We start from the raw sequence: 144179 nt of genomic DNA, 5'->3' as shown, positions 1-144179 counted from the left end.
CTCAAAGTTTCATAGGCCTATATAATATGATGGAATAAGGAGAGCTTTTTATCTCTGTTTTCATCCTTTTTATTTGTGCTTCTTTAAATCTCAAGTGAGGTATTCTGGAAGACATGAAAGAGTGATAAATATATAGAGAACTAGAAGGCAGCAACAGTCCACTTTTTAGATAGACAATTACTTTTTATGTTGATGTTTAAAAAGGCACCATCTAGAAAGAGTTTATCAACATTGGAGACCAGGGGTACCCAACCCCTGGTCCATGGACCAGTACTGGGCCACGGCATGCCAGCAAGCAGTCTGCACAAACAAGGAGAGACCCATCTATGGGATACAGGCAGCACACAAAACCACACACTCTCCGGTCTGTGGAAACACCTTTCTCCACGGAACCGGTCCCTGGTGCTGAAAAGGTTGGGTACTTCTGTTGTAGACTGTGCAGTTCATTAGTGAATGTCTGATCAATCCATCATGAGAGTCTGGAGGTACTGTTTACATATATGTAGACTGTTTCTAAAACACAGGTCCAATGAACTGTTATTGTTGTTGTTGTTTTGGAACAGGAATCTTACCAACTGATTGCAAGGATCAGTCATCATGAAAATTGCTGTGCTTATCGTGTGTCTTTTCACCGTTGCCTTTGCCTTACCAGTAAGTACACCATGCACTTAACAAATCAATCAAGACTTCCTTAGTGTAGCAAAAAGGAATCAATACTATTTTTTCCCTTCTTCTTAAAGATCAGCAAATCGACACATCATGACGATTCTAGGAGTGCAGAAAGAAAACATGTAAGTGTGTATTGTATGTGTGCAGGGACTTACTTTTATTATTTATTGAACCCTATTCAGTTCAAGTGGTTCCAGATTTTCTGTATTTCCTATCTAAAGTTTTTCAAAAATGGGGTTTTTAAGATACACTTAGTAAATTCTAATAATAAAAAACTCATCTCAGGAAGAAGACAATCAAGAACTTGATTTGTCTTGCTTTTCAGTCCTAATCCACCAGGCATCAATTTCATTGAGACAACTGACAATACCTTTCCATTTATTTATTTTTTAAAAAAAGGTCCTACTGCTAAAAGGACTGTAATCCTTTTATTAAATGCATTTATTTGGGCCATACTTCTCACCCACTTAAAAAAAGGCCTCCTTTTTTACCACCCTGTAATCCTCTCCCCAAACTTCAAGGTGTCTATTTCTTGGTTACTACAGCTGTTCTTTTTATACCTTTCCAAAATGTAAAAAGAAAAAGAAAAAAAAAAGCTATAACCTACCTTATGTGAATTTACCACAAAATAGTACTAAGATTCATTTCACTTCCTAACAGGCACTTTCTGCACTTTTTTAGATATCTTTTCTAATTATTCTTAACACCGATTTTACTTTTTTCACAAAAGTCGAATGAGAATGAAATTAGATAGTATGGCACTTAGATGCTCTTAACCATTTCCTCTCTAAATTCTAAATGCTAAATTCTAATGTTTTTGTATTGTTGTAGGACTCCAGAGAAAATGAAGCACACGCACACCACCACCACCACCACAATTCACACAGCCATGAACACAGTCAAGAGCATGGAAACAGCCATGAACACAGTCAAGAGTCACCAGAACATGCATCTTCTCAATTGGTATGCAACTCATCTCCTTTAATGAACTATTGGCAGCTTCTGGATGTGCCTGACTTCAAGTGTATAAACCCAAATGGCATGGTTTGAGATGGTGCTGTCTGGGGACTATGCAGCTGCAAGTCCAATACACTTGGAAAGCTCTAGAGCAGTAATGGCGAACCTTTTAGAGACCGAGTGCCCAAAAACTGGCCCACCCCTGCTCCGCCCTCACCACACCCACCCTCAGGGCCATCCATGACACGACACAGATCGCCCAAGCAGCCCTGCAGCATGGTGGCCACGCCCTCCACCCGCACCCTGCAGCATCATCTGCTGCCCAGCTACCATGTGCTTGGCTGTGAAGCTCTGCACGGGCCACACCCAGGGGTGACTCTTCTCCGGGAGGCTGCTGGTGAGGAGGGGGCTACAGGGGGAGGCGGGGCTGGGGCGACAGCGTGCGTGCCCACAGAGAGGGCTCCAAGTGCCGCCTCTGGCACTAGTGCCATAGGTTTGCCACTACTGCTCTAGAGTGAGAAAAGCAACATAGTACAAAGAAATGTTGTGGTGAGAGGAGCAAGCGAAAATGGGACACAAATTAGCTGTCAGTTGGGCCTAGTCATGGCCAAACTAGGCCTGATGAGATGGCAGCTTTAGATTTAGTGCAAGGTATTTTACCCATTATTCTATTTAACTTGTTTTTCTATCCATCATTCTCCTCCCACCAGCCCTATTTCCTTTCCATTCAATCCAGGCCCTAATTCCTATTATTCCTTGAATAAAAAAGAAACCCAGGAAAGCCTCAACTGGATCCAACTGATTCAGCATCTCCATCAGTAATAAATCAACTGCTTCTGGGAGACTTACCAGCTGAGGTTTATGAGAATACCCTTCCTTCTCCGTTTCTCCCCAGTAATCAACATTCATCAATGTTAATGGCTGCTAAGGCTAATCATTAATTATGATTAATGGTTGTTAACATATCTACCATTCATGAACTGATCTTTTCTCCAGCTATGAAGACAGATAGTCCTTGACTTATAACCACAACTGTGCCCAAAATTTCTATTGCTAAGCAAGACAATTGTTAAGTACGTTTTGCCCTATTTTACAGTCATTCTTGCCAGAGTTGTTAAGTGAATCACTGCATTGTTAAGTTAGTAACATGGTTGTTAAGTGAATCTGGCTTCCCCATTGACTTCGATTGTCAGAAGGTGGCAAAAAATGATCACATGACCATAGGACACTGCAACTATCGTAAATATGAGTCAGTTGCCAAGGATCTGAATTTTGATCCCCTGACCATGGAGATGCTGCAACGGATGTAAGTGTGAAAAATGATCATAAGTCACTCTTTCAGTGCTGTTGTAACTTTGAACGGTTACCAAATGAATTGTTATAAGTCAAGGACCACCCATTGCAATGAATTCTATAATTTTAATTGGGCAGATTTCCTTTTATGTTATCTGTTCCAAATCCACTGCTAGTTTTCATAGCCCTTTTATTTCATTTACAGAACTCTCAGTCTTTGGAAGATCGTGATGAGATCACTGAGCAACAGGTGAGTTTAACTCAACATGTTCCACCCACAGAAGATAATGAGTGCAAGTGTATTTCGCATCAGCCATTCTCCCCAGTAGTCGATGATCCCCCATTGGTGGTGTCTGTAGGGTTTGATCAAAACAGTCAAAACTAGTCTTTATATGCAACAACAACAACAAAAAATAACCCAGGCCAAGCTTTGATCATCCTATTGAGACAACCAACTTGACTACAACTGTGGCCACCCTTGGATCCACTGAAAAAGGAGATAAAACTCATTCACCTTTGATATTTGTGCAGAAAAAAGGAAGATCCATAGATTGCATGTGCATTGTAAAAAGTAACACCTGAGTGTATAACTGAGCAGCAATGTCTTTAGATGAGTGTCATTCGCAGATTTTAATAACAGGCAAAGAGATCCATAGTGAGTCAGATTTTTATGTATATCCTAAGCTATTAAAAGTTTGAATTTTGAAACCAAAAACCAATGCACAATCCAAAAAACAATTGGTAACCAAGGCAGTTATTTCAGTGTGGTGTCACAGGATTTGTGTTAGGGCTGTACAAAACCATTCCGAGGACTGTGCCCTGTCCATCTCCCTGAAGGTTCAGTACGCCTTCTTTAAGTGCCTGTGCATGAATTTGCATTCTTAAAGGATTTGGTGATATCTTAAAGAGCTATAAATTGCCCTCCCAAGCCAGAGGATCCAAGTATCCCTTGGGATGATTTTGCACACCAACTAGAATCCTACATGTTGAATGTTATACCAATTCATGCTTCTGGGTGCTTTTAAGTAATCCAAATAGAGATCCCTTAGAAACCTTGCAATTTGCACCACACTTCTGTCTGAAGCACCAAGGTTGCTTCCAGGTTGAAAAGATTAGCTGATGACATCACCGTTGCCTGGGGGACACCCAATTGGAGGCTCCTTTCATGTTGCAGCAGGAGCTGGAGCAAAGGATGGGAACTCACCCCATCCCATGGCAGTACTCTGGTCTCGAACGTGGGCTTACTGCTTATCAGCCCAGCGTCCTAATCACATGAGCCACCATGCTCCTAGCCTTCATATTATTTCATTTATCTAAAACTTAAGCCTTGAGAGTATAGTCCTCAGATTCTTGTTGTTGCCCAATAGTGAACCAAAGACATTCTGCATTTTGTCTGGGGTATTATATTCAGTTTCCAAGGTTCTCATTCTGATGTTTGGCACTGAAAACTAGCTGCTGCCCAGTTTCAATGTCTTGAGTTTGTGTAGTATCTTCACAAGATATGTCCAAACCTAAAACAAAGTATGTCCTTGTGCATGTGGTATAACCAAGTTGCACTGGTTTTCTTGCAGACTCTTTTGGCATCTTCCAGCAAAAGTAATGAAGACGATGATAATCATAGTGATGTTTCCAAAGACGACGATCATCCAGATTCAGATGAATCAGATGAGTCTCAGGAAAACTTCACTGAATATCCCACTCAGGCTCCTGTTACCTTAGATTCCGTCACATACAGAGGAGACGTCGCACCTTATGGATTCAGGGCAAAAGATGACCAGATGAGTTTGGAGAGATCTGGAAAGGTAAATGCCAACTGATTGCTTTCTTTTATTGCTGTACTCACATAAGTGGGGGGAGAACTTGGAATGCCCCAAAAGCAGCTCCTACGAGAAGCATCTTTAGCTGCATGTGGTTATCATCGTCTGCTTTAAATCAAGTGATTTAAATGTTTGATTTCAAGGAACAAGACAATTAATCTATTTAGAATCACACAGTCCATCTATTAAGTTACAATTCACACACACAATATTTTTGCCTAGAGGATTTTGGTCTGCAACTGCCAATGTTTAGTAGCTCTGGGTAATTATGGAAAATAATGTCTGAGGTTGTTGCTTCACTTTAACATTTCAGCAAGCTCCTCCTCCTCCAATTCCTCTTCCTACACCAACTTGTGGTGATTGGCAAGGCCATCATTAAAACACCATTTGTCACGGCAGTTTTCGATAGTTGGATATTCAAATGTTACATGCTTGGCCAACACTGTTTGTGGTTGCTGTAAAGCAGGGGTCTTCAAACTTGGCCCTTTTATGACTTGTGGACTTCAACTTCCAGAATTCTTCAGCCAGCATGCCTGGCTGAGGAATTCTGGGAGTTGAAGTCCACAAGTCATAAAAGGGCCAAGTTTGAAGACCCCTGCTGCAAAGACACCACCTGTAATAAGTATTATATTGTATATGAGAACGAGCAGGAGGAAGCATGTTTTGAGCAAATTCATTGGCTTAGAAAAACCTGCTGCCCTCATGCTATAAAAGTACTATAAAGTAAAAACTGCAAAGCTTGGGGTGGGAGAGACAAAAAACACAAGGGTTCCCTTGTTTTAACAATTAGTTGACATAAACATACTTCACTTTCATTCCTAAACATCTACATTTCAGACGCTTAGATTTTTTAAAATAACATTTGCAGTAAGTTTTCTGACTTTTTAATTGTAGATTAAATGTTATAGCCATAAAAAGGTATATGGAAAATATTATGCTTATTTTATGTTTTATACCAATATAATTCTTTTAGAAACAAGAGAATTGTCACTCGTGTAAAAGGACATGAGTAACCAATTTATTAATCACTTCCCATATTAAAAAAGCTTATTTTGAACACATGAAAAACACAGAAGCATTATCACATAAAAAAAATAAATAAAAAAATAAAAATAACAAACAAAAAATAATACAGGCTGTTGAAATTAATACTGTATATACCTGAGGCAGTATATTATTTAAGTCTTCTTTGTATTTGATAACCTATTTTGCACTTTATTTGTAATACACTATGATATTCTTTCTGGAATAATGAGGTTCCAGAGCCATTTTGGCTAGAGGCTAAGGCACCAGGCTAGAAAAGTGGAGACATAAGGCATGAAAGCCGGATCCTTAGGCATGAAAGCCCAACCCACCTCACACAGTTGTGGGGATATGTTTGCCACCCTGAGGTATTCGTATACAACCTTTATTATTTTTAGAAATAACTAACAACTGCTATTGAACTAATAATTCTGTTAGAGAGTCTGAAAATACCATCCTCCAGCCCTGTGTAACATTCTCTGAAGAAAGGAAAATCATTGTTAATCTTGTATGGCAGCACTGCAGATATTTCTCACGAGAGTGGAGTGGCCTTTGATTGTTTCTCTTGTGGACTTTTTCAGTTTGATTCTCAAGATGTTTCAGATGAAGTTGACAGCACCCCAGACGATGAGAGCCGTGAATATGCCAAGGCACGTTCTCTGGAAAGCCATGAAAGAGATGACAAAAGTAACCTGAGGGACAGCAATGAAGTCCACAGTGCATCCCATGACACAAGTCTAGAGGACCACAGCCCAGAGAAACCTGAGAGTGTAGAGGACAGCCATGACCACAGCAAAGTTTCTGTTTCCCTGGAAAGCACTGAAAGCGGAGAGCAGAAAAAAGATCACAGCGAGGAACTCCAACAGTTAGACAGTAATCCTGATGACGTCAGCAACCAAAGTTTGGAAAGCGCCGAGAATCACCACAGCACTGAAGATCACCACAGTGTTGAACATCACGATAGTGTTGAGGACAACGAGGTCATCCTCTAAAGGGTAGAGCAAGATAGGCCAATACTTATCTGAGACAGCTCTCCAGACTTTTTGCATGTATGGGCCCAGCTAAGACCAAAGCCCAACTCCATCACCAGTGTTTTTGTTTTGCTGAGTTGCAAAAAAAAAAAAAAAGAAAAGAAAAGAAAAAAGAGTGAGAAGGGCAATGCAACTTTGACTTGAATGTTTGTTCCCAATTATATAGACATAATTCGGATTTCAAGCCATAGCGATTATAACTAGCAGCAAATGTAAATATGCTGCCTGATCCTGTTCATGCTTATTTGGGAGTCAATCTGATAGATCTTCAGCAGAATTTGCTCCAAATAAACATCTTTAAGATATTAGTGTTAAATGAATAGTAGTCATGATGATTAGAGAATATTAAGCCCTTCTTGGTGCGTAAGTCCTGCTCTGTCTCACAGTAGCTTGCTCTGAAGGAGAGAGAAAAATGCTTGGGAAAATCTAGTTTTACATTCCCACTGATTTTTGTGTATCTTACAATGCTGTACTTCTGAAATGTTTAATATTGCAGTGTATATTTTGTTGACAGTTGTGAGTTAAATAAAGTGACAAAACTTTATATGTTTCTGTAGTTACCTTGATAGACTCTTGGGTTAGTTGTATGTGCGACCTCTAGTGGCTGAAGTGAGTGCTTTTAAATTGATCAGGACAATATAGTCCTTGACTTACAAACGCAAAATAGTTCTTGACTTACAAACACGACTGGGACCAGAATTTCTGTTCCTAAGCAAGGCAGTTATTAACTGAATCACATGCAATTTTATGACCCTTTTTGCTATGGTTAAGCAAATCACCACAGCTCTTAAATGAAGTGAATCACGTGGCCAGCTAGCGGGAAAGGTTGAAAATGGCAATCATGTAACCCCTGGACACTGCAACCATTGTAAATACATGCTGGTTGCCAAGTGCCCAAATTCGGATCATGTGACCATGGGAATGCTGCATTAAGTGAAGGATCAGTCAGAAGTCACTTCATTGAATACCATTGTAACTTCTAACAGTCACTAAATGAATGGCTGTAAGTTAGCGACTACATGTAAAGCAAGGATCCCCAACCCCAGGTCTGTGGATCGGCCCCACTCCATAGCATGCCAGAAACTGGTCCACGCAAATAAGTGAAACCCCATCTGTGGGATGCAGGCAGCACGCGAACTCGCCCCCTGCGGTCCACTGAAAAACCTCTCTCTACGGAACCGGTCCCTGATACCCAAAAGATTGGAGGCCACTGCTATAAAGGAAGCACAGTAATTAATACCAGTTTGTTCAGTAGCCTCTCTGATCAGATATAATTTCTCAAAACCTGTGATTTATTCTGTTGCTCTGCATAACTAAGACCTTGCAAGTGTTAAGGAATCTCTGCCCTGATTATTACAACAAACTGAGCCATTTGGTGTAAACCCAACCAATTATGTATTCAATAATTTTTGATTAAATCAGCCACATGTGGGTCAATTCTGTTGGTAAACCTATCTTCATCTTTCTTCAACCTGGGATTTTTCACATATGCAGGAGTACAAGTCCCATTAACAAGCATTCTAGATTAAGACATCTGAATGTGCTGTTATGGCAGTTTCAGTGTAAAATGAATTACATCTATGAGCAGAAAGCAGAATCTTCACATTCCATGTATCTCATTTCCCCCATCTTTTATTCATACCTTCACTCACACACCTGCTGTTTCATTCTGGATACCACACTAGGATATACGCATAGAGGGCTAGAATAAATTTAAAAACAGAAATTGAGTAATTGAGTATTATTTTCATAGAAAAGTCTTTTTTTAAAATCTTTGAGCCAGAGGATTGATTTTGACAACATAGAACTGTTAACACCAAAACAAAAATAAGAGGAATTGAAGACAAATGCCTGTACTGATTCCTGCAATGGATGGAAACTAACTAAGGAGAGAACCAACCTAGAACAGAAATTTCCTGACAAAACAACTAATCAGGGGAATGATTTGCCTTCAGAAGTTATGGGTGCTCCAACACTGGAGACTTTTAAGATGAAACTTGACAGCAATTTGTCTAAAATGGTATAAGGCAGTGGTGGCGAACCTATGGCACGCGTGCCAGAGGCGGTATTCAGAGCCCTCTCTGTGGGCATGTGCGCCATGTCGCGGAGATGGCAACTATCCTTCAATCAGCTACCCACTAACTCGCCGAGGTCCCACATGGCCAGATGCATCCTAGCACCCATGCGCTCGCTGGCCTCTGTGTGAAGGGGCCGATGGTGTCAGGTAGCAGACACCCCGGCCCCGCCTCACCTTGCCCTGTGACAATGGCACCCCCACCCTACCCCGCCTTGCCTCACCTCACCCCACAGGACAAGCCTCCTGCCCATCACCCCACCTGCCAGAGATCCCCTGGATCTCCCCCAACCCTGCCCGGCCCCCACAGGTATCCCTCTCCATGAGCAATGTTGAGGTGATCACACCCACCTTGGCCACACCCACTCAGTCTGCCATGACCACCAAGCCATGCCCACCCAGTGGGCCACACCCACCTGGCACCCGGTGTTAAATAAGTGGGTTTTGGGTTGCAGTTTGGGCACTCGGTCTCTAAAAGGTTCGCCATCACTGGTATAAGGTCTCCTGCTAGAGCAGGGGGTTGGACTAGAAGACCTCCAAGGTCCCTTCCAACTTTGTTATTCTGTTAAATTGAATTCCCAGATTTGTATCTGACATGCCAATTGTCTATGCCTGGAAGACACAGCCTCAAACATCTGAACAGAGCAGCTTCAGGTTGGGGAAGTTATCTTTGATGTAGACAGAAAACTACTGTTAAAAGGTAAAAACATCCCTGACATTCCTGCTAGACAGATCACATATTGATTCCAGCCATCCCTGACCTTCAATAAACCCTAGACAGAAATACAAAAGCACAGCTTAAGCTTTTTCCTCTTATTGACACTTGGGCTGAAATTGATTAAACATGTCTTACCTGTTCTCCATCTAAGCTTGGAGCATTTAGAGGAAAGAAATACTCATGTGCCAAAGCTGTTTGTCGCCTTCAGTTCGGCATTCAATACTGTACAATCATTCCTCAGCATCTAGCAGACAGATTGGGCCTTTTAGGCTTTAATACTCCTTTGTGCAACAGGATTCTTGATTTTCTTATTGATAAGCCCCAGTATGTGCGAGTTGGGACTAATATTTCTAACACCATTTTCTTCAGCACAGGTTCTCCTCACGGTTGCGTCCTAGGTCCGCTGCTGTTCACCCTGTTGACCCATGACTGTTGCGCAAGATTTGTCACCAACCAAGTATGTGGACAATACAACAGTTGTGGGCCTTATTCAAGATGACAGTGAGGGTGCTTACCACAAGGAGGTAGAGGGTTTGGTAAACTGATGTAAGAAAAACAGCCTAGTTTTAAACGTTGGGAAAACTAAATCATTGTCGATTTCAGAAAAGGCACGCACAGCTACACTCCTCTACGTATTAATGATTCATCTGTGGAGATGGTTAGCAGCATCAAATTTCTGGGTGTGCAGCTAACAAGTAGGCTGGCTTGGTCGTTCAACAGTGAGACACTAGTGAAGTGGGCACAGCAGTGCCTGCATTTTCTGCATCGCATGAGAAAAGTACATCTTCCTTCTCCTGTCCTTACTAATTTTTATAGAGGGACAATCGAGAGCATCCTATCATATTGCATTACAATCCTGCCTCAGACAGGAAGGCAGTGCAGAGTGGTGAGGATAGCAGAAAAGATTATTGGCAGTTCACTCCCTTCTATCCAGACATATAACCATTTCTTGAGCAGGGTCCACAGGATTGTCTGGAACACTACACATCCTCTTCACAACCTGTTTGTTACCTTCTGGGAGGAGGCTTCATGGTATCCGAAGCAGAACATCCAGATTAAGTCACAATTTTGTTCCATACAGTATTAACCTTGTGAACTCTCAGCCTTGCCTCACCTTACCTTGCCTTGCCTTGCCTCGCCCTATCCTATCCTATCCTATCCTATCCTATCCTATCCTATCCTATCCTATCCTATCCTATCCTATCCTACCTTACCTTAACCTTACCTTATTGAAATGAGCCAATACCAGCAACACAAATCAAACCCTAAAAAAGCTCCTCAAAACATTAAAATCCTTTATATACACATTAAAGACTCTCCAGATCTGAACCCATCACCCATAGCAGACACCAATATATACAAAATATATAAAGATTGTCTCACCCTACAGAGTGAGAAGACGTCATTGCCTCCCAGACTCAATGCAAACTCTCAAGGCAAATCATGCCCACTGTACTAACAAAGCCTTAGATTTCTGTGCAAATATTTCCAAAACTTTTTAACCGTGGCCCCCTCTGAGAACAGAACTGTCTGACTGTCTTGCTACCAAATAAATTCTACCTCCACTTCAAGTAAGCATCCTGTGCTCACTTACCTGGCACCGGAACTGACCAGAAGTCCCAGACATCTGGATTTATATTTTGATTTATAATTGATTGGGCAGAAGAGGGAAATAGGCATAAGGGCTTTTTGATTTCAGTAACTAAATATAGCATTTTAAAAATATTTACTTGCTGCGGGTCCTTTGAATTCAGTGCCAGGACACTAATCAGTACAGATAGTAATTATGAAAAAAATGCCAAGTAGCATTCTGTGACAGTATCGGATAATAGATATAATACTTCCTCCAATTTTTCCACATTTTTCTTTAAAAATTAATTCACGTGGGCATAGGGCTTTACAGATCACTGAAGAACATGTTTCTCTACTTTTCCATTTATGCTACCAGAATAGCTCCAGAGTTCATCTGAACTTTTACCTGCCTTTTCCCCATGGAACTTAGACAATGGCATCATGCCAAGAGTCCATAAAAAGATGGTCATAGATTGAAACCTGCAGTCCATTGGTGGCGAATGAAGTAGTGATACTTGCAAAATTCTACAAATGTAGCCTATTTCAGTAAACTATAGTTCCAGTCTTCCTGTGAACTCAGTTTTCTGATCTGGTCTACTTCAGAGGGCTGACACTGCTTGCAGAATTCTGTCTTTTGAAGCTATAGACACATCACAACATTTGAATACATTTTCCAAAGCCCTTATTGTTCACCTACCAAAGCACTGGTCTGCAACATATTTCTTGATTGTTTTTTTTTTTAATTTACTGTTGATATTCAAACTTCAAAGGCAGAAAGTCTCCACTTTTCAGTGAATTATTACTGTATAATTTTATTTAACCATTAAGGCATACCTTCATTAAAATACTTCTAAGGAATGATAAGTTAATGACTGAAGAAAATCAATTGCCAACATCATAAAAAGGCCATGACATGTTCTTCAGAACTCCTACACTGAACTGAAGGAAATACGTTGTGCCTCTTTTTAGATCTCCCACTCAGTCTTTGATGCAAATACTAGATCATGATAAGAAATATCTTAACCAATACAATCTTAATGATATCTTTGTTTCTCAAGCCACCAAAGGAAGAAAAAGGGGATAAGCAAAAGGGAAGCAATAAGGAAACTTATGTAAGTCTGACCTCATGAAACTGTGGGTTGATCCTTGGGCAGGATTAAAATTCCCAGGGGTTGTAGGCAACAGAGCAGCAGGGATAAAAGTCTCATCTGAGTCAGAAGTCCAAGATCACATTGGAGTCCATTCTAAGTGGTTGGCCGCCTTTGGAGAATTTACTCTTCAGATCCAGGTAATGAGATGATCACATACTACTTTAGAATATCTAGAGCAGTGGTTCTCAACCTTTTTAATGCCGCGACCCCCCAACCGGTCGTAAGTCGAGGACTACTCAACCGGTCGTAAGTCGAGGACTACTCAACTGGTGCAGCACCGTTTGCAGAATGGGACTTTTGGTGGGCTCAGCAGGGCAGATACAGCCTGGACAATTCCTATTGGCTTTTGAAAGCCAATAGAATTAGACTCTATTCAAGAGAGTCTATTCTATTGGCTTTCAAAAGCCAATAGAATAAAAGGGAGTAGCACAGCTAAGGAAAAGGGGAAAAAAATGGCGGACTGCGTTGTTTGGCGACCCCCGTGAAATGGTCGTTCGACCCCAAATGGGGTCCCGACCCACAGGTTGAGAACCACTGATCTAGAGCAATATATAAAAGAACTTTGTAAGCAAAACAAATGTTGCTATCCTTAAATTATTGAAGTTCTAAGAAGTTCTAAGCTTCCCTAAGATAACCAGAGTTGCTGTTAAGATCTAGGTATTGTACAGGTCAGGGGTAGGCAACTTTGGCTCTTTGATGACTTGTGGACTTCAACTCCCAGAATTCTTGAGTCAGCATAGCTGGTTCAGGAATTCTGGGTATTGAAGTCCACAAGTCATCAAAGAGCCAAGGTTGCCTAACCCTGGTATAGATCAAGAATATTTCTATGCTACTATGTCACACTATCCTGTTTATTAATTTATGCAAATAGGCAACTTAAAGTAGTCGCTCCTATTTGTAGATTCTCTTTCCTGCCTTTAAATATAACTTTTATTTCACATCTCTTTTTTTAATTTAGTTCTGTCTCTAAACAGACAAGTGAAAGATTCAAGTCGAGTATGGGAGCAAGCAACATAGAGCACATCCTCCCTAGAACCCAACCTTTGCAGCACCCAAAATCCAGATAAGAAAAAGGGAAGAAACAGGATAGTCAGGGAAAAAATAATAGTCAAGAAACCATCAAGGATACCACGCTCCAACCAAGATTGGCAGGGCGAGCTACTATGTATAAACAATCAGTAAACTCCACTCTATGAATGTCTCCAAGAAGACATCCAAGCTCTCTTCCAGTTTGTGATAGTGGTGTGGGCATATGTCTCACTTCTATCCTGTATTATTTACTTTCTAGATAAAGAATTTAATCACTGGGTGATCAATATTTCATTTTTTTATGAACTATTGGCATAGCTACTAGACCCAAGCAATCAACAGCTAGCTTATTCATTTACTAAATAAATTGGTGGTGTGAAAAGTTTCCTCCCACAATTTAATGACAGTTCCAGGCAAAGCTGCCTTTTGCAGTTGTCTGACAGTGTGTCAACCTCTAGCTCGAATATCCAAATAAAGTCCAGGACTTCTTTCATTTTGAAAATCAATGCCAATGGTGTTCAATAATGTTCCAGACATTTTGGAATGGTACCCAAGGAGCCTATCACTATTGCTTCTTTTGTTTCAATCTTATTAATACTGTAGATTGCACAGTCAGACAAATGTTTAGAATGGATTTGGCTATATTCATCTCCCTATCAAGTCCTTCCCAGGGACCTAGGATAGGCAGATGTTGTTGTTTGATAGATAGAGTCCATCACCTTTAAATTAGCTTGTTGTGCCAAGTCAGACAACACAAATAGCTTCTTGTTCAGTGTGTTGTACAAACCCAGAAAAAAAATCATATTATATAAACAGGCGTCTTATGGAAACGCAACCACTGTGAACAAAAGGTGAATGGTTTTCATGGCACTTTCGGGTGATTTCTTTGTATAGTGAGACTATTCATCCTGTGGCTATTCAATGACGCAACCACAATAAAGAACTCCTGAGGCTAAATTTCAAAATATCGTGGCTAAATGTCAAAACTGTTACAGCAAGCATACTTCAGGCTTTCTAGTTACTGTATGTACTTTTTGGCACTTTTGCTCTTTGGTGGGTATATAGGAATGCATTTTTATCCCACTTTTATCTCCGATCATTTAGGATGTTCAGATTTTGTGAAAACTTACAGGGACCGATCCCTGCTCTAAAATATATTTACTGGCTGCAACAATAATACGCTGAATATAATGCAGCCATTCCTATACAACATAGCTGGCTGGGGAATTCTGAAGTTGAAGTCCACACATCTTCAAGCTGCCAAGGTCGAGAAACACTGCTATATAATATTATCCATGGGAAGCTCACATTAGTTCCCTTTCCATCTTTCCGACTTCTGTACTTCTGTTGGTGGTGCTTCAACCCTGATCTGTAGCATGTGATAGCAATAAAGAAATCAGGTGAGCAAATCAGCAATTTGGTCAGCCACAAAAACCACTGAACAGACAATTCAAGAGAAAGAGGGCAACAACAACAAAAAAGCAAGGGTTAAAATCTTTGTAACCTTCTGGCTTCATTTTTGAACATTTATCCTCTCATAAAATACTCTACAGGGGATCAGCCACAATGAAAAGCATTGAGATAATCTGCTGTCTTTTCATCGTCATCTTTACTTTAGCAGTAAGTACATTGCCATTTTTTTTTAAAAAAAAGCCAAGGACATTATATATTTGCATTGGCAGTAGGAAATGCAATCCTTTTTCACCATCCCTCTTCTGCTTTGTCTTTTTCCAAGGTCGCTCATCCACTGCCAGACAATGTTTTGGAACAGGTAGACGCAAATGAGGTAGGTCAAGCATTATTTCCATAGATCTCTTGGAAGAAATAATAAAGGTTGCAAAATATTTCATGGGGAAAAGTTTGTCCATTTCAATTTCTTTCTCCCCCTCCCCCTCCCCCTCCCCCTCCTCCTCCTCCCACCCCAACAGTTCTTATTTTTGCAACTATATCTAGGCCAGGTTTTTCAATCAAGGGGATCTGGAATGAAACAGAATAGTTAGGATGAATAACAGAATATTGAACGCCTGTGCAAGTTTCTTTTTGTCCCACATTATCCTAAAGAAAATCAATAAGCTTTACCCATGCAGTAGCTATAAAACTAAATATTGGTTCTTTTCTCCTGTTTTAATAATGGCGGTGGCATTCTTGCTCAGGACTCCATTCAAACTCAAGTATTACCATCAGCTAAATTGGTATATAAAATTTCCTCTCTTCTGAACTAATATGACTGGTATGAGCAATTCTGAAGTATACCAAGGAATACCAACAACAATTATTCCAACATTAATCATTTGTATTTTATTGTGTTTAGGGCTCGTCCTCTTCCTCCTCCTCCTCATCCTCTTCCTCCTCCTCCTCCTCCTCTTCCTCCTCCTCCTCCTCCTCCTTCAAGATAAAAACTAATATAAGCTAATACAGCTGGTCCTCAACTTACAACAGTTCGTTTAGTGATCATTCAAAGTTATAGCTACACTGAAAAAAGTAATTTATGACCATTTTTCACACTTATGACCATTGCAGCATCCCCGTGATCATGTGATCAAAATTCAGAAGCTCAGCAACTGATTCATACTTATGACAGTTGCAGTGTCCCGGGATCACGTGATCCCCTTTTGCAACCTTCTGACAAGTAAAGTCAATGGAGAAGCCAGATTCACTTAACGACCGGGTTACTAACTTATCAACTGTTGTGATTCACTTAATAACTGAGGCAAGAAAGGTCGTAAAATGGGACAAAACTCACTTAAGAAATGTCTCATTTAACAACAGAAATTTGGGCTCAATTGTGGTCGTACGTTGAGGACTAGCTGGAGACAAACAAAGAAATCCAAGAGAAAGCTAAAATTGCAAGAAAGGAAAACAAATTAAAAAAAAATAGAAAAGGAAAAAGGATAAAAGAAGAGCTTCCATTCTTTACTGCAGTTATTAAGTGTAACTATAAATGTACTGCTTACTCTATGCTTACAACATAACTTTGTTCTTTCTATAACAGTGGTGGCGAACGTATGGCACGCGTGGCAGCCCTGCCTCCCCCCACAACCCCGACCTCACCAACAGTCTGCCTGGAGGAGAGGCTCCCCCAGGTTCCCCCACGCGGATCAGCGCAGCCATGCACATGGCAGCTGGGCAACAGGGGCAAGATAATGCCCTCGTGCCCCGTCATGTGCAGATGATGCTGTGGGGTGCGAGTGGAGGGCGGGGCCACCATGGCGCTGCAAGGCTGCTTGGGAGATCTGTGGTGAGCGGCCCTGGGGGCAGGCAGAGCAGGGGCGGGCCGGTTTTGGGGCACTCGGTCTCTAAAAGGTTCGCCATCACTGTTCTATAACCTAACCTGTCTAATCATCAAAACCATAAATTATAAATTCATTTTTTTCTGTTTCACTCAAAAAGTCTATAAAGGGTATTCTCTCAATACATAAAATCCACATTAACCTTGATTTTGTTGTACCACGGATATCCATGCCATTCAAATCTCAGGCTCTGTTCCTCTATCTTTAAAAACGCCTTTTACTTCTCAGCAACACTCTTTCATCCAAACCAAGTAACTACAAGCTGCAAAATACAATTTCAAGTCAGATAAACCTGATCCTCCTCTTTCCTTTGCATCTTATATTTATTTTATAGTTTGTTCCTTACCATACAAATTTAGATAAATCCTTTTGCCGGTGTTTCAGTGGTGCAACAATTATCAAAACAGATAGCGTCTGATACAAAAACACCATTCTATGCAAGACATTCATTTTATCACAGATATTCCCACAGTAATTTCTCCCCTAACACAGGGCTTTTCAACCAGTGGTATGGGTACCACCTGTAGTACATTGGCACCTGGCAGGTAGTACGCAACCATCCTAGAAAAGTGATAGCAGGGGAAGGGAATAAACTGAACCGGTGGCAGCCCCGCACAAGCCTGAGCGAGAGATGGCTGGAGCTGCAGGACTGTCAGAGCTCAGCAGAAGTGCCAGGATCAGTGCCGCTTTCCAGCTGATCGGCGCTTCTTCGGGGCTGTCAGGGCTCAATGGAAGCGCCAGGATCAGCACCAGGCTCCAGCTGAGGCTCAGTGCTGATCCTGGTGCTTCTGCTGAGCCCTGAAGAAGCACCGATCAGCTGGAATGTTGCAGCATCTCCAGGGTCTTGTGATTTACATTCAGATGCTTGGCAACTGATTCATATTTATGACGGTCACAGTGTCCCAGGGTCATGTGAAGTGACCAAAACCTGCTACAACCACCCAGCAGACAGGGGGGGGAATAAAAACCAAACGCCCCCCACCCCACCCCCGCTGCCAATCCTCAACGGATAGGAGGAAGAGTGCCACCAGGCGGGCAGGCAGGCAGGTGTCTTGCTTGGCTGTGGCTTGGGGGGGGGACTTTTTTCAGTGTCAATGTCACTTCAAACAGTCACTAAGCGAACTGTTGTAAGTCGAGGACTACTCATACTTTATCGCTTTTTTCCTTTTTTTTTTTTTTGGTCAAGTTTTTGACACCTTGCTAGGCGACTGGTGGTACTCGGATATTGCCATATCCTAAAAGTGGTACAATGGGTGAAAAGGTTGAAAAGCCCTGCCCTAACGTGTCTTTTTAAACCTCATTCTATTCTATGTTAGTTTGAAATAACATATAATTCATATTTTACTTTCTACTCAAACTTAAAACTCATTTTATCAGTTCTGTTTGATCTTCTGTTTTCATGATTTTGATTTACATCTGTGTCTTGTTTATTGATCTTGAAACCTGTTAATGCATAACATTATTTTAATTTGCTCCCTAATATTTCAACTCCCTTTAAAGGATCCTACAGCACCATCACTCCTTTTAATGGATCCTTCAAGACCAGCACTTCTTTTTAAAGATCCCACAGCTCCAGCACTCGCTTTAGAGGAAGCTTCAAGGCCAGCTCTCCTTTTAAAGGATCCCACAGCACCAGCGCTCGCTTTAGAGGAAGCTTCAAGGCCAGCTCTCCTTTTAAAGGATCCTACAGCACCAGCGCTCGCTTTAGAGGAAGCTTCAAGGCCAGCTCTCCTTTTAAAGGATCCTACAGCGCCAGCACTCGCTCTAAAGGATCCTACAGCACCATCTTATCTGCAGAAACTCCCTGCTGTTGACTTTGTTCCTTTAGAGATGAGCCAGGATGATCTTCAGGAACAGCAGGTAAAAGCAATACTTTCAGTGCATTAAGCACTACAGCAGAGGTGGGGGGGGAGGGATGGGCACCTTCGTGACTCGTGGACTTCAACTCCCAGAATTCCTTAGCCAGTCATGCTCAGTTGAAGTCTACAAGTGCTGGCTCAGGAATTCTGGGACTTGAAGTCTACATATCATAAAAGGACCATTGTTCCCCACCCTTGCACTAAAGAGTGTTTATTTGTTTTGATTCAATGCGATGTGTACGTAATACCGTGATCAGTAAAAAACAAATTAAAAGAACAATAACCTTTTTTATTGTTAAATAATCAACAAAAATTCAGAAGCTTATGAAGCCTGGGGCAGTACAGCGATCAGAGACAACCCACGTCCACAATTCCACACAAGGATCCACTTAATTTTTTAACCTAAGGCCGGGGCGGGGGGGGGGGGTTAAGGCCTTCAGAAAATCATAGGCCAAAAGCATCCAGATCTAAGAGGGTATGGTCTTCCACAGGGCAGACTGAGACATGTTTTCTGTGTACCATCAGATGCCATTGTTTAATCAAAGGTACCTGGGATTAAACCACTAAGAACAAAATAATAATAATTAGAACAGTGTAAGACACTAGATTAGGAATCAGAAGAACGTGAGTTCTAGTTCAGCCTTAGACACTAAGTCAGCTGGGTAATTTTGGGCCAATCACTCTTTCTCAGCCCTAGGAAGGAGGCAATGGCAAACCACTTCTGACAAAAACTTGTGAAGGACACGGCATGAACTTTTCCAGGCAGTTTCCAGTAGTCAATAATGACTCCTTCTCCCTAACTCCTCCAAAAAAGAAAATCTACAGCAGAAATCAAGTTATTGTAAACTTACTTTGCATAGCGCTATATAAAATAAACCTTGTTCATTCTGAATTTCACTGAATAATTAAATTATTCAATTAAAAATGGATACTTTCCCCAAAAGATACATTTCTGTCAAGATACTTCTATTACAGTGGTTCTCAACCTGTGGGTCGGGACCCCATTTGGGGTCGAACGACCATTTCACGGGGGTCGCCAAACAACGCAGTCTGCCATTTTTTTCCCCTTTTCCTTAGCTGTGCTACTCCCTTTTATTCTATTGGCTTTTGAAAGCCAGTAGAATAGATTCTCTTGAATAGAGTCTAATTCTATTGGCTTTCAAAAGCCAATAGGAATTGTCCAGACTGTCTCTACCCTGCTGAGCCCGCCAAAAGTCCCATTCTGCAAACAGTGCTGCACCAGTTGAGTAGTCCTCGACTTACGACCGGTTGGGGGTCGCGGCATTAAAAAGGTTGAGAACCACTGTTCTATTAAGTGACAGCGTGGTGGGAGATTTATATAGACCAGACACTTAAAAGCAGCAAAAGTGGTGCTGATGTAAGAGAAACAGCAAAAAAAATATTGATTCTGATTCTGGCAAAATGGACGGCCATTTTGTGTAACGCTTCTGAGGCACATCAAATAGGAAAATATAGGAAGGTCCAGATCATAGTGGTTCAGAGATATGATACATCTCCATCCCAATCCTGCCAGATAAATAACAACTAAGAAATAATAAAATGTAGTTTAAACAAGAGTTTAATGCCAAAGATGCAAAACTGTACTACTTCTAAGCATAATATTCTAGGTTACACATTTTAATTTTCACCTGCCTCCTTTTTCTATAATAAATTATGTCAACTGGAAGGATTGGGAAGAAATGACAAAGTATTAAGAATAGTGAATTTCAGAAACTTAACTTCATTTTGAATACCGTCTTGTATCATTTTGGAACTGGTTCCAAGAATTTTCATAGTCAAAATAGCTATAATTTCATTTTCACGAAACAAATGGGAAATAGAATTTACAACTAATTATTATTAAAACAAATCCTCAATTTGTTTTGTTTAAAGATGAATTTATAGTTGGCCTACAAAGCCTATTGACAATGCCTTTTTTTTTTTTTTTTGCAGGACCCTGAGCCAATAATGTTTTCAGAGGAAGTTTTAGAGGCTCTGTATACACCTCAAGAAAGTGAACTACAGAAAGAATAGGGAACTTGTACATATGTGTTCCCTCAATGGTTGTCAGAATGACTCCAAACTTCCTAATAAAATTTAAACTGGAGCATAAATCAACTGTGTCATTATTCTCAGTTAATTCAGTATTTATTTTCAACAAATTGGAGTAATGACTCCAATTTCAGGTCATAAAGTCAGAGTTAGTAATTTCTTCATAAGCAAACTCTACCCTTAGCAATCTTGTTTTCCTATTGAAATGTCTTTCTTTTTTAACAATTCCTATAGTGTTTCACTTTATTTTATTGAGAAGGGGAAAAAAGATTGATTGATCTCTGTTATTCACAGAAAACTAATATTTTAAATAACATAGTTCAATCATTTTAATACAAAGACTAAAGATGTCAGTTAGCAAGGCCCTGTTACGTGTTACTCACAATATATGTATGTGTATGTATGTATGTATGTATATATATATATATATATATATATATATATATATATATATATATATATATATATATATATATATGTTTTCTGAGGTTTTCGCGGGTATTTGTATGTAGGTCTTTGGTTGTTCGGGTTTTCTCCCCCACGTAAAATTGGAAGTGTCTTGGCGACGTTTCGACGAAGTCCCATTCGTCATCTTCAGGCTGGTGTTTTCAGCTTCGTGCTTCGAGCAGCAATGTGTGGTCTTAGCTGTTTCTTCCTTTTAACTGCCAGTGGGGGTATGAACTGATTGGGTGGGAGCTTGGCTGTGTTCTGATTGGGTGGAGGTGTGTTCTGATTGGTTAGGGGCGTGGCTGTGCTCTGATTGGCTGGGGGGTTGGCTGTGCTCTGATTGGCTGGGGGAGTGTTCTGTTTGGTTGTGCTCAGGTTAGTCTGAGTTGCAGAGGGGTTTAAGATTTTGGGCTGCCTTGCTATTTTTTGGCTTCGCGTTTGTGGTCGTGCCTCATTTTCATGGAGGGTGTCAGTTTGCTTCATGTATGGATTGGAGGGCTTTAAAGTGGCTAATGATGCAGCTCTGGTCTGGCTTCTGGTTTGTGGTCGTGCCTCATCATCGGTGTGGCTTTGGGTTTGCTTTTTGCGTGGATGTGTGGTGGTGACATCCTGTGTGGTTTTTGTGAGTGTGGGTCTGGTATCATTTTTTGTATTAGGGAGTCGTTTGTCAATAAGGGCGGGTTTCCAAATGGCTGGTAGGCGGGAGGTATCATCTCGCTTGTTCATGCTGTGTGGGCGTTTTTCTATCTCGATGGCTTCTCTGATTATTCTGTTATTAAAATGTTCACTTTTGGCAATGGTTCTGGTATTTTTAAAGTCAATTTCATGTCCTGTGGCTTTAAGGTGTTGGACCAGGGAAGATGTTGGTTCCTCTTTTTTGACTGAGTTCTTATGTTCTTCAATGCGTGCACTTATTCTTCTGTTGGTTTGTCCGATGTATGTGGTGGGACAAGTGGTGCATGGGATTTCGTATACTCCTTGATTTTCTAATTCAATTTTATCTTTGGGGTTTCTAAGGATGGTGGATATTTTTCTGTTTGTGCAGAATGCTGTTTTGATGTTGTGTTTATGGAGGATCTTACTGATTCTGTCTGTGGTGCCTTTTATGTATGGGAGGAGGGCTTTGCCGTTTTCTTGTTCTTTGTCTTGGATTTTAGTGGGGGTTTCTTTTTGGATTAGGTTTGTAATCTTATTTCTATGGAATCCATTGGATGTTAGTACATTGGTGAGAGTGTGTAGTTCGGGGCTTTAGGTGTTGTTCGTCAGCTAAGCGTTTTGTTCTGGAGATGAGTGTCTTGGCTACAGAGTTGATCTGTGCTGGGTGGTGGTGTGAGAGAGCGTGCAGATAGCGGTTTGTGTGTGTTTTCTTCTGGTAGATGGTGTGTCCTAGGGAGCCATTGGATTTCTTGTAGACTAAGACATCCAGGAAGGGAAGTTGGTTGTTAGCTTCTGTTTCCATGGTGAACTGTATTTTGGGGTGTAGGCTGTTGAGGTGTGTGAGGAAGTTGTCCAGTTTTTCTTTCCCATGTGGCCAGATTATGAAGGTGTCGTCTACGTATCTGAGCCAGAGTTTGGGTTTGTGATCAGATTTTTCTAGAGCTTGGGTTTCAAAGTGTTCCATGTAGAGGTTGGCAATGACAGGTGAGAGGGGTGATCCCATGGGTGCTCCTTCTGTTTGTTTGTATTTTTGTCCATTATAGATGAAGTATGTGTTGGATAGGCAGTGGTTGGTCAGATCTAAGATGTGTTTGGGGGGGTTATATTTGTTTTGGATAGCTGTCAAGGCTTCTTTGATAGGCACTTGTGTGAAGAGGGATATGACATCGAAGCTCACTAGTAGGTCGCTGGGCTGTAAGTTTTGTTTCTTTATGATCTCTATAAACTGGAATGAGTTTTTTACGTGTGAGGTAATGGATTCTGCATAGGGCTGTAGTTGTTTGGCGAGAAATTTGGCTAGGTTTTGTAGAGGTGAGCCTATGGAGCTGACTATAGGTCTGAGTGGGGTTCCTTCCTTGTGTATCTTGGGGAGACCATAGAGTTTGGGGCATCTGGACCTACATACAAATACCCGCGAAAACCTCAGAAAACAAATATTGAACCTCTACGGGGACGAAATCCACCATCTGACCAGGACCTATGAAAAACTTGAAGTCCAAAGAGCTTCCACAGCACTACGTATCCTTAAAGAAGACACCAGCATAATAATCCTACCAGCAGACAAGGGCAACGCCACAGTGGTTATGAACACATCTGACTACCAAACCAAATTAACCAACCTACTCCAAGACTCCACATACAAACCTTGTCTTGGAGTAGGTTGGTTAATTTGGTTTGGTAGTCAGATGTGTTCATAACCACTGTGGCGTTGCCCTTGTCTGCTGGTAGGATTATTATGCTGGTGTCTTCTTTAAGGATACGTAGTGCTGTGGAAGCTCTTTGGACTTCAAGTTTTTCATAGGTCCTGGTCAGATGGTGGATTTCGTCCCCGTAGAGGTTCAATATTTGTTTTCTGAGGTTTTCGCGGGTATTTGTATGTAGGTCCAGATGCCCCAAACTCTATGGTCTCCCCAAGATACACAAGGAAGGAACCCCACTCAGACCTATAGTCAGCTCCATAGGCTCACCTCTACAAAACCTAGCCAAATTTCTCGCCAAACAACTACAGCCCTATGCAGAATCCATACCTCACACGTAAAAAACTCATTCCAGTTTATAGAGATCATAAAGAAACAAAACTTACAGCCCAGCGACCTACTAGTGAGCTTCGATGTCATATCCCTCTTCACCCAAGTGCCTATCAAAGAAGCCTTGACAGCTATCCAAAACAAATATAACCCCCCCAAACACATCTTAGATCTGACCAACCACTGCCTATCCAACACATACTTCATCTATAATGGACAAAAATACAAACAAACAGAAGGAGCACCCATGGGATCACCCCTCTCACCTGTCATTGCCAACCTCTACATGGAACACTTTGAAACCCAAGCTCTAGAAAAATCGGATCACAAACCCAAACTCTGGCTCAGATACGTAGACGACACCTTCATAATCTGGCCACATGGGAAAGAAAAACTGGACAACTTCCTCACACACCTCAACAGCCTACACCCCAAAATACAGTTCACCATGGAAACAGAAGCTAACAACCAACTTCCCTTCCTGGATGTCTTAGTCTACAAGAAATCCAATGGCTCCCTAGGACACACCATCTACCAGAAGAAAACACACACAAACCGCTATCTGCACGCTCTCTCACACCACCACCCAGCACAGATCAACTCTGTAGCCAAGACACTCATCTCCAGAACAAAACGCTTAGCTGACGAACAACACCTAAAACCCGAACTACACACTCTCACCAATGTACTAACATCCAATGGATTCCATAGAAATAAGATTACAAACCTAATCCAAAAAGAAACCCCCACTAAAATCCAAGACAAAGAACAAGAAAACGGCAAAGCCATCCTCCCATACATAAAAGGCATCACAGACAGAATCAGTAAGATCCTCCATAAACACAACATCAAAACAGCATTCTGCACAAACAGAAAAATATCCACCATCCTTAGAAACCCCAAAGATAAAATTGAATTAGAAAATCAAGGAGTATACGAAATCCCATGCACCACTTGTCCCACCACATACATCGGACAAACCAACAGAAGAATAAGTGCACGCATTGAAGAACATAAGAACTCAGTCAAAAAAGAGGAACCAACATCTTCCCTGGTCCAACACCTTAAAGCCACAGGACATGAAATTGACTTTAAAAATACCAGAACCATTGCCAAAAGTGAACATTTTAATAACAGAATAATCAGAGAAGCCATCGAGATAGAAAAACGCCCACACAGCATGAACAAGCGAGATGATACCTCCCGCCTACCAGCCATTTGGAAACCCGCCCTTATTGACAAACGACTCCCTAACACAAAAAATGATACCAGACCCACACTCACAAAAACCACACAGGATGTCACCACCACACATCCACGCAAAAAGCAAACCCAAAGCCACACCGATGATGAGGCACGACCACAAACCAGAAGCCAGACCAGAGCTGCATCATTAGCCACTTTAAAGCCCTCCAATCCATACATGAAGCAAACTGACACCCTCCATGAAAATGAGGCACGACCACAAACGCGAAGCCAAAAAATAGCAAGGCAGCCCAAAATCTTAAACCCCTCTGCAACTCAGACTAACCTGAGCACAACCAAACAGAACACTCCCCCAGCCAATCAGAGCACAGCCAACCCCCCAGCCAATCAGAGCACAGCCAGCAATCAGAGCACAGCCGCCCCTAACCAATCAGAACACACCTCCACCCAATCAGAACACAGCCAAGCTCCCACCCAATCAGTTCATACCCCCACTGGCAGTTAAAAGGAAGAAACAGCTAAGACCACACATTGCTGCTCGAAGCACGAAGCTGAAAACACCAGCCTGAAGATGACGAATGGGACTTCGTCGAAACGTCGCCAAGACACTTCCAATTTTACGTGGGAGAAAACCCGAACAACCAAAGACATATATATATATATATATATATTCCAGCAGACTTTAGGTCAGTGGTTCTCAACCTTTTTAATGCTGCGACCCCAACCGGTTGTAAGTCGAGGACTACTCAACCGGTCGTAAGTCGAGGACTACTCAACTGGTGCAGCACCGTTTGCAGAATGGGACTTTTGGCGGGCTCAGCAGGGCAGAGACAGCCTGGACAATTCCTATTGGCTTTTGAAAGCCAATAGAATTAGACTCTATTCAAGAGAGTCTATTCTATTGGCTTTCAAAAGCCAATAGAATAAAAGGGAGTAGCACAGCTAAGGAAAAGGGGAAAAAATGGCGGACTGCGTTGTTTGGCGACCCCCGTGAAATGGTCATTTGACCCCAAATGGGGTCCTGACCCACAGGTTGAGAACCACTACTTTAGATTAATAAAAACATCCCTGTGAGTAGGTTGGTATTCAGCCAGTCAGTTTTACTTTTTCTCCCCAAGTCCTAATCAGGCCAACCCAGCTTAGCATTTGGAGCACAGCCAAGGTAAATCAGGTAATCAGGTAAATGCTTTGTAACAGAAAAGAGTACAGATAGTCTTCAATTTACAACCTCTTGTTTAATGACTGCTCCAAGTTAAAACTGCACTGGAAAAAGGGACTTATGATCATTTTCCACACTTACAACCATTACAGCATCCCCATGGTCATGTGATCGAAATTCAGACACTTGGCAATGACTCCTATTTATGACGCTTGCTGCATCCCGGGGTCATGTGATCCCCTTTTGCATCCTTCTGACAAGCAAAGTCAAATGGGGAGCCAGAGCGACTGGACAGATTCACTTAACAATTCTGGCAAAAAAAGGTTGTAAAATGGGGTGAAACTCACTTAACAACTGTTTCACTTAGCAACAGAAATTTGGGCTCAACTGGTGGTAAGCCCAGGCCTTACTATACAGTCATGTGCTTTTTAGGTCATACTTAATAATGTAAGTACCTATACGTGTATGCGGGTCTAATGAGCTGCTCCAGCTGTGTTTTCACAAACAACAGGATGTTGCTGCTGCTGCTGCACGGACCCTACAGGTTCCCCGAGTCCCGATCAGCAGCTTCTCCCCGATGATCGTCTGGACCAGGGGTTCTCAACCTTGGCAACTTTAAGACTTATGGACTTTAACTCCCAGAATTCCTCAGCCAGCAAAGCTGGCTGAGGAATTCTGGGAGTTGAAGTCCACAAGTCTTAAAGTTGCCAAGGTTGAGAACCCCTGGTTTGGACCTTTCAGTCTTTCCACATCCACACCCCATGGAGGGCTCAGCCCCCTCAGATCCAATCTCCGCCTGCCTTTAGCGCTGAATCCTTCCACGACCTGCGCCCGCCTCTGCCCCCATCCTTGGAAACGACTCCAAAGAAACTCGGGGAGATTTTTACTCCTGGGAAAATCGGCTCAGAGATCCCCAGCAGCGCCACTTTCCACCGCAAAGAAGCCCGTCCAGCTCAGGAGCTTCTCTCCCCTTCTCAGGCCGTCCGAGGAGGCTGTTGGCTCCGCCGGCCTGGCCGCCGAGGCGCTGTGGGCGGGGATGGGGAGAAAAGGGGGCGAGGGCGCTCATTTCCCGCCCCGTTACTCGGCGGGGCTGCGGGGAAACTCCTGAAGCGGCGGGGCTTGCAAAGGGACAATGGCGGGCGCGGGGGGCGGCGGCGGCCGCGCTGGACTTTGCCCCCCGGGCGGTCTTGAGCAGCTGGAGCTGGGGCAGCTCGGACAGCCTGCTGGCTCGCCCTCGCCGCCGCTCTCCTCTTGCTCGAGGCAGGCCTGGAGCCGGGACAACCCGGTCTTTGAGCCCGAGGAGGAAGACCCGGCCAGGGTGGCGACGGCGGTGGCGGGACCGGTGCTGAGGATGGACGTGGAGTGGGGCCGGGACGACGCGGCCTCGCCGACCTCCGGCGGGCCCAGCGCTCGAAGCGGAGACGCCGCGCAGGGCAGGCAGCGGCGGCGCAGGCGGCGGGGCGAGGAAGAGGAGGAGGACGGAGGGGAGCGGGGCCATCCCTTCCCCGCGGGCGCAGGAGCGGGAGACGCCCTGCCCGCGCGCTTCGCTCCCGAAGAGGGCAATGGCGAGGCCGCGGAGCCCCCGCCGCGCCGGATCGCCTGGGCCAAAGGGCTGGCGAGCCGACTGCGAGGTGAGTGAGCGCCCGCCCGGGTCAGCCTCGCCTCCCCGCCCCTAACCCAGCTGCTCTCGGACGCGACTTTTCTGCTCCTGGAAGGAAGGGCAGCCCTTGGCTGATGCATTTACCTGTGGCTGCCAGCAGGACTGGGACCTGAAGGGCGCAGAGTTCAGCTCAACCCCCCCTCCCTCAAAACCGTAAAGCAGGATGGGAGACCACCAGGAGAGCCCCAGGATTATCTATTAGTTAGCCTGAAAACTCAAAAAAAAAAAAATAATAATCCAGAAGGGAATAGCCAATAAGTTCCATAATGTTTACCAAAACAACTGCTCTAGCTCAAAAGGCACTGAATTTTAATTATAAAGAGGGAGGGGTTACTGTGTATTTTGGTACTTTCGTTAACTTCAAGGTTTTTATTTATTTATGAATAGAATAGAACAGAACAGAACCTTGGAGGTCTTCTAGTCCAGCCCCCCACTCAAGCAGGAGAACCTATACCAGTGGTTCTCAACCTTTTTAATGCCGCGACCCCCAACTGGTTGTAAACCAAGGACTACTCAACCGGTCATAAGTCGAGGACTACTCAACTGGTGCAGCACCGTTTGCAGAATGGGACTTTTGGCGGGCTCAGCAGGGCAGAGACAGCCTGGACAATTCCTATTGGCTTTGGAAAGCCAATAGAATTAGACTCTATTCAAGAGAGTCTATTCTATTGGCTTTCAAAAGCCAATAGAATAAAAGGGAGTAGCACAGCTAAGGAAAAGGAGAAAAAAATGGCAGACTGCGTTGTTTGGCGACCCCCGTGAAATGGTCGTTCGACTCCAAATGGGGTCCCGACCCACAGGTTGAGAACCACTGACCTATACCATCTCAGACAAGTGACTGTCTAATCTCTTCTTAAAAACCTCCAGTGATGGAGCACCCATGATTTCTGTAGGCAAGCTGTTCCGCTGGTTAATGGTCCTCACTGTTGGGAACTTTCTCCTTAATTCCAGGTTGCTTCTCTCTTTTATCAGTTTCCAAACATTGTTTCTCATCCTTCCCTCTGGTGAACAACCTGACCCCCTCCTCTTTATGGCAGCCCCTCAAATACTAGAATACTGCTATCATGTCATCCCTATTTCTTCTTTTTTTTAGACTAGCCAAACCCAAGTCCTGCCGCTGTTCTTCATATGTTTTGGTCTCCAGGCCTTGGATCATCTTAGTTGCTCTTCTCTGAACTTTTTCCATTTTTCCAATAATTGTTATCTGAATTTTATTCCTTTCATGGGTGGCTTGACTTTTTCCAAATTGATATCCTCCAGATGGGTTTAATTTTGATTTTAAGTTGCAGTCTGTGGTTTTCTAATTGGAGAAAGAATGATTGTGAATAAAAAGGTTTAGGGCTTTCTTTACAGCCCCAAACATAATGTGTTTCGATGTTCTCATTTTGGCCTTAAGAATATCCGGATGATCGCACAACAAAAATAACATGGTGTCTATAGCCTTTAACTGGGTGAAATAGTGCATCATAAGACAAAACGTTTTCAACCAAAATATCTTTAATGGGCTACTGTACAGAATGCAAAATCTGGAATCCTGTTGAATTGAAATTTGGCGAACTCTATAAAGCACTTTATGACAGAGCTGGGGGTTGGACTAGAACAGGGCTTTTCAATCAGTGGTATGGGTACCACCTGTGGTACATTGGCACCTGGCAGGTGGTACGTGATCATCCTAGAAAAGTGGTAGCGGGGGAGGGAAATGAGCTGAACCGGTGGCAGCACCGCACCAGCCTGAACGAGAGATGGTTGGAGCTGAAGGGCTCAGCGGAAGCGCCAGGATCAGGGCCACTTTCCAGCTGATCGGCGCTTCTTCAGGGCTGTCAGGGCTCAGTGGAAGTGCCAGGATCAGCACCAGGCTCCAGCTGGAGCTCAGCGCTGATCTGATGCTTCTGTTGAGCCCTGAAGAAACACCAATCAGCTGGAAAGCAATACTGATCCTGGCGCTTCTGCTGAGCCCAGAAGAAGCGCCAATCAGCTGGAATATTGCAGCATCTCCAGGGTCTTGTGATTTACATTCAGATGCTTGGCAACTGATTGATATTTATGATGGTCACCATGTCCCAGGGTCATGTGAAGTGACCAAAACCTGCTACAACCACCCAGCAGACGGGGAGAATAAAAACCAAACACCCCCCACTCCACCCCCGCTGCCAATCCTCAACAGAAATGCTCACAACAATGAAAACCTCGGACAGGAGGAAGAGCGCGGCCAGGCAGGCAGGCAGGTGTCTTGCTCGGCTGTGGCTTGGGGGGAACTTTTCAGTGCCATTGTAACTCCGAACAGTCACTAAGCGAACTGTTGTAAGTCAAGGACTACCTGTACTTTATCACTTTTTTCCTTTTGGGGGGGTCATCAGATTTTTGACACCTTCCTAGGCGACTGGTGGTTCTCGGATGTTGCCATATCCTAAAAGTGGTACAATGGGTGAAAAGGTTGAAAAGCCCTGGACTAGATGCCCTCAAAGGTCCCTTCCAACTCTGTAATTTTATGATATGGTTATAAAACATTTCCTGTGGTCAACTGCTGATACCTAACTGTACTATACAGTGTAAATGTGAGCTACTTTCAAGGCAGATACATCTCTGAATAGCTATTTGAATTTTTAAGAATTTTTCAAGTACAGGTAGTCCTCAACTTACAACCATCATATAGAGTTCATATAGAGAATGTTCAAAGTTACAACAGCACTGAAAAAGTGGCTTATGACTACTGCAACATCCCGATGGTCAAAATCGAGACGCTTGATAACTGACTCGTATTTGCAATATCCTGGGGTCATGTCATCACTTTTTGTGACCTGACAAGCAAAGTCAATGGGGAAACCAGATTCACTTAACAACCATATTACTAACTTAACAACTGTAGTGATTCATTTAATGACTGTGGCAAGAAAGGTAAAATGGGACAAAACTCACTTAACAAATGTCTCACTTAGCAACAGAAATTTTGGGCTCAGTTGTGGTCATAAGTTGAGGACCACCTGTACCTTAGAAGCTCTGCCACTGTTGAAAGCATTGAGAAATCTAGTAAGGAGATATCTTCGAAACAATAACCCAAGGAGTTTGTGGTTGTCTAGTTCTACTATAACAGTTAAAATATTCCTGAATACTAACCCTTGCTATCTAAATTTAAAACACATTGGTGGAACCTAGCAGTTTTTATAAAAAATAAAGTAGGTAATGCAAATCTGTTCACTTATAATGTGGAACTGGTCATATGTATTTGAAGGACAATCCATTGTCACTATTTCAAAGTCTCTATGTGCATGTGTGTGTGTGTTTGAAAACTTTTTTTTCCTGAAATCACATGATTTTTCTTCTGAATTCAGACTTCTTGTTACCGTGCTGCAGATGTGGGCATTCAGACAATGTTACATAATTTGCCAACTTCACTGCAATTTATTCACATGCTTTGAGGCCTGTCCCCCGTTGCTCCTAAGCAAAGTACAAACGTATCTTGACAACATCTTTCTGCTTATCTCTTTGACATCGCTTTCATCTTGTCTCTGAAGGCCCTGTGTAAGGCAAGCTGAGGTAGTCTTCGCCTGTATGAGCAAAAACATTTACAAAATGAAAGGTCTTAAGGAGAAGCTTTAAGCCTTTTCCTTTCCTGAAAAAATATGAAACTTTTACATTGGGCACCAGACAGAATTCATAGACTGTCTATTTTTTAAGCTATGCTTCTTTTTTTCCCAAAAATAAAATATTTCTTTGCCAAGTGTTACAAACTGCAATCCATTCAGAATGCATTTCAAAGTTTCTGTTGCCTGGCCAACCAGCTTTTGCTCATTTGTTCCAGTTCAGGATAACCATCTAGTTAGCTACAAATTCCAGAAGAGTAGCCATATTAATCCTTAGAAGTAAAAAAAAAAACAAAAAAACATAACTGCAGCTACTTTCAGCTTTGTACTGTAAGCCGTTTATTTGTATCTCACTCGCTTCTTTTCATATAATGTTTGCTTGTAATTTATTTATATGCAGGATGGTTCACAGAATAGAAAAATCCTGCTACAAAGTAGCATATATCTTAAAAGTTAATTTTAAAAAACCACAAATGATAATTATTTGAGACAGATGTTAACAGCTAAAAAGATTAGCTCTTTTTAGCTGTTAAGCTATATTTGCAAGCTTACTTACTGGGCGTAATATATCTTAAGTTATACCCTTTTTCTTGCATTGCAATTCCTTCTGTGGATAGCTCATGCTGTTATTTTTAGTAACATGCCTTTGGTATGATGAAATGAGCACATTTTGTACAACTACTGTTTGGATGTATATACTGATTTGATGCACTTTTTTGGCAACATATATCTTTTAGTTCTTACGTCAGGATCCACTGTTACGGGACAGGGATTGATCTTCATTGTTGGTCTAATACAAAACTGATACGATTTAACATAGCTTGGTTTTTTTTTTTTAAAAAAAAGTGGGAAATGTTTAGAGTCCTTTCCTTTGCACTATAACTTGACACATCTGTTCAGATACTAAGACAAATCCCTGATCCTTACAGAGTAAATGTGGGCAATCTGATATCCTTCAGAAATTTTGGATTGAAATTCTTTGCCATTAGCCAGAACTGGTGAAAGTTGAGACCAAAAATATCTTCACTGTCCTAATTTTTTCTCCTGTTGTTCAAGTGGGTGGTAATTGGTACTAGATAATGTGCAAACTTCTACAAAACTCTGTCAATTTATCTTTTGCAAGGGTCCCTGTTTCTCAGGCAAGTGGGATATGCAACAGCATGCAAATACATTTTACAAACTTTGTACCAATTACAAATTTGTACATATACATACAAGTTTAATAAACGGATACAGAAGAGCCTAGCTTCAGTGGACTTTCAATAATGTAGAACTTTATAGTTCTTTTTGTTACTTTGTTGGCTGTTAACACATATTTTGAGCTTTCTGGGCTGGCTGGCTTCCAGAAGAGGCTGAGTAACTGTTTTGGCCTATTTAGGATGTTTAAAATCTTTAAATCCTTTTTGATGATTTCTTACAGAGCACATTGTAGAAGAACCTTTGCAATAAACTGCATTAGTGGAGTATTGCTTTTTAAAACATCAATTTAGCAGTGTTTGTAAATAGTGCACCAGCATTCCAATGTATTTATATGCTGTTGCCATTGGTTTCATTGTTACTGTGTTGGTCTTGAGAGAAAAGTTGTTAACTGCCAATAAGACAAAGATAAACTTATTTCTTTACCTAGAGCCAAATGCTGTTCCACTAAATTTGTATATGTGTTTTTCAGATTTTTTCTTTTGCCTGCAAAACCTATTTCCATATCTTCAGTAAAAATTGCAAAAGGTGCTTTTTTCTGGCCAAGCTTTGCCATTCTAACTTGGTTAGTCTTATCAGTGGTCACTGTTCTTCCGCTTGAGCTATCTTGGTAGTACTTAGAACTGCAGTGATGTACTATTTATGCAAATGATATACAGGTAGTCCTCAATTTATAACCACATTTGAGCCCCAAAGTCCATTGCTAAGAAAGACAGTTGTTAAGTGAATTTTGCCCCATTTTATGACCTTTCTTACCACAGTTGTTAAGTGAATCCTGTAGTTGTTAATAACATGGCTGTTAAATGAATCTGACTTCCTCACTGACTTTGCTTATCAGAAGGTCGCAAAAGGGGATCCCATGACCCTGGGATACTTCAATCGTCATAAATATGAACCAGTTGCCAAGCATCTGAATTTTGATCATGTGGCCAGAAGGATGCTGCAATAGTTTGCTGAAGGAAAAGTCTTCATCATGGTTCAGTCCAACCTGGAATAAACAACATGGTGACTGCTTTAGAAAAAAGGTTGTAGTTTATTGAAGAGGAGAGCCAGACAGAAAGATGGCTCTGGAAGAGAAAAGAGTGAGCATATGAAGGGAGTGGGTTTTTATACCCTCTGGAGCTTTTGTTTGGAGTTCTTTCCTGTTCCTGTTTGAGGCTTTGTATTTCCTATGTCATGTATTCTGACCTGAGTCTAGGTGGCCCTTTGGCATCTGTGGGTTAATCCTATTATGTCCTGTCTTAGAGTTTGGGTGGGGTATGTAGATTTTAGGTGTCTTTGTCTTCCAAACTTTTAGCTGGGGGCCTCCAGCCTTCCTGGATGGTTTACATCTGCATTTCTATAGAGCTAGTTTCTGTTTAGGGGAGGGAGACTTCGGGCTATTAAGAAAACTGGCATGCTTTTCTGCCTCTTTAAGATCCTTTGAGGAAATATATTTTTCTGCCCTTTTAATATTTCCTTCTGGGGGGGGGGCTGACTTCCCACAAGTTGTAAATATAAAAAGTGGTCACTTTCAGTGCTGTTGTAATTTCAGTCACTAAATGAAAGGTTGTAAGTCAAGGACTACCTGCATTCAGTTATTACATGTTAGGTAGCAATCTTTCATCCCTTTCTGGTTCTTTTCCTTGTTTTTCTGGTTAATAGGTATAACTTATTGGATTAATATAAAATAAGTCTTATGTTAATCTTGTAAGGTGGAAATAAATGCCCAAACCTATACATCAGACTAAACAATGGCAAACGATTGCTAGTTTATACTGATCCCTTTCATATACCAATATATCCTATTTCTTATGGATTCCTGGTTATTCTTTTTAAGGTCTGTGGGGTACTCGGCTCATGGAAGAAACTACAACTCGAGAGAAATACTTGAAAAGTGTTTTACGTGAGCTAATAACATATTTGATTTTTCTTGTGGTCCTATCAATCCGTAAGTAGTCTTTGCTGATATTTTAATGTGATGATAAACTGATATTTAATATATAATGGAAATGAGTTCTGAAAGATTTCTTCAATTGAGGCCATGATTATTGCTTATCCAGTCAAATTTGATGTTCAGAAAATTGCTAATCCATATATGCTATAATAACTTCCAAAACCTGTTCTTTAATTCATATGGCTGTAGATTGAGTCAAGATCTAGGGAAAATAATTTGAAGAAGATAATTCTAAAAGTATATTACAATTTCAGTCTATAATTTTAAAATAATAAGAAAAAATGTATAGTCTGAGATTTTACAAAGTCAGCTTTAGTGGCTATATCAGTTATATAGACTTCTACTGCCATAAAATAATAAATACAATACTATTAGTTTTACAAGGTAGAGCAGATCAGGAAACAGTCATGCACACCCCCAAAAAACATATTACTTACTATAAGCTATAATATCAGAACCTGTAGACTTTCTCCTTCCCTCTGTCTGTTTATACCAGAGGTCTTCAAACTTGGCCTTTTTATGACTTGTGGACTTCAACTCTCAGAATTCCTCAGCCAGGCACGCTGGCTGAGGAATTCTGGGAGTTGAAGTCCACAAGTCATAAAAGGGCCAAGTTTGAAGACCCCTGGTCTATACCAAAGAGTCTCAAATTGACATTATTTTGAGTTTTCTTCTCACATGCTCATGTTTTCCTGGGTTGCGTACATGTTTCCTAACAGTTGCTGCATATTTTCTTCAAGGCTATTTCCATAGTCCTGTGCACATATTGTATTCAAGTTATATTTCCCTTATAAAGCCAGCTGTTGGTATCATCTCACCGGGCTGGTATTGTGGGAAAAATAACAGGCAGAATATTAGATGCTGTATGCTTGCCCTCTTCAGTTATTTATAAAAATAATAAATATGGGATATAAATAAGTGTGTGTGTGTGTATTCCCACTCTATTGTTATTTTTAAAAATGATGATTAATTTGCAAAATAATATCTTATAAATAAATGTAGACATATAAAACATTCAATATTACAAATACAATCTTTATTAACAATAAAGGGAGATTGTGTCCTTGTTCTTTCCATTACAAAACCAACATGATATTGTTCAATCGCCAAGTCCGACTTTTCGTGACCCCATGAAGCATAGCATGCTAGGCTTCCCTGTTCTGTATTGTCTCCTGGAGTTTGCTCAAATTCATGTTCACTGCATTGATGACACTGTCTAACCATCTTATCCTCTGCTGTGTCCTTTTCCTTTTGCCTGCCTTCTTTCCCAACATCAGGGTCTTTTCCAATGACTCCTCTCTTCTCATTTGGTGGCCAAAGTATTTCATCTTCAGTATCTCTCCTTCCAAAGAACAGACAGGGTTGATTTCCTTTAGGATTGACTGATTTGATCTCCCTGCAGTCCAAAGACGTTTAAGAGCAGTGGTGGGATTCAAATATGTGAATAACTGGTTCTCTGTGTAGATGCTGCTTCCGGAAGTCCATTCTGGGCCTGGGCAACAAAAAATTAGTTACTGGTTCTGCCGAAGTGGTGCAAAATGGCTGAATCCCACCACTGCTTAAGAGTCTTCTCCAATACCACAATTCGAAATCATGATGGGTGCCTGTATTGATGATATTAAAAGAGCTATTCTCTCTTCAATTATGGGGTATGTGGTTTTTTTTTGTCCCTTTGAGTCAATCTTGACTCTTGGCAATTACAGTATCTGCACAAAGCCTTGGTAAAATAATTTGCCATTTCGTTCTTCCAAGGGCTGAGAGAGAATAACTGATCCAAGATCCCCTGGCAAGCTTCATAACCCTGCTTCAGGCAGGGTTAGAACACACAGTCTTTTGATGTCCAGCTTGGTGGTTTTAACAAGCACACCAAACTGGTTCTTAAAACATTTTAGGGATACATAAAATATTGAAAGAGCTCTGTCTTTCCTCTGCAATGCAGTCTCCTGCAGAGTTTTACGTATTTCTGCTAGAGAGTATAATTGGGCCGGCGATTAACTGAATTTAGCTACAGTTAAGTGCTTCACTAAGTAAACCAACTTCACTGCAGATGCTTTTCTGGACACCAAAACAAATAAATTAGAAATGCATGTACCTTTTTCATGTTTTTGCTTTTTGCTTTTTCAAATATTAAATATAAACAAATAGGTTTAGTATTAGAAACTAGTCCATATCTTAATGATTGGATAAGAGGACTGCCTTCAGTGTGCATTTTCTTCAGAAACTGAATCTGGATAATTTCAGTTTCAATTCAATTTTATTACAGCATTTAGTCAGCAACTAAAACAAAGTAAAAGAAAGAAGAAAATAAACAGCAAATACACATATACCGTACATCAATCCATCTTATTATTTTAGATGGCTACAGGTTCCCCATTGTCCTGGGTTCCTTGAACACAAGAGTTTCTAGAAAGGTATGAAGGATCTATTGAAAAGAATACAGAAGAACTGTATTTACTTTTTGGTTGATGTTGGGAAAATTCATTCATAATATGTGGAGGAAGGCTTACTTCTTGTGCATTTAGCATTAAACATAGACAATGTCTGGCATCTAGGTTCATCCTAAAGAGCCCCATGTGAGATCATTCTTGATAATATAGCAGATAAGAAAATATTACTTTATGCTTGCTTACATGTTATAGTTGAAGATGGTGATTAATAAATTTCTATCTGAAATACATATTATTTCCAAATTCATGTTTACAGTATCCTACGGAATGGTGAATTCTAACATTTACTACTACACAAGAGTAATGTCTCAGCTCTTTCTCGATACACCAGTATCAAAGATGGAGAAAACCAATTTCAGATCTTTGTCTACTATGGAAGACTTCTGGAAGGTACTAATTGAAATGTGATTCTTGATATCTTTAAGCTTTATGCATATCACTCAGATTTAACCTAGTATGAAACCCCTGGTGGCACAGTGGTTAGAATGCAGTTTTGCAGGCTAATTCTGCTGACTCCAGCAGTTCGATTCTCACCAGCTCAAGGTTGACTCAGCCTTACACTCTCTCTCTCTCTCTCTCTCTCTCTCTCTCTCACTCTCACTCTAGTCATTGTCTATCCACTGCGGGATGAAGGACTCTTCCATAATACAGTCCTGAGCTTTCTTTTGCCAACTGAGCCCACAATACTTGCTGATGTTGTTGATCCACTTTGTTTTAGGTCTCTTTCATGGACGCTTTTTATCAAGTGGGATTCATTCTATGACTGCCTTGGTCCACCTGCCATCAGTTCTTCTTGCTATGTAACCAGCTCATTTCCATTTCAGTTCTTTTACTCTCTTGATGATATCGTATATTTTTGATTGTTCTCTAGTCATGGAGTCCCCAACCCCCAGGCCATGGCCCACTAACGGGGCAAGAGCTGTTCAAAACCAGAGTGCCCAATGCAGCAAGCAGACACACACTCATGCCTGCTGCTCACGCAAATGGAGCTGCACACATGCACATGCTTGCCCACAGCTCGTGCTGAACCATTCCTTCCCCCTCCCCCCCCATGCTGTTCCGCAAAGCCAGAAAGGTTGGGGAACTATGTTCTAATCCATGTGCAGGTCTTTCTATCTTGTCTTGTACTGCCGAAGATGTATCTTTCCATGGCTCTTTATGACATTTGTTGCTTTTCTATCAACTGTGAGCTTAGTGTCCACGCTTCACTGGCTTATGTTAGAGCAGGTAACACACACTGATAAAAACATTTCTCTTCAGCCATAGGGGGAGGTAATTCTTGAAAATTATTATTAGTTTGCTGAATGCCTGCCAACCACATTTAACACACTGTTCAATTTCCTTTATTGTATCACCTTCCATTGAGATACGTTGGCCAAGGTATATGTAGTGGTCTACTGTATCTATCATTTATCTGTCTGTCTGTCTGTCTGTCTGTCTGTCTGTCTGTCTGTCTGTCTGTCTGTCTATCTATCTATCTATCTATCTATCTATCTATCTATCTATCTATCTATCTATCAAGGCAGCTTATTAACTTTTAATATGAATTAAAAATAATTCCTTTTAAAATATTTTTTTAATGGCTGAAATTTAGTAGAGTCCAGCAAGTAGCGCCAGAGGCAGTGCATCACTGATCCTCAATCTAAAACATTCTGCTTAATCTTTCAGTTCACTGAGGGGCCGTTGTTGGATGGACTGTACTGGGAGATGTGGTACAATAATAAAACCGTAGCAGAAAACAGAAGTTTCATCTACCACGAGAATCTACTTTTAGGAGTGCCTCGTATCCGGCAGCTGAAAGTGAGGAATGCCTCATGTTCAATACCTGAAGATTTAAAAGATGAAATAAAAGACTGTTACGATGTTTATTCAGTGGCTAATGAGGACACTGCTCCATTTGGGCTCCGGAATGGGACAGCGTATGTATTTGTTCACATTCATATAGACCAGGCATGGGTAACTGTGGCAACTTTATGACTTGTGGACTTCAACTCCATGTTGGCTCAGGAATTCTGGGAGTTGCAGTCCCCAGGTCATAAAGTTGCCATAGATGTCATAATCTCATAGCTATTTAACAGGACTTAAACCTTCTAAGCCTTTAAACAACCACATCCATAACATCAGATAACAACTACATTTCTTCATTCATTCATTCTATTTAAAGTTTATTCTTCTTATGTTCTGGAGACCAAACCTCTATATGCTTACCAGATGTGCCAGCTATGAAACTTTTATTGATCAAGACTTAATAATGCATTTTAATAAGGCAGAGGGGGTGTAGAGTACATTATCAGCCCTTAGGTTACCCATACGCATACCCAATAGGACAGTACTCCATTTTTGATGTTTGACTACAGTAACAGAGCATGCCACACGAGCAACCCATACCCAATTTTATACCAAATATGCTCATGCTTTTCAATGCTACTAAGACAGCTGATAAACTATTCTGGAGATGGCCCCTGCAAGTTGCTGCCACCCCACCTACTAGGAAAAATATTCAATGTATGGCGCATACTGCAGATTCAACGGATATTCAAATCTTTTGTCATGTTTTACTGCTTAAATATCTTTTTTAACCCAAGGGTGGATTGGGGATAATTCGTTTCATAAGTGTTCAAGATGGCAGTAACGGAGGCAGGATTCTTGTAATTCTCATGATTCTAATGTTGTGTTGTAGATGGACATATAGCAGTGAAAAAGACTTGAATGGGAGCAGCCACTGGGGGTTGATCGCCACATACAGTGGAGCTGGCTATTACCAGGAGCTCTCAAAAAGCAAAGAAGACACCTCTGCCTTGATTGCTGTCCTTAAGAACAACTTGTGGCTTGACAGAGGCACAAGGGCAGTATTTATCGACTTTTCTGTGTACAATGCAAATATCAATCTATTCTTCATTGTCAGGTGAGCATGGACTGTTTGACTATTAACTGAGCATTAACTCTTGATTTGTGAAGCCACCTTCTGGTGCATGTTTATTTATTTATTTATTTATTTCAGTATTTATATGCCGCCCAATCCCAAAGGACTCAGGGCAGCGTACAAAGTTAAAACAATGATAAAACAATAAAATAAAGCAGTCATACCGCGAGTCCGATCATATCCCACCCCCCCGGGGACATCAGCCCCAGGCCTGCTGGAACAGGAGGGTTTTAACGGCCTTCTTAAAGGCCGGCAGGGTGGGAGTAGTTCGAACCTCGGGGGGAAGCTGATTCCACCAGGTCGGAGCCACCACAGAAAAGGCCCTTCCCCGAGGGCCCGCCAGCCGACATTGTCTGGCCGACGGGACCTGAAGGAGGCCCAGTCTATGGGACCTCACCGGTCTCTGGGAGTTATGCGGCAGAATGCGGTCCTGTAAGTAACCTGGCCCTATGCCATGAAGGGCTTTAAAGGTTATAACCAACACCTTGAATTGCGTCCGGAGACCCACAGGAAGCCAGTGCAGCTCGCGGAGGATAGGTGACACGTGGGCGTACCTTGGTGCGCCCACAATCGCTCTCGCGGCTGCGTTCTGAACCAACTGCAGCCTCCGAACGCTCTTCAAGGGTAGCCCCATGTAGAGCGCATTACAGTAATCCAGTCTTGAGGTGACAAGGGCATGAGTGACTGTGAGTAAAGCCTCCCGGTCCAAATAAGGCCGCAACTGGTGCACTAGGCGAACCATGTTGGTGTCATCTCCATTATACTCAACAGGAAGGCCATGCTACCCATAATGTGTTTTTTTTCTCTCTCTCATGAGGCTATAATTAATGTTGTGGATTTGGGGTATTTTTTAATAAGAATAATAGCATGTAGGTAAAAGTTCCAAAAGTGCTTTTTTTCTTTTAAGACTGTTTCGCTTCTCATCCAAGGAGCTTCTCAGCTCTGACTGGATGGTGGGGAATGGAAGGATTTATACTCCTTGCAGACAGTTGGTCATTTGCATTCTTTTAGAGAGTTGTTGAGGCCAGAAGCAGTAAATGCTCCAACACTGGAAGTTTTTAAGAAGAGACTGGACAGCCATTTGTCCAAAATGGTGTAGGGTTTCCTGCCTGAGCAGGGGGTTGGACTAGATGACCTCCAAGGTCCCTTCCAACTTTACTACTATTACATTGTATTACATTACATTTGGAGGTTTACCTGTGTCCTCAGGGTCACCTGAGTAGTGCAAATGGATATTGTTACTTATCACTTTAACAGCTTAATTGTCCACCCTTGGGTTAAAAAAGATATTTAATATCAGCTGAGCAATAAAAGAATGATCTATGACAAGATAACTTTTATTTTTAAATGCAGGTTATTGGTGGAATTTCCACCCACCGGAGGCCTCCTGACATCCTGGCAATTCCAGCCAGTGAAGTTAATCCACTACATTTCCACTTTTGACTTTTTCTTGGCTGCTTGTGAACTTGTTTTTTGCCTCTTTATTATTTATTATGTGGTGGAAGAAATCCTGGAAATTCACATTCACAGGTTGTTCTATTTTAGGAGTCTTTGGAACTGTCTCGACATTCTCATTATCACAGTAAGTAAACCCATTTAAATACTGAGCTACTTTGAAATATTCTGGAAACTTTGTAGGGAGTTGTCAACTCTCAAGTTTCTGGTGAACAAAGAGACAGAAGCCTCCTTCTTTGTCCCTTCTATACCACAACTGCTAGAGATGCCTTCCTTCCTGATGCTGCTAGAAAAAAAAAATTATTTGAAATAAACAGCAGCCTTCCCATCTTTGATGAATCAGTAGCCAAAGCAATGGAACAGGAAACCAGATGCTTATACTACAAAGCATTTTATACTATATTATCTACTTTATTTATGTAGGTGCCCATTTGACTTTTATGCGATGTTAGGAGGCTTACAATAAATGTATAAAGACACATAAAATAAAAATAAATAGCCGGGCATCATCTTAATCCATCATACATACAATCAGGAGATGGTTCCCTAAGATGGGCCCCAGGCTTGAGCATAAAGCCATGTTTTTAAGACATTATGAAGGGCCCAAAGGGATGGGCCATGAATTTCAGAGTGGTCTCCCAATATGTGGACAATCTTTTTGAATCTCTTTTCAATACTGTTTCCTCAATACTCCAAATATGTACTTATAATACTAAAGATACCCAGAATGTTTTCTTTTGGCGGTACCATGTGTAAACTAGAAGTTAAAAGAACAGTTAAGTCTATATTGACAGGATTACAATATTATGCAGGAGCAATAAAGTTAGTCCACCAAACTTTGTGTATGTTTTTTTTTCTTTTATTTTTTCTATTCTCAGCTATCATTGGCAGCTATTGGATTGAATATCTATCGAATATCTACTGTGAATAAGCTAGTGAAGAAACTGCTGGAAGATCAAAATAGCTTCCCCAATTTTGAACCTTTAGCATACTGGCAAACCCAGTTCAATAATGTTGCAGCTGTTACCATGTTTTTCGTCTGGATAAAGGTAATTCAAATTTTACTGAGATAATTCAAGTAAATCAGGACACTTTATAAGAACATTGGTCTTTTTTTCTTTTGAAAAAGTGACTAGTTATAATTTGGGAGTGGGGAAAATCAATTTGCATTCAAGGTCTGTCTCTCTTTTGTTCTTTTAATGTCTATTCTAAAAGTCAGGAACACAGAACAATGTACTGCAATAAATAAAATCCTTGCAGTTAAGGTTTTTTTTTTTTTTACTGCTTTCTGACATGGCATATAAAAATTATTTTAAAAGCTTTGGTTGACTAACAAGAGCTTTTTCTAAAAAGGAGCAGAAAGCCCAGTCCAAGTTAGCTTTTGCCATAATTGCAGGATTAAAAATACAGTTTAGTAATTTAAGTGTGTATTATGTGGTTGCATAGAGAATTAAAAAGTAGCTCTTAAAAATATTTCTGCTTAAAGGGGTGGCAAAGTTCACATGCTGTGATAAATCATGGTTTGTGAGGGGAAAAAAATGTAGGCCCACCATTATCCCCACAGTGACACTTTCCATCTTACACAGCAGAAGTGTAATAGTAAAATTCACTGAAAATAAAAATGGTTTACAATTGATTTGCTTTGAGACAATCCACACGATACTAAATCACATTCATAATATTTATTTGGATTTCACTAAAGGCAAAATGAAAGGGTATTGAAGACCTTCTAGCCTTGCGGAAGAACAATAGGTAGGAGAACTCTTTAGGTCTAAAACAGTTCTCTCTCTTGTGCCATGTGGATCGTATCTAGAGTAATGCAAAACTCCCATCACCATGAATATGTCCACTGGACAGAGGTCGCCCTCTAAAGATGACCAGGCCAGGACACAGTTTTGTGGAGTATTTAAGACATGAAATAGACATTTTAAGCTTCTACGGGGCTTAAGGCAACCATTTTGCACCTTAGCTTTCTCTTCCCAAATGAAAACAAAAAACAGATAAAGTTGCCTTGTCCGAGTCATTGGTGGTGATGGGGTGAGGGAGAGAGGGGGGGGGAGGGTTGAGGGAGCCGTGAAAGGGATGAATTTCGTGCTGTCTCCAATCTAGGAGGTCCAGCGAGGAGGACGAGGATCAAAAAAAAAAAGTCAAGATGGCAGTATGAACTTATGGGATGGGTTCTGAGAAAAAGGAGGAAGAGGTGCAGCCAAGGCAAAATCAGATAAGGGAAATCTGAGTCCAGAGCAGGAATGGAACTTGAGAAAGTATCTCAGACCCTCTCTAGGGGGAGAGACACATTCGGAATTACAAAATTCTGTTACTGTAACGCTGTAATGAAATACAAGTAGACCTTGACTTGTAACAGCTCATTTACGACCTTTCAAAGTTACAATAGCACTGAAAAAGGCGATTTATGATCATCTTTTGCACATAAGGCCAGCTACAAGCATCCCCATGGTCACATGATCAAAATTCAGTCACTTAGCAACTGACTGGTGTTTGTGACAGTTGCAGTGTCCCGGAATCATTTGCGACTTTCTGACAATGGGGAAGCCAGATTCACTTAACCACCATGTTACTAACTTAACAATTGCAATGATTCACTTAACAACCGTGGGAAGAAAGGTCTTAAAAGGGGCAAAACTCACTTAACAACTGTCTTGGACAGAAAAATTGGACTCAACCGTGGACATAAGTTGAAACCTGTAGTTTCAGTATTCATGACTTTGGTGTTCATATCTGGTCTACCACAAAGGGCTGACACCAGCCCTGGAATTTTGCCTTCATCCTACAAAAACTAGGAAGAGAAAAGGAAAGGAGGCGAATTCTCAAATTCCGCTCCTATTCTAAAAGGTTATTCTACGCGGCAGGGATTCTCAATGTTGGCAACTTTAAGACTTGTGGACTTCAACTCCCAGAATTCCTCAGCCAGCTTTGTTGAAGTCCACAAGTCTTAAAGTTGCCAAAGTTGAGAACCCCAGTATGGGGTTATTACATCATACAATCAAAGCCCTACCCCTTTTTTATATACTTGATGCAACTTAATATGATATCAAATGCAAGCAATTGATATTTACACTATATTCTGCCCCCAAGAATGACTTTCCTTTTTGTCTGTTCCAATAATATACAACTGAGATAGTACATTCAGTGTTTCAGCTGAAAACATCTAAGCACCAAGGTAGGCAAATGACCACCAAAAGTGAAAATAAGGGCACAATTTAAAACTTTTAACATATTTACTTTTGTCTATATCTTGAGCTGTCCCAAAAAGCAGTCTTTGGAATAGTCCTTGACATAAAGTTTCTTAATATTTAAGATGTTATTTCCATATAAACTGTGGTTTTCCTTCACCTTTGTATCACAAACCACAGCTCGGTGAACATGTAAACATGAAATGAAAATATCCTACTTAACAATTTGGTATGGAATTTGTTCACTGCAATTCTTTCTGGTCAGTAGCTCAGTTCTTTTAGCTACCGTTGGCTCCTTGTTTTAAACCATTTTCTCTTCTTTATCAGCTTTTCAAATTTATCAGCTTCAACCGAACCATGAACCAGTTGTCAACAACCATGTCAAGATGTGCCAAAGATATTCTTGGCTTTGCAATTATGTTTTTCATCATCTTCTTAGCCTATGCTCAGCTAGCTTACCTTGTGTTTGGGACACAAGTTAATGACTTCAGTACCTTCCAGGATAGTGTGTAAGTAGAATGAACTCTTTGTTAATATATTATAATTTAGATTTCTAAATTTTGGTTGGTGCAAAAATTCAAAACACAATCACAGTTCATTAAACTGGAGAAAATAAAAGAAGAACATATAGGTCGCCCTCAACTTACGAAAGTTCATTTAGTGACTGTTCAAAGTTACAACAGCATTGGAAAAAAAGTGACTCATGACCATTTTTCACACTTACAACTATTGTATCTCCATGATCACGTGATTAAAATTGGGATACTTGGCAACAGCCTCATATTTATGACGGTTGCATTGTCCCAGGGCCACGTAATCCCTTTTTGCAACCTTCTGACAATGGGGAACTCAGATTCACTTAACAGTTGTGTTACTAACTTAATAACTGCAGTGATTCACTTAACAACTGTGGCAAGAAAGGTAGTAAAATGGGCCAAAATTCGCTTAACAACTGCCTCACTCAGCAACAGAAATTTTGCGCTCAGTTATGGTCGTAAGTCAAGGAATTATCTGTAATACACTATATGCATCCTAGAAGACAGGCATGGTGAAATCATGCTTCCTTGGTCCCATCACAAGGCATTACTTAGTAGATAGGAGATAAAGCATGCCCACGCTATCACAGGTTATGAGAAGGGCAGAGGTGATGGGGCGGGGGGAAGCAGTTTCTCAAATAACCAGTCCTATGCCATAAGAGCTTAGTGGACAACAATCAGAAACCTGAATTATACCCTGATGTTTGCTGGTAACCAGCACAGTTCACCCAACAGATGTGTTATCTGGGCACCCTGAGGCATGCTTGCAACTCTTTATACTGCTGATTTGGAAACATCTGTAGCTTTTGAGAACTCTCCAAGGTCAGCCAAATGGAGAGTACATGTCAACAGTCTTCAATCAAAGGATTAAACTGTAAGATAATGTGATTCAAAAGCTGTTAAGTGATTTAGTAAATGTCTTACAGACTTAAAATTTTGTCTGATTCAGTGGATTACCTTGGGGATATTATTTACATATGTACATCCCAATCATATTGCAAGGTGGAAAAAAAAACAGTAAGAAAGACTGTTTTTTTTCCACCTTGCAGTATGATTGGGATGTACAATCGGAGAGATGAAAAGACATGAGATATAAAAATGAAAATCAACAGCACTGTATATTTGCAAATCCTCCTTGATTTCACTATATCCATACACTATTCCAACCTTTGTCCTTTGGACCAGAGGTCCCCAACCTTTCGGGCACTGGGGACCGGTTGCGTGGAGAGAGGTTTTTCTGCGGACCGGAAGGTGCGTGGTTTTGTGTGCTACCTGCATCCCGCGGATGGGGCTTTGCTTGTTTGTGCGGATCGGTTGCTGGCATGCCATGGACCAGTACTGATCCATGGACTGGGGGTTGGGGACCCCTGCCTTAGATTATCCCTTCATCAGCATCTTATGAAACCCATCCAACAATAGCTTTATTACTTGATCTTGTGATCATGCAAAATCTGAGTGAAATTCCTTCATCCTGGTCAATCTGAATTGAACCCACTTTCACCCATACATTCTTGAACCTTATTTTGTTTGTTTGTTTTAGCACACACTTCTTCAGTACCCTCTTTCCATTGTATTCAGCTTACTTCAGCCTCTCAGCTACAGAATGCATTCAAACACCTGATTTTGCACTAGAAATATCCTGAAAGATTAAAGTTAATTGGTAAAGAAAATTCCAGTTCCACACAATGCCTTAACTGTTGGCTATACGTGTATTATTCTCTTTAAAGCTTTACTCAGTTCCGCATCCTGCTGGGAGATTTTGACTTTACAGAGGTTGAAGAAGCTAACAGAATTTTAGGACCAGTTTATTTCACTTCATTTGTGTTCTTTATGCTCTTCATTCTTTTGGTATGTAGCTTTTTTTTATTCCTTGACATTTTCGTTGCTGGTCATCTTTTCAAAGTGAAGTTTATTTTGCATTATTATTTTTCAGTATAACTAATACCAGTTTTATGCTATGTATCTGTGTATCAGAAGAACAAAAAAAAAAATGACTAAATCTCCCCAGAGTCTCTTCCAAATCATTACTGTGTAATGGGAGAATCTCACTACTGCATTACTATATTAAAAAGTGGGCAGGTTTCACAAACATCAAATCAAAAATCAAAAAGGTGAAGATAACTTGCCTCAGCCAACTTGCCATGGGACAATTTGCCACGGAACAAGAGTTACAGTAATATCGAAGAAAGGATAGAACAGAATCAATAAAAAAAGGTTGCCAAAGGAGGGACAAAATGGAATATGAATGACAATGTCAGAGCGTGCACAGTCTTATTGCGCTGAGGAGTAAATACAGTAAACAGTGGTTTGTATTAAATGGTGGTTTATCATACACTATCTACAATATACACCAGGAACAATATGTTGTTCGTCCATCAATTTCGATGAAGACCTTGACATCTTGTGGGTTATGGGCCATCAACAATGTGTCTGTAGGTGGCTAATAAGACCGATGTTAGCATGGAATGTTCTGCCACATACTGAACAGGAATGTAGACACTGTTACTTCAGCATTTACAGTTCTGGCTTTGCGGAGTGCTCGCTTCTCTTGTGCCAAGATTGTCCTTCTATGTTCATATGTCTGGCAACCCTGGTACACCAAGGTGCGCCATGTCGGTCGATCATGCGCCAAAAGTTCCCAAGTTCCCAATATACACATACGTGGTAATACAACAAATTCCAACGCACAGCAAATACAGCAGGAAAACGGACGAGTGAGAGAGATACTCTAGCAAAAGCCTTCCCTTTTAGGCTCTTAAAGGGATACAGACACAGACCCTGCTGAGTAATTCTTATCATTGCATCATCCACTTTATGTTACATTACATCATTACATAAGTGGTTTAGTTATTAAATTATTACCTTGAAAAAAAGTAAAATAATTTTTTAATTAGTTTGAATAATTAAATGGAATTGTTGAATTGTCTTGTGCCAAGTTGCCCCACGGTGAGTTGGCCATGGCGAATTATCCTGTGGTGAACTAGCCATGACGAATTGGCTGTGGCGAATTGTCCCATTCTGTCTCTGATCACCTGCCAAGTTCCTGTCAAAATCAAAACCAACATGGTTCACATTGGGCATTCATGGAATGCTGGCCTAAAGTCTCACAGATGTCCGGTGCTAGCAAGTGATGAAGCTGCTTCATTTTCTGAATATATGAATAGGCATTAACACAAGTGGCAATGTAATATCTACTTTTCATGAGACCTAAGAAGTGGTGGTATTCAGCCGGTTTGCACCACTTCAGTAGAACCTGTAGCTAATTTTTTGTTGCCCAGGCCCAGAATGGACTTCCGGAAGCGGCATCCACACAGAGAACTGGTTGTTCACATATTTGAATCCCACCACTGGACCTAAGGGTGTGTCCTGCTATATTTCCTTCTGCATTGTCCACATGCCGCATAAATGATTTAATTTTTGTTTTTTCTAATGACTACTCTGGTAAGATACATTAAATCAGTTTAAATGGACCAGAAAAATATTGTTTTATGCTTGCAGTTGCCAATCTTAATTGCTAGAGATATTGAAAAATAATTCTGTTTGTACTGGGATCCTTGGTCAGCATTTTTGTTTTTTAAAAAAATATTTCTAAAATGCTTTTCTTAAACAGAACATGTTTTTGGCCATCATCAACGACACATATTCAGAAGTCAAAACTGATATGATACAGCAGAAGTCGGAAATGGAACTTTCAGATCTTATTAAAAAGGTAATCTAGAACTCACAGTCTCCCGGTGACTGGCTCCAGATCACGCAGCTGGCTTTCAGTGTTAAGGCAGGACTTGAACTCATTAGTGTTTAGCGTGTTGACTCTATTAAAATCAGGGCTTATGATGCCTGGTTCGATCACAGAATAGTATAATAATAATAATAATAATAATAATAATAATAATAGTAATAATAATAATGATGATGATGATGATGTTGGAAGGGACCTTGGAGGTCATCGAGTCCAACCCCCTGCTCAGGCAGGAACTCTACACCATTTCAGACAAATGGCTGTCCAGTCTCTTCTTAAAAACTTCCAGTGTTGGAGCATTCACCACTTCTGGAGGCAGGTTGTTCCGCTGGTTAATTGTTCTAACTGTCAGGAAGTTTCTCCTTAGTTCTAGGTTGCTTCTCTCCTTGATCAGTTTCCATCCGTTGCTTCTTGTCCTGCCTTCAGGCGCCTTGGAGAATAGTTTGACTCCCTCTTCTTTGTGGCAGCCCCTGAGATATTGGAACACTGCTATCATGTCCCCCCTTGTCCTTCTCTTCATTAAACTAGACATACCCAATTCCAGCAACCGTTCCTTATACGTTTTAGCCTCCAGTCCAGTTGTTTTGTTCTGTTGTAACAAATTGTTTACAATTCCATTTTTGACCGGACTGGAGTAACCCCCTGATCAAGATAATGGGTCTAAGAAATTTAAATAACAGAATAAGATGATAAATGAGTTGTTTCCATCTGGTAGTGGGAGGTTGGGGAGGAAATATTTTAAAATGGAAGAGACTAGACTATCTTCCTGATACAGTCTGTTGCTATCAGAACCTCAGCTAACAATCCGCTAACATACCTGTATATAACAGAATCTGTGCATGCCTTATAACTGTTTTTCAAACTTGTCAACTTTAAGATGTGTGGACTTCAACTCCCAGAATTCCCCAGTTGACTAGGGAATTCTTGGTGTTCAATCTACACATCTTAAAGTTCTCAAGGTTGAAAAACATTGATATAGAAGTTTTAAGGATAATCAGTAAATCAGTTATTTTAACAAGTACTTCTAAATCATCCAAATAGATATTACACTATGCAAGTCTACAACTGGTAAGCCATTAGCTTCCATTGGGAACTTCAAGGCACTTCATTGCATTGCTTGCCTAACAGTTGTATCCACATAAGGAATATTTTGCTCTCCTTTTTCAGGGATACACCAAAGCCATGGTGAAATTAAAATTGAAAAAAACACCAGTCGATGACATTTCGGAGAGTCTGCGCCAATGTGGAGGCAAATTAAATTTTGATGAACTGCGGCAAAACCTAAAGGGGTAACTTTGCACCGTTTTTTTTCTTTTGTACAGAGATTAAATAACAAATAAATGATCACACAGTTCCTTTCAGAAGTAGCACTGTTTTCTGCAGCTCAACAATGGAGTAAAGAAATAGTAAGCCCAGGGATTAGATAAGAAAAAAGAAAGAAAATATAGTTTACCATGCCACCGTTTGCAATTTCTCTCCATATCTTTCTGGCCTTGCAAACTAGTCTTCTTTGTATCATATCCATTGCCTTTTGTTCCTTTAATTTCTCACATTTCATTTTCAGATTCTCATCAATTCTGTCAAATCATAGTTTCTTTGGTCTTTTCCTTCCTATCAGCATATTCACCTCCCTTTATGTTGGTGAATGGATCCTTATTTACTCCTGATTTACTCTTTCTGTAAGTCAGACTATCTCAATGAATTTCTTTATATCATCTCATATGAAAATACCCATCCATTCTTCTAATCACAAGCATTTCTTATACAGTAGGTATCCATAAAACATACTTTACTTCCATCATATAGCACTGTTATCTCAATAAACTAAGTTACAAGAAAGTGTCTGTCTCCTCGTATATTTACTGGCTTAAAGTAAAGATATGTTTACTTCACAATAGTTCTTTCTTCAAGGCATACTTTTCATACAGAGTAACACCTCTGATTGCATTTAGTGACCCTGCTAATTATATGACAGTTCTCCAAAACAATAATATAATTAAGTTGCTGAATACAGAATGACTCTGTGAAGGCCCCTTATTTATTGCTCGCACCAGAAAATAATTTTTAACCTAAAAGATTTAAAGCAATCATATTTAAAAAACTAGCCTTTACTTCCAGAAAGGGACGTACTGATGCTGAGATTGAAGCCATCTTTACAAAGTATGACCAAGATGGAGATCAAGAATTGACTGAGTTGGAGCATCAGCAAATGAGAGATGATTTAGAGAAAGAGAGGGTGAGCTTTACATTGGATGGCGTGGTCTGCATCCTTGAAAAATGGGGGAGGTTATTTGTTAGCCTGCACTGCTATTGTCCCAGAAAGAAATCTTTATGTCTATGAATGCAGTAAAGAATTCTGGAATTCCATTTCTTGGGAAATTTGCTTTTTGATTTCAGAGAAGCACTTTTACCTAATTCTGTTTACTAACATTGTGCAATCTCATTGCTGGTGAAGATCTCTGGCTGCTGAGTGTTGATTGATGAGGCAACAAAATAGCATACAGGTAGTCCTCGACTTATGAACACAATTGAGCCCAACATTTCTGTTGTTAAGTGAAACATTTGTTAAGTCAGTTTGCCCCATTTTACGACCTTGCTTGCCACAACTGTGAATCACTACAGTTGATAAGTTAGTAACCTGGTAGCTAAGTGAAACTGGCTTCCCCATTGACTTTGCTTGTCAGAAGATTGCAAAAGGGGATCCTTTGGGACACAGCAACAGTCATTAAGTATGAACCGGTTGCCAAGCCTCTGAATTTTGACCGTGTGGTCATGGGGATGCTTCAAAGGTCATAACAAAAATGGTTGTAAGTCACTTTTTTCAGTGCTGTTGTAACTTTGAACAGTAGTAGCTAAATGAACTGTTGTAAGTTGAGGACTAACGGTATTGGTTTTGGTTAGGAAATGTTTTGCTCATCCTGAATTGCAGTAGGTTGGGTTGGGCAATCTACTATTTACTTTGAAAGAACCACAAAAATATTCTCAGTGGGTCAAGCAGGTTTCCATTGCCTGCGAATAGGACACACTGATTGTAGGAGTAAGAAAGAGTCAAATTCTAACAGTTGTGTTTGTTTTCACTAAGGAGGACTTAGAGCTAGACAGAAGTTCTCTAAACCGTCCACTCAGTGGCCGTAGCTTTCCACGAAGCCTTGATGATTCGGAAGAGGACGATGACGACGACAGTGGACACAGCTCCAGAAGAAGAGGCAGCAGCTCAAGTGGCGTTTCATATGAAGAGTTTCAAGTGTTCGTGTTACAGTTTTTTTCCTGTCAAAGCTCATATCTGTATTAATTCTAAAGTACAGAATCATGTCAAGAACTCATGAAACCTAATTATCTTTCCACACAAATCTGATTTCCAATTGCACCCGGCTGAAAGCAGCTCTCCAGGATAGATCAGAGGCTATTTCAGACTTTCTTATCCAAGAGCCCACTAGACTCATGAACATGGATGTTCCTAACGAAAGTCGTAGATGAAATATTATTTTCTCATGAATGAAGGCAAATATACGTGTCCCAGGATAATGCGGCAGGATCCAATCTGGGTCAGTCACCGGAACCAGAGTTTTTATCTTCCGAGCTTTCGGATTCATGCGGGAACGCATCCTCAGAGAAATTTTCTCTAGCAGAGTGTGTGCTTTGGGCTGTTCTCTGTGTGGGATTTACAACAGGCACTCTATAAATACCGCACACAGTAATCCAAACCACATACTCTACTAGAGAGAAATTCCCTGAGGGTGGGCTTTGGTTCCGCTGACTGACCCAGATTGGATCCTGAAAGATTATTTTAACTGTTATTCTACCCATCTTTGGGACAGAGATTTGAAAGAGAATGTGTTGTCCATACTGTTCTTCAAACCCTAACTGTATCCAAATGCATTTTCCATTCAGCTTGGTCCGTCGAGTGGATCGCATGGAACATTCCATAGGCAGCATTGTATCTAAGATTGATGCTGTCATAGTCAAGCTGGAAACTATGGAGAGAGTTAAACTGAAGAGGAAAGAGGTGCTGGGCAGACTGCTCGATGGAGTTGCAGAGGTAAATTTACTTAAAGCTGGCAAAACATTCAGTATTTATTTTGCAAACGTCGCTATTTTGTGTTTAATTTCTTCAGATGAAAGGATGTTGCTACTGGATTGTTTACCACATAGTCACTGTCAACTCTTAGCGAGCACGCAGGTAGATTTTCGTCACGATAATCTGTCTCTAAACTGAGCTTTCAGATCTTACAGTGGGGCACCCATCCCCATTGTAAATGAATCCATAGATTTCACAAAAATCAATTAATAATAATAATAACAACAACAACAGAGTTGGAAGAGACCTTGGAGGTCTTCTAGTCTAACCTCCTACTCAGGCAGGAAACCCTGTTGAGGAGAAATGGAGAGGTTTCCATGCTGAGCCATGCTGGCTCAGGAATTCTGGGAGTTGAAGTCCACGAGTCATAAAAGAGCCAAGGTTGCCTACCTCTGGCCTACACCATTTCAGACAATTGGCTGTCCAGTCTCTTCTTGAAAACTTCCAGTGTTGGAGCATTCACAACTTGTGGAGGCAGGTTGTTCCACTGATTGATTGTTCTAATGGTCAGGAATTAAAAGCAGGGTATTTTATCAGAATTATACCATTCTGGCTACAGATAGTCCTTGACTTACAACCATTCATTTACCGACTGAAGTTAAAACGGCACTGAAAAAAAGTGACTTAGAACTGATCCTCGATAACTGTTATAGCATCCCCAAGTCAAATGATCAAAATTTGGGCACTTGATTTGTTGTTAGTTGCGAAGTCGTGTCCGACCCATCCTGACTCCATGGACAACGTTCCTCCAGGCCTTCCTGTCCTCTACCATCTTCTGGAGTCCATTTAAGCTCACGCCTACTGCTTCAGTGACTCCATCCAGCCACCTCCTTCTCTGTCGTCCCCTTCTTCTATTGCCCTCAATCTTTCCCAGCATCAGGCTCTTCTCCAGTGAGTCCTTCCTTCTCATTAGGTAGCCACAGTACTTGAGTTTCAACTTCAGGATCTGGCTTTCTAAAGCAAGGCTTTTCAACCAGTGGTACGGGTATCACCTGTGGTACATTGGCACCTGGCAGATGGTACACGAGCATGCTAGAAAAGTAGTGGGGGAAGGGAATGAGCTGAACTGCTGGTAGCACCGCACAAGCCTGAGTGAGAGATGGCTGGAGTTGCAGGGCTGTCAGGGCTCAGCGGAAGCGCCAAGCTTCAGCTGGAGCTTGGCGCTGATCCTGGCGCTTCTGAGCCCAGAAGCGCTGATCAGCTGGAATGTTGCAGCATCTCCAGGGTCTTATGATTTACATTCAGATGCTTGGCAACTGGTTCATATTTATGACAGTCACAGAGTCCTAGGGTCATGTGAAGTGACCAAAACCTGCTGCAACCACCCAGCAGATGTGTGGGGGGGGGAAATAAAAACCAAACATCCCCCCCCCACTCCCACTGCCAATCCTCAACAGAAATGCTCACAACAATGAAAACCTTGGACAGGAGGAAGAGCGCCGCCGGGCAGGCCGGCAGGTGTCTTGCTTGGCTGTGGCTTGGGGGACACTTTTTTCAATGCTATTGTAACTTCAAACAGTCACTAAGCGAATTGTTGTAAGTCGAGGACTACCTGTACTTTATCACTTTTTTCCCTTTTTTGGGGGGGGTCATCAAGTTTTTGACACCTTGCTAGGTGACTGGTGGTATTCGGATGTTGCCATATCCTAAAAGTGGTACAATGGGTGAAAAGCCCTGACTTAAATTATTAAAAATAATTTTAAAATGTGTTTATACCTTTGCACTTAAAAGAGAGTTTTAGCCATTTGAGCATGATCAGAGATTGTGGTATTTCTGCTTAGGATGAAAGGCTGGGTTGTGACAACGACGCGCGCAGAGATCAGATGGAGAGACTGGTACGAGAAGAAGTGGAACACTGGGAATCGGATGATGCTGCATCCCAAGTAAGCCATCGAATGGGAACCCCGGTGGGATTCAACAGCCACGGACGGACCAGGAATCCCCGCCCTTCTTCCTCACAGTCCACAGAAGGCATTGATGGAGGAGGAGGAGGAGGAGGCGGCAATAGAGGGAGCAACATCCATGTCTAGTAGCATTTGTATTTGCTGAAACTATTTTCCACAAATCATGAGTTAACTAAAGGACAAGATGCCTTGGGACAGGGCTGTGATTTTATAGGGTAACATGTAGGAAACTATCATGTTGTGATCTGGTCTGGCTTTTAAAAACCAGAGCTTCTTGTTTAAATGCCCTTGGTTTCCTTTCCAACTGCTTTCATTAAAAAGGGGCACACTTCTCGACCTGCTAAGGAGAAAACAGGTAAGCTAGTAAATTTATTTTCCAGTTCTAGAACTTAAGGTGAGAGTGCTTTGCACATTTACCTGGCAGTAAGACATATTGGAACCTGAGACGTACTTCCTAAAAAAAATGTACATCAATTACACTATAAGTAGCTGTTTCATATGGAGTAATCAAGTCTATATGATTTTCTCTTTCCTTTTTTAATTGAAACAAGCAGTCTGTAATACATTCTCCACAAAATAATACATACCAAAGTAATATCAGTGTTTGGCTGCATGAATAACTTATCACCATTTCAGTATGATAAGATTTGTCTTTTAATCTTTAGGATTTAAGCTTACCGAAAAGGAATTCCTATTCTGTCAAAGCCTATTTCACATGGTTATTGGGAGGATAACCTACATTATTCTCAAAGCTCCCTTGAGAAAAAATGTACGACACAATTTAGCAACATTAATCATCTCACAGATGCACGATTATAGGAAAAAATTTCCCATAATAGTATATTGTTCTGAACGGGCCACTTACAATTGTCCTTGTAAAATTAGGTTCTGGAAAAAGTGTTCTCGGGAGCATAGTCTTCATAAGCCCATAAAAACAGGGACCTGATTAAATATATTCTGAAAGCATTTATGAAAATAATTTCAGTAAAAAATAAGTAAATAAAAGCACTAAGTTAAATAAGCTGTTCTAAAAAAAACTGGACAGCAAAACAAACAGTATTTAATGGGGGAGCTTCTGCAAGATTTATATTCTTTTATTTCATCACTTATAAGTCAAAACTAGAGAGGTTGATGGATGGTGTAGAACAGTGGTTCTTAACCTTTTTGAACGAATCGCCCCCTTGAGCCAATAAGGAAGTTGTCATCGCCCCCCTCCCCCAACATAACCTCTCAATCACAACATAGGAAATAATTCTTCAATTTATGCAAACACTTTTTTTGTTTTCCTTAAAATTGTCATCAGGACATATTGATGCAAATAATTTATTTCCAGTCTTTTTCCCATATCTCAACTGTGTGAAAAATTTTGGTGCCACCCGTCACTTTATTCCCAAACTTCGTGATACATGTATTTCATTATTATCTTATTTATTCAAGACACTTAAATGTAATGACCACTGAAAACACAATTCAATCCACTAATAGCGAGTGATCTGATGTTTTTGTACGACAGATATACAGCGATTCACTGTACGAAAAAGTCTCAAAAGTATCCCCAAAACTTCTCGCTCCATCGCCCCCATATTGCCCCATTTTTGTTCCTTTGCCCCCACATCGCCCCTTTTCATTCCATCGCCCCCCTGAAAAATGAAATCGTCCTCTGGGGGGCGATATCACCCAGGTTAAGAACCACTGGTGTAGAAGACGTGCAGGTCAGATTGAGATGTAGAAGAATTGCATGTAATATATTTCAAAATGTGACGTGCACATATGACATCTGATGATTAGATTGCCTCTGGCAGTGGGAACCAGGTATGTTCTATACCAGAGGTCTCCAAATTTGGCAACGTTAAGGCTTGTGGACTTCAACTCCCAGAATTCCCCCGGGAAGTTGAAGTCCACAAGCCTTAAAGTTGCTAACTTTGAAACCCCTGTTCTATACTGCAGATCAGGGGTCTTCAAACTTGGCCCTTTTATGACTCGTGGACTTCAACTCCCAGAATTCCTCAGCCTGGCTGAGGAATTCTGGGAGTTGAAGTCCGCGAGTCATAAAAGGGCCAAGTTTGAAGACCCCTGCTGTAGATGCTTCATCTTTTGTTGTTCTAGTGTTCATGGCAGGAAGGGAAAGGGCATTCCTTACTCAAAACAGTGCCAAGCATAGCTTTGTAAAACACTTGTGTCTTTTAACTCCTGAATCACCCATGCTTTGGGTATTGAGGTAGAGTGGGAAACTGTTCGCATGGCTTACTATGCTTGTTTTTAAGATACAGTATATCTTCCTGTTCTCTTTAACAACCCTCACAACAATAGAGTTTCACATAAAGGAATACTATGAAAACCAAAGGTTTGCATTCATATCGTAATAGCTTACATTTCTGTAACATGTTGTTACTTCATGACAAACTTCATTTTGAAGTGCATTAAGATTTCATGGGATAGCCATGTCTGTTGACAATGTACACATACATTTAAAGTATGACAGCAAAGAAGCTTGAGTATCTGCTATTTTGCACACTGTATATGTATATATGTGTGTGTGTGTGTTTTCTGAGGTTTTCGCGGGTGTTTGTATGTAGGTCTTTGGTTGCTCGGGTTCTCTCCCAAGTAAAATTGGAAGTGTCTTGGCGACGTTTCGACGAAGTCCCATTCGTCATCTTCAGGCTGGTGTTTTCATCTTCGTGCTTCGAGGAGCATTGCTCCTCGAAGCACGAAGCTGAAAACACCAGCCTGAAGATGACGAATGGGACTTCGTCAAAACGTCGCCAAGATACTTCCAATTTTACGCGGGAGAGAACCCGAGCAACCAAAGACCTACATATATATATATATATATATATATATAATATATATATATGTATATATGTATGTATGTATGTATGTATGTATGTATGTATGTATATGTATATGTATGTGTATATGTGTATATATATATATATATATATATATATATATATATATATATATATATATATATATACACACACACACACACACACACGCTTCCAAAGTGCCAATATATTTCTAAGATAATGTTGCCTTAGAAAGGAATATAAATGTTAATTTTGAACATTTCACATAATGGTAAAAATGTACCAGTGAACAACTTCCTGACCAATTTTATGTATTTTGAAGTTGTTTGTGGAGAGGGGGAAGTGGGCTTTGCATTCATTTCAAAGAATGGATATTTTTTACTCTGCTCTTAAGTGCCATCCAACTAACTGTTTGTGAAATAAAAGATTTATAATCATGTATTTTTATTTGTGGTCATAACTGTGGTCATGTGACTGGAGGAAGGATGATTGTTGGAACTTCAAATCCAGGTCATAAGTAACCCACGGGTAAGTCCATCAGAACTTTTAACAGTCACTAAGCAGTCAGTTGTAAGTTGAGGACTCTCTGTATAGTATTTCCCCAGGCCTGGTTCTACCACAAGGAAGCAAAATATATTCTGGAGCTCATAGAACAGAGGCAGAGCTGAATTAAAATTAAATCATGATTTAAAATGTAAATTTAATCATGAATTAAATCACAGCCGGAGCTAAATTAACAGATTAAACGGAAACCTAGCCCTGCATGAGAAAAAAAAAAATCCATTGAGCATTTAAAACAACAGAGATTTTTCACTCTTCACATCGTAAAAGGCACTCGAGACACACCAAAGCCTAAACACAAAAAGCAGAATTAATCACCCAGATCAACGTAGAGGCTTTGCACTTTAAAATGCATCCTGAAACTCACTATCAGCAAAATACAAAGCAAAATGTAAAATGTTTTTAAAAAAAAAAAAAAAAAAAAACCAACCAAACAAACAGTTTTATTTTCAAGTTCAGAGCCCAGAACAAAACTTAAAATGGGTATGGCTCCAAGGTCGGAATACTCTGCAAAATACTTTGCACATCCCTAATTCAATGAATAAAATGAATTATTACTATTATAGGGCTTGTCTTCACATTCCATTTACCACTAATACCTTGATACTTGATTTTAAGGGACACACATCTTTATGACATTCTCTGTTGTTGAGACAATCTAATTATCTTCAATTGTCTCAAGTTATGTGGCATTTTTCCTTTCCCAATATAAATCTTAAATATAGAGATTCTGTAGTGCCTCATTAATGATACCAACAATACAGCCAGGAGTCAACATCTGCCCTGCTCCTTTTGGCCAATTAAGTCTGCTATGGGAAAACCATCTTCCCATCCAGTTGGCCTCTGTGTCTGTTTTTTGGACTGCAAGAGATCAGATATCTGGCTTGTGTAGCATAGACACCTCAGATGGAATTCTGAGAGGCTTCATGTTCTCTTTTACTTTTCATGCAAAACGATATACTTAAGCTGGGCCTCAGTTTGAAGACAATAGCTGTACAACAATTGCAATTCCATAATTATTACTAAATATGAATCAGAAAGGTATTTAAAGAACTGTATAACCATATGTTACAAGAACTAAGTGTTTATTATAAAAGTACAATGCTGCATTAAGTAAGGATAGCCTCTTGCTAAGTATACTTCTTTAGAAATTTCAATTTCAGATATGCAAATGTGAGAAAAATAATTGTCATGCATATAAGCGCAACGTGATTCTGCCACAAGTCCCAAGCAGTTGTGCCAATGCCTTGCATTGTCAAATAGTCTTCTCCAGTGCATCTACAAACATGGGTTAAAAAAAAATTGTATTAGAACAATGCAATTCTTAATTTACCTTTTTATTTATTTATTGCTGTAAATTCATACAGATAGTCTTCTGCTTATGACCATAATACAGCCAGCCCATAATTTTAGAACCTTTTTCATGACAGTCATTAAGCAAACACAGCATTCATAAAGTGAAAGCCACACCCGTTAAGAGAACAATCGTTAAGCAATCTCATTGTTCCCTATGGCAGGTTTTGGATGAAAACCTGAAACGAATAGCAAGTTTTTGGCAAAAACATCATATTTTTAAATTTTAAGTTTTGGCGAATAGCAATGAAACATGATAAGAATGCTTCCCAGGTTGTTTTCATGTGTGCTTGCTTTGCTGTTCTGGAAGCCCCAGCAGACGTGTGGTGCATATACACCTTCAGATTGAACTGTCAAAAACATCAGCCTCCACAAGGATGCAGCAACTTTAAGGAACAGTGCTTTTGCTACAATATGCTTTGCAAGCCACCCTTCCAAATGTTAAGTTGGAAAAAGTTCCATATCTTTTTAACTAGTGCAGCCCTGAATATTTTTTTTTTAAAAAAGCAGGAGTAATAATTAAATAAACTTGGGCACTGTTGTTTGTTGTACTTTTCTAGATGGTGCAACAATTTGCCAGGTGGCAGATGCTTACACTGTAAATGCAGTAGTAGAAACACATGTTACGTTGACCCCTTCTGGGGTTTCATTGCAAAATCTGAGTCCAGTAAATTCGTTGATTTGCAAAGCCTTTGAAAAACAGACAGATAATGGAATTACTTGCTTATATTATCTGAAAGGTTTCCCGCGCAGTTGAACCTAAAAGGCAACAAAATGACAGAAATGAGAGTGCTTTGCTAAAATTAAAGCAACATCAGAATTTTTTAATTCTTAATAGGTAGGAATATGTTGATGTCCTGTTAAGTTGTTGCTCTAATTAAATTATTGTGCTCTCCCATGTAGTATCCAGCTCAAACTTATAAGTTGACAACAATTTTTGGATGAGCTGTAGAAGTCACATATAAAGAATAAGATGAAGACTCACTTCAATAGATTCTAGCTCCCCTTCACATTTCTAAGGGAATCTATGGAGACACAGGATTTCCTGCAGGCAGTATAGGTAGTCCTCGACTTACGATCCTAAAATTTTTGTTGCTAAATAAGACATTTGTTTTCAAGTGAGTTTTGCCCTATTTTATAACCTTTCTTGGCACAGTTTAAGCGAATCACTGCAGATAAGTTAGTAACATGGTTATTAAGTGAATCTGGCTTCCCCATTGACTTGCTTGTCAGAAGATCACAAAAGTTGATCAGTCACCCTGGGACGTTGCAACCGTCATAAATATGAACCAATTGCCAAGTGCTTGAATTTTGAACACATGATCATGGGGATGCTGCAACAGTCATAAGTGTGAAAAATGGTCTTGTCTTTTTTTTTCAGTGCTGTTGTAACTTTAAACAGTCGCTAAATGAACTATTGTAAGTCGAAGACTATCTGTATCTGGTTACCCTTTTTCTAGCAGGAGGAAAAATTGACTCGTGTCTCGCTTCACCCACTTCTCTCTAGCAGTGGAAATCTTCACTGCCTATTCTAGTTCCCATTGAAAACAGAAATGCTAAGTACACATACATAACACACTAGGCCATAAACTATGGTTTACAAGCCAGAATGGTTCCCACACCAAAGCCAAACCAAATAAAGCCAGATGTTTTAATGTGTGGTGTGAATCCATGCCTCTTTCTAAACCTCTTAAGAGGCACTGCAACAGGGCATCAAAACCGGTAGATCCATCTGGATATTCACCTATAGTCACAGACACTGCCTGTTCAAAAATTACAGAGCTGGAAGTGAACTTTTCAGGCTCCTTGGCACATCTCAAAATCATGGTTGCGCATATGCAGGTTACCCTTAAGCCAGATTTCTGGTATCTTACATTTTTAATGTGTTATGAGCCCAGATTACTTTTTTTTTTGCCACTATGTAGGAGCTACTCATGTAGGATAAAATTGTTTCTTCTAGAGCAGAAATCACACAAAGTTCTCAAAATAAACCACTAGATGTCAACATCAGATTACGAATTATTAGATTTTTTTCCAGTTTGTAACTTCAAAAAATTGCACTTTCTTGTACTTGGCTCTGTAGAAGAAGAACATTTGCTAAAGAGCTTCCATGAAAGTAGTTGGTTCACCACTGTACTGTAAGTCCTTCATTTAATTATAAATATTAGGTTGCTTGAATACACAGCTAACTCACAGGAAACAACAGAAATAGACCAAAAAATATCTATCTGGACAATGGATGGAGTGCAGAACATATTCCACAATCCCTCAAATGGTTCTATAGCAGATGTGTTAGAATTCCTTAGGAGGCAGAATAACAATGAATAATAAAAGAATAAAAACAGAATAACAGGCAGATTAACAATGTTTTCACCAAAGGAGTCTCTTGTGCAAATGTGTAGAATGTGGGCAGTGATGGGATTCAAATATGTGAACAACCGGTTCTTTTCTGTGGATGCTACTTCTGGAAATCCATTCTGGGCCTGGGCAACAAAAAATTAGCTACCGGTTTTGCCAAAGTGGTGCGAACCGGCTGAATCCTACCACTGAATGTGGGAAGTGGTGGCGCCAGTGAAGAGGACAAGCAATAATTACAACAGAAAAGGTGCTTGAATGGTTCTCTAACACTACTGCAACTGCTGCTTCTGGGAAGGGGGGGGGTTGCTTCAAGCAAGACTGTAGGAAAGCACACATGTACACACACACACACACACACACACACACACACACACACACACATTCTCTTTTTAAAAAGGAACAGATCCTCCCCAATCCTGCTTTAAACCAAATACAGAATCTCCTTTTAATGCAGAGGTGGAGAACTAGGGTGCCTTTATGGACTTCAAATGCCAGGATTTCTAAGCCAGCCATGCTGGTTCAGGAATTCTGGGAGTTGAAGTCCACAAGTCATAAAAGGTCCTTAGTCCCCCACCCCTGTTCTAGCATACAGAAAAGAGGACATGTCTGTATGGACAAGGACAACCTTTGGAGAGAAAACATTTGGAGTTCAAACCCCAACATCTTTGGGGATGGCAGAACTTTCATGAATCTCTGGAAACTGCTGAAGGATACTGACATCCTGGAGGCAAGTAAGACAATGGCCTAACTCAGAATATTCCTAAACAGCAACATGTCCACTTTAACTCTAAGTGACCACATGAAGTCGTGCCAAGGAAGAGAAAACCGTTCTCCAGTCAGTTCTACCAACTTGAGAGTTCTTTTTACAAATAGTTAACAAATAATACTAGTAATATTATTATTTACATTTAGGCCATAGCGAGGGATACTGAGGTACTCCAGCCACAATAACGAAGGTGTAATGGTTGTGAGATTTACCAGCACACCAGAAAAAACCTGCAAGAAAAAAAGGGGTAAGAGACATCTGTTATAGCATAGAATTTTGTCCAGAGCTTTCACATTTATATCCAGGATTCAATCATCAATGATTACCATTGCACATACAGTATACAGGTAGATTTGTGACTTTCACCTTTCCTGAGAAGCAAAGTTCCTGCAATTCGTTTATTTATGATTCATATTTTAGGCCTATTTTGAAAGAATATTGTCTTTGGAAACGCACAAGCTCTCTCTTACCAGCAAATTGAAAGTCACTGGCCTTTCTGCACTACCAATTCGTAGCAGTTGCCACTCATCCCTGGCCTGCCTCTATTGCCCCTGATCCCGATCACACCTGATCACTTGACTTCCTTCCAAACTACTGAATGATATAGCCTAAGAGATTTTGTATACTATGAAGATACCTTTGGAGGGTGGCAGAATAAAAGTGAAGAACTAACAGCTAAAGATGAGTTTTGCCTGTCTTATTCATAGATGGGAGATGAAAGTAGTGTCATGGGAACATGGCAAAAAAGAGGCTGCCCAGACACATTTATATCATGATTAGGTGCAATCATATGGATTTTAGTGCCTTTCATGCTCCAAAACCTGTGTTTATCTGAATGGGGAAATTGGAAGGAAGAAGGAAAGAAGGAAGAATGGAAAACAATTTGTATTTCTAATTCTAAAACAACTAAAGAACCTGAGTTGCTTCCAGACAGGCAAAATATGTGTCAAGTTTCATGTATACAGGCTTTCCTCAGTTGATAACCCTGTTAGAAAACTAGAAAAATCAATGAAGTGTGTTATTATACTTTTAAGACTGAACCTTTTATGACTATGGTTAATTTAGTCTATATTAAGCTAATCAGATTCATGATCTTATCCTGTGTTACAGATATACATATCTGAGGTAAGTTACTCAGAATACTATCTCATGCATATTATGTGGCCTGATTTCCTTAGGGCTAAGGATATGGTCTAAGATTCCCTTTGGCTACTTTTTGCCAACCTGGAGAATGATCTAGTTGATTAGAGAGTTCTGGGAGCTGATGTCTACATATTTGAGGGGAAAAAAACAAACCATTTAAGCTAGGTCATAATTAGCTTGGACCTCAAATGCTCCAAGAACCCCAGTAATTTTTATTTATTATGGGACTCTTACGTTAACTGTGCAATCAGGAACTTTTTAATTCCCGATAATACTTTCCTATATATATCTTCCCTGCAGAAAACAGAATTTAGGTATATTTCTAAGTTAGGACTGCGGCCTGTTTGGACTCTGCCCAATTGGTAAGGTCTAACCATTGTAGAAAAAAAACAATGGGAAGCTTCAAAGAGCATTTTGGGTTGCATAGGTTCGTGGAGATGGAGATGAAGATCGAGATGGACATGAAGATGAAGTTGGAGACAGGAGGAGAGAGGGGGAGATTGGAATGCATATTGTGATTTCACATAGGACAGGAAAGGCTGCAAATTCTAATGGACACTAAATGTGAAGCAGAATGCATTGAAGCTGCCATTCCCCTAATTTCCGTTCAGCATGGCCAGTGTGTTAGATGAGTGCCAGTGTGTTAGGTGAGAACCAATCCAGACACACAAATATACAGTACATGATAACACATTGTGTGGTACCTAAATAATAGATTTTAGAGAGAATATATCTCTTGCTAAAAAAAGGAGTCCCTGCAGATTTTATTCCGCTAGTCTTTGCCAACTATAAGGAGCAGTATTCATCTACGTTTCAAAGCCATTGAGTCAGCACTGTCTAAAGACTTTTCCATGGTCATGTGGCCAGCATGCTGTCACAAAGCACTGTTATCTCCCCACTGAAGTAGCACCTACAGTATTTATCTACTTGCATGTATATGCTTTCGAGCTGCTAGAGCTGGGGTGAGGACGGGAGCTCACTCCGTCGCGTGGAGCTTGGGTCTCTAACCTGGGCTGCTGGCGTTCCATCCGACAAGCCCAGCGTCTTAACCACTGAGCCATCATGCTGTCTCCTGTTCACCAAATAGTAATTAACTCCTAATAACTCTTTATCTCCTAATAAGGGAGGAGCCAGTGTGTGGAGTGGCTCACCAAAAGAGCTTCAGGCATCAACTGTGTTTTTTCTCTAACATATGAGGGTCAGTCAACCTTTTTAGATGATGGTTTAGCTGGGATCACTTCTGAGGCCAATAAAGCAGCTAATATACTGTATTTCTGGGCTCTAAACTCAGTGATATTTTCAAGCTCCTTCTTTAAACTGAAATATGTTGAAATGTGGCAAGCCAGACCTGCTGTCTTCGGCAACCCTCTGGAACAATGGGGCCAAGGACAATATCATTCCACAAATTTGTCCTTTAGCAGTGATGTCATGACAATGTATCACAGGGAATTTACTGGGCTTATTACGGCCATTTGTCCTGCTGAAAGGATCTCAGGGACCCTTTTCTAAATTCCTGTCCTGACTACACCCCTGGTTGACCCAGCACTGGCACCTACCACTATTACAAATAAAACACGCATAGGAATCCATTCTTCCAGTTCTGATTCTGATTCATAGAGGAATTTGCCAGCATTTAGGCCAATGAAGGGAATGTCAAATCCTAGCTTTTTAAAGATAGGCTAGCTACAAATAACAAATAAATATGAAAAGGCAACACTCACAATCATAAAAACAAAGCAAATATTTATGAGGAGGTTCGCAACCGATGTGACGTTTTGTCCTGTTGCAACTGCCATAGCAAGAGAACTAGAGGCATATGCAATTAATATAATAGTAAACATCATGATAAAGAAAGACACCAAAGCTGGCTTGAAACCTGCAAGGAATTAATAAATACACATATACATAAGTTAGGTGTATACCAATCCACATACACACTTAGTATCAACCTTAACAGAGTTGTATACAGGTTCAATATTATAATGGCATTGAAAAAAGTGACTTATCGCCGTTTTTCACACTTAATGATCACTGCAGCATCTCCACAGTCAATGTGAACAAAATTCGGGTGTTTGGCAACTAGCATGTATTTATGAGGGTTGCAATGTCCCATTTTTACAACCTTCTGACAAGCAAAGTCAACGAGGAAGCCAGATTCACTTACCAACTGGGTTACTAACTTAACTGCAGTGACTCATTGTGGAAGAAAAGTTGTAAAATGGGGCAAAATTCACTTAACGGTCTTGCTTAGCAAACAGAAATGTTGGGCTCAGTTATGGTCGTTAAGTCGAGGACCACCTGTACTTCAGCCATGCAATCAACCTTCTGCATGTCCACTTAGAAGGAAGTTCCCCCTAAATGCAATCAGTGCTTACGGCCATGTATCAGAAATTGCTTTTATTTGCTATTGTCCCGTTGCTTGTATTTTGTGTTGACAAGTCAGTTGAAAATAATTTTATTAAGGCTCCCATATCTGAGTTGCAAAGCATTTAGACAATCCTAAAAGGGCAGCAAGGGTTGGAATTTTCTATATCCCTCTGATACCCCTTAGTATTGGGTGGATTTTTGCAGCCAGATATAGTAGCCTCAATTTATTTTTGCCCCTTAAGTCTTAAACGCTTAGCAATCATTTATCACATTCAAGCATTTTGCAAGTGGGACATCTATCCAATTTCTCTTGTGTATTGTTAAGCCCCTGCAGGAGAGTTTCTAGCCAGCCATTCCAGAAGCGCATGAGCTGTAAGGCAGTATTCTTCAACCTTGTGGGCATCGGCCACCGATTTCGTGGAAGACAATTTTTCCATGGACTGGGAGGAGGCGATGGTTTCGCAGGCTACCGAGATCCCATGCATGTGCAGATGAAGCTTTGCTCAGCTGCACGGCCCAATTCCTAATAGGCTGTGGACCGGTAGCAGGCCGCAGCCTGGGGATTAAGGACCCTTGCTTTAAGGGACAGAAATAAACTATTTGATGTTGCATTTTTTTTTTCCTTTACTATGGAGAATTTCTGTCATTCCCAAAAGTACTGAAGTTGCTTAGCAATCAAAAACAGCTGGGTTTAGTACTTTGGGGGCGGGAAAGGATTACCGTAAATGCCGGCGTACAAGGCGACCCGGCGTATAAGACGACCCCTGTCTTTATAGCCGGGCCGCATTCCTAGAACGTCGTCTTATACGCCGGAAACTACCAGTATTTCCAGCGTATAAGACGACTCGGCGTATAAGACGACCCCCGTCTTTGGCGCCAATTTCAGCGCTCGCGGAAGTCGTCTTATACGCCGGCATTTACGGTACTGTCTTTTTAAACTTTTTGTATTGCTTGGAGATGTTTGAGCACTCTTCCAAGTTTACTGTGCGCTGAGTTGTGTCTGAGAGGATGACAAAATGCCAACGGCTATCCTAGTGTTTCTTCTATTTGTTCTAAATCAATTTTAGCCTCCTTATACTTCTCCCGAGAAAATAAATCATCCAGTTGGCCAGCTGTTTGCACATAAGAGTGATTATAACTAAAAAGAACCAGTTCGGTGTACTGGTTAAGGCCCCAGGATAGAAACCAGAAGAGTGTGAGTTCTAGTCCAGATTTAGTCATGAAAGACACCCTGGGTGATTTTGAATTAGTTTCTCTCTATCAGCAAAAAAATAAAAAAAAATAGAAGGAAGGAAGGAATATAAGGTATGTTTGCTGTCTTGAATTATTTAGAAATTAACAAAGGCAGAATTTTAAAAATCTAATAAATAAAACAGAAAGTAAACAATCTATATCAGTGTTTCTCAACCTTGACAATTTTAAGGCATGTGGACTTCAACTCCCAGAATTCCACAGCCAGCAATGCTGGCTGTGGAATTCTGGGAGTTGAAGTCCACATGCCTTAAAATTGTCAAGGTTGAGAAACACTGATCTATATGATTTCACTCTACCACAAAAAGGGTGTAGGACTGAGTTTACTTGCCTATTGTGAAATAATTCAAGCTGGTGAGGATGACGCCTGGCAAAGTCCTCATGGGCAACATGTCAGCTATTATTTTTGAGAAGAAATATGCGGACACTCTATAGTAGCCACTTATATATTCATGTCTGCAAGAAAAAAAACATATATCCATACTCAAGCCTGGAACAGTCACATAAATGCAGGCAACAGGTTTCAGACTGGGAAATTACTGGATTTGCTGCAGTTATCTTAAATGTTCAGTTAAATATTAAATAATCTTTTTTGGTACATTTTGTACTCACTATTTACATCTATTCATCATCCTGGGTGAAGTGAGTGATACCATGGATGTTCTTTTGTGGTGCCTGGAGACAGTGGGAGCTTGGATGAGGAACAACAAACTTTAGCTGAAGCCTGGTAAGATGGAGCAGCTGTGGGTGGGCCTTTCTGCCTCTAGGAGTTTATCATCTTTGTTCTTGGATGGGGTTGCACTACTCTAGACCAGTGGTTCTCAACCTGTGGGTCGGGACCCCATTTGGGGTCCAACGACCATTTCACGGGGGTCGCCAAACAACACAGTCTGCCATTTTTTCCCCTTTTCCTTAGCTGTGCTATTCCCTTTTATTCTATTGGCTTTTGAAAGCCAATAGAATAGACTCTCTTGAATAGAGTCTAATTCTACTGGCTTTCAAAAGCCAATAGGAATTGTCCAGGCTGTCTCTGCCCTGCTGAGCCTGCCAAAAGTCCCATTCTGCAAACGGTGCTGCACCAGTTGGGTAGTCCTCAACTTACGACCGGTTGAGTAGTCCTCGACTTACAACCGATTGGGGGTCGCGGCATTAAAAAGGTTGAGAACCACTGCTCTAGACAGACCCAGTGAGTAATCTGGGGCTCCTCCTGGATTCACGTCTAACAGCAGGTGGCAGCCTTGGCTAGGAAGGGCTTTGCTCAAATTCATGTTGTGTGCCAGTTATACTCTTTCCTGGATAGGGAAGCTCTCCGACTGGTTATTTATGTCCTGGTCATCTCCCATTTGGTCTACTGAAGGGGTAGGCAACCTTGGCTCTTTTATGACTTGTGGACTTCAACTCCCAGAATTCCTGAGCCAGCCATGCTGAGGGGAAAGGGAGAGGTTTCCAAGCTGAGCCATGCTGGCTCAGGAATTCTGGGAGTTGAAGTCCATGAGTCATAAAAGAGCCACAGTTGCCTACCCCTGGTCTATTGTAATGTGCTATACACATGGAGCTATCATTGAAAAATATCTGGCAACTTCAGCTTGTACAGAGTGTGACTATCTGGACAATCTTGGGCATCAAAAGAATGGAGTATGTAATAGCTTTGCTGCGCAAGCTGCACTGGCTGCCAGTTTGCTTCCAAATCCAAATCAAGGTGTTGGATATGACTTTTAAAGCCCTACAAGGCAACTTTCCCACTAGATGGGGGGGTGGGGGTGCAGGGAGGACATTGATTATAGTTTGGTGAAAACTATAGTCAAAAGAACATGCATGGGCACTGGGAAAGAAACCAACAAATGATTAACCAAAGAGTAAACAAGTGCAATTATTAATTATAAGAAAAAAACTTGATGTTCCATTACATGCAGATTTACCTACATAAATATCCTTTTTTCTGTGATAAAAAGTTCAACGGTTGTAATACTGTTCAAAACCTGATTCGTTGCCAAAAAGAACAAAGCACCAACTCTACAAGAAAACCCAAGAATTTTCAAATTAGAAAAGGAAAATACATATGAAGCACTAATGAAACAGAGCATGATAGGATCACAATGTAAGAAAATCAAGGGTGCCTCCAAATGACGCCTTCATGTTTTATTTGCAGAATTTTACATGAAATACATACTGTATGTATATTTACCAGATGACTACTAGATGATAGCAAAGAAATAGAGAAAATTTAAGACTTTACTTCTGTCTAGAGATCATGTGGAACCCAAGTATAGTAGCTGGTCACTGCCTGATACAACACAGCAACCAGGAAGTGCTTTCTCTCCTGCTGAAATTCAGATGGTGGGGACATAGAAACACTCTGAACGTAGTGGCTTTTGCCAATCAGAAATAGATGCACTTACTGAAAGCATCAGGGGCTTGGATATACAACTTGGGTGATTGAATCTTTTATAGGCATGCAATATAAGCTCATGAAAGAGCATAAAATATCAATAGAATTGAATATCTGTAGCTCAGGGTTGAACTTTGGGGTCCTTGGTGAACTGTTGAGATTACCTAGTTTGGTAATGAAACATCTGCAAAAAAATAACTACGCTCAGAGACCCCATAAAATATCAAAATATCCAAAAGAATAAAAGTTTCTATTGCCCAGTCATGCCCACCATTTTGATGCTGTTGATCTCCCTAGGGACCTCCCCGTGGAAATTGCCTATTTTTTTCTGAAAACAAAAACAAAGCACAGTACTTTGATCAAGTAATCAAAACAGATGCGAAGTTATTTCCTAGGAAATTATTCTTCCCTGCTCTATAGGCAAAGGAGCATGCAAATAAAACAATATTTGGCCATTGTGATACTAACATTATTTTTTATATATATACAAGTGTTCTACGCCCTGCTAATCTCAAAAATTAAACTATTAATTGAGAAAGGTACATTTGGTTTAGAAGCATGTTTCTTACATTAACTAACCTATTTTGAATTCCAGTTGCATCATTTTTAACACCAGAAAAAACAGCTCCAGTAATTATTCCCATGACGGTAATAATAGCTATCTAGGAAGAAAGGGTATTTCAAATTATCAATGTTAGAATGAAACAGGGATTAAATGTTTTTGACAAATTAATGAGCTTAGGAAAAATATATACCTGTTTTCTATAGTTCTCCAATTTAAATGATACAACAAATATTCTATTCCATGATCAGGAAAGGATAGGAAGAATAGGGATAGGAAACACCTTGCTTTTACAACTGGGAGGATGATCTAAACTGAAAAAAATCTAGTGAACCACTAAATGGAATCAAAGAGTTAAAGAAAACTCCCATTTTTTGTACCCTACTGTAGAACTGGTAGTCTTGGCTGGGGAGATAGGTATCCTAATTGTGCTAACCAATGGTACATATCTCTTAGCCATAGTCCATTGACTAAAATACAATTGATTGGATTTTTATAACCCAATATTCCACCATCAAAGCAAATTTTTCATATGTTTAAATCCAACCACTATTACTTATCCAAGTTTTGAAAACTTACTAAGTTGTGGTTTGGGTTGGGTTGGGTTGGTTTTGGCCAACAAATCATTTGATCTAGAGTCTTTAGCTTCTTTAATCAGTATGGCCATTAGTTCAGAATTCCTGTCTGGGAACTCTATGGATTGCCAGCATCACTGTACAACAGCAGTTTTTAGGGTAAAGTGTATTAAAAATAAAGTAATCTATGCTTGAATGTGTTAACCAAGTAATTCTAATGTCTACTCAGAATTACCATTTGGTTAATGGGGATTACCTTACATGAATATGCCTAGGATTGTGGCACCAATTATCATAATCAAACTGAAGATATCTAATGTATTAGGTGTTTTTTATTTTTAAGAATAAATACACATAATTAAAATCTCAGCTAAGGTGATGGTAACAGGCTTCTCTGAAGTGTTAGACAGGAAAGATTGCCTCAATCAATATGACAAGCTCTTAAATGTGGCCCTAGGCTCAAGAGAACTGCCGAAAAGATCAAAATACCAGCACTCTTTCTACCACTAAACAATTGGAGTGGGAAACAAGGATCATAGCTAGACCCATTTAAGAGGATTAACAAAAGGGATTAATTCCATGAAATGCAAGGGCTTTTGGAAGAATGCCTTCAAAAATCCATCTGTAATGAGGTTAGGGAGATAGAAATGATTGTGAGAAAAAAAAAGGTCAGGGCTCTTAGCTGAGGAAAAATTGTAATCTCCTAAAATCATAATTCCTGTCACAAGGTCAATTTTTTACAAAGTAATTTATACAGTCCATATAAGACCAGCACTCACATAAGAAAACTTTTTAACTGCATGGCCTCTCTTCCTAGAAAATTACTATGTACTTTTTTTTTTTTTAACCACTTGACAATTTTGCAAGAGCATTAGCTGGAACCAAAGATCACACTAAAAGAGGCAGATATGCTATATAAAGGAAAACATTCAAAGTCTTTCAGAAAGAAGACCTGAAAGACATCCTTTGAATCCCCCAAAATGTCAGTCTTTCCAAATTCATGTCTCAATTTTAACACTTTAGTCTATTAACATTAAGATGTTAGACCACAACTAAAGAGATCCAAGCTGAAGTCCAGAGTCAGCTATAGAAAATTAATATATGCAACAATCACTACATCTGAGACAATACTATGGCAGTAGTAGCGAACCTTTGGCATGCATGCCAGAGGTGGCACTCGGAGCCCTCTCTGTGGGCATGCATGCCATCACCCCAGCCCCGCCTCCTGCCACGGCCCCCTCCTCACCAGCAGCCCCCCTGGAGAGTCACGCCCGGGCGCGGCCCGCACGGCGCAGCACAGCCAAGTACATAGCCGGGCAACAGGGACAAGACTCTGCAGATGATGCTGAGGGGTGTGGGCGGAGGGCATGGCTGCCAGGCGCTGCAAGGCTGCCTGGGCGATCTGCTGCGGTAGGCCATGGATGCAGTGCGTGGTCCTGGGGCAAAGGGTGGGCGGGGGCAGAGCAGGCAGGGTGGGAGGCAGAGTGGGGGCAGGGGGCGGATTTTGGGCACTCGGTCTGTAAAAGGTTTGCCATTACTGGGCTATGGTGTTAAAAAAATGAAAAAAATATTATACATTATGTAGTGCTGCATATTCAATCCCAAAATTGAATTCTGGAGCTGAATGTACTACTGCTTTGCAACTCTTTAAATGAATTATGATCCTTGCATGGTCCTAGAGAAGATCCACCTGCTTTAAAGAGTTGGAGACACATGCTACATGTTGCACAAATTCCAAACCACCTTTCTGAAATCAGATCTCAAGTACAGCACAGTGCTGTATAGGCTATCGTGAGAACAAGTTAAATGTACAACTAGTAAATATATTACTATTATGGTTCATCGGGCAGTCAGCCAGATGTTCAGACTGGATTTGGCATTTTTCTCCTTCCCAAAGACCTGGGATAGGCAGATGTGGATGTTTGATGGCGTTACAGATAGCATTGTTAAATGATATCTTAGCCTGTTTTTATCTAGTCTTGCCCTCAAACATTTAAGGCTGCATCTAAATCATAAAATACACTTCAGTTTGAAACTAATTACCATCCAAAAGTGTTCAGTGCATGTGGACTGGCTGTCAAAAAAATTAAGATGGCAGCCACAATCATGCTATCAAAGCCCTGCTCCATTTTGGTGGTGATGGTGTGAGCATCTATTAAAACCATTAAAGTTTCCTTCTAGTACATTTGGGAAACATTATCAAGCACTGATCAGCGGATTTATCTCATTAATATATCCTATTAAGTTGAGCTTAATAGGATATATTAATGCTTGAAGGTGGTTTCATTAACCAACAGATGACTAGAGAAGGAAGCCGTGGTTTGATTTTATTTTGCAACTTCATTCCCAGACTTCTTCATCATTTATAATTACTTTCATTGGGTAATGAAATGTATTCTAGCAACCAAGCCCAGAGAACACCAATGATTCTAAGGACTCCATTTGAAATGCAGTAATTTTAGTTCTGACACAAATTAGCTATTTCAAAAACCACTTAAATAATATAAACAGTTTATTTCATAATATATCGAGGAGGAGGAGGAGGAAGAGGAGGAGGAAGAGGTCACTTTGTTTACCTGGGCTGTGGAATTTTGTGGATTGCCTATCAAATTTTTAAAGGTGCGCCTGGACAGCCATTTCAGTTGATGTAGAAAAGGAGTGGAATATTGAACTCCTTTAATTGTTGTTGCCTGTCTTTTCTGTTCTTTAGACATTACATCCAGCTCTTCGAGCATTTTTTTGTAGTAACTGCATTTGGAAAACTGTACTGCTAATGTTAGAGCAATAGTCTCCTGCTCTCTCTCAGTTGCCTCAAGAACTGTTTGAATGACAACGAAAAGCCAAATTAGTGTGTTCAAATAAAATGAGAGACATACAGGTCAACTGAATCATATCTTATGTTCTAGGACTCCAGGGTGTCAAATTGGTGGCCCGTGGGCCGGATGCATCACATGCAGGCCACGCCCACCGGCTCCACAAAGGCAAAAAAATGTCACGATACGCCACCATATGTCACGTGACATCATCGAGCTTGACACTCGTGTTCTAGGTCATATCTGTGCTTTGCAAAAAGCAGCACTTCCACTAATGAGCAGCTGTTGAGCTCCACCATAATTCCAGTTTCATGTGATTTTGCAGTTCTTCATTGTGTTTTAAATAGCCCTTTTTTGGGGAGGGGAATCTTAAAACAGCCTATGAGGGAGCGCAGAAAAGACATGCCCTGTGTGTTTTTCTTCAGTTTCCAAGTCAGTCTCTCCTCAGACTGGAATTACAAATAAATCTGTGTATGTATCTGTATGTAGATATCTATGTGGGCATGTATATATACGTACATGTTCAAACTTTCTTGAATCATTTTTTAATTGAAAGACATCAGTGTTTTTCAAACTTGGCAATTTTAAGACGTATGGATTTCAATTCTCAGTCAGTATTAAGTCAGCATTAAGTCCACACATCTTAAAGTTGCCAAATTTGAAAAACACTGAAATAAACAATACAAGGGAATGCAAAATAATTTAAACAAGAACTGGGTGATAACCATCAATCAATCAATCAATCAATCAGTGTGTGTGTGTGTGTGTGTGTGTGTGTGTGTGTGTGTGTTTGTGTGTACAGGTAGTCCTTAACATTCAGCTGTAATTGAACCTGAAATTACAGTCATAAGTAAAGCCAGTTGTTAAACAAGTCATCACACAACCAACCCAATTTTATGACTCATTTTGTGGTGGTCATTAAGCAAACCTGCTAGTTGAGAACGAAACCCTAACCTATTGTCCACAATAGGTGCTTTTTGCTGGAAACCAGAAATAAATGCCAGTTTCTGGCAACAAAGCAAAAAATATTGTAAATTACAGTCACATGACGACTGTACAGCTTGCTATAAATGGCCGTAATTGTGGACGGCCAAGCACTCAAAATACAATCATATGACCGGGGGGGGGGAGGAAGGGTGGGCTAGCCCTCAGAACTTCAAATCCAAGTTGTAAGTACCTTTTGGGGGGGTCCGTTGTAACTTCGAATAGTTGCTAAGCAACCAGTCATTAAGCAAGGATTGCTTGTATCCTTACAAATGAACTGTATAAATACATTTTATTTATAACATTTTCCTTCCTTGCTTGCCTTTCATCAACTTGTGTGGGTTATTCTGGCTGTTTTCTCTTGAATTTGGAGCTGAAGTATAGGAAAGAAAGAAGATCCTTGGAGTAGGATCTCCCTCCCCCCACCTCCCGCTGAGAGGGCTATTGAGTTAATTCCTTTTTCTGAAGCCATCACCCACAAGCTCGTGGCTCAGGGCCAACGCACAGATGCCCGATTTCTTCCGCAGAATATCTGAAAAGCTTGGCCATTTATACCTGCACTGTGAATTGTCATTTTACTCATTGCAACCGCCGAGGAATCCCCGTTGATGATATCCAGGAAAAAATCAGCAGGGTTGTTATATGGCTCACACACAAAACCTGCAAGGATTTTTTTTTTTTAAAAAAAATTCTTTGTTACCACAACAGTCATAATGAAAACTCATAAAGTAATTACAACTTGGAGTATTTTTTTTTTATTTACATCCAATTTGGCTACTTCATCATACTTTATGAGGGATAACCAAAAAGGGTACTGACAAAAAAAAAACAACAGCAGCCAAATTGTTAACTGATGCACAATATCTGGAACACATCACCATCTTTTTCCCAATAGTCAAAGCTGGATTTCTCCATAAAGTTAATTTGGCATGGGAAAACAGACCAATCTTTTTTTTTTTTTTTTTTTTAGATATTACAAACCGTAACTTTCTAACTGATGTAATGGTTTTCAGAGAAAGCAGAGTTTTACTATATTTAGGTCTTAATACTGCCCATCCCATCAAAGGTGCTATACAGGTAGTCCTCAAGTTACGACTAAAACTGAACCCAAAATTTATGTTGCAAAGTGAAACAAGTGAATTTTGCCTCATTTTATGACCTTTCTTGCCACAGTTGTTGGGCAAATCACTGCAGTTGTTAAGTTGGTAAGATGGTTGTTAAGTGAAACTGGTTTCCCCATTAACTTTGCTTGTCAGAAGGTTGCAAAATATTAATTACATGACTCCGGGCCTGAATTTTGATCACACGACTGTAGGGATGCTGCAACGGTCTTAAGTGTGAAAAACAGTCATAAGTTGCTTTTTTCAGTGTCATTGCAACTTTGAACATCACCAAATAAACTATTGTAAGTTGAAGACTACCTTATATCTATATTCTTAGATTGCCCAAATAGGAAAATTAACTCCAACTGTTAGCTTCTTGATATATAAATATGTGGGAGAGGGACGTTCCAGAAATACAAAATATAAATAAATACAATAAAATAATAAACTAAATAAATGATGATATAACTCCAGATTCGGAAACGCAAACCTTCCCTCCCTCATTAATTAGGAACTGCATATTCCGTAAAGATATTGTCATAACTGAAGAACCCCACAAAAATTTTTCTAAAAAAATATTTTCTGAAAATATTTTTCCCAGATATATAAATGGGAAAACATCTCGGAATATAAACATAAATCTAGGAATAATATTCATTTTGAGAGCACTGATTTTTCTCCAGACAGTGAGGTTTAATCATTCCTATCTATTGCAACATATCTGGAATATATTAAAACTAAATCAAAAAGCTGTACCAGAGGCCAACTGTTTGCCAGGGCTTGATAGTTTTTTTCTATTCTATATGAACTGTTTAATGCTGAATTACTCTGGCTTTCTGAGGTCCTTTTTCAGATAGTAGTAAGATGTTTCTGAAATTGTGCTTAGTAGCACTGACCACAAGGAGGCAGAGGAGTTAAGGACTTATTTTGTGCTTCCTCTGCAGGCATTGTTAACCAGGACCTGTAGACAGATTTCAGAGGGTCCATGAACTGGGACTGCAGTGGGGAGGGGGGGATTACAAATTTATTTTCGCTAACCCCAACTGAAAGGCAACTTTTCATTCAATTATGCAAGTATGCAGCAAAGTAATTTATGACCTCTAGACTCCAAAAATGTTTAATTTCAACAAATCTTACTATCCAAAATTAATATACCCTAAAAATAGACGTAGTCTTGTTATTTTATGGATTTATAAAGAAGCACATGTATTACTATATTGCATATTTGTTATTTTGTTCATATTTAGATAAGATATAGATATTTGAGCATAATTGGTTTCCTTTGCATTACATGATCTATGTCTAGAACAGTGTATTTGGGAGGGGGGGGGTTGCATTTAAACATTCATTCATTCATTCATTCATTCTGAAAAGGAATCTGCATGTTTTATCAGACTCTCAAAAGGTCTGTGGGACAAATAGGCTAGGAACCCTAGCTCCAAAAGATTTTTAAACTCAGATTATTTCCTCCTGCTTTTCTTCCCAGACACAAACATATGGAATACTTTTTGTTTTATATTTCCTTTCAACTTATTTCATCCAATTTATAAGCTATCCCAATGTCTATCACAACTCAAGCCAGTTTACAAAGTAGAATGATTAGCCTTAAAACAGCAATTAAAAAAGTATATACAAAAGAAATACAACAGAGACATTTGCCAAATATCCACTCTGGGGAGAAAAATACAATCTGTTATGAAAATAATCAGAACATCAAGGTGGTATATCAAGCCAACCACCCCATCCTATCTATCTACCACACACACAAAAACACACATACACAGACAGACAGACAGACAGCCTCCAAGTCTGTTAAAAAAGCAAGCTCTTCAAGGCGTCACAAAAGCGCAATAGGATCAGGCTACAGAGACTTTTTAGGAGGGGAGAAGGGGGGAGATACTGTTACAGACATAAGCAAAGCTCCATTTTAGACTTTCCTCCAGATTAGATATGTGTTTCCCTGAAAATAAGACCCAGTCTTATTTTTTTGCCTCTAAAAGAGGCATTAGGTCTTATTTTCAGGGGATGTCTTTTCCGCTGTCTCGCCTCATGGCGGCAGCACCGACAGCCCCTTCCAGAAGGAGCCCACGTGGCCACCACTGGCCCACTTCTTCTGCGGCCGCTCACCACCACTCACACGTATTGCCCCCGGCCTCCATTTCGCTGGCAGAAGCCATCAGAAAAGGCCCTACAGTCAGAATGGAGCTCCGGGATAACATGCACATCGCAACCTGGCCTCCATTTCACTGGCACAGACCTTCAGGAAAGGCCTCTGCAGCCCAGAATGGAGCTCTGGGATGATGCGTGCATCAAGGCCCGGCCTCCATTTCATCGGCAGAGGCCTTTTCTAAAGCTTGATTTTTACTGTGCGCTTTGCCCCACCTCAGACGGTGGGATGCAGTGGGTGTGGCTTATTTTGGGAGTAGGGCTTATATTAGGCACATACGTAAAAATCAAGCTAGGACTTATTTTCGGGATAGGTCTTGTTTTGGGGAAAACACAGTAGATAACTAGGTGCCAAGCTTTGTTTACCTCTGCATTCCATTTCCTTAAATAATTTTTTTTTCACTAACTGTTGCTCAAGACGTATTTCCTACTGTCCAAAATATTCACAAGGCACACCCATAATTTGTACCTGTAACAGCTCCCAAGTGATGGAATACATTGCCTTGTGTTCGGCTCCACTTTCTCTTCTTTTAGGAAACCCTTCCTTTTCAGCCAGGTCTTTTCACTTGGATTTTGTACACCACTGATTTTAACTGGGTTTTTGTTTTTAAATTAAAATGATACCTTTCACATTTTTTACTGGAATGTTTAGAGGGCTAATCAAATTGGGTAAGAATGGGCACAGCCCATAAAAACTCACCAAGGCTTCTGAAATAGGAAAGAGCATTGTCAGCTGGCCCGTGATACAATAGCCTTCCAGCGGCAAGTAGCGTCAGGCTGTCGAACAACTTGAAAATAGAGTACCGGGGCTGATGGATTGAAAAAATGATTGTCTTTCCTTGCAGTGACATCCTGGGTGCAACACAGGGAAGACCATTACCTCATGTGAGAACTCTTTGCTTTTAATTGCTCTGCATCAAAGTACAATACATACAGCTTGAAATGAGGATCAGACTCTTGAATGATGCTATCACAGTTGAAAATTGCTGAGGGTCCTGTCGCCCTACCCCTGCTCAGCCAAAATCATCTGCTTTAGCCCAGTTCTGTCTTAGCCATAGCTGTAGCAATAGCACTTAGACTTATATACTGCTTCATAGTTCTCTCACAGTACTCTCTGAGCGGTTTACAAATGTCAGCATATTGACCCCCAACAATCTGGATCCTCATTTTACCGACCTCAGAAGGATGGAAGGCTGAGTCAACCTTCAGCCGGTCAGGATCGAACTCTAGGCTGTGGAGCTTGCCTGCAATACTACATTCTAACCACTGCACCATCAGGGTTGTAAAAGACATATGAAATGAATTAATGACACATAATGAAGAAGGTTCTCCTGGCTACCAGAATGACAAAAGTACAGGTGGTCCTCAGTCCACAAGCATGACTGAGCCTAACATTTCTATTGCTAAGCCAGGCAATTGTTAAATGAGATGCACCCTGTTTTACAATTTTTTTTCCGATTTTATTAAGCAAATGTCTGCAGTGGTCGTAAGGGAGAGGACTGGTTGTAAGTCACTTTTTTCAGTGCCACTGTAACTTCAAAAGGTCGCTAAATGAATGGCTGTAAGTTGAGCACTACCTGTGGCACAGATTACCTTTTTAAGAGCAGCAGGACAGCATTGGCTGTGCTAGCATCCAATCCTGTGGTTGGTTCATCTAAGAACAACACTCTGGGGTTAGTAATGAGTTCTAATCCAATGCTGGTCCTTTTCCTTTCCCCCCCTGAAACTCCGCGAGTAAAATAGGTGCCAACCTGGTACAGCAAAGGAAATGGCAAAATAAACTTCTTGGTTCATGAACAATATGGAACAAAAAATATTTCAGCATAAAATACTTTAATAATGTCTTCTCCTGATAATAACTGAGTTTATCAAATGGGACATCACTGAAAGAATATGGGGGACGGGAAAGGCAGCATACATTAAGGCAGACCTGGGCATTTTATGGCCTCCAGGCCACATCCAGCCTTTTGATAGTCCTTGTCCGGCCTGCATGAGATCGGTCAGAAATTAGAAATCAAATGTAAATAACTGTACACCATGCATGCAATACAATTGTGTTGCTTTTATTTTGAAGGCAACTGCTTTTTTTTTTCAATTTACATATGTATGTGGGTGTGCATGCCTATGCATCTTCAGAACCCTATTGGTTTGGCCCTCCACAACAGCCCCCGTTTCTCTCGTGAATTGCCCACCCCTTCATTAAGGGGTCTCAGATGGTCATCTTAAGCCACCTGTCCTCATGCATAGGTGAAAGAATGCCCATTTATATGGAATTCACTTGACCCTTAGTTGCCAGAAAGATCTATAAGAACCCTGCAACCTAAGACCTCACATAAAGATAGACAACCTTTTTGGAATTTTAAGAACCTGCATGTCCGTGAGGCACTCACAAAATGGCCACCTTCAGCAAATCTTCCCTCACAGATTAGTATCTACAGTGAGGGTGTCCAGTCTCAAAGAGACTGGTAAAGTTGCTTCTCTCTCTTCCCCCAGTGCTCACCTACCACCTGTTTTCCAGGCAACTGGTTATTTCCCTGCCTTTCTTCTCTTTCTTCTCTCTAGCCCAGATCAGCAGCCCCATCTCTATACAACATCATTTCTGTTGCTCTGCTTCCATTCACTGCCCCCTCCTTCTCTTTCATGTTCCTTTCCCTCAGATCACCAGAGATCTCTCCAACAAAGGGTTCATTTGCATCCCATCTTATAATCTCCTGCCCTATTACATTCTTACTTAACCTATTTCCTGGATATTAATTAGTTAAGTCCAGTTTTGACACTAAACGCAGTCAGCCCGTGCTATTTTCACATGGATCCAAGAAGGGAAGCAATGCGGATGAGATGACCCACAATTTTCTCATTTTTGCAGGCCCTTCATCTACATTATGTTAAACTAAGAGTCATACAGCAACTGCAGACTGGATGCTTTCTACAAGTTCAGCACAGCCCCAACTGCAGTTCCTATGACACTCAAGCATCATTGTTCTTGCAAAAAAGCCAACACAGTGCTGGGCTGCATTAACAGAGGGATAGAATCAAGATCACATGAAGTATTAATACCACTTTACAATGCCTTGGTAAGGCCACACTTGGAATACTGCATCCAGTTTGGGTCACCATGATGTAAAAAAGATACTGAGACTCTAGAAAGAGTACAGAGAAGAGCAACAAAGATGATTAGGGAAGGCTAAAACATATAAGGAATGGTTGCTGGAATTGGGTATGTCTAGTTTAACGAAGAGAAGAATGAGGGGGGACAAACAGCACCTGAAGGCAGGACAAGAAGCAACGAGTGGAAACTGATCAAGGAGAGAAGCAACCTAGAACTAAGGAGAAACTTCCTGACAATTAGAACAATTAACCAGTGGAACAACCTGCCTCCAGAAGTGGTGAATGCGCCAACACTGGAAGTTTTTAAGAAGAGACTGGACAGCCATTTGTCTGAAATGGTGTAGGGTTTCCTGCCTGAGCAGGGGGTTGGACTCGATGACCTCCAAGGTCCCTTCCAACTTATTATTATTATTATTATTATTATGTAATATTAATGGACTAAATTTTCTCTCATTTTCGGATTAGATCAAAGGTGGGCAAACACCAATCTGCAGCTTACATGCAACCTCAGAAATATTTTTGTGGATTCCAGAAACAAAATCACTCTTTGCAGATAGTGGTTTCGTACCATTCTTTATAGACATAACTATTTACAACACTAAATGTTGGTATCAGGTGGGATTAAAAACTATACTAATGTATGTATAACTACCTTAGTATCTGCAACTTTAGTCAAATCCAGTTCCTTGAGAACCTGTTCAACCCTCTGCTTCTTTTCATATTTGCTCGTAGATAAAGGTAGCCGAAGGGCTGCTGAAAACATTAAATTTTCTCTGACTGTCAAGGTCCCCATCACTATGTCATCCTTAGAGATTAAAAAAACAACTGGACATTTTCATTTGAACATTAGACTTGCTAAGACTGCTATTGTACAATCATTATTAGACACTCAGAGGGTGTATTGAGCATTCACAGAATTATAGTTATGTTCTGCGCCTATGTTCCTTTAAAAACCTCTTAAAACAGAGCTAGTTTTTATTTTATGACATCATACCATATATAGGATTTTCCGAGACTTCCATCCCTCACCCCAGGTGTACAGGTAGACTTCGAATTACAAACACAATTGAGCCCAAAATTTCTGTTGCTAAGTAAGACAGTTGTTACATTAATTTTATCCCATTTTATGGCCCTTCTTGCCACAGTTGTTAAGTGAATCACTGCAGTTGTGAAATTAGTAACAGTGTTGTTAAATGAATCCAGTTGCCCTGTTAACTTTGCTTCTCAGAAGATCGCAAAAAATAAACGTTCCTGGGACACTGCAGCTGTCATAAATATGAGTCAGTTTCCAAGTGTGTGAATTTGATCATGTGACCATGGGGATGCTACAACGCTTGTAAGCAGTGCTTTTTTTGTAAAAAAAAAAAAAAAAAAAAAAGTGCCGGAACTCACACACTTCATACAACCAGCCTTGCCTACCCTACAAGGTTCCATCCCAAAAAGATGGCGGAACTCCGTTCCGGGCGTTCTATGAGGAAAAAAGCCCTGTTTGTAAGTATGAAAAACAGTCATAAGTCATTTTTTCAGCGCCATTGTCATTTTAAACAGTCAGTAAATGAACTATTGTAAGTCGAGGATTACCTGTATTCATTTCTAGTTTTACAATCCCTGAAGATTCTTTTAGATTTAATTTCCTCTTCCTGTTTAGATGTTCCGCATGTGTATATTTTTGTAAAAATTTTTTTTACAATATTCTACATTAGATTATACAATATAAGCACAGAAGATATTGGAATGTGTTCCTGAAGCAAACCATTCCATTTGGCCAATTTATCATAAATAAATAGGAATCACTGAGAAATGGAAAGGGGTTCTGTACTTTACCCTGGGTGGAAAATAAAGTAGGTGGATTATACATAACAACAAAAAGCTTACCTGTACTACATATCCAGACATACATTTAAATTGTGTTGGCAAGCCCATGCCATCTAATAAAATATCCCCAGATAGCCCTTTGGGGTCTTTCCTTGTAGATAAAATGTCCAATAGCCTAAAAGAAAAATAAAACCCATTTCAATTGAAATTACTGAGGTCTACATTTCAGGAACATATCAATTACAGCTTTACAATCATTCAAAATCATAATTTATCTGTGCGTGCACACATAAGAGAAACAGGTGCTTTCAAAACAGCTACATAAGCCTGAGAAATACAAAGTTGTTTTAACTGTTAAAGAATGCAAATGTTCAAAAGTCTTGTAAAATTAAAACTTGGATTGAAATTCTAAAACTTATAAAGAACAGTTGCAGGAATTGGGTATGTCTAGTTCAGTAGTGGCGAACCTATGGCACGTGTGCCACAGGTGGCATTCAGAGCCCTCTCTGTGGGCACTTCTCTGAAATGCTGGTGGCAGGCTGCGGAGCCCCAGAGTGCACCGGTTGAGGGGCTGGCAGGCTGTGGCTGCTGATGGACACTGTCGGCCCCCATGCGCTTGCTGGCCTCTGTGTGCAGGGGCCAATGATGTCAGGAAGCAGCTGCCCCGGCCTCTGCCTTGCCTTGCCCTGAGATAATGGCACCCCCCACCCTGCCTCGCCTCACCCCGCAGGATGAGCCTCCTACCCACCACTCCACCTGCCAGAGACCCCCTGGATCTCCCCCAACCCTGCCCGGCTCCCACAGGCGTCCCTCCCCATGAGCAACATCGAGGTGACATGCTCACCTTGGCCACACCCACCCAGTCTGCCATGACCACCACAGCCACAGCCACCCGGCACCCAGCAATAAATAAGTGGGTTTTGGGTTGCAGTTTGGGCACTCGGTCTCTAAAAGGTTCGCCATCACTGGTCTAGTTTAATGAAAAGAAGGATTAGGGGTGACACGACAGCGTTCCAATATTTGAGAGGCTGCCATAAATAAGAGGGGGTCACCTATTCTCCAAAGCACCTGAGGGCAATATACATTTAATTGGATTATAAAATAGGGCTTTTGTGTCATTATTTTAATACTTACGAAGATTTGCCACAGCCAGTGGGTCCTAAAATTGCATTAAGACCAGGTTTCATGACACCACTGTAAAATAAAAATAGTTTGTTACTCTTGAGATGTTTACTGTATATATATTTTACTAACTACACATTTTGCTTTGTTATTCTAGATACATGGGCAAATAACATTATGTGACTATTATCTATAAGCTTCTCATCATTTGAGTTGATTACTTTCATCAGTTTCAAAGCTGCTTCTAAGTACCCACTGTGGTTTTTCAGCATTACTGAGATTCATTGAGGACAATCAGAGGTACAAATGCATATTAAAGAATGGTTGCTGGAATTGGGTGTATGTAGTTTAACAAAAAGAAGGACTGGGAGGGGGGTGGCACGATAGCAGTGTTCCAATATCTCAGGGGTTGTCATAAAGAAGATGGAATCAACCATTCTCCAAAGTACCTGAAAGAGGACGAGAAGCAATGGGTGGAAATTAATTAAGGAGAGAAGCAACCTAGAACTAAGGAGAAACTTCCTGACAGTTAGGACAATGAATCAGTGGAACAACTTGCCTCCAGAAGTTATAGATGCTCCAACACTGAAAGTTTTTAAGAAGAGACTGGACAACCATTTCTCTAAAATAGTATAGGGTTTCCTGCCAGAGCAGGGTGTTGGACTAGAAGACCTCCAAGGTCCCTTCCAATTTTGTTATTCTGTGATCCATGACAGAGAACCCTAAAGTTCAAACAACAACTCTTAAACAGTACCTAGGCTCTTACTAGTTTTGGCTGGATGTTAAAAGCCTAGATTAGCAGTTTGGTTTGTATTAAGATAGTAAGGATGGAATTGTGCACTGCTTCATAGTCTTCAAAGGTTCAAGCAAAACAATCCTTTGAAGCTTTTTAGGGTGCTTTAGAGCTCTTTCCCTCATTTTTAAGTGCAAAATGAAGCTGAGAGGAAGCATCAGAAGATACCTCTGCATACTGTATGCAAAGCTCTTATCATTGCCGGTCTGAGAAGACATGGTATTGGGAAGTGGTGGTTTAGAGAGGAAAAATGAAGCAAAATGGATACTTCACTTTACTACGGGGGACTGGGTGGCTTATGGAAGCAACTTCTAGAGGATTTTTCACTCAGACCTATTGATTGCAAGTGTCAGAAATGATAAAGAGGATTTGGCATTGCTTCATGGAGTGCCTCACTGTGGCGGCATGTAGCACAGTGTATCTCACAAGTGAAGAAAATGTCAGGTGAAAAGGGACTATCATAAATAAATGTCCTTAAAAACCCAATCCAGTTCTAGATCAGGAGTAGGCAACCTTGGCTCTTTTATGACTCGTGGACTTCAACTCCCAGAATTCCTGAGCCAGCCATGCTGAGGGGAAAGGGTTTCCAAGCTGAGCCAGGCTGGCTGAGGAATTTTGGGAGTTGAAGTCCACGAGTCATAAAAGAGCCAAGGTTGCCTACCCCTGTTCTAGATGAATGAGGAAAGTGCCATGAGATTGTCATGAATCTGAAAGATAGTAAGAATTAAAAGGACTAATGGGAGCTAAGTATACTCTTTCTCAAATTCCTTAGTGTACACACATACATATACACACAGCCCTAGGGATGAACTATGACAAATTGACACTCTTTTCTATAGACCAGATAATATTATTCCAAATTACAAAGCTGTATGAAAATATATCCAACCAATTTAAATTTGTCACTGGTAATCATTTCTCAAAATTCATACGCATAAAGGAATAAACCAGGACTGCATTCTGACTCTTCTTCTTTTTAACCATTCTTTGAATTGTATAGTTTCAGGTTTGATCAAAAGTGAGTTACATGGCAACACATCAACAGCTCCATTGTGTCCCTTACATTAAAAAGGCTGGACAAATATTAAACAAACATTCCAAAAGTTCAATAATAATAACATTAAAAGGCCTGGCTCAAATAGTCCATTTTTAAAGGAAACAATAAACCCCAATTGAATCTGATTTGGGGGAGGGAAGGGGCTACGTATATGTGTTCATGACTTTTTTTTGGCAGTGCTACAGAAATGGCTGGCCATTGTTTACTTGTGGGCTGTCTTTTAAATATCCAAGAAGGCTTATAGTCAGGTGTGTCTGCAGGGTGTGCTCAAAGCCGTCAAGATGGCAGCCAGAATGGTAGGGTGTGATGGAAGTTCCGTCTCCAATAAAGCAGGCAGAGCTTCCATCATACTGCCGTAGCTGTCATTTTGGAACTTCCTGGTGTTTTCCCATCCAAATCCTAATCAAGCCTGACCCTGCTTAACTTCCCAGTCCAGACAAATTTAACCCACGGCACCCCACTAAGCCCCCTCCTCAGTTAAAACTTACCTGATATTGAACAAAATGTTTTTCTTAATTTCTTTTCGAAAGCCAAGATAGCCAGTCTTGAATTTCACAAAATAGGAAACATTGTAAAAGGTTATGATACTTCCTTCTATATTACTCATCTCACTTAAGAAAGTAACTCTTCTCTTGGATATGTCAACTATACTTCTGTCAGGATCTTGAAAAAAAACCAGAAGGAATGATTGGAAACTACTTCTGTCAGGATCTTGCAAAAAAACCAGAAGGAATGATTGGAAAACTCGTGGCCGGTCTAGAGAGAACAAGCTGGGAGAAGTAACAATACTGTATTGCACAAAGAGTGGTGCTTCCAGGACTAAATCGCAAATCAAGACATACATTGGCATAGCTTTTAAAAGTAGGCCTCAAGTTACAACCACAGTTGGGACCGAAACTTCCGTTGCTAAACGAGATGGATGTTAAGTAAGTCATGTCCAATTTTGTCACTTTTTGCCATGGTTGTTAAGTGAATCACCTTAGGTGTTAAGTGAATCATGCGGTTGTTAACTAAATTTGATTTCCCTGTTGACTTTGCTTATTGGATATCAGCAAGGAAGGTTGCAAATGGTAATCATGTAAACCCTGCAATCATTACAAATATGTAACAGTTGTCAAGAACCTGAATTTTGATCACATTGGGGGACTGTAAGATAGTCATAAGTATGAGGACCACTTTTTTCAACTCTATCCTAACTTTGAACAGTCATTACCATAACAACCGTCACAAACAGCTGTAAGACTAGGACTGCCTACCCAGGCAGTCCTCAACTTACAATTGTTCATTTAGTGACTGTTCGAAGTTACAGCAGCACTGAAAAATATGACATGACCATTTTTCACATTGGTCACTTGATCAAAATCCAGACACTTGGCAACCGATTTGTATTTATGGCGGTTGCTGTTGTTCTGGGTCACCTTTGATCTCCTTTTGCGACCTTTTGACAAGCAAAGTCAATAGAGGAGCTAGATTCGCTTAACGACTATGTGATTCACTTAGCAACTGCAGCGATTCTCTTAACAACTGTAGCAAGAAAGGTCGTAAAATGGGGCAAAGCTCACTTAACAAATGTCTCAGGAACAGAAATTCTGGGCTCAGCTGTGGACTACTTTTATACACTTTTGGGACACTTTTGTGATCATTAGTAAGCAACAAGCAAAAAGCAATAAAACATTCACAGCCCTGGTGTTGAATGGTCCTTTCTGAAGGTGGGTTCATTACTAAAATACTGCAGCCTTTGCCCTTCTGTCCCTAACTGATAAGGCTGATAATTAAGTATGCAGAACTTTCTAGCTAATTAATCTGCAACAACAAAGGGGAAGTAACCCTGAATTAGCTGCTGGCCTGGTAGTGTTCCTTGATAAGGCTACCCTGTACCCTTCCAGGAATTTTAGGTCAAGGATGAGAGGCCCAAAGAGAAAACATCTAAGAACAGAAGTGAGACAAATGAAAGGGGGTGGGGGGGGGTGGGGAAGGTTCAACAAAATGGAGCTGCTCTGGCAAAAACTAGCTATACCAGTCCTACAGTGTGTTATGAGTTAAGATGAGTGACTACATATATTTGCTGGCTGGGGGAATTCTGGGCGTTGAAGCCCACACAGCTTAAAGTTGCCAATAGGGCTCTTGATAAGAAACAAAAAGAGAATTAGAAATCCCGAACTTGGGAAAAGCGTGATCTGCGTACAGGGAGCGCGTTTCTCCATCTCGGACGATGGAATACTACTGGCCAGACACCAGACTGCAGAAGAGCTGCGCTTCCCTGGCCGGCGTTTCGTCAGCAATCCGGATCAGCTGGAACCGACTCCTTTCCCCTTCGCCTCCTACCGTTAAGCCTCCTGGCCGCCCTCCGTCTTGCTTTACCGGGACATTAAGGAGTGACCGCGGGCCGCGAAACTGAGCCCAGGCGAAGCGTTGCCGACGAAGGCGGGAGAGGCAGCTGCTCTGTCTTAGCTTGGTTCCGCAACCGTTGCCCCCGCGGCCGCGTTCCAGCGGCGGCCCCTCCCTCCGCGCAGGCTGAGCGCCCCAGGAGTCATCCGAACGCTGGGCCAAGCCGGACCCAGGAAAAGAGCGTAGCGTTCGTGTTAATTAATCGTTCGTGTTAATGCAGCCCTGGATTGCATTGGCTTTTCTTTCTTTCTTTCTTTCTTTCTTTCTTTCTTTCTTTCTTTCTTTCTTTCTTTCTTTCTTTCTTTCTTTCTTTCTTTCTTTCTTTCTTTCTTTCTTTCTTTCTTTCTTTCTTTCTTTTTTTTGGGCAACCACAATGTAGGATTGTCTAGGATTGCAAAAAGCCAGTGCAATCCTAGACTGTATCAACAGGGATAGGATCCCAGAAGGGACCCTACCACTTTATAATAAAGCCTGGGTAAGAGCACGCTTGGAATATTGCATCCAGTTTTGGTCACTAAAATATAAAAAATAAGATGTTGTGACCCTGGAAAGAGTGCAGAGAAGAGTGACACAGATGATTGGGGGGCTGATAGCTGAAGCATAGGAGGAATGGCTGCAGGAATTTTAGAATAGAAATAGGAATAGAATAGAATAGGAACTGGAAGGGACCTTGGAGGTCTTCTAGTCCAGCCCCCCCCCCACTCAAGCAGGAGAATTGGGTATATCTAGTGAAAAGAAAAACTAGAGGCGACATGATAGCAAGAAGAACTAGGAGCAACATGATAGCAAGAAAAATTAGGGGCGACATGGCAGCAAGAAGAACTAGGGGTGACATGGCAGTGTTTCAATATTTGAGGGGCTGCTACAAAGAAGTGAGGGTCAACCTATTTTCCAAAGCACCAGGAGGCAAGACAAAAAGTAATGCATGGAAATTGAACAAAAAGAGAAACCACCTGGACCTAAGGAAACATTTCCTGACAGTAAGAACAATCAACCAATGGAACAGCTTGCTTTCAGAAGTTGTGGGTGCTCCATCACTGGTGGCTTTTAAGAAGAGACTGGACAGCCATTTGTCTGAAATGGTATAGGGTCTCCTGCTAGAACAGGGTTGGACTAGATCAGGAGTCCTCAACCCCCGATCCATGGACCGGTCCCGGTCTGCAGCATGCCAGAAACCAGGCCACACAAATAAGCGAAGCCCCATCTGCAGTATGCAAGCAGCACATGAAACCACACCCCCTCCGGTCCACAGCAAAACCTCTCTCCATGGAACTGGTCCCTGGTGCCCAAGAGGTTGGGGGCCTCTGGATTAGATGACCTCCAAGGTCCCTTCCAACTCTGTTATTCTGATGTGGCGGTGACAACTGTCTGCAGAAGGTTTGTAGCAATGGTGAAAGACTACTTTGGGTGTGCAGAGCTCTGATTGTTAATGGGATGCCTAGAAGCAGATGGGTTAAACCCCCCCCCCACATTAGACCTTGATGACATGGAATATCAGTGAGTTTTTTTCATGATGTCAAGCAAAAATGAATTCAAGGCAGAGAGAATGCAACCATCAGTCCAGGACTGTAAACCTGGAGTGGGGCTGTGGTCTTTTCATTATAACAAGATACTGCAATCTTCTTGTTCAATGAACCCAGTGTTCAGCGTTGTTCAATGCATGTTCAGTGAATCCAGTGCTCTTCATCTATTGATAAGCTTCAAATGTCTGGTTTGAAAAGCCACATCACGTTAATATCTTTACATTTTTTTTAATAAAATGTTTTATTGTTTTCAAGGTAACAGAAAAAGGAAAAAAAAGAAAAGGAACAAAACACAAAGATACATACAATATCAAAACAATGCATAACAAGTACTTAAAAATAATACAACAGAAAAAAAAATTAAAATATACCGGTAGTCCTCAACTTACGATCACAATTGAGCCCAATATTTCTGTTGCTAAGTGAAACATTTGTTAAGTGAGTTTTGCCCCATTTTACAACCTTTCTTGCCACAGTTAGTAAGTGAATCACTACAGTTGTTAACTTAGAAACACGGTTGTTAAGTGCATCTGGCTTCCCTATTGACTTTGCTTGTCAGAAGGTTACAAAAGGTGATCACATGACCCCGGGACACTGCAGCCGTCGTAAGTTTGAATCAGCTGCCAAGGGTCTGAATTTTGATCACATGACCATAGGGATGCTACAAGCATCGTATGTATGAAAAATGGTCATAAGTCACTTCTTTCAGTGCCACAACTTTGAACAGTCACTAAATGAACAGTTGTAAGCCAGGACTAGCTGTATACTGTAGTCCTTGACTTGCTATTGGTTATTTAATGACTGTTTAAAATTACTACAGACTAAAGAAGTTATTTAAGATCCATTCATGACTGTATTTCAAGTGGTTGGCAAATAGTTGCATTTACAATATCCTCTGATCACATGACAATGATTTCTGAGGGTTTTTTTTTTTTTGCTGATTTCCAACCCAAAAAAATGTCTATTGGATAAACAGGATTCACTTAAAAACCAAGTGATTCATTTAGCAACCGTGTCATTCGCTATACAGTATAACCATGGTACCTTGCTTTACAACCATCGAAAACGTGGCTGTAAAATCTAGTCCCATCACATAGTACACCGACTAACGACCGCAACAACTTAACAATAGAAATTTCAGTCTCAATTTGTGGTTGTAAATTGAGGAGTACCTGTAATATGTGATTATAATAGTAAACCTGATTAAACTTGCTACTTATGAGTGGATTAGACTATATGTCAGAATCCAATTATATTTCATCTCTAGTTATCAATTATAAAAAAACCCATTTCTGCCTTCTATGAATTCTGCCATACGATGAAGGGAAGGGGTGAACAAAGGGGCTTTATGGCCCTCACTTCCTTCGGTACACTTCAAAGCAGCTGATTGTGTGTATTGCCAAAAGAGCTAACCATAAGAATGGAGCTGTTGCCTTTCATGTAGTTTTCTTTGAAGTCTCCATCCAGCCGGCAGAAAGGAAAAGGGGGTGGGATTGTGATGCCTGAAACTGTCGCTGGAAGAGGGGGGTGATTGGATGGGACTACTGGGGAACCCCTTAAAACCTTGAATGGGAGAGCTTGGACCCCAAGTCCTGTCTAGAACACCTGCAACCATTTTCTCTTAATAAAGGATTCCTGTTGGAAGAATTATTCCAAGAGTTCTGTCTTCTTAAGATGCAAAGTGGGGTGGGTCCTTACACTATATATAGATAAATATAATGAAATGCAAGTAGTCTTCAACTTACGATCACAACTGAGCCCAACATTTTCATTGTTTTTAAATGAGTTTTGCCCCAGTTTATGACCTGTTTTGCTACAGTTAGCAAATAACTGCAGTTATTAAGTGAAGCAGGCAGTCATTAAGTGAATCTGGCTTCCCCCATTGACTTTGCTTGTCAGAAAGTTGCAGAAGGAGATCATGTGATCCCGGGACACTGCAAGTTGCCAGTTGCCAAGTGCCCAAATTTTAATCATGTGACCATGGGGAAGCTGCAACGCTTGTAAGTATGAAAACCAGTCATAAGTCACTTTTTTTCAGTGCTGTTGTAACTCTGAACAAATGGTTGTAAATTGAGGACTACCTGTATGGAATTTATTTATACAAAATACAATAAGTTAAAAAAGCATGATAGTTACGCACACACTTACATAAATGATTGCATTAGACATTTATATATAGAATTATATCTGTTGATTATTGTAACAATATATTATACATTAATATCTTTAAAGCTTATTACTAATGCCTTATAATAAATTTTAGAACATTAAACCAAATCAGGACAACGATTGGATAACCTTTTGTCAGTTCATACTTCTAGCCAAATGGAGCTGGTAGCCAATTTTTTCTAAATCTTTTCTGATGTGTCCAATAAACATTAAAAATCATATTATGATAACAAGGAATCTAGTTAATAATTTAAGACACTTAACTATTGATTTTTAATACAGAATATTCCATCTCTTCTTTGCAGAGTTTTTACAAATAACCAATGTCTATCATAATAATATACTTTAATTGTCTAAAAAACTATAGATTTGGAACTGTAAAGTATATTTTTCAAAAACAATAATAATTCAAGTGTTGTAGAGCTGGTAACAAGTCCAGACTGGGCTATGAAATCAAAAGACGCTATAATCAAATCTATTGCTTTTCTGTAGTTTTAGACAATCCAAATCCTTTTTGCAATAATAAAAAACAGATGTTTGAAAGCTTGGTTGGCAATTGAATTCAAGTACAATATTATTTATCTATGAACTTTTATACATATGTATATAGATACTGTACATGAATTTGCAATGTAGGATTAACCCAAAGATATAAAATTCATGAAATAAGAAACAACATCATACTTCTTTATATGCCTAGCAGCCTTCAGTGTTGAAAATACAACTGAATTTTGGCCAGAAGAAAGAACCAAGATATTGCCGAAGTATTAAAAAGTTAACATAGTCATATAATCTTAATTTCCTCAGTTTTAAATTCTACAAAGAAAATAGAAGGGAAAACATATGCTTGGTGATAAAACTGAAGATTGAGGAAGTTAAAATTTCCATTATCATATAAAGCTCATCAATGGCACAATTAGGAAATTTGTCCTTCCCAAATGTGAAAAATCCATTCAAGGTAGTAACAAAGGAATCTGTTTCAGTACATATCTCAGTCTTAAAGCAATGTTCATTTTTTACATTTATCTTTACCTACTCATGAAGACATTTTTAGTCATCGCTTTATATCAGTGGTGGCGAACCTATGGCACGGGTGCCAGAGGCGGCACTCAGAGCCCTCTCTGTGGGCACGTGCACCGTCACTCCAGTCCTAGGTCTTCAGCTGGGTTTTATAAAACCTTTTCACTTTAGGGCTCCATCGCCGTGTACAAAACAAAAAAAAAAGGTTCAATCCATCAATCAATTTCAATTTCTTGCAGGGAAAAAAAAGATCTTGCAAAGTTGGAATTGATTGAACATTTTAGTCCCACCCAGTCTGCCGTTACCACCGTAGCCACGCCCACCCAATGGGCCACACCCAGCCAATGGACCACACCCAGCCAATGGCCACACCCATCCAGCATCTGACCATGCATTAATGGGTTTTGGGTTGCAGTTTGGGCACTCGGTCTCTTAGGTTAGAACAGGGATCTTCAAACTTGGCCCTTTTATGACTTGTGGACTTCAACTCCCAGAATTCCTCAGCCAGGCATGCTGGCTGAGGAATTCTGGGAGTTGAAGTCCACAAGTCATAAAAGGGCCAAGTTTGAAGACCACTATGAGTTCTAGTCTCACATTGGACACGAAACCAGCTGGGTGATCTTGGGCCAGTCACTTTCTCTCAGCCCTGGGAAGAAGACAATAGAAAATCATTTCCAAAAAGATCTTGCGAAGAAAACTACAGACTTCTCTAGGCAGTCTCTGAGAATTGGACAAGATTGAACAAAAGAAAAATATGCATCATGTACATGTTAAAAAGAGGGAAAAGCTTTGACCACCCATTTGTACCTGTTATATTGACATTGGTATTGAACATCCTTAATATATTTTGATATAAAGCAAGTATTCCTTGACTTTTTCTACCCAAAAGTTCAAATGCAGGCTTTTATATTGATATGAAATCCTAACAATCACTGTTTTAAGTTTAAAGTATGGTAATTCAGTCACTGGCTTCCCAAAAGGTTATGAGAAAAAATACTCCATGAAATATGCTTAAATGCAATAGTGCAGTAGAATAAAACTTTTGTGCTGTAACTATGGATAATATGAATTGGAAACCACCTGAATATTATCCCAACATACTGTGCACATTTTTATATCAATGTTTTCTCATATATTCACAGGTTTTGGGTGTGTAGTAGGGGTAATTCTCATTCTAAGCACTGCACACAAAGTACAATCCATAATAATGGTTGTAAGTAGAAATGTTTTATAGCCTGTAAACAATAAACAAAAATGTCATGTTTCCATACCTGCATGGCAACTAATAAAATGTGTGTATTGTTGATAGCAAAATAGCAGTAGCATGATTGCAATTATTGCTCCTTATATGCCTTATTTTATATGTTCTATTTTGTGGGTTGTACATTACAGGTTTAATTTAGTAAGATTTACTTGATCTGGGTCACTGACCTTTAATTGGATTGGATTGGTTTGAAATGGACTGAATATTTAAGTAACCTTTTACGCAATTGTACAGCAGTATGGAGTTAGCATTGAAAAAAATATATTGTAGTCAATAGGAAACCATGAACAGGAAAACAGGAAGGTGTAAGAAAAATACTCAACATTGCCTTGCCTAGAGTCTCTTTGATGTTAGAGAGAACAAAGAATTTTTGTCAAGCTTTCAGGCTTGTTATAGCCTATATCAGGTTATCTCTACACATCTGTACATCTTATCTGTACTGTACACTGCCCAAAGTCAGTGAGGGAGATGGGCAGCTTCAAAAGTTGATAAATAAAAAATAATAATAATAATGAAAAAATATCAATAAAGTAGAGTTTTACTATTTGTAGTGGTATCTGTCACCAGTCCTGGTTTATCTCCAATGGCTTTGTTACACTTCATATTTATACTTTAGACCAGTGATGGCGAACCTTTTAGAGACCGAGTGCCCAAACTGCAACCCAAAATCCACTTATGCATCGTCAAGTGCCGGGTGGTGTGGCCCATTGGGTGGGCGTGACCCATTGGGTGGGCGTGGCCCATTGGGTGGGCATGGCTGCAGTGGTAACAGCAGACTGGATGGGACTAAAAAGTTCAATCAATCAATTCCAACTTTGCAAGATCTTTTTTTTCCCCGTGAGAAGTTGAAATTGACTGATTGAACCTTTTTTTTTTCTTTTGCACACGGCGGTGAAGGCCTAAAGCAAAAAGGTTTTATAAAACCCAGTTGAAGGCTTAGGACTGGGGCGATGGCACGTGTGCCCACAGAGAAGGCTCTGAGTGCCACCTCTGGCACCCGTGCCATAGGTTCGCCACCACTGCTTTAGACTATGAATCAATTACAAACCCATATATTGAGAAATATGATTAATCTGGAATTAAACATTTCATAACCATTTAGTACTTGGGAGAGAATTAAACACATACAGTGGTGGTTTGGTACACAACTTTTTAAAACTCATTGAATTTGGTACTCAGTTCATTGTGATGTGAACATTTTGTCCCAGTAATCATTGTTTGTTTGGTACTCAATGCACAAACTAGAACTTGTCAGTGTCATCTGCCTTGTGACTCACTACATTATTCCTTATGGGGAAAAATTGTTTGATACTCATCATTATTGTGCCTCCCGGAACCAATTAACGATGAGTACCGAGGTACCACTGTATCTGACTATTTGAAAAATAACCTGAAATCTTTAAATGGTAGCACTACCTTCTAGAAGTGTATTTATTTCTTTATCAATGGTTAATTTTATTTATGAGATGGTTTTATTGTTATTTGTGGTTGGGTCCATTCATTTAAATATAATTTTATTGTCATTTAATGTTGTGAATCAGCATGGGCTATGTCAGGAATATGAAGAAAAAAAATTAAAATATAAATAAAATAAATGCTATTCAAGTGAAGTCTCCATACTTGTAAGCCAGAAATAATTGACACTGATTTTCAGACTTTTTGACATGCAACCAAATAATATCTGAGGGTAGTATGAAGGCAAACATCTTGGCTGAAGGGTAAGGCTTTTCTTGTTTGTGAGATGGTTAATCAAGAAGAAAAGTTTGAAAGAACAATAGTCTTTTTTTTCTCATTCTTCTCTTTACATTATGCTGGCTTGGGCAAACTGGATTGGACACTTGACAGCTTCATTGACTTAAGAGAACTTTTTCATGAAATGTAGCTTCAAGTAAGAAATAGTAAGGAAAATGATGGTCATGCAAGCCAATGCCACATGGTTCTGCCATAACCCCCAACCAGTTGCATCAATCCCTTGGCCTTCTAGGTATTGTTCTCCAGTGCACCTAAAAAGAAATACAAGCAGAGATTTTTGATTATCAGAAGCTCCACCACACGTGTAACAATCTTGTATGGTATCGATAGAGGAGAATATTTGTAGCTCAGGGTTGAAATGAAGAGTCCTTGGTGCTCTTTGAGTGCACCTGATGATGTTACCTAGTTTGGTAATGAAACATCTGCAAGAAAACAACCACGCTTAGACAGCACCAAAGGACGCCTCAGTCTTCTGTGGGCCAAAGACTGCAACACAGATGTGGCCACATTATACCCATGGATGTGGATTGGTTTGAGGGTGGCCTAACACCCACCACATAATAACATGGTAAAATCAGTTTAGTCATATGATTACCCATTTATCGACCGACATGATTTACAACCATAATTCCAAGCTCAATTACAATTGTAAATTGTTGGTATTATCAGTGCAAATCTTTACATAGGAAAATATATAATCGGGGGGAGGGAAGACCTGATCAGATTTAGGTGCTTTCTCCTGATTCCCACTTTAAAGGATTCAAGACTTCATTAACAATAATATTAAAAGGATAATATATCATTTCTTTCACTTATAATATCTCGTACCAGGATTGCCTCAAGTCTTTAGTACTAGGCAGAGTTGAGAAAAGCAGAGATTCTACTTACGGCTGAATTGTGCTAACTTCTGTGCAATTGGAGGGGCTCCCGTTTTTATTTGTATGGATATTACAGAAGTCAAGACCAACAAATTCATTAATCTGCAATGCCTTTGAAGATGAAGAAACATAGCACAATAGTGTTTTTGAAAGCATACACAAAACAAGCCCTATGTGTGCAACAATATACATATGCATTCAGAAGTATTACATAGTATGTGCATTAGACTTACAATATACGTACTGCTGTTAAAATTGCAGGAAAAATAATATAAATAAAATAAATGCTATTAAAGCATTTATTAGCAGGAAATAATTGACACTGATTTTCAGAACTTTTTGACATGCAACCAAATAATATCTGAGGGTATTATAAAAGGGTGAAGGTGAGGCTTTTCTTGTTTGTAAGATGGTTAATCAAGAAGAAAAGTTTTTTTAAAAATACAGTTAGGAGAACAATAATATTTTTTCTATGCATTTTCTATGCATTCAGAAGTATTAGATATTATGTGTGTTAGACTTACAATATACCCACTGTTAAAATTGCCCCTTTAGTTATATGTTGGATGGACGGAAAGATACATATTAGTCAATTCTTCTTTACAAAATGATGTAGCACTTACTGTCAAGCCATATCGAGGGATGCTGAAGTACTGGAGCCAAGATAGCCATGACATGATACTGGTGAGATTGACCAACAAACCCGAGAAAATCTGCAGATAAAATCAAAGATGCAAAATTCATTAAATTCATTAAAAAAAGGAATGTAATTTTTGAAACTATAAACCTTTTAGACACCGAGTGTCCAATAACTGCCCCAACCCCGCTCCACCCCTGCCCCGCCCCGACCCACCCACAGCGCCACCCACCACCTCCATGGCCCGCCGCAGATTGTCCAGATGGCCGAATAGCGCCATGGTGGCCACGCCCGCCAGCTGTGCCCCACAGCAATATCTGTTTGCGACGGGGCACAAGGCCGAAGTCTTATCCCCACTAACATATCCTTGGCTGCGCTGCTCCAGGCGGGCTGTGCCTGGGGGCAACTCTCCTCTGGGGGGTCTGGTCTGGAGGAGGCTGTGGGGGAGGTGGGGCTGGGGCAACGGCACGTGTGCCCACAGAGAGGGCTCTGAGTGCCGCCTCTGGCACTCATGCCTTAGGTTCGCCACCACTGCTATAATCAATACATGATCAAACATTTCCTGGAATGTTAAAGGCTGTTCTATTTTCTCAACTAAATCCATTCTCTTCCTTCTCTGTGTAGTATCTTCTTAATCCCATCTTGGTTTTTCAAACTATTTACCATCAAGCTGGCCTGGTGGTAAGAGAAATGCCCATATTCAGGCATGCTGGCCAGATGTTGATGTGTAACATATCTGAACAGCATTATGTGGGGAAAGGATGATAACAGGGAAGGGGACAAGCAAATTGTTAGGGTTAATCAATAGGGAATCACAATCAGGCAATGAAAACCCCATCTTTTTATGTGTGTCATGGCAACAAATTCAAAAGAAAGGGGCTTTGATTCTATGGTTGTGTTTGACAACTTTTTTGACCCTCTGGATACCTCTGAAGTTGGACAAATAGCCTTAATGAGACATCCATTCAAGGTACTCACAATCATAAAAACAAAGCTGATAGTCATCAGGAGATTGGCGACAGCAACCACATTGTGTCCTGTAGCAATAGCAAGTGCCATCGAGGTTGCAGTGTATGACACCATCATCAGAGTAAACATCATTATAAAGAAAGCCTCCACAGTGGGTTTCAGTCCTTGAGAACAAGAAAAGCAGGATTGGAATCTCAATCCTATTATATTGTCAAACATTATATTAGCATGATGATTACATTTTTTGTTACATAATTCATTCTGATTTGCATAAAGATGCATTGTAGTTTTTATGATGTCTATACATGAAACATCTGTTTGCAGATCTCGCTCGGTATATTTTTCCAGATAGACAAAAGATGATAAACTTACCTAGCATGAAATAAACTATGCAGGTGAAAATTATGCTGGGTAAAGTCCTCATAGGTATTAAATCAGCCATTAGTTTTGAGAAGAAGTATGCAGAGGTTCGATAGTATCCACTGATATATTCATGTCTATAACAAAACAGCCAAAAAATTAGATACTCAATTAACTTTCACTCATTAAAAATATAAATGTGTCATGTATGAATTGCAGCAGAAGGACCGTTCCTTGGAAATTATCCTGACTGGAATAATTGCATTTACAAAAGATCTACAGCTTTTAGTTTGACTTCTTGCAACCAGTTTACACAGTATATCGAATAATAATTAAACTACTCTTTATGAAATAAAGTACAAGCTGTATTCATACTCTATACATAAAACCTGGCTCAGCATTTCAAGCGTCTATGGCTGAGTTCACAAGCTAGATAGATAAATCAATCAATAAATCAATGAAAAATTAAATATCACATTTTGATATATTCTAATAACAATGTTTATCCTAATATCAAATGCCCATTCTTAGAATATACATATGTAACTATTATTTCTGCAAAAACTATGATTCCTTTTAATTTAAGCCATTTTGTTTTTGCCCCAATACATTTTTAAAATTACAGAGTAAAGCCTGGCATTCAAAACTTATTTAGACAGACTTTTTGTTTTAGGAAGACTTTTGCTTGTTTTTTTATCTCTTGTATATCAGTTAAGCTTGCCAATTTCTTTGTTATGAATGCTTTGAAAGGTGGCACAATGGCTGGAATGCAGTACTGCAGGCTAATTCTGCTGACTGAGGACCCAGATTGTTGGGGGCAATAGGCTGGCTCTGTAAACCACTTAGAGAGGGATGTAAAGCAGGGCTTTTCAACCAGTGGTATGGGTACCACCTGTGGTACATTGGCACCTGGCAGGTGGTACGCGACCATCCTAGAAAAGTGGTAGTGGGGAATGAGCTGAACTGGTGGCAGCACCGCACAAGCCTGAGCGAGAGACGGCTGGAGCTGCAGGGCTGTCAGGGCTCAGCGGAAGTGACAGGATCAGTGCTGCTTTCCAGCTGATTGGCGCTTCTTCAGGACTGTCAGGGCTCAGTGGAAGCACCAGGATCAGCACCAGGCTCCAGCTGGAGCTCGGCGCTGATCTGATGCTTCTGCTGAGCCCAGAAGAAGCACCAATCAGCTGGAATGTTGCAGCACCTCCAGGGTCTTGTGATTTACATTCAGATGCTTGGCAACCGATTCATATTTATGATGGTCACAGTGTCCCAGGGTCATGTGAAGTGACCGAAACCTGCTGCAACCACCCAGCAGACAGGGGGAATAAAAACCAAACACCCCCCACCCCACCCCCGCTGCCAATCCTCAGCAGAAATGCTCACAACAATGAAAACCTCGGACAGGAGGAAGAGCATCGCTGGGTGGGCAGGCAGGTGTCTTGCTCGGCTCTGCCTTGGGGGGCACTTTTTTCAGTGCCATCGTAACTTCGATCAGTCACTAAGCGAACTGTTGTAAGTTGAGGACTACCTGTACTTTTATCATTTTTTTCCTTTTTGGGGGGGGGTCATCAAGTTTTTGACACCTTGCTAGGCGACTGGTGGTAGTCGGATGTTGCCATATCCTAAAAGTGGTACAATGGGTGAAAAGGTTGAAAAGCCCTGATGTAAAGCACTGTGAAGTGGTATATAAGTTTAAGTGCTATTGCTGGTATTACCCAGAATCATGAAGGGAGTAGGTGGCATTCTCAATAAATATCACAGATTAAAGTTAGAAATAGCCATAAAAACAGAAGCATGTTTAAAAGGTACATTGTGACTACTATCTTGACTTTTTGGATTGCCCTATGCACAGCCAAACACAGCAACGAGAGTCAAACTTGCACACCCATTGAGGCCTAGAGTGGTCTTTTCAACTCCAGGGAGACTATCTGCAAGTGAAGAGCTTATAGATCAAAAGATTTTATCACTAAATAAAGAATTCTTTTAGATATTCATCATTTTCTCTAGGAATGCTTACTTACATAAATATTTTCTTCTCCACCACAAAGAGTTCAATTGCTGAAATGCTGCTGAAACACTGATTAGTGGTCATAAAGAACATGGCACCGATTCTAGGGAAAAGACAGATTGTCATCATGAGAAACTAGCTTTTTTAAAAGGCTTTTTTTAAAAAAATTAATCCAGTGCTTCTGGGTTTTATTTTCTTATCACTTATTTGATCATCCTATTATCCCCAAAGGACTCACCTATTTTGTATACCTTTACCATCATTCGTTACACCAAAGAATATGGCACCCACGACTAATCCCAGAAAAATCGTAACCAGTAACTGAAATATAAAGATATATTATGCTCAGTTATTAATTGATGCACAGTCATGGTACTTGAGTTGGCATCATCAAAACCAAAGACAAATTTTGCTTCTTTTTCTTCCCAAAATGGCCTTCATTCATTCTTTAAAAAATCGAAGGCATCATGCTATAACAACAAATTTTCCAGTCATCACTATTAACCCGTATTCAACTGATATTAAATGTGAATGGCTACTTTTAACAATAAAAGTTTCAGGAGAAGTTTGGAATTGTGTTATTAGATAAGACAAGTGACATTTCATAAATTAGAGCAATTTGTTTGGTCCATACGCTAACATAAACCTATTGGAAAACACTTGTTCTAGTGCAGGGGTAGACAACCTTGGCTCTTTTATGACTCGTGGACTTCAATTCCAAGGAATTCCTGAGCCAGCCATGCTGAGGGGAAAGGGAGAGGTTTCTAAGCTGAGCCATGCTGGCTCAGGAATTCTGGGAGTTGAAGTCCACAAGTCATAAAAGAGCCAAGGTTGCCTACCCCTGTATCTAGTGTGATCTGCTGACTGGATGCAACCATCTCAAGCTGTATCACCATGGGATAAGACAGATATGGTGTGAAATTCTCACCCTTCATACAAATGTGGCCTCATCTCTTAGAATGCTCAGTAATGGCTAAGTTAGCTCAAGAATTCTAGAAGCTGGAATCCATATGTGGAGAACAATAATACTTGTCCAAGCCAGAAGGATCTTTGCACAGGGAATAAAAGATATTGGGCCCATCCTATAAATGATTGAATTACAAGAAACTACATAGCATTGAAACATAAACCGATTAGAAAAGATGTTATAGTTGATGTCATAAGATAGATAAGCAGATGTCATAAGATGTCATAAGATAGATAAGCAGATGTCATAAGACAGATAAGCAGTATAGTATTTTTATAACATATGAAGTATGAAAACATTGGGATGAGGTGTTTAAATGGAGAATTTGGATATTTAGATGTTAAATACTGAGAAAATTATGATTGATAAGAATCATTTGAATATTAAGGAGAAATTAAGCTTAAACAAGATTTATGAAAATAGGATATATGGTGAACCAATAAGATGATTTTTATAAAAATAACCCAAGTTTATAAGAAAAAAAAAGTCATATATGGACGCTTTTATTGTTGGTGCAAACATGATAAAAATGTTCATATTTAATCATTTATGCATTGAAAATATTAATTATATTTGTTTAAGGTTAAAGAAGGAGAATACTATTAGGAGAAGAGAAGATCAAAGAAATATACTATTAATCAATATACTAATTATGGAAGTATAAAAATAAATTATTATTGATTGTTAATTAACTACTATTGATTGTGCTTTTTTTAAAAAAAAAAATTATGAACCAACACAACATGCTGTAAACCAGGCCCTAAGGATTGTTATTGTAAAAAATCAATAAAACATTTTTTTTTAAAAAAAGAAACTACATAGCATTGATTAAAATTGCAGCCAAAGTAATGGTATCAGGCCATTGAGAGTCGATCTTGAACTGAAGAAATTCCAGAAACTGCCAAAAAGCCCTAGTCTCAAAAATCATGCAACTAAGCCAATTGTATTAGAGAGCAAGGATCATAGCAAGACCAATCTGAGAAGATTAATACAAAGGTTTAAAGGAATACCTTGGAGCATTTACAGATTTCATTTCATAAGCCATTCCTAATGAGGTTAGGAAGATCAAAGCAATCAAGAGGGGCAGGAAGTTAGGACTCTTAGCCCTCAGGAGACTATAAGACTCTTAAAGGGCATAATTCTTGTCACAAGGTCAAGCTTTTACAATGCAATTAAAAGGGATTTTCATAACATCAACATACAACATCAAAGACGCTGTGATGAGGAGATTATTGCCTCGTGGAGAGCAAAGGTTTTAACAAGAAATCAAACGGATCTAATCATTTTATTAAGCCTTACTTCTAAAGTTTCCCAATACCACCAAACCTCTAAGAAATGATGGTGAAAGGGAACAGATTTTGTCTGCTGCTATTTCTCCATGGCAATTACCTCTAAAACCACTTTTACACTATCAGGGATCCCAAACCAGTATTTGTTTATTGAATCTCAGAGAACTTCCACACCGTCACTGGACTCACCTATCAAATCTTTCACAGCAATTTCAAGCTGTCAAGCTAGTGTCCATCATTAGCTCCTACAGCTGGCTAACGGAAGGATACAAAAATGACAGCCAGCTTATCCTCACCCTCATTCTTCCCTTCTCATGTTTGCTTTTTGCAACCAGAAGGGGGAAAAATGGGGAGAATCAGGAAACTACAGTGTGGGATGATCAGTAAAGTAAGGCAACAAGGTGTCTCAGCTGCAGTAAGGTAGTAAAACATGTTGGAGGGAGAATATCTGTAGAGCTGGCGTCTCCAACCTTGGCAACTTTAAGACTTGTGGATTTCAACTCCCAGAATTCCTCAGCCCTCATGATTGGGGGTCCTCAATCCCCAGTCTGTGGACCAGTACCACCACGGCATGCCAACAACTGGGCCACACAAAGAAGCAAAGCCCCATCCGCAAGATGCAGGCAGCACACAAAACCATGCACTCTGGTCCGCAGAGAAACCTCTTTCCACAGAACCGGTCCCTGGTGCCCAAAAGGTTGGGGATCTCTGTTCTAGGAGATCCAAGAGGCAGAAGTCCCAACCAATGACAAACTTACAGCTCCATAAGAAAACATGAATTATATCCTTTGGATCAGGAAATGGAGAGGATAATCAGGTTAGTTAGTTTCCTAGAGAGGCAGCGTTCAAACTGGTGCTGTCTCTGAGAATGAGAAGGATCATTCTCTGAGAATGGGAAGGATCATTCTCTGAGAATGGGAAGGATCATTCTTTTTTCTCCAGCTGATCTTCTCTGAGACCCCTTCCATAATCAAGAAATGTCAGGAGGGAATTGCCAGTTGGGATTTCTCAAACTGGAAGGTGTGGGTGGTCAGAGATGCTTTAGAGCAGACATGTCAAACTCGTGACCTCACATGATGTCGCGCAATGTATAGGGACAGTTTTGCTATTGCTGGCAAAGGGGTGGGCGTGGCTTCCACGTGATGCATCCGGCCCGCGGACCGGCAGTTTGACACCCCTGCTTTAGAGTGATGGGAAAGCATGTTAACAAGAAGCACCAATAGTCCTCTGTCTTTTTTAACAGTACTGTAAAGACTTCTGTAAGAGGAAATGTGAAAGAAATTAATTCCTAAAATAAGGAAGCATTGATACCTAAGCCCCAACCTTCACCAGCTTCAGTAAGTGTAAGATTGGCATGTGAAAGGACAGGACAATTAAAACCTTTAGAATTACCTGTGCTATGGAGGCTTGAGGGTTACCTATTAAATTTTTGAACATCCGTTTGGAGACCCACTTCAGCTGGTGAAAGAAGGAAGTGGAATAGGTGATTTTTTGGAAAGTGATCTCTTTGGTTTTGCCCCTTGAAGACAGCTTTTCCAATTCTGCTTTGGTTTCTTGGTTGTAAGAAGAACTTGAATACTTGTCTGCCAATTTCTCTGCCAGCGTCTGATCATGAGTACCATCTTTAAAGAGATAAGAGGAAAATTAATTATATTGAATATGTTTTTTTTTCCTTCTCCGGGTGGGACAACACTTTAGCTTGATCATGGTGGGAGTATCGTTGCTTAAGTACATGTAGTCCTTGAGTTACGACCACAATTCAGCCCAAAATTTCTGTTGTTAAGTGAATTTTGCTCCATTCTACGACCTTTCTTGCCACAGTTATTAAGTGAATCACTGCAGCGGTGAAATTAGTAACATGATTGTTAAGTGAAACTAGCTTCCTCATTGACTTTGCTGGCCAGAAGTTTACAAAAGGTGATCATGTGACCCTGGGACACTGCAACTGAGTTTGAATGGTCACTAAACGAACTGGACTACCTGTATTTATGCTAATGATAAGCATCATGATAATGATCATGACAGAAAACTGTACAAACCTATAAATCTCTGCAGAGACAGCAAAGCCAATTCAGAACTGTTTGTTTGTTTGATCTATATCTGTTTTTCCTTTAGGAACTTGAGACAGCATTCATATATCTCTTTCTTTTAATTTTCCCCATACCAATTCTGGGAGATAAGTTAAACTAAAACAAAATTACTGACTCCAAGTTACCTAGTGAATTTCTGTGTAGTTGAGTTCAAACTTCGACTTGCAACTCACTGATCATGGTCTAACACCTTCCTTGTCACCCACAAGTCGGTGGGCGTGTAAATATCCTTTTATTCATTTTGAATTTTTTACTACACTTTTACATCTAAATGTGGCTCAAAGTGGTGCACACAAAAATCTGAAATTAAATGGTTGGTAAAAAGACAAAAATAAAAGGAATCTAAATTAGTCAAGGATGGCCCAAAAAAATCAGAATCTGGTTGTACCTTACCAGAAGGCAAGACAAGAAGCAATGGATGGAAACTAATCAAGGAGAAAAGTAACCTAGAACTAAGGAGAATTTTCCTGACAGAATAATTAGGAGAATGATTTGCCTTCAGAAGTTGTGGGTGCTCCATCACTGGAGACTTTTAAGAGAAATCTAGACAGCTACTTGTCTGGAATGGTATAGGGCAGGGGTAGGCAACCTTGGCTCTTTTATGACTGGTGGACTTCAACTGCCAGAATTCCTGAGCCAGCCGTGCTGAGGGGAAAGGGAGAGGTTTCCATGCTGAACCATGCTGGCTCAGGAATTCTGGGAATTGAAGTCCACCAGTCATAAAAGAGCCAAGGATGCCTACCCCTGGTATAGGGTCTCCTGCTTGAGCAGGGGGCTGGACTAAATGACTTCCAAGGTGCCTTTCACCTCTGTTATTCTGTTATTCTTTTTTGGCTAACAACATTTATTAAAAGGTACCAGCTTTTGTAGGTCGTAGCTCACTTCAACAGATGCATAGCGTAGCTAGAGGATTGATTAACACTGCAGAACAAAATGCTAATCTGGGTAATTTTTCCATTTGTCAGAGCTGGTATTAAAATATAATCCATGTAACAATGGAGGCAGCTTTCCCCCTACTCTCTGTGGCTCCACTGCATCATAATTAGTAAAAGCTATGCAGCATTTGGGAGTATTGACATATAAATGAATCTAAAGTGCTTAGATATATGTTTCTTGTTGTGCCATTTGCACTATTCAAATCCTAAGTGAGCTCAATGACAGAGCTGACAGTGCAAAAAGCAGACTGCCTCTCTCTATAGCACACCAGGCAGTGATTCCGAACAAGGAGCTATGTTTTGCACACTATACCTTTCTCAGTTTCATTAGAAGAAGCCACAGCTGTCGAGTCTCCGTTAATGACATCCAGAAAAAAGTCAGCAGGGTTATTGTATGGTTCACACTCATAACCTGAAAAAGAAAGAAAGAAAAAAATAATAAAAGAAACAAAATGTTTCTGCATCATTTCAACCGTTGGTGAAAATATATGGCAAAGCATTTTTTGCAATACCACAAACATCTACATTATTGTTTGCTAGAGCTGGCCCAACCAGGCTTTCTAAATTCTCTAATAAAATTTAGGACAGAGAAATTGGGTGGACATTTTCTCTGAATTTCTCCAAGAGAAGCAAAATTTATCCACCAATTTAAAAAATACAGGATTCCACCTTAGCAAAGATAGCAACATCATCATGGCTTTTTTTCCTTTGGGATTTAATGCTGGTGATGGAAACCAGGGAGAACACAAGTCATTGGAGTGTTGATTGTTTAGAGAAGGATAGGACATTTCCATGCATATCTCCCCTGGCTACTTCTTAATAAATGTCTCCCTTAAAATTGTTTCATAACATAACAGCACATTGTTCGACACCAAAGTTTCCAAAGTACATGCATGGTACTTGGTACACCTTAATTATTGTGTAATAGAATTGTGGAAAGCATTCTGAAGGTCAGGTTTCTACAAGGCTCATCATGTCAGCTTCAGACTTTTTTCTCAAGTTTTTGAACATAAATGTGCACACAGAGACAGGGTACTAAGAAAACTGAAGGAAGACTTTGAAATATGATGAGTCTCTGAAGAACAAAACCATCTTTGGTAACTATATGCAATGCCTCTCCAAATACATTATCCAGATCTAATACATACGCTTAAATTAAATAAGGTAATTTATAATTTTATTCATACTAATACTCCATGAGCAATCCTGTCCTTTACTGTTGTTTTTGAGCTAAGAATCATACTGGATCTTTGGCAAATTAATCTCAGAGGTAAATACTTTCCCATCAACATTATGGTTCCAAATCAGATCCCGGATCTTATTTAAAAAAGAAAAAAAGAAAAAGAGATAGCCAGGCATTCAATAAATAGCCTTCTGGACACTTACCGATGGTCTTGAAGTAGTCTAAGGCATTCTGAGCAGGTCCATGATACAAAAGTCTTCCTGCAGCCAGCAAGGTTAGCTTATCAAACACTCTGAAGATGGAGTAGCGTGGTTGATGGATGGAAAAGATGATGGTTTTCCCTTGCTTAGACATCCTGCACAGAGAGTAGAAAGCTCATTAGAAATATGTTAAGGAGTTAAAGTTAATTCCTTAACGTAAAAGACCCTGAAAATTAATATTGATCACTCAAATCCTAGGTTTGGTTTTGTTTTGGGGGAAAAGGTGAATTAAAATATCCACCCATCCATCCATCCATCCATCCATTTATTCATCTGTCATTTTGTTTGGCTGTGCAAAATGTCAGTATTGTAACTGGTCTCTTTCTTTTCATGATTCTTTTTTCTGTTCAGGGAGCGGGCAGGGATGCTAAGAAAACTGCTTCTGAATTATATCTTGATCCTCTGATCAAGGGGACGATGTTATAGAAAATGGCCTTCTTTTATTCTATGTGTGGTGTTTGTACATGGAAAAAAGATTGTAGCAGGGGTCTTCAAACTTGGCCCTTTTATGACTTGTGGACTTCAACTCCCAGAATTCCTCAGCCAGCATCGCTTCCTTTTATAGAATCAAAGGGCTGACATGGACCTCGGAGGTCTTCTAGTTCAACCATCTGCTAAAGGGAGGAGTCTTACACATCGCAGCCAAACGGTTGTCCAGTCTGTTTTTGAAAACCTCGAGTTATTTTTTGTGTAGTTTCTACATGGAGCACTTCATCTAGCAATTACCTTTTCAAGAGCAGCAAAACGGCATTGGCTGTGCTGGCATCCAGACCAGTGGTTGGCTCATCTAAGAACAAGATGGCCGGGTCAGTAATGAGCTCCATTCCAATATTGGTCCTTTTCCTCTCTCCTCCTGATATGCCACGAATGAACTGAGTTCCAACCTAATGGAAAATGGGGATGTCCATGACATTGTCTTCTAGAAAACATTTTCAGGCAGAGATTATTTAGCACCCAACCATAGAAGACTCATTATTGAATTTGATTTAAAAAAAAAAAAACCTTGGAAGATAAAGGAGAATATCTGTAGCTCAGGGTTGAAATGAATGGATTTTGGTGCTCTTTGAGCTTGGTTTTTTTTTTTTTGCAGACATTTCATAACATCATGATGATGTTACCTAGTTTGGATAACGAAATGTCTACAAGAAAATAACCAAGCTTAGAGAGTACCAAGGACCCTTCCAATTAGAATATGTATTAATTATCAGTGGTCCATTAGCACAGACACAATGTTAATACATTGTCATCTTCAGGCACCCTTTGCTGAACCCTACTTCAGTGTTGATAAGAACAAGCCACAATAACATCTGGTTTAAGTATTCACTCTGTACTTCACCTCCATTTATTTGTCTAATCTCTTAACCTGGTTCATATTTACTTCTGCACTGTTAATCAGAAAACTAATGATACAGTACTTTTATCTCATTAAGACCAATTTCTCTCAGTCTGATTGTTGAGTAGCCAGAATTTTGTATTCTTCATTTTTAATGTAAAGATCTGGTAACACTTAAGCCCGCCTGTTCTTCACTTCTCCCAAAGGTTGATACTGTGTTGTAGTTAGGCTGTGCACAAGTGTTATAGAACATAGGTCTCCCTATTAATGACACAAAGAGCACAGCCAAATAGCAGTTGACTTTGAAAAAATGAAAGGATGAATATGCCCCATATCCTGGGAGGATACGGATATAGGTATAGATAAAGGTATAGGCTTCGGAATAAGTCTAACTAGACATATAGAGATAGAACCAGATCCAAATCTAGATAATTGAATCTAGATCTTCTATATGTATGTTATAGGCAAAGTCCTGAATATGGGGGATGTAGAACAGAGGTCCCCAACCTTTTGGGCACCAAAAGGTTTTTCCATGGATCGGAGAGTGTGTGGTTTTATGTGCTGCCTGCCTGCCTCCGGTCCAAGGATGGGGCTTTTCTTGTTTGTGTGGACTGGAGGCTGGGGACCTCTGATCTAGACAAACAAGATATATTGCTGACAAATATTCCTAATAGGTCACCAAATGAAAATATAGATCAAATTGACATTATAGCATCCTCTCCAAGCCTTGGTGCCATTCAGAGGGTTTTTACATCATTCTGGCTGGCATGGTGAAGTTAGGGCATGAGGTTAGTAAGGCAGTTCTATCTAATCTGCTCTTTAGAAGGCCAGATCCTGAAGTTGAAACTCAAGTACTTTGGCCACCTAATGAGAAGGAAGGACTCACTGGAGACGAGCCTGATGCTGGGAAAGATTGAGGGCAATAGAAGAATGGGACGACAGAGAATGAGGTGGCTAGATAGAGTCACTGAAACAGTAGGCGTGAGCTTAAATGGACTCCAGAAGATGGTGGAGGACAGGAAGGCCTGGAGGAACGTTGTCCATAGGGTTGCAATGGGTCGGACACGACTTCGCAACTAACAACATCTAATCATGGATGTGGCTTGAATATTTTCATCTGTCTTATTATTATCAGTTCTGACATACTGGCAATAACATTACTTACCATCATCATTTAACTGAAAGTTAGTCCATTTCTAGCGCTCCCTTTATGGAAATTAGTCCTCAGGGAGATTTAATTTCATTACCTTTGAATCTGCCACTTTTGTCAATCCCAGCTCCTTGAGGATCTGGTTGATTCTCTCCTCCTTTTCATAAGCTTTTACTGTTTTGGGTAGTCTGAGCGCAGCTGAGAACTGGAAGTTTTCCCTCACCGTCAAAGTCCCCATCACAACATCATCCTGAAAATACAAAGAAAGCTTTTAGTTGATTTTCATTTATTTGCGTCAAACCGGAAATTATATATGTATTTATTTATCAAATTTCTACACCACTCATCTCATCTGAGTGACTCTGGGTGCTGTACAAATAAAAACCTACAGTAGTATAAAAAAACATAATTAAAAACAGAGGTAAACATATAATTAAAAATAGAATTAAAAACGTTTTTTTTAAAAAATAAATAAATAAAACATAATTAAAAGCGAAGTTAAAAATTAAGAGGGTAAAAATATTAAAGAGGCAAAGGCAATGCCCTCAAGCCACCAATGAATCCCAGCATTGCATATATCACTCTTAGGCCTGCATGCCAATGGGCAGAGCCAGATCTTGATTCCTTTTTCTGAAGACCAGGACAGCAGGAGGGGGCCCATCACTTCTGAAGGTGAGATGTTCCAAAGGGCAGGGGGAATGAGAAAGAAGTTTCTCTTCCTAAATCCCACCAGTCATAATTCTTTAACCAATGGAGTCCACAATATACCCTCCCTGTCTGAGCAGATGGGATGTCTTGATGTAATTGGGACAATTGGTTCCTCAGATAACCTGGTCCCATGCTATGAAGGGCTTTAAAGATAATAACCAACAACTTGAATTGGACCAGGATGCAAATCAGCACCCAATGCAGCTTGTATAGCAGTGGTGTTACATGAGTAATCCTAGGGCTATCCAAAACCGCTCATGCTGCCATATTCTGCATCAGTTATGGGTTCCAACTACTCTTCAAGGATAGCCCCATATAGAGAGCATTGCAATAGTCCGTATGGGAGGTGATCAGGGTACCAGTGACTGAAAGAAGAGCTTCTCAATCAGGAAAGGATATAACTGGTGCCTAGCAACCTCCTTGCCTGAGCAGTTGGAAGCTGTCTTGGGGTTAGCTGTGGAGATCACCAGGCTTGGAGGACTTCAATCTGATGTCCCTATTTTGTGGAAAACGCAAGGACTCTTATGAATTCCAGAGAGTTTAGCAGAGAGATTTATTGTGCAGGTTCAGAAGCAATGGAGACAAGCAATTCTGAACCCCGAGGGTGGGTTCAGGCTTCAGTTTTATACTTTCTCTTTCTCAAGAACAAAGAACTACACATTATGATACACATTGTATTACATTAGGTCCGTTTCTCATGGGTATACAATGGAGAGTTTTGCTACATACATTGTATCCAAGTGCAATGCACATTAGGTTAGTCACATATTGCTAACACAGCATTATCCCAGTAATTATGCAGACACAATCATTATTTTAGTGATTGTTCATTAATTGTTCATTATTCCACCTTACCTAGATACAGAGGAGCCTCTTACTCACAGCCACTCCACTTATCAGGATTCAGTTGAAACTTGTTGTTCCCCATCCAGGACCCCCTCCCCCCTGACCTCCTGATCATAAAAGGGCATTCATAGCATCACTTACTTCCCCCAGTGTGGAGATTTATACCTGAATATTATCAGAATAAAATATGATATCATCCTGTGGTGATCTCATCTTGCGGCTTCCTTTAAATATTAAAAAGGAGCAGAGAGAGCACTGATCTCTATGGCACCACACAAAGCAGGGGCCACAGACTGGACCTCTCACTCCCTATCAACACTGATTGGGACTGGTACAGTGGTGGGATTCAGCTGGTTCGCACCAGTTCGGCAGAACCAGTAGCTATTTTTTTGTTGCCAAGGCCCAGAATGGACTTCCGGAAGTGCCATCCACACAGAGAACTGGTTGTTCACATACAGTATTCAAATCCCACCACTGGACTGGTCCCAAAGGAAGGAAGTGAACCAGCCTAAAACTGTGGCCCTCACTCCCAGCTCCTAAAGCTAACCCAAAAAGAATTATATTGAAAGCCACCATTGTCTCCATCCTGCTCTTTCCAGGGCTCATCAAAAGTGCAACCAATGGTGGCCACGAACTCCTGAGCTGCTTCCGAGACCGACCTCAGGGACAGCAAATTGAAGCCTCCAGAGACCATAAGCCTGGTGAACTCCATAGCCAACTCGTAGCCTGGAGGTTTCTATGCAGCAAGGTGACTGGTACAGTAGCAACAATCCCAGCTGAGGCCATGAGCCTATCCCATGTGAAACAGGATCTCACAACTGGCAACTTGTGGAGCAGCACCTCTGAAGGCCAATAGATAGTCCCAGATGACAACTGTTTGACCCCCTCCCAATGGCCTGCAGGTCTGAGAGGTGCCATACCGCAAATCCTACCAGGTGCGGTTCAGAACCCCCTTGCTTTCAAGCCCAGCTATTTCTTGGTAATGTTTGCCAAGTTGGCATGTTCCTCTCTAATAAGGTCACAAATGAGAGGAGTTGTATTATTAACCAGCTTAGCATTCAACCACAGCAGCAGCTGAAAACCCGGGCCTCTGTCAGATTTCAAGGAACACGTGCAACTTTCGCTCCAGATTCCTGTAGTGTCAAAAAAAGAAGAGAAAGCATGGAATAGTCCACTCTATACCTATCCAGATTTCTTTTGCATAAAAGACATTTACACATAAGAGTTCTGATGCTTCACTATATTTGGTGAACCATAAAGTGGGATAAAAAGGACAATCAATTACCTGTACTACGTAGCCGGAGATGCATTTAAAATTGGCAGGCTGGGGGGCACCATTGATGAAAACAGCTCCAGTTAAGCCATGAGGATCTTTCCGTGCCGCTAAAATATCCAGTAATCTAAAAGAGAAATCAGGATTGCCTAATGTTTGCCACATTTTGTTAAAGTGAAAAGTGCACAAATGCAAGTAACACATTTGTATGGTTTTGGTTATATAAAACCTGCAACTACGGGGAAAGCCTCAATGAAATGAAATGCCTTCAGATAAGAGGGTTTGGCAGAGATCATCAAAACCCACCTGTCTCATCTCTCCCAGTCTAATTTTGCAGCAGTTGTTATTATTTCATGTAAATCAGTGTTCCTCAACCTTGACAACTTGAAGATGTCAACTCCCGGAATTCCTCAGCCAGGATTACACCATCCCCTCCACAGTTATGATATGACCCTACGTTGCAAGACTGGAGGTACTTAAGATTTCAAAGGAAGGAAGCATCATCAAACTACCGTATATTCCGGCGTATAAGACGACTTTTGCAAGGGTTAAAATCGGCGCCGAAGTCGGGAGTCGTCTTATACACCGAGTCGTCTTATATGCCGGAAATACCGGTCGTTTCTGGCATATAAGACGACTTTCTAGGCATGCGACTCGGCGCCGAAGATGGGGGTCGTCTTATACGCCGGGTCGCCTTATACGCCGGCATATATGGTATCTATCTGGCATAAATATATGGTTTGACCAATAGACTATGACCAGACTGTTTAAACAAATAAACAAACACGTCTCTTACTCTACTGCTTCAGCATCTTAATTCTGAGCATTAGACAGTTGGGCATAATCAGCATCTAGCTATTTTTCAGCTGCCTAGGACAGCACAGATAGGTGTGTGACCATAGCATTATACCTATCAGGATCCAAGCAAATATTCCAACAAAATAACGGACAGAAGCTATCAAATTATGATTCACATCAAAGTAATTTCTGCTTAGCAAAGGATTATAGAAAACCACATATAGTAGGGTGGCTCTTGCGCTTAGGAGGCTGGGTTGGAGGTGAGAGCAAGCCTGTGCTCGAAACCTAAGTACTGCCATGGGGTGGGGGTGGGGAAAAAACCCATATTTTACTCCAGCTCCTGCTGTGGACATGAAAGGCACCCCCCAACTGGGTGTCCCATGGGCAACGGTGATATCACCAGCTAATCCTTTTAACTTGGAAGCATCTCGGTGCTTCTGACACGAGAGGAGTGCATATATATATATATATTGCCCCATATACATATATATATATGTATATATATTATTTATTTATTTATTAAAATTTATAGACCGCCCCACTCCCACAGGACTCCGGGCGGTTTACAATAAAAACACAACATAACTTAACAAACAAACAATACAATAACATTCATCCAGGGGTCAGATTTTATAAACCCCAGGCCTGCCGGAAAAGCCAGGTCTTAAGCAGCAAATATATATATTTGCACTCCGCTCGTGTCAGAATATATATATATATATATATATATATATTTGTTTTCTGAGGTTTTCGCGGGTGTTTGTATGTAGGTCTTTGGTTATTCGGGTTTTCTCCCTTGTCAAATTGGAAGTGTCTTGGCAATGTTTCGACGAAGTCTCATTTATCATCTTCAGGCTGGTGCTTTCGGCTTGGTGCTTCTAGGAGCAATGTGTGATCGTAGCTGAATAATCAGAGAAGCCATCAAGATAGAAAAACGCCCACATAGCATGAACAAATGAGATGATACCTCCCGCCTACCAGCCATTTGGAAACCCACCCTTATTGACAAATGAGTCCCTAGCACAAAGAATGACACCAGACCCACACCCACGAAAGCCACACAGGATGTCACCACCACACGTCCACACAAAAAGTAAACCCAAACCCACACCGATGATGAGGCACGACCACAAACCAGAAGCCAGATCACAGCTGCATCATTGGCCACTTTAAACCCCTCCAATCCATACATGAAGCAAACTGACACCCACCCTGAAGATGGGGCACGGCCACAGACGCGAAGCCAAGCAATGGCAATGCTCACCATCTCACATCCCCCTGCAACTCAGATTAACCTGAGCACAACAAAGACCCCACCCAAACAGAACACTCCCCCAACCAATCAGAGCACAGCCAACCCCCCATCCAATCAGAGCACAGCCAAACTCCTAACCAATCAGAACACACCTCCATCCAATCAGAACACAGCCAGGCTCTCAACCAATCAGTTCATATCCCCACTGGCAGTTAAAAGGAAGAAACAGCTACGATCACATTGCTCCTAGAAACACGAAGCCGAAAGCACCAGCCTGAAGATGACGAATGAGACTTCGTCGAAACGTCACCAAGACACTTCCAATTTGACGCGGGAGAAAACCTGAATAACCAAAGACCTACATATATATATATATATATATATATATATATATATATATATATATTCAAAAACTAAAACACAGATCACCGAGACTAAAGAATTTATTTAAAAACTTAGCTTTCATCAGCATCTACTGACATCGTCGGAGTTCTAGGGTCATTGCTCATGATGAAACAAAGGGCGGCCGTCTGCTAAAAGAGGCATGGCTATCCAACAAGCATTCAATCAACCGCCATATTGAACTGTTACTAGCTTATCAGACATTACACCAGCAGATATCTTTAAATAAGAAAACCGCAAGGATGAAACAACCACAGATCCTCACTGACACAAACAGGTCAACAGAGGATCATATTCCTTCCTCAATGGATTTAGGGTCACAGCAAATGATCGAGAGGAGGCAGACAGCGCTAATGAGTGACAGCAAAAGACTTGGAGCCAACATGGACAGGGACAATGACAGCAAGAAAGAACAACCAGCTAAATTGGCAGCATCGCATATGCAAATGTCAGAAAAGCAGTGAGATGACTGCACTCGGCAGAACGCACATCTGCATGGGCAGGGCGTGAGGAGAGGAACAGGGTGCTGAAATTCAAACAGCTGTCACAAAGTTAAAAGGATTAGCTGATGACATCACCATTGCCCAGGGGATTCCCAGTCATATATACATGAAATCACATTTGTCCACTGCTGTAAAACTTACGAAGATTTGCCACTGCCTGTTGGCCCCAGAATTGCATTCAGTCCTGGTGTCATTATTCCACTGAAAAACAAACCAACAAAAAAAAATAATATCACTTTCTAAGCCAGTAGAAACAAGTATCTTAGGTCAGAAATGTGTCTTGGCAAGCTCTGGTATGGAATACCCCAACAGCTGCACACTAAAGGCAAACTGTAATTCAAGGAAGCTGATTTCTGCCACTGCTGAACTTCTTGAAAAAGATTTTTTTAAAAAAAAAGAAAAGAAAAATACACAAGAGTCCCCAGTGCAAAAGATATATTCTGTGCATTACAGATAATCCTCAAATTACAAGCATTTGTTTAGTGACCGTTCAAAGTTACAATGGCACTGAAAAAAGTGACTTATGACCATTTTTCACACTTACGACCGTTGCAGCATCCCCACGGTCACATGATCAAAATTCAGATGCTTGGCAACTGGCTCATATTTATGGTGTCCCAAAGGATCATCTGATCCTCTTTTACGACCTTCTGAGAAGAAAAGTCAAAGGGGAATCCAGGTTCACTTAACAACCGTGTTACTATCTTAACAATTGCAGTGATTCACTTAACAAATGTGGCAAGAAAGGTTGTAAAATGGGGCAAAACTCACATAACTGCCTCGCTTAGCAACAGAGATTTTCGGCTCAATTGTGGTTGTAAGTCAAGGACTACCTGTAGTTCCAAAGATCCACCAATGCCCAAACAGGTTCTTTCAAGGAGCCAAGATGAACCATAAAAAAAATAATAATTGTATAATATGACCAGTAGTTACTAGTTATCTGATCTTCCTTGAATTTGAGGTTTTCTGAGTTGTGATGAGCATTTAAAATGTGGATTTACAGGTGGCTGTTACGTATAAGCTGGGTTGACAAGATCAGAAATGAGAAGGTGATAAGCCGCCTGGGAAAGCCAAGGGAAATCATCAAAACAATTAAAAAACGAAAGTTAGAATATTTCGGACATGTGATGCGACACCCAGAAAAATACGGCATACTCCATTTAATCCTGCAGGGAAAGACTGAAGGCAAACGAGGTCCAGGCAGAAGAAGAACATCGTGGCTTCAAAATCTAAGGGACTGGTTTGGACAAAACTCAGCAGCACTTTTTCGTGCGATGGATTAAGATTTGGTGGAATATTCAAAAAAATTTTAATAGAAGGATAAAATTTACACCACAACTGTTTTTGTTAGGTATTATTGTTGATTGTGATGATAAAGAAATTATTTTAATGTTGAATTTAATTACAGCGGCAAGGCTGTTGATAGGGCAATACTGGAAGAAGGAGTTTTTGCCTACTTTAGAGGAATGGTTTTTAAAAGTTTCTTATTTATCTGAAATGGCAAAAATTTCGGCTTATTTGAAAGATCAATCGCAAGAGAAATATTTTTTGGTGTGGAAAAGATGGGTGAATTTTATACAGCACAAATATGAGATTAAAAAGTATTATCTAGCTTTTGAATAATTTATGCTTAAGGTAACGATTGGAACTATTGTTTTGTTTTGTTTTTATATATTGGAGTTAAAGTATTTAAAATTTTGTTGTTTTTTTGAATGTATTTATAATTGTTTGATGTTTATTTAAGTTTTTAGTTTTTATTAACCTTGTATTCAGCTCTGGGAAGAAGGGGGGAGGATGATGGGTGGGAGGGGGGGTGGGAGAGGGGGATCATTTTATTGTAAAACTGCAAAAATTTTCAATAAAAAAAAAACATGATCGCCAACATGATCGCCAACGTCCGATAATGGATATGGCACAAGAAGAAGAAGAAGTTGTGAAGCTGGAGAAGGCTCCTGGGCAATCTTTGGACCCCCAAAGTGACAGACAAGTAATGGAGCATATAAAAACAAACATGTCACTGGAAAGCAAAAATCACAAGATGACGTGACCAAACTCACTGAAAAAGAGAGTTGTGCTCGGAATAATCAGCGGTAAAAGAAAATGAGGCTGCCCAAAACATGGCATCTAAACACTATCAAAGCTGATTCCAGGTAGAGCATAAAGCAAGCGAAATATCACAAAATGAGGAGAGAACTGGTCTACGCGGAGAATTGGATACAATTGAACAGACAGTATCATTATCATCAAGTCCGAAATGGTGTAGGTTTTCCTGCCTGAGCAGGGGGTTGGACTAGATGACCTCCAAAGTCCCTTCCAACTTTACTATTATTATTATTATTAAGTTGTTTATGGTAGATGATAGCATCTGGGTCACTGTATCTGACTTGGAAGCTAAGCCTGCTCAGAGTTGGATAATAAATAAATTATTAAATAAATTAAACAAATAAAGTACCAGTGAATCCAAAACTAGATATTTGGTTATCAAGACCTGTCCACAACTTGGCAAAGATTCTTTTTTTTAAAAGTGCCTAAGTCAGTGGCCTTATTCAACCGCAGAAAAAAGATACAAATACTCCTCGACTTACAACAACAAATGAGTCCAAAATTTCTGTTGCTAAGCGAGACAGTTGTTAAATGAATTTTGCCCCATTTTACAACCTTTCTTCTCACAGTTGTTAAGTGAGTCACTGCAGTTGTTAAGGTAGTAACACGGTGGTTCAGTGAATCTAGCTTCTCCATTGACACTGCTTGTCAGAAGCTTGCAAAAGGAGATCACGTGATGCTAGGACACTGCAACCGCCATAAATATGAGTCAATTGCCAAGCATCTGAATTTTGGTCACGTGACCACAGAGATGCTTCAAAGGTCATAAATGTGAAAAACGGTCATAAGTCACTTTTTCAGTGCTGTTGCAACAGTTGCTAAATGAACTGTTGTTAAGTCAAGGGCTATTTGTAGTGGGAAACTATTTTACCCAAAAAATGTTGCCAAAAAATTTCTCCATCGACTAGTGTTGCCAGGCATAATTATGAACTTGAAGGCATATGAATACACACAAAGAATAGCCAGTGTGGCTACTAATAATTCTTGTGGCAAATACTTCCTTTGTGACTCAATTAATTTCAAGATTCTATATTTTGTGTTATGGGAAGAGCAATGAGACTTTCCATGCAATATATGATTTCTTTTTTTAATATCCAAGGTGTCCTCTACCTTAGTTGCCCTTCTTCTTGTTAACCTAAAAAGGAAACCCAACTGCTTGTGCCTTTCCTTGTAAAAATTGTCTACATCCCTCTCATTGTTGTTTTTCTGCATCTTTTCAAACACAGTTTAAAAACTGGATGAGTAAATGAATTGAAAGTACAGGTGGTCCTCGACTTACGACCATAATTGAGTCCAAAAATTCTGTTGTTAAGTGAGACCGTTGTTATGTCAGTTTTGCCCCATTTTATGACCGTGCGTGCCATAGTTGTTAAGTGAGTCACCGCAGTTGATAAATTAGCAACTCGGTTGTTAAGTGAATCTGGATTTCCCTTTGACTTTGCTTCTCAGAAGGGGATCACATGACCCTGGGACACAGCAACGGTCATAAGTATGAACCCAGTTGCCAAGCATCTGAATCCCATGACCATGGGATGCTGCAAAGGTCGTAACTGTGAAAAACAGTCAAAAGTCACAGTTTTCAGTGGTTTTATAACTTTGAACAGTCACTAAATGAACTGTTGTAAATCGAGAACTACCTGAACTTCTAGATACTGAAGAACTGAAGAAGCTTCTTGGATGGGAAGCAAAACATCTTCAAGGAAAAACAAAGAAAATCCAGTTGCCTCTTGAAAAAGCACCTTTGGGAAAACCATGACCTGGATGACTGAGGATCTCCATAGACTTCTAGATACAGGTAGTCCTCAACTTACAACAGTTTGTTTAGTGACCATTCAAAGTTGCAATGGCACTGAAACAAGCGAATTATGACCATTTTTCTTATTTACGACCATTGCAGCATCTCCATGGTCATGTGATTTACATTTGGATGCTGGACAACTGGTTCGTATTTATGACGGTTGCAGTATCCTGGGTTATGGGATCCCCTTCTGTGACTTTCTGGCAAGCAAAGTCAACGGGGAACCCAGATTCACTTAATCACCATGGTACTAGCTTAACAACTGCAATGAGTCACTTAATAAGAAAGGTCGTAAATTGGGGCAAAACTCACTCAACAAATTTCTCAGCGACATAAATTTTGGATTCAGTTGTGGCCATAAATTGAGGATTACCTATAGTAATAAGTTGAAATCCATTGATCCAAATATGCAGAGAATCTATTTTCAGGAGTTTTGTGTGAAAAGTAATATTGACTTCAACATATTTCCATGACCTCAGATATTCTCTGAAATCTGACCTTTTTATGGTGTAATTAAGTTTGGTGACATCTGCCTTCATGACCCGCTGTTTCTAGCTACCTGTATTTTGCTGAATATTCTGCAGGGAGTAACCCTTTTACTTTTCACACAGAGAGTAATATAATTCAGTTAATTATTTATAGCGTCACCCACTGATCCCACACCATACTGAACTTTTGAGCCTACACGGGCCAAACCAATGATGGAAAGTAAACATTTAAAGGGAGATCCATACAACAAACATCCGAGAAGAGAAGACAACTGGTGTTTGAACTTGGGTTACTGTGCTTTGTGTTTTTTTCTATATTCTCCAAACTAGTCAACCAACTTTTAGATCTAGAGTAGACAATGCCTTATTTTCTCATGTCTTTTCATTTGTTATCTAGTGGTTATGCTTCATTCTCACATATGATTTATCTCATATTCTGTTCTCTTCTAGCTGATTCCAAGGATAAGAATTTTTTAGGATACAATCTGGGTGGGTCAACTGGTCCAGAGATTTAGTTATCTGAGCTTCTGTACTTGTGCTGGAGGCCAGTGGTGACACATTCTGGTGAGAGAGATTCTCAGATATCCCTGTGAATGGGCTCCAGCAGAAGTCTGAAAGCTTGAAAGATTAAACCTCCAGTCCCAGTGACTGACAAAGATTGGATCGATCCTGCAACATTATCTTGGGACAGGTATATTTGCCTTTATTTGTAATTTTTTTTTTAAAAAAATGTATGGGATACGGTAGTGACCCCCAACCTTTTGGGCACCAGGGACCGGTTCTGTGGAGAGAGTTTTTTTCCATGGACTGGAGAGGGTGTGGTTTCACATGTTGCCTGCATCCCGTGGATGGGGCTTTGCTTGTTTGCGAGGCCCAGGTGCTGGCATGTCACGAACCTGTGCCAGTCCACAGACTGGGGGGTGGGGGACCCCTGGGATATGGCATAAATGACTGTAGTAGAAAGTGTACACCTCAGAAAGGATAGCATTTTTTTCACTGCTGCTCAACTGCCACAAGAATTTACAAATGGCCATCATATTAATTATCCTTAATAGAAAGATTAGTCAATAAACATAGGCATCCTGAGAGAAAAAAGACACATTATATTCTTTCTCATTAGTGTGAACTCTTCCCTGATTGAAACTTTCTGATGATGCAAAAAAAAAAAATATCACAAATAAGTGTTCAAATACTGACTGTCCAGGAATGGACTCAACTAGTAGACAGCTGAAGCTGAGAAAGGCATTCCTTACTATGGAAGCCACGGGGGCCTAAATGACTCTATGCAAGTCCAAATTATGAGAGTCAGTTTGGTGTAGAGGTCAAGACATTAAACCAGAAACCATGAGACCAAGAGTTCTAGCCCCATGTTGGACACAAAGCCAGCTGTGTGATCTTGGGCCAGTCATTCTTTCTCAATCCAAAGATGGAGACAATGGCAAACTATTTCTGAAAACTTTCCAAGAAAACTAATTCAGGCCAGGCGTCAAAAGCTGTCTGGAAGGGCCAAAAAAATAAAAAGTCCAAATTATACACCTGATGCTTCAGCGAAGCACAACCTCAACAAATAGACAAACTTCAAATCCCAGAGATATGATCCAAGTGCCATCATCTGGTCCTAAAAGTTTCCAAAATATTTCAAATGAGCCATATTAAAAATCCTATGCAAATGCTAATGATAACTAAAAAGAAAACAAGCTGAGCATGCAAGTGGACGTAGTAAATGAACATACCTGATATCTTTCAAAATTTCTTTTTCAACTATTTTTCGACAGCCTATAAATCCACTCTTTGTCTTCACTCTGTAGCAGATGTTACAAAAGGCGACAGTACTGGGTTTTGTTGAGCTGCAGGACTGATTCTGGATACCATTTGTATTGCAATCTGCCATCGGGACAATGACTTCTGAGCTCTGAGACATCTTTCTGGATTATATTTACTCCTAGGAAATACATACATGTGTTATTTTTCAGACATTTTTCATTTACTGTTTTATTTTATCATGCAAATAAAAATGTATAAATGCATAAACCGTATTAAACAATCAATACATAAGCTGAAAAATTAATCAGCCCTGAAAAATTGTTATCAACTGAACTGTTTTAAAAATGTTGGCCATATTGCCTAAAAAAATACTTCTTTTTTTTAATAAAGTCTAATTCAGATGTTAACAACGTACAGTTATGAAGCATCCAATGCTACAAATCAGTTGTACATTTCTGCTCTTTATGATGGAAAAGTCATTTTAGGCAATGCCCCTCAAATCCTGAATCCTAATATCTTCAAAATACTAAGAATACACCCAGATGCATCCTTAATATTCATTGATTGACCCAGAGCAGCCTAAACAGAACGCAAAAATAACAATGAATCAAAACTTTATGAAAAAAATATCATTGTACATTGGAGCTTTGTTTTTTAAATATATATCCAAGGTCTCTTGGACTTAGTTATTGATTTTTGAAAAGTTTTTGTATTCTAAATATGAAAAGATGAAGCAATACATTTCCATAGATCTAGAATTAACAAACTTAAAGATGTAATTAATCCCGTATCAACACTAAATGGATTTTATATGGATTTTAATTATTTTTTTTCTGCTATGTTCAGTTTATTTTAATCCCATATCAGTGCTTTGGATTCACATGGGTTTAAATTTTCTTTCTATTATGTTCAATTTATTTTAATCACTACGTAATATATTGACAAGAAAGCATTTCATAAATGATTCACTACTATTACACTAAATGTCTACCCAGGATTTGTGTTTTTTTTAACGAAATTAGTAATATATATATTATATTAGTAATACATATATTAGTAATATATATGTGTGTGTGTGTGTGTGTGTGTGTGTGTATGTGTGTGTGTGTATTGATTTCTAAAGTTTCTTATTGTAAAGTAGAGTTTTCCCTGGCTTGATTCCTCCAAGATATGCTGAGAACATCCAGAATTCCTAGGACAAAGGGTTCATCTGAAAAACAACTTATTGGAAAAATTAAATAATTAAATAAAATTAAATTAATGCATGACAATCATGCCATATACCAAAAGGAAATGTTGGGCAATTAGGAAGAGGTAGAATAACAGTAGGGAAGAAAAGAGACAAAATCAAAGGACAAAGAAGTATAGAATTGTGCATGGATAAACTTTGGTTCCCTTTTGGCCCTAAAACTGAATTATCCTTTATTCTCAAAATGTAGACAGCAAAATAAAACATAGCTAATGAAACATGAACACCCCAGTGTGAAATTAAAACAAAAGCAAATTATGACAGCCCTCTCAGCAACCAGTACAGATCAGTTGTGCCTCAGCAATACTTATTTCTAAATTGATTCATAAAACTGTATTCTGAAACAGCTATTTTTCTCTATGGAAAGGTTTAGCCTTTGTGTTCAGCGGCCCCATTAGCCCTTCCGAGCATAGAATTATACAGACAGGATGCCGCCAACAAAAGGCTTTGATTTCTCAACATAAGGAGTCAATCTTGGAGCCCCAGATGCATACATGGGAAAAGCCAAAAACACAACACAGACACACACACACACACACACACACACACACACACAGAGCTGCATTGCACATTAGACAGAATCATATACTTATTTTGTGGAATTCATCTGGATTGATTGCCTGGATAGTGTTACTTGCTCCACAACGACCTTTGGTTTTAAGCAAATAAATGATTTTTGTCTGGCATAACCCACATAGACGACAATCCCTTGACTCAGACGTAGCTCCGTTAAGGCTTCTGCTGTAAAGGCTGGCTGAGTCTTTAACGTGCTATTAAGACTCTTTGTGTCTTTTTGATGCCAGAGATGAATAAAAACTGCCTTTCTGGAAATGGCTGATACTATAGGAGCCTAAATTGTACGGTAAGTCTGAACAGCCCAAGGTATGTCTTTCATTGATTTTAAAATTTTAAAGGCACACTACACCTGAGATTTGGATACATTTCATTTCCCCCTTAAAAATATGATTGGCAGGCAGGTTTTAAAAAATGCCCTGAATTTATTTTAAAAATATTTTATAAAAATATTCTTGCAAGGCCAGTGAAAACAGATAATCTTGTTAATAAATCAGCCAAAATAGATCTGAATTATTGACACAGGGAAGTAAAGGGGGAGAAGCATGGTTAAACTGGCCCTTGTGATAACTAGTTAAAATGTTACACTTTAATATTGTATTCGCATTCCATAATATGTCTAGCTTACTATGCTGATAGCATTAACCATGGAAGGCTTTTCAAAATATTCTGGGAAGATAGTCTTGTGTTTTTATTCTAATTAGCTATAGAAAAAAAATCAATGGGAGGACAACTAAGTTTTAATCGGGTCCTAAGGAAGTTGTTGCATTTCTTATGATTTTAAAGGAATCAGAATTAATCTTTTAAAAAGAAAAACTTGGTTTGATTTCTTAATATTTAGTGCATTGAAAAATCATTCAGGGTTACTATTCAATAAGATCGGTATTGGTTAGATTCATCATCATTTATTAAATTTATTTGCTGTCTGACTTCCAATGTCTCCTAGCGGTTATAGATCTATCTCTTGCTCAGTTTTATTCCAGTCCCTCTGTTATATATTTTATACATTTATACAATTTATACATGATTGTAATTTTCAGTTATATGACAGGTTCCTTCCCTTGCAGTATGTCAGGTCTGGCCATTGCAAATTTTGAGTATGTTTGGTTACTTTGCTGTGTGACTCTATTACGAACATTCCTATCCTACTTAGAATAATTGGTATTTGTGAAGAAAAAAAAGTGATAAGCTTAAATCACACGAGCAAGGAACTGGCTTATTATCAGCTGAAAACAACTGTAAGGAAACCCACACATGCTGTTGCTAACAGGGACCATTTCTTCCTGACCTTTCTTTTTTTTTTTCTTTACTCATGCAAACAACTAATATGAGAAGTTAGAACCAAATCAAGCAAAGAGGCAAACAAAACTCATCTATCAGAAAGGAAAGGGGGGGGGGGGAAATCCCAGATGTCTATTGTGGACTTACCTTCAATGAACGTAAGAGGCACAGAAGAAGCAGCAAAATAAAATAAGGTGTTCACAGCACATCTGGGACTCAATTATGGAATGCAACTTGTAGACCTTTACAGCTTTCAAAAAAGCACCCTCAGGAGCCTGACTGGGCACCCTCAGGAGCCTGACTGGGCATCCAAGACACCGCTTTGTATGACAAAGAGCACCAGTTAGTTTCTTCTCTCTTTCAATTCAAGCAATTCCTTTTGCACAGCTTTGTAAAGAGATCACAATTCATCCCTCCCCCTTCCAGCTGCAATTAAGGGAGGGGTGAAAGGTCTGCTTAGGGAGGGACTAGTACAGAAGAAGAACTGACTCTATTTCAGTGGCTGATAATGCTTCAAGCACAATGCAGAAGGCGCACAGGAAGTCCATGGGCATTTGACAATGCACCCAGATTCCCCACTCTAAATATGTTAAGAGAAAAGCTTCAGAGTCGTCTGGGTTGCCCACATGTTCATGCCCATATGAGAAAAATTAAGGATAATGCTTAGGCAAATGTACCCCCCCTCAACTGCCTCCAGCTCTGTTCAAACAGTTGAGATTCTATTCTAACGGGAGTAAACGTGCAGTAGATCCAGACCTCGACCATATCCCTATGCTGTAAACACAAAAGAAGCTGAACAAAGAAGGGCACCCATCCTGGGCTGCCAATCCAGGCTGAAAAAGAATATGGATCCATTTCTGGGAAACGCAACCAACCAGCCAACCATCATGAAGAGCTTGTTTGGAAAGCAGAAGAACATCTCCATTTATAGCCTGCTGTTTCAAGAATGGCAATTCCTCTGTTCCTATTTGCACAGGTAGGAATCCCGATGCAATTAATGATAGAAAGAGACAAATACAGAATAACCAGGGACATCAGAGGAAACTCCACTGCCAATAGGGTACGTTGAGCTAAGAACATATAGAAGTAAATGAGTCAGCTTTCTAATAGTTCAGGCACCAGGCTAGAAACCCGGAGAATGTAGGTTCTAGTCCCATCTTAGCTGGGTGACCTCTTAGGCCAGTGGTTCTCAACCTTTTTAATGCCGCGACCCCCAACCGGTCGTAAGTCGAGGACTACTCAACCGGTCGTAAGTCGAGGCCTACTCAACCGGTGCAGCACTGTTTGCAGAATGGGACTTTTGGCGGGCTCAGCAGGGCAGAGACAGCCTGGACAATTCCTATTGGCTTTGGAAAGCCAATAGAATTAGACTCTATTCAAGAGAGTCTATTCTGTTGGCTTTCAAAAGCCAATAGAATAAAAGGGAGTAGCACAGCTAAGGAAAAGGGGGAAAAATGGCGGACTGCATTGTTTGGCGACCCCCGTGAAATGGTCGTTCGACCCCAAATGGGGTCCCAACCCACAGGTTGAGAACCGCTGTCTTAGGCTAATCCCTTTCCCTCAGCCCAACTCACTTCACAGCGTTATTGTGGTGGGAAAAACAGGGGGAGGAAGATGTGTTGGATATGCTCGCCGCCTTATTTGTAAAATTAATAAAGGCAGGATACAAATTAAATAAATAGATTCTGTAGCATGTTGAAGAGCAGTACTAGGGCAGTTTCCCCAACATGTTCCCCTCCCAATGAATGAGCCTCCAACTCTTAACTGCTACAGCTAGATTACAAAAAGCTACAATAGAAATAAAGCTGGATCTAAGGAGCATTTTGATACTCAGGTATAATTGATATAATTACATATATACTTACACGTACAGCTACAATCAAGCTGCTAGAAATTAACCAGCTTAAATAGAGGAAATTAAATTGGCTAAAGAAGACAAGTCCTCTTTTTTTCAAACACATGAGACAAAGGATTATTCAGGAATGTCTGCAAGCAGGGTCTCTGTTGCATATTTGTATTCATCCCTGAGAAGCAATGCTTAGGCATGCCCCAAGCTATGCTCTAAATTTCTGGGAGGGCTATAACTCAGCATTAGGGAAACATTTGGCATTCATAAGACCCCAGTTTTAATACCCAATATTTCCACTTAAAGGTTCTTGAATAGGAAGCACATCCTAAAGAACCAGGAACATTCATGCACCAAACTTTAATAAATCATCTCATAGCTTGATGCAATATAAGGCAACCGTGTAGATCAAATATAGAAAAACAATTATTCTTCTCTTTAAGTTTCTGCTGTTGTAATCATTCAACTGGATTAAAATCTGTAACATTGAAAAAAAGCCAAACAATTAATTATAAGGTGACCAACCATCCTCCTTTAGGGAGGATAGTCTCCTTTTGTAAGTTCTGTCCTCCCTCAAAAAGTGTCCTCCTACATGTCCTCCTTTTTCATATTTGAAGACTAATCTGCAGGCTTTTTTTTCTCATAGAACGTCCGGCACTTTTTTTGATGGTTTTTTTTCAATTTTTGCATGAGCTGTGCTACTCCCCCTATTGGCTTTCAAAAGCCAATAGGAATTGCTGCTGAGTATGCCAAAACACCCAGCCGGCAAACTTTGCACATGTAAGTTGTCTGCAGTGAAGGCGAATTGGCAGGAACTTTGCACCTTCCCTGCTACCCAACTACACCATCTCCTAGTTAGTTCCGAAGAGACTGGAGCGGTAAGTTTCTCTTGATCTTCGGCTCTGCTAGGGCAATAATGGCTGCAGGCACAAGAGGCAGGGGCGGCGGGGGTGCTGCGGGTGGGGGGTGAGGGGCGGCAGCGGCCAGCTGCCCCCCGTGCTGTGGGAGTTGCCGGGCCCCCTCTACACGGGGCTGCGCAGGGTGGGCGGCGGTGCTGGAGGGGCGGCTGCAGGTGGGGTGTGTCGACGGCAGGCTGCCCCCTGGAGCCGGTGTGGCTGATGCTTTGGGAGCTGTGGGGCCCGCTGTACACGGCGGGGCAGCGTGCTGGCGGGGCGGCTGTGGGTGGGGGCGCGGGGGGCGGTTGACCTTCCATGGGCCGGGCCAGCTTTTACAATATTTTTTTTCTTCAATTTATTTGTGTCCTTCTTTTCATTGTAAAAAAGTTGGTCACCTTATTAATTAACATCATTTATCTATCTAAACTGTGAGAAGTGGTGACAGTGAAGGACATGACATGTAACACAGACCATTATATGGGAAGAGGAAATTATAATACTCTTGATCAATTCATGTTGAATGACTTTTGGATCTCTCATGTTCTGTAGTTAGAGCAAGCAGGGCCTGGAAAGGAGACATGATGATTATCAGCTGTATTATCAGGCAATGATCTCATCACTATCACCAATTCTTCAATTATTTTTGGGGCACAACATCCACTGTGCTTTAACAGTTGCATTGCTATGAGTATATCCTGATAGATACTGAACTGAACAAGACTAGGGAAGATTTCTACCTGAAAAACTGGACAGTGAGCTTGGTACTCTTTTAATATCTGGCTTCTATTCTGTTACAGGAAAGTAGCAGTTCCACACCTAAGCCTTGAGATACATGATCAATGATTTGCTATACTACTTGGGTCAATGTAGCTCCAGCATTTATCTAATCCCCTCAAATCCAGTCATATCTGCATTAGGATGGAGGCCAAATTCTGCATGTGTACACACATGGAGAGAGAAAAAGAATGTGTCCGTATTCGGGTTTTTGTTACTCACTTAATGATGGCATGAAGATGCCCTAGCATCCTTTATTTTCTACCGTTTCTGAAACATGGTCTTCATGATGTCCAAGGCCCATACTGAGGCAGCTTAAAATGGCTCTAAATTCTTCCAATAATAAAGTAGCATTTTTCCCTTAAGGAGAAACTACATTTTGCTGTGGGCACAGTCTAATGTATTTCACCAATGTTGAGGTATTCTCAATATTTTAGGGTTAGGATTCAGTTCTTTGTACAGGGAGTAAAGACACTCATTCTCATAAAAAAATATATTCCAGGCACTAGTGCGTGACAACCGCTCATATAGTTATAACTGCTATTTTGCAACAAGTGCTACTTTGCAACAAGTGCCGAACTGAGTTCAACTGGTTGGTTTGTACAATGAGTATAGACACTCACTCTCATAAATTAATAATTATATTCCAGGCACTAATGCGTGACAACCACTCGTATAGCCATAAAAATAGATAGGCAATATAAAAACCTGATAAAAGATGCATGAAAGTATTGTAACTTTTACATCAAGAATGTCTGAAGGTTTTTAGATTGCATAAACAGAGATTTCCTTTCCAAGATGTGATTTAGATAAGAACATTACTTGAAGTTCTGCCCAGATAACAATATGTCTGATACTTATTTGAAGCATTATTTGAGAGGGGGGGGAACCTAAGATATTAATGCATGGAAGCAGTTGAAAGTAATTTTAATTTTTGAATTCACTACGGATAATTTAGCCCTTCCCAAAGATTACTGACTTTTCTGTTCTTTAATCCATGGAACTCATCTACATACGGAATCTTATATTCAGATGGGAAAACATCTAAGACTGTAAGATTAGATTTAAATAGAAATTGTACAAGGAGAATTTCAATGGAAAAAGAATATTCAGTTCACTTTGAACATTCTAGTTAGAGTGTACTGGTATAAAATGTTTTATTACTGATATATTACTATTGCTAAAGTAAGTACTTCCTTTTCTCTAAAATGCTAGAGATGCAATCAACAGATTGGATCCTTCTTCCGTATGTCTGCTACGTATTTTTATTTTATATATATTTTATTTATTTTTATCTGTTTTACTATAAGCTGCCCACAGTTACATATGTGAGATGGGTGGCTATATAAATTAAATAAATAAATAAATGTCACAAAGCTCAACTATATTGAAAATTAACTCATGGTTGAATGGAACTAATTTTGAAATTATAAGCCTAATTGTAAACCTGAGATATTTTTTACTAAACTTCTCTAGTCCCCACATTTCTTCAAAATACACTCAGCTGGCATCATATATAATAACAACTGCAAGGATTTTGTGACCTTTTATTGGATTTTTTTTTAACCCCTCTACAGAAGGCAGGCTGATTAAATTGTGGGAATATGCTTCCATGTTTAGAATAACTTCATATCTAGAAAGAGAATCTGGTATACAATTTACTCTTACTTGGAAAACTTTTTTGGGATGTATGGAAAGTCTATACCAGTGATGGCGAACCTTTTAGAGACTGAATGCCCAAATTGCAACCCAAAACCCACTTATGCATCATGGAGTGCCGGGTAGGTGTGGCCCATTGGCTGGGCGTGGCTCATTGGCTGGGTGTGGCCCATTGGCTGGGCATGGCTGCAGTAGTAACGGCAGACTGGGTGGGACTAAAAAGTTCAATCAATCAATTCCAACTTTGCAAGATCTTTTTTTTCCTGTGAGAAGTTGAAATTGACTGATTGAACTTTTTTTTTTTTGCACATGGTGGCAGAGGTCTAAAGCGAAAAGGTTTTATAAAACCCAGCTGAAGGCCTAGGACTGGGGCGAGGGAGCGCGTGCCCACAGAGAGGGCTCTGAGTGCTGCCTCTGGCACCCGTGCCATAGGTTCGCCACCACTGATCTATACATCGAATTGCATTATATCCCAAATTTGGGTTTAAAATTTATATTTTAAATGGACCCATAGCTTACACATTTACAGTGCTTTTATGTATTTCTATTACCTAGCTTTTTTTCCCCTTGTTACTGATTTTAATTGTTAACCATTCTTATAATGATGCATTAGAATATATTGACCGTGTGACATTTTCGATTTGCTAGTCATTTATAATTCATTGGCTCTTGTAGTCTATTGCTTAATTTTTTCCTTCTTTTCAATATTTCTCTATTTTTAAAAAAAAAATGTCTCAGTTTTATCTTTTTTTTCTTTTATATTAGAAATGTAATAAAAATAAGTAAACATCTGTGGTTCACATTACTCTTAATTTTTTTCTTTTTGATTTAATCACCATAATTGAAGTAGGGCAAGGAATTCTTATATTTCTATAGTTTCCACCTTGAAATACACATTGTTGTCTATCACAGAGATCTACCATTAATGTTGCACATGCTCACTCTGGTGTAGATAATGGTACACTCCTACCTTCCTAAGGATTCAGGGGAGACATTCTTCTGTCTACTGTAAAGTGACACAATGCATTTTGCAACCTTATTCATAAAGCCCTACTGATGCCAGACTAGCATGTGTTTCATGACATCATCAAGCAAGTAACATATGTAGTTTGCATCATGCTATTTGATGCAAGCATATAAATTACATAATTTGCATGCTGGCATCATGATGCGTAGGTCGCTATTTACCCCCTCTTTCTGTGCCCTACCAACATCTGTGGTGTATTCTCATTTCATCCTGTTGCACAAGGTCTCAAAATCAACACAACAGATTCCAAGGAATTTTTTAATAATGTCTACTTTGGAGGGGGACTAAGAGCTTAGAAAGCAAATTGGAGACAAATGAAACTATTTTAACATGCTATAAAAACATCTTCAAGCACTTTTCAGTGGATTGACAAACAAAAAAGAATAAAATATAATTGACTGATACATTACTGTCACAACATTAATGATAGTTATTGTTAATAGGTGCTTCATTAGTAGAGATTTTCAAAAACAACAACAACAAAAAGGACAACCATTTGCCCAGCATGATGTAAGGACTCCTTGGGCAGGGGGTTAGACTAGAAGACCTCCAAGATACCTTCCAGCCCTATGATTCGATGATTCTTCCATACAATAAGGCATCACAGAGCCCCAACTGAATTCATTCTTCCCCCCCACACACGCACACACCCATCATATAACAACATTGCCAAGTGCTTATCAGAGCAAATTAGTGTTAACTTCCTCCAATTCTTGCTTTATAGGAAATCCCACTTTTAGGTAGCGTTTGTCCACTGCCAAAACATCAATATTTTGCTATGCATGGAAGAGTCTGGCTCATCCTGTCTCACAGCTACTGGAACTTATCTACATGACATACCAGAGAAAAGGATCTAAATGTACGATTGCCAAAGGAGATTAGCAGCTTGCCAATAAGACTGTTACAAAAGCACCAGTTCTTTGATCCTCTTCCTTTTATTTATTCATTTACTTATTTTTGTTTTTCTAAAGAAGGAAGGGGATTTATTTGTACTTCTGCGGGAAAATGTGGGGCAGGATGAAGACTCTTCCCAATGACTCTGCGTGTCAGAAGGTCACAAAAGGAGACCACGTGACCCTAGGACACTGCAAGCATCATAAACATGAGTCAGTTGCCAAGTGTCCGAATTTTGATCATGTGACTCTGGGGATCCTGCAATTGTCATATGTGTGAAAAACGTCCATAAGTCACTTTTTTCAGTGCCATTGTAACTTTGAACAGTCACTAAGCGAACAGTTGTAAGTTGAGGACAACCTGCATTTCTGCCCTGGGCTAGGGAATCACCAACCCAAGTCCCAGGTATTCATTTGAACAGATGGGCATGTTTATTGCTGCAGAGCAAGTGGAAAAAAATGAATATTGTGCCAATTAAACCAGCATAATTGCAGAATGTGACTGTGACAAAAGGGCAAAGTGTTAAATCTTTCAGTTTCAAGCCTCTGTGATTTTTAATGCAAAAGGCCTCCTCACTGGGACCACTAGATGGAGACTTTTATTATTATCTCTTAAAGCCAGAATATTACACTGCACTGTAACTCAGCCCAAAAAATGTTTATTTATTATATTCAGGATCAAAGCACTACAGGTTGCCTTCAAGTTACCACTGTAATGGATCCTGCCCATGATGGTCATAAGTCAAAACAGGCCAGTCACGTGACCAACCTGGTTTTATGATCTCATTTGCAGTGATCATTAAGTCAGCAGTGAACACAGTTGTTAAAGGCACGTCACAATCATTAAACGAACCCATTGTCTGCAATGGTGTGATTTTGCAAAACAAAAACAAAAACAGAAGAGTCCATTTTCAGCAAAATCATTGTAAAACACAGTTGCTGCAAATGTTTGCAAATGTAATTGTATTGCCAAGTGTCCAAAGTGCAGTCACATGAGTATGGAGGGGGGGGAGAACCATCGTAATTGTAACTCCTCTTTTGGGGGGTAACTTCAATCAGTCACTAAGTGTTAGCATCATTTTTAAAAACCGTGGCATTGCCTTAATCTCATTTCTGGTCCCTGAGCAAGACGGACTTAGATTTCCTTAGCTATTATCAGTGTTAAGTAGTATTTTCTGCCTTCTTCTGGCACCCTCCAAGGGCAGCCTCCAAGCACATAAAATCTGTTGGACTTTGTCAGTCACTGACCTGGAAGGCACAGAGGACTGCAGTGTTAAAAAACGTGAGTAATAAAGGAAGGATGGGATGTCATGTGTCATGTCAGTCTAGTTTTCTGCCAACTCAGGGATGAGTAAGTAGTACTTTAACCCAGTAATAAAGAAAGGCTGTAAAATTATTGACCTGACTTTCTTCATTTCTCCATCTCCAGCTATTGAGTTAATCGTCAGTATCAGATAGAATGAGGTACAAAGTCAAAGACAGAGAATGATTGTAAGGAGGACCCATTGACTGCTTGATTATCTGCCGTCAATTTGGTGTCAGCTCTTAGCATCACACTGAGACTTTATGATCTATTCCAGTGGTGGTGAAATCTATGGCACGCATGCCAGAGGCGGCTCACGAGGTCCCACGTGGCCAGATGCATCCCAGCACCATGCGCTCGCTGGCCTCTGTGTGTGGGGGCCAATGGTGTCAGGCAGCAGCCACCTCGGCCCCTGCTTCACCTTGCCCTGCGATAATGGCACCCCCGCCCTGCCTCACCGCGCAGGACGAACCTCCTGCCCACCATCCCACTTACCAGAGATCCCCTGGATGTCCCCCAACCCTGCCCCAAATGCGTCCCTCCCCACGTGCAACATTGAGGTGATCACGCCCACCTTGGCCACACCTACCCAGTCTACCACGACCACCACAGTCACGCCCACCCACCTGGCATCCGATGACAAATAAGTGGGTTTTGGGTTGCAGTTTGGGCACTCGGTCTCTAAAAGGTTCGCCATCACTGATCTATTCCCTTCAGGTCTTCAGGTTTTCAACAATGCACCCATCACTTTTATGATCATGTCTGTCCCTTTTGCTTCTGGTTATCCTTTTTGTTCTCTTTCCTTCCACTTTTCCCAGATTTTACAGTATAGTCTTCTCTAGAGAGCTGCCCGGTCATACTTTTCAGGCTATAACCATGGGAATATTAGAAGGAGAAACATTCAAAGCCAAAACCTTTTACCAGACCTGATTCCCATCTTTTTTTTTTAAACTATGAGCCTGATAGCCACATCCTTCTTCCCAATCACTCAGATGTTTTCAGATGTTTTGACTTCATTCTATTGCTTTCTGACAGCAGCATCTTAATTTATTTTGGCTCGCTGTATTTTTCATTTATTTAATAAATTTTATGGCCACCCATCTTAAACACAACTCAGGGCATATTCCATAATTATTAAAGAAGCCCTATTAAATAACTATTAAAAAGTCAACATTTCAATAACTATACATTTATAAGTCATCAATTTTTTTTTAAAAAATCAAAACCTAGTGGCTTAGGTATTAATTAATATATCTTCCAAAATTACCATACTGCTTTATGTCAATCTATAAAATTATGGTTATTCTTGGCACTTGATTGGTTAAAATTGCATTGCAATTGTCCACATATCTAACATGATACCATCACATTGACCACAATTATTTTACATTATGTATAGGCACATATTTATATGTAAATTCATTTCTTAAACACTGCATTCTTTCCTTTTTCATTCAATATAAATCAAATTACTTGTTTTTTCCTTTCTTTCACATATTGTTGTTTTTTGTCTCTGGTCAGGAATATTCATGCAGTGTAGAATACATTGAACAATTATCTATCTGGGGATAGGAATATTTCCTGCTTCCAATCCCATTAATTTAGAATCCATTTTGGGATTCCCTAAGGTCTGCAAACCTAACTTAAAATTCACATGTAAAGAAAAAAAACTCTAAATAATTACAGTTTTTAAAATTGTTCATCTATCAACAGATCTAAGCTCCTGCTTTTACTGTTCCTCAAGAAAATTCATGACTTTGTCTTCACAAAATACTTTCTGAAAAAACTTATCCAATGAAAGACACCAAACCCAAGAAACACATGTAGTAATCAAATCTGAGATTATATTCCTTAGTTGAATTGAAAAAAAATTATATTACCTTCACAAGGGGAACCAGACAATATAACCATTTGTCACCTAAGCTATCTCTAACATTTTCAAAGTACAGATGTTTATCTCCCAGCACTTCTGAGAGAGAATCAAAAAGTCAAATTCCCAAACATGCTTCAATATTAAATTATTGTGCAAGTTTCTCTTTAGAGAACTTCTGTACATGACTAAGAAGTATTACAAAAGCATGATCAAGCACAATGGAAATGAATCAGCAATTTTCAGTCCTTTTAGTTCTGTTTACATGCTTTGAATTACTATTTCATCAGTAACAGAGACAAAGTTCATTTTCCTCAGAGTCATGTTTCTGTACACTCACAACTATTCTGAAAAGATATTCAATCCCATCAGAGTTCATTCAAAATGTCTTTTTTTTTAACATCTCTTGATGCTTCCCCTCTTCCTTTTGTACTTGGTATCTGGAGCAATTCTGCTTTATTTAAACTTCATGCCACTCCATTCAGAAGTTTGTTGGGAATGCTGATCAAGTTGTATTTAACAAATCTTAAACTCTTTTTTAAGTGTCCTTGTATGTCTTTTAAACTGATCCATGGGGTACTTAACATATCTGTCTCAGTTTTAACTGAACCAAACATAGTAATATAGACAGTCCCTGGGTTCCATTCCTAAATCTCTCTTTAGCCTGAATTTGTACGTAAGTCGGGACGTGTATTTACAAACAAACTGTCAATTACTAAAAATGGCTGATATCTTTGTCCTTCTTCAAGCTAAAAAATGGCTGAAGTCATGTAACGCTTTCAGAACTAGATATATATCAAAAACACAGAGCTTCAGCAGTTCAGAATAACAGAGTTGGAAGGGACTTTTGAGGTCTTCTAGTACAACCCACTGTTCAGACAGCAAACTCTATACCATTTCAGACAAATGGTTGTCCAATCTTTTCTTAAAAACCTCCAGTGTTGGACCAACCAAAACTTCTGGAAGCAAGTCATTACACTGACTGTTTTAACTATCAGGAAATTTCTCCTTAGTTCCAGGTTGCTTCTCTCCTTGATTAGTTTCCATCCATTGTTTCTTGTCCTGTCTTCTGGTGCTTTGAAAAATAGGTTCACACACACACACACATACACACACACACACACAAATGAAGTGTTAATACCACTTTACAATGCCTTGGTAAGGCCACACTTGGAATACTGCATCCAGTTTTGGTCACCATGATGTAAAAAAGATGTTGAGACTAGAAAGAGTACAGAGAAGAGCAACAAAGATGATTAGGGGACTGGAGAATAAAACATATAAGGATCGGTTGCTGGAATTGGGTATGTCTAGTTTAATGAAGAGAAGAATGAGGGGTGACATGATAGCTGTGTTCCAATATCTCAGGGGCTGCCACAAAGAAGAGGCAGTCAAGCTGTTTTCCAAAGCACCTGAAGGCAGGACAAGAAGCAACAGATGGAAACTAATCAAGGAGAGAAGCAACCTAGAACTAAGAAGAAACTTCCTGACAATTAGAACAATTAACCAGTGGAACAACCTGCCTCTAGAAGCGGTGAATGCTCCAACACTGGAAGTTTTTAAGAAGAGACTGGACAGCCATTTGTCTGAAATGGTATAACTTTCCTGCCTGAGCAGGGGGTTGGACTAGAATAGGGGTCCCCAACCCCTGGTCCATGGCATGCCAGCACCCGGTCCAAACAAACAAGCAAAGCCCCAACACACAAAACCACACACCCTCTGGTCTGCGGAAAAACCTCTTTCCACAGAACCGATCCCTGGTGCCCAAAAAGTTGGGGACCTCTGAACTAGAAGACCTGACAGTTAGAACAATTAATCAGTGGAACCACCTGCCTCCAGAAGTTGTGAATTCTCCAACACTGGAAGTTTTTAAGAAGAGACTGGACAGCCATTTGTCTGAAATGGTATAAGGTTTCCTGCCTGAGCAGGGGGTGGACAAGATGACCTCCAAGGTCCATTACAACTTTATTATTATTATCGTTATTGTTATTATATATACATGCACAAACTTCTTTGTGGCAGCCCCTTAGATATTGGAACACGGATATCATATAACCCAGTGGTTCTCAACCTGTGGGCCGCGACCCCATTTGGGGTCGAACGACCATTTCACGGGGGGTCACCAAACAATGCAGTCCGCCATTTTTTTCCCTTTTCCTTAGCTGTGCTACTCCCTTTTATTCTATTGGCTTTTGAAAGCCAATAGAATAGACTCTATTGAATAGAGTCTAATTCTATTGGCTTTCAAAAGCCAATAGGAATTGTCCAGGCTGTCTCTGCCCTGCTGAGCCCGCCAAAAGTCCCATTCTGCAAACGGTGCTGCAAGTTGTCTGCAGAGAAGACGAGCTGTATGGAAGTTTCCACCCCTCCTTGCTGAGCAACTACTAAAAATGTAAGTAAAAGAGGGCCAGGGGTGGGAGGTGGGAGGCCGGCGGGCGCAGGGAGGTTGCTGGCACGTGGGGGGCCCGGCGGGTGCCTTACCTCCCTTGAGCTGGGCCAGCTGGTGGCCCAGCCGGTGGTCAGCCTGCTCCATCTCTGCTGCTTGCCAGCTACGCCTCGGCCGGCGCAGGGGGTGGCATCACACATGCGCGGCGCTCCCGGGCAGGGAAAGTCCTCGATTTATGATCGGTTGGGTAGTCCTCAACTTACGACCAGTTGGGTAGTCCTCGACTTACGACCGGTTGGGGTCACAGCATTAAAAAGATTGAGAATCACTGATATAACTCCTATTCCTTCTTTTCATTAGACATGCTTTAGCCTCCAGCTTCAGCAGTTCATGGACTTGAGGGAAAAAGAACACCAGCTGCCATTTTTAGTAATACGCAGCCTATTCATTTCTGGGCTTTCTCCTTCCTAACACTCTTAACCCTGCATGTATTCACTTGTTTTTTCTGGGCTTCCATTTGGACGGTCTTGCTCAACTGATTTTTCCATGCTAATTGTTCTACGAGAGCTCAAAAATTCTTGGAGGCCCTGCTTACCTATGACTCATATTTGATTGCATTAAGATTGCCTGAAGTATCCATGGGGCTTAAAAAATTTAAGAAGGTGTCCACTATGTGACTAAAACTCCACTTTTTTTATTTATGTCACAAGGTGAAGGCTGTCATCTTGACTTTTTTGACTCCCTTCTGCCGACAGCTTTGTTGTCTGCATTGAATATTGCAAACAGTTAAACTAAAGAAGTCCTGGGACTCCACTGGAATTATTTAAAGTCTAGAAGACCTCTCTTTTCATTTTTTTTTCCATTCTCAACATATTTCTTAACTTTCTCTAAATATCAGGACCACAGCTAGATGTGTGTTCAGTTTATAGTCCTTATCACATCTTGGTGTGTCATCCTCTGATATTTCAGTACCCATTTGCTGTCTTTAAAAATTGCTTTGTTGCTACTTGGAATTCATTGTTAATCCTAATCCTAGTTGGGGCTATACTATCAGTGACGTTATTACAACAGTTTAACAATACTGAATAGATGCCATGTTTAGTAAACCTACTTAGGCAAGTAAAGAGGGAAGTTTCATTTTATTAATTACATGGTTAAGACATTGGTTCACAACTATACCCTTTAACACGCTTTCCCAAGGCTGTCATTCATTACACAAGAGACACAATCATAGCAGAAGATATAATTACCAAAAAGGATGGTTCGCTGTAGTCTGAATGCCAGTCTTATATCTTCAGATTGAAGAGAAAAATCTTTCTTAGTTAGTCCAGGGTGATGCTCCAAAGAAAGAAAAAGCAGTGTATCCCTGGATCAGCTGAGAAGGAAGAATTTTTGAAGGGTCTTCGCAGTTGCAGCTTGTGCCAAATAGCTCTCATTTAACCTTTTTTTCTTGGTTCTTCCAAATATAGAGAAGGTCTTAGTAAGCATCTGAGTAGAAAGCAGAAATGCCTTTATAGGGCAAAGGCTATATGTTTCCTGTTCTCATTTTACTTGAGTATCTCAGCCCCATTCCTATGCCTTTTCTTGCTTTCTTTTCTACTTTGATCACATGCCATGCTTGGTCCACATTTTGCCAATTTGTGTCACTTGACACTGGGTCATTTGACATTCATTAATGCCAGATTCTCAGATCAAATGAACCCAAATCAGAATCCACTGTAACTCATCCACACTAGTGTTCCTTCTGTATGCAAGGAAAAGCTTGTCTCGTGGGATTACAGTTGTGGCTTTCCCCCTAATGATCTGGGGCCCCATGTACAAGGGGAATGAGAAGGTGGGGAAGGGTACAGTTGACTCCCAAACATGTTCACAAGGCTTGAGAGGTGGTCAGAGGGAGGCCAAGAGTATTTGCTGTATAACTAGACCAGAGGTAGGCAACCTTGGTTCTTTTATGACTCGTGGACCAACTCCCAAAATTCCTGAGCCAGCCATGGTTTCCATGAGGTTTCCATGCTGAGCCATGCTGGCTCAGGAAATCTGGGAGTTGAAGTCCACGAGTCATAAAAGAGCCAAGGTTGCCTACCCATGAACTAGACATACTGTCCTGCCTAGAAAGCCAGAAGTCTATGAATATGAACTGTGGTAGCGCAGTGTTAGAATGGAGTATTGCAGGCTGATTCTGCTGGCTGCCAGCAGTTCAATTCTCACCAGCTCAAGGCTGACTCAGACTTCCATCCTTCTGAGGTCAATGAAATGAGGACCCGGATTGTTGAGGGTAACATATTGATTCTGTGAACTGCTTAGAGAGGCCTGTAAAGCACTATGAAGCAGTATATAAGTCTAAGTGCTATTGCTATTGCTAATTGCAGAAATCAGCAGCCTTTCCTTAGTCAGAGGCCATCTTGGACACAAGTGCCACAATAGGTTGGGTAAAGATATAAAATGAAGGCAGCTTCCTGCTTCACCTGGAAAGAAGAAGGTGGATTAACTACCATTAGTCCTGGAGCTTCTAAAAAATGATAAAACCATAGAGTTGAAAGGGACTGGTGGCTAGCTAGTCCAACTTTCATCTCAGTGCAGCAGTTTTCTTGGATCCCTCAAAATGGCGCTTCAAATGGTGCTGCCAGTCTTAGACAACTGTGATTGGAAGAACATTAGGACATGCAAAGAATACTAAATTAGTGTTAGTATATCTACTTACTATAGGTATAAGAAATCCAAGTGTTACCAATAAAGGAGAATATTTGAAGCTCAGAGTTGAAATGAGGGGTCCTTGGTGCTCTCTGAGTTTGGTTGTTTTCTTGCAGATGTTTCACTACCCAAACTAGGTAACATCATCAGTGCTAGTAAGGAGTGGGTTTGCTCCTTACTATCGAGGAAGCAAAGTCCACTCCTCACCAACACTGATGACATTACTGAGTTTGGGTAATGAAATGTCTGCAAGGAAACAACCAAGCTCAGAGAGCACCAAGGACCCTTCATATCCAAATGTGATCAGGTGGCTGAGATGCTGGACAAGGATTAGTTCGAATTCACCCACAGCCATGGTAGCTCACTGAGTAACTTTGTGCCAGTCACTCACTTTCACTGCAACTGACCTCACTAAAGATTAAAAAAAGAGGAAGAAGCACTATCTGTTTATTAAACAAATGTATATGGCTGCAAAACTCACACATGGTGACTCCAGGATTCTTATTTCAACATTTCACAGTGTAAAGAATCCATAAAGATCCCTCCCAGTGACAAATCTGCAATGTTGAGGGCGATTGTCTGCTATTCCCTCCTCAAGGAAAGACGGGATATGAATCTAATATACATTAAACATTACCTTGTCTAGCACAGATTTTCGCCATGACTGTCCTCTGATTTTCCTACATGGGCCCCTCAAAGCTTTGTGATTAGTGGGGTTAACTGATAGCACTGCAACCCTTACCAGAATCGTAGGCTGCCTCACTGTGGAAATGATCTCTGGGTGTTGTCTGCCTTAAGGTCTGGGAAAAACTGTGGGGAGGCTGTAAAAAGAAAACAGAAGGGAAGATAAGTGCCAAGAGCTAAGAGCTGAGAGGATAGTCATTTCACAGCTTATCTATAAATAGCAACTTAGCCCAGGGAAAAAAGAATAACTGTAAGGACCCACCCCACTTTGCATCTTAAGAAGACAGAACTCTTGGAATAGTTCTTCCAACAGGCATCCTTTATTAAGAGAAAATGGTTGCAGGTGTTCTAGACAGGACTTGGGGTCCAAGCTCTCCCATTCAAGGTTTTAAGGGGTTCCCCAATAGCCCTACCCAATCACCCCCTTCCTCCAGTGACAGTCTCAGGCATTACATTCCCACCCCCTTTTCCTCACTGCCGGCGGGAGGGAGACTTCAGAGATGAGTACATGAAAGGTAATAGCCCCATTGTTATGGTTAGTCCTTTTGGTGATATTCACATCCAGTCCCTTTGAAGTGTACTGAAGGAAGTGAGGGCCATAAAGCCCCTTTGTTCATCCCCTTCCCTTCATCGTATGACAGAATCCAGAGAAGGAAAATAGGGTTTTCTATAGTTGATAATAGAGATGAAATATAATTGGATTCTGACAATAACAGAGTTGGAAGGGACTTTAAAGATGATGGTGGTGATGATGATGATGATGATGATAGAGTTGGAAGGGACCTTGCAGGTCATCTAGTCCAGTGGTTCTTAACCTGGGTGATATTGCCCCCCAGGAGGTGATTTCATTTTTCAGGGGGGGGTGATGAAATGAAAAGGGGCGACACGGGGGCAAAGGAATGAAAAGGAGGCGATATGGGGGCAATGGAGCAAGAAGGTTTGGGGATACTTTTGAGCCTTCCCCTGCGGCTCCGAGCCTCCTCTGCCATTTGCAGAGAGAGACAGAGACAGAGAGAGGCACTTGTGTCCCCCATCTCTCTCTCTCTCTCTCTCTTTCTCTCTCTCATGCGGATTTTCCCCCTCACAGGGCTCCTAATTGGCCCTGCGCCCGTGTGCCCCGCTCCCTGGGAGAAGCACAGCCAAGAAGTCCCTTTCCCTGGCTGGCCCCGTCTGAGGTGCATGTGGCTCACCGTGCGGGGAAGCCCCGGGATCCCTACTGGGAACAGCCCACCAGAGCCTCAGCTGAGCGGGCCAGCCTTTCCACAAGCTGCGACCCCGAGGGAGAGCAGCCCCTGCGATCCCCAGCCATAGGACCATTGGCCCAGCTGGCCAGGAAGGCGCACCAGAGTCCCGGTTGCTTTGTCAGCAAAGAATGTGAGGAGAGCAGAAGATGGGGGGGGAGAGAAAGGAAGTGGGAGGCATTTTTCAACCAGCAGCAGAAGAGCCCCGGCTGGACCCGCGGGAGCGCCTCCTCCTGGGGCCTGGCGCTGGCTTCCTTGCCCTCCTCCTCCTCCCCTTCCTCCTGCTGCCCCCTGGGCGGCAGTCCCGGCTGGGCCGGTGGCCGGTGGGGCCATCTCTCCCTGGGTGATGCTAGTGGGTCGCGGATCGCTAGGAGTGCCATGTGGTGCGGAGCGGCCCCAGCTCCTCCAGCATGACGGACCTACCAGCAGCATGGGAGGCTCCAGCTTTGGTCCTGGTGGGAGGCGGATCGTTGCTCCAGTTCCGACCAAGGATGCCGGTGGTGCGGGAGAAGGTTTGGCGACGCAGCTGACGAGGGCATTCCACAGATGCCCCGTGACTTAAGCCCGGGGACACCGGCAGTGCGAGGGGAGGCTTGGCAATGTAGCCGATGGGTGGGGCATTCTGCAGATGCCCCGTGGCCCCGATTTGAGCCCGGGGATGCCAGCACATGTGGGACGGCCTGCCAACGTGACCATGAGCTGAGGCATCCCCACAGGCCCAGCGGGCAGCGGAGCTGGGTGCCTCCAATGGCGACGGAGTCTTCTGCCTCCTGCCCTCCCCTTCCTGCCCCTTTGGCGCCCTCTGCCTTTTGTTCTCTCTCTCTCTCTCTCCTCCCCTGGAGAAAGAAGGGGGGAGGGAGGGAGAGGAAAGAGAGAGGGAGAGGGGAAAGAGAAAAAGAGAGAGAGAAAGAGAGAGGGAGGATGCGCAAGTGCTTCTCTCTCTCTCTCTCTCTCTCTCTCTCTCTCTCTCTCTCTCTCTCTTACACACACACACACACACACACAGAGAGAGAGAGAGTGGGGGAAGAGGATTGGCAGACCAAGGGCAGATAGAGGGAGAGAGAGGGAGGGAGGGAGAGAGAGAGAGAGACCCTTTTGACATCTAAAATGAAGATAACACTGAATATATGTGTGTGTGTGTGTGTGTGTGTGTTTTCTGAGATTTTCGCGGGTGTTTGTATGTAGGTCTTTGGTTGTTCGGGTTTTCTCCCGCATAAAATTGGAAGTGTCCTGGCGACGTTTCGACGAAGTCCCATTCGTCATCTTCAGGCTGGTGTTTTCAGCTTCGTGCTTCGAGCAGCAAGCACGAAGCTGCTCGAAGCACGAAGCTGAAAACACCAGCCTGAAGATGACGAATGGGACTTCGTCGAAACGTCGCCAGGACACTTCCAATTTTACGCGGGAGAAAACCCGAACAACCAAAGACCTATATATATATATAATGGTAAAAATAAAAGAGTAATTCCTGGGTGTATGCATCCTAAGAAATAAAACGTGAGCACCAGGAAAAGTTAAAACATTAAAAGTTTTATAAAAACTTTTATAAAAACTTTTATAAAACTTTTAATGTTTTAACTTTTCCTGGTGCTCACGTTTTATTTCTTTATATATATATATTTATTAAAGGTAAAAAAGGATATATGCAGTGTTATCTTCATTTTAGATGTCAGAAGGGTTTTGCGGCTCCCAATGTTTTGTTTTCAGTGGTCATTACATTTAAGTGTCTTGAATAAATAAGATAATAATGAAATACATGTATCATGAAGTTTGGGAATAAAGTGACGGGTGGCACCAAAATTTTTCACACAGCTGAGATATGAGAAAAAGACTGGAAATAAATTATTTGCATCATATGTCCTGATGACAGTTTTAAAGAAAAGAAAAAAAAAGTGTTTGCATAAATTGAAGAATTATTTCCT

At 40.5% G+C, this 144179-nt stretch overlaps 4 protein-coding genes across 11 annotated transcripts in view; 2 read left to right on the top strand and 2 right to left on the bottom strand.

Annotated features, from left to right (window-relative positions):
* The window catches only part of SPP1 (secreted phosphoprotein 1), a 9689-nt gene extending 2355 nt beyond the window's left edge, over nt 1–7334 (top strand). The window contains exons 2-7 of the mRNA XM_039361207.1: nt 564–651; nt 741–791; nt 1501–1632; nt 3125–3169; nt 4491–4721; nt 6341–7334. Of these exons, the coding sequence (XP_039217141.1) occupies nt 598–651; nt 741–791; nt 1501–1632; nt 3125–3169; nt 4491–4721; nt 6341–6751 (924 nt within the window). The 5' untranslated portion in view covers nt 564–597 and the 3' untranslated portion in view covers nt 6752–7334. The remainder of the gene's footprint in view (nt 1–563; nt 652–740; nt 792–1500; nt 1633–3124; nt 3170–4490; nt 4722–6340) is intronic.
* Nucleotides 7335–27112: 19778 nt separating this feature from the next.
* PKD2 (polycystin 2, transient receptor potential cation channel) lies at nt 27113–55946 on the top strand. Of its 3 annotated transcripts, none has more exons than XM_039361195.1 (15): nt 27113–27662; nt 34289–34399; nt 37109–37242; nt 38521–38771; nt 39533–39757; nt 41129–41357; nt 42109–42279; nt 44752–44933; nt 46688–46808; nt 48571–48669; nt 49867–49988; nt 50818–50935; nt 51785–51945; nt 52591–52738; nt 54559–55946. In XM_039361195.1, exons 1-15 carry the CDS (start codon nt 27164–27166, stop codon nt 54805–54807), a joined length of 2820 nt encoding a protein of 939 aa, XP_039217129.1. In that variant the 5' UTR covers nt 27113–27163; the 3' UTR covers nt 54808–55946. The 3 variants fall into 3 exon arrangements, with proteins under 3 accessions (XP_039217129.1, XP_039217128.1, XP_039217130.1); XM_039361194.1 differs by having other exon boundaries at nt 51782–51945; XM_039361196.1 differs by lacking the exons at nt 27113–27662; nt 34289–34399 and adding an exon at nt 35846–36054 and having other exon boundaries at nt 51782–51945.
* Nucleotides 55947–57644: 1698 nt separating this feature from the next.
* Nucleotides 57645–88461, bottom strand: LOC120316059 (broad substrate specificity ATP-binding cassette transporter ABCG2-like). 4 transcript variants are annotated; one of them, XM_039361224.1, is made up of 16 exons: nt 87963–88461; nt 86266–86440; nt 83940–83999; nt 82866–82980; nt 81643–81795; nt 79476–79633; nt 78583–78734; nt 75169–75273; nt 73393–73634; nt 70259–70341; nt 69214–69303; nt 67622–67746; nt 65394–65548; nt 62670–62759; nt 60001–60095; nt 57645–59330 (listed from the first exon to the last, which is right to left on the bottom strand). In XM_039361224.1, the coding sequence occupies exons 1-16, from the start codon at nt 87979–87981 to the stop codon at nt 59183–59185; spliced, it is 1965 nt and encodes a 654-aa protein (XP_039217158.1). In that variant the 5' UTR covers nt 87982–88461; the 3' UTR covers nt 57645–59182. The 4 variants fall into 4 exon arrangements, with proteins under 4 accessions (XP_039217158.1, XP_039217159.1, XP_039217160.1 ...); XM_039361225.1 differs by having other exon boundaries at nt 88139–88461; XM_039361226.1 differs by lacking the exon at nt 69214–69303.
* Nucleotides 88462–91676: 3215 nt separating this feature from the next.
* Nucleotides 91677–126124, bottom strand: LOC120316058 (broad substrate specificity ATP-binding cassette transporter ABCG2-like). 3 transcript variants are annotated; one of them, XR_005558853.1, is made up of 17 exons: nt 125138–126124; nt 121857–122065; nt 115876–115935; nt 112789–112903; nt 110047–110199; nt 108193–108350; nt 107410–107561; nt 106337–106435; nt 104391–104620; nt 100981–101063; nt 100756–100845; nt 98750–98874; nt 98387–98541; nt 97395–97484; nt 96782–96882; nt 95190–96144; nt 91677–92939 (listed from the first exon to the last, which is right to left on the bottom strand). XR_005558853.1 is itself a non-coding variant. In XM_039361223.1 (16 exons), the coding sequence occupies exons 2-16, from the start codon at nt 122042–122044 to the stop codon at nt 95997–95999; spliced, it is 1947 nt and encodes a 648-aa protein (XP_039217157.1). In that variant the 5' UTR covers nt 122045–122065; nt 125138–126124; the 3' UTR covers nt 95123–95996. The 3 variants fall into 3 exon arrangements, 1 of the variants encoding a protein (XP_039217157.1); XR_005558854.1 differs by lacking the exon at nt 125138–126124 and adding an exon at nt 123726–123777; XM_039361223.1 differs by lacking the exon at nt 91677–92939 and having other exon boundaries at nt 95123–96144.
* Between the last annotated feature and the right edge of the window lie 18055 nt (nt 126125–144179).

Source organism: Crotalus tigris, unplaced genomic scaffold (assembly GCF_016545835.1).
Source record: "Crotalus tigris isolate CLP2741 ecotype Arizona unplaced genomic scaffold, ASM1654583v1 scf7180000019218.882973, whole genome shotgun sequence".
In the NCBI taxonomy this organism is placed as follows: Eukaryota; Metazoa; Chordata; class Lepidosauria; order Squamata; family Viperidae; genus Crotalus; species Crotalus tigris.
The sequence above is the reverse complement of the archived record's forward strand: the minus strand, read 5'-3'. Positions and strand labels throughout refer to the sequence as shown.

Excerpts from the sequence above, each read along its gene's own strand:
- PKD2 (XM_039361194.1), top strand. The coding sequence starts at position 27,164 with ATGGCGGGCGCGGGGGGCGGCGGCGGCCGCGCTGGACTTTGCCCCCCG. Across the intron at positions 44,934-46,687 it reads AGTACCTTCCAGGATAGTGT|CTTTACTCAGTTCCGCATCC; the intron begins GTAAGTAGAATG and ends TTCTCTTTAAAG. Across the intron at positions 48,670-49,866 it reads TTTCAGATCTTATTAAAAAG|GGATACACCAAAGCCATGGT; the intron begins GTAATCTAGAAC and ends CTCCTTTTTCAG.
- LOC120316059 (XM_039361224.1), bottom strand. Across the intron at positions 70,342-73,392 it reads CACAAAATTCCACAGCCCAG|ATAGCTATTATTACCGTCAT; the intron begins GTAAACAAAGTG and ends CTTTCTTCCTAG. Across the intron at positions 62,760-65,393 it reads TTTGCTTTGTTTTTATGATT|GTTTTTTCTGGTGTGCTGGT; the intron begins GTGAGTGTTGCC and ends TTTTTCTTGCAG.
- LOC120316058 (XM_039361223.1), bottom strand. The coding sequence starts at position 122,044 with ATGTCTCAGAGCTCAGAAGTCATTGTCCCGATGGCAGATTGCAATACA. Across the intron at positions 104,621-106,336 it reads TTCTAATGAAACTGAGAAAG|ATGGTACTCATGATCAGACG; the intron begins GTATAGTGTGCA and ends ATCTCTTTAAAG. Across the intron at positions 100,846-100,980 it reads GGTAAAGGTATACAAAATAG|AATCGGTGCCATGTTCTTTA; the intron begins GTGAGTCCTTTG and ends TCTTTTCCCTAG.